Source organism: Oculina patagonica, chromosome 12 (assembly GCF_052425735.1).
Source record: "Oculina patagonica isolate OP01 chromosome 12, crgOcupat, whole genome shotgun sequence".
In the NCBI taxonomy this organism is placed as follows: domain Eukaryota; kingdom Metazoa; phylum Cnidaria; class Anthozoa; order Scleractinia; family Oculinidae; genus Oculina; species Oculina patagonica.
In genome coordinates, this window is record NC_135769.1 from 17,852,529 (window position 1) to 17,994,083 (window position 141,555).

Sequence of the window (141,555 nt, forward strand, 5' to 3'; positions counted from 1 at the left end):
TCTTAATTGTTTACGCGCGCCGAGCTACAAGACCTTTAAAGTTGTGGGAAAATTTAGCGCCGTCCCAAACGGTGTTTAGCATTTTTTAATTCTTTAAAAAAGGGCGATAATTTTCCAAAGCACAAGTAAAGGCTTGAACACATTACAGTGTTTTAAATAATTTAGTGCCTTGAAATGAAACTTATTTAGTAGAATTCTGCTTTAAAAAACCCCATAAGTTTTCAGTAAATCGAAACTGATTGACAACAAAAGAAATAAAGCCTTCCTTCGTTTTTCATTTCATTCAATCCGCCAGATCATATTCGTGTTTGTCGTAGCTGCTAATTTTCTTTGGAACATCACCTTCGAAATTTTTCGGTTTTAGCACCTGGGTCAACAGTACTCTAAAAGGTTTACGGTTTTATTTACCCAAAATCAAAAACAGTCGATCAGTATCAAATTCGTCAAGTAATTTAACACGCAAATTGTCGACGCTCATTTGAATTTAGAAGTCATTATAGGTTTAGGTTGCCAGGTTGTTTAACTTTACAACCCACAATCTTGTCAGGGATACATTCTTAATTAATACACGGCAAAGCGATATTTTTCATCGATTACTACTCGCAGGCTAGGTAAGCGCGGTCCAGCGCTTTTTTAAAATCGCTAAACTGATATGAAAATTAATAATTTCAATTGTTTCATTCTTTAATTTGTCACCAACAATTTGCGATCTATTTCTCTGTTCACGGCTCTTAGCTTAACAGTTTCATCGCGTACTTAGTCAAAAAATAAAATAACGAGACCGTTCCGTTCCATTTTAGGAGAACTTTTGCACTTGTTTTTGTTAATGCATTTTTAAAAAAGCTATCCAAAAACGGGATAAATTCTTGGTTACCAAGAGAAGATATTATTAGGTTTTGAAATATGTATATTTCCATCTACGGACACTACATGAGATACAAAGAGAAAAGTATCAATTACCTAATTTTGCGCGCAAGGCGAAAGGGTACATTTTCTTGTCTAATCTGAAAGAAACGAAAAGCATTTTTTAAAGTGCTTTTTGGACGTTCCATTTCGACAAAATCTGTTCACTTTTTTCTAGCCTGTGTAAATCAGTTGTTGTATGCCGTGGGACGGCTTTGTCACCGGGTAAAACGTTTGAAGCGGACGGCGTTTTTGTGGCGTTTTAGCCGTCCCAACATGTCTCAGTGTAAGGTCCGGCAAAAAGACATTAAGAAAAGATCATCAAAATACTGAAAATATTTTATATTGCTACACAATTACCATGATTACATCTTATCTATGTTAGCTTAAAAGAAAGACAAGGGAGGATATTGTTAAAAAAAGTCAGTTTTTCAACAGACTGTGATCTCTGGCCTTAACACCTGCTCATACATTAAAAGCAAAATACGAGTTAAATTTCGGTTAAATCTCAATGACTCCTGTAAAATTTCGGACACTGAATTTAAACAGAATTGCGGATAAGGCTATGGTGAAAACTATGGTGATAAGATAAAGGAAATAATAATAATAAACATTTACAGATAAGTGTATTAATGATATTTGTGGTCTTTATTGAAAAATCAAAAGTCACATCTCCAGGTACCATTAAATCGATTTTCGGTAATTTCAAATAAACAGTTACCTCCGTTAACTGATTTACGGACGTTAAACTTTCATGGCCTCTAAAAAGTTCGGATGGCTTGGTTGTCTTCAGCAAAACGTTTGTCTGAAATTTAATACATCCGTAAACTATAGGTTTTAAGTATCACTACACTGTTCAGAAAAAAATTACATTGTATAAAGAGAAATTGTCAGCTGACCTGAAACCCTTGTTTTACATACGTTTGAACACTATTCTTAATATGTGTCTCTCTCATTTTATGCAACTTTAAGGTGCCGCCATAGGTTTACTGTAGAAGGTCTCACAGACATTTGAGAATTTTTATTTTTTATGCGGTAGATCTGAAACAAATAGGGAAAAATGTGGACGTCTAAATCAATCCGAACAGAAAAGCTATCGTGTAGGGTTAACCTATTTGCCATTTTATTCTTATCTTTGATCCCATTTCTTTAAAATAATTCAACTGTTATCCCCCTTTAATTATGAGTCAGTCTGTAGCAATCTGTTTTAATCTTCTCCAGTCTTAACCTGTCATGTTCCTCTATGGCTCGTTTTTTCTGTTGTTTCAGTTACTACCGTTGCGAGTTAAATTGTACCAGCTATTAGGGTCCCGGTCTTTAGACTCCTTCCCGAAATACCGTAAAAATAAGCCGCCCGAATACCATACGCAAAAATCTATAGACCTTCTGGTGAAGAGCTTAAAATTCGTATTTTATATATGTCGCTACCGTAAACTTGTCCTCAGAGATCAGTGATATTCATTTAACAAGTTTATAACTTGTTTTATAGTTCATATATCTTTATGTTGAGATAGTATAGTTTTACCATGCGGTATTAATTGTTGTGCCCACCAAAACTTTACTAGACACAACATTCCTTCCATATAAAAACCCAAACACTTTTTAAACGCGAATTTTCCTCCAAGAACGGGCCCCGAAAATAAGTCCAACAAGAAGTCTTCCGAACAAATATAAGCTTAGAGCTTCTTTGTTATCGGAATTTTACGGTATAGGTCACACTTTTTTTTGGGTGTTTGGGGTTTACCTCTCCAAGGAGATACTTTGATACACTTAGGTTTAGATAGAATTTGTTACTGACCTTTTTCCAACAGTTATTAACAACTATTGTAACAATATTTTGACAATATTGTGATCTTATTTTCTAGTTTTTCAATTAGTTGGTCTTCATAAAGATTATAGCTGTACATCCCGTTTAAGCTTGATTTGTTTTCTGTGCTTTCTTTGTGACTACCTGTAAAGTAGTTGTAAAGCAACTGCAGATTACTCATAATCACTCTCAGTTGTGAATAACACTTACGAATTTCCTACGGACAATTTCCGCCAAAAAGCACGACTTTTTATTGAATAACAAAGCTTTTTGCAAATCGTTTTACTGTCAGTACAGTGAAAAATGACGAAGCTCCTCTCTCCACTTAGGGTTATAAACAGGGACGGGCAAAAGTTATGGAACACTTGATTTACTAGGGGTGCTGTGACGGGGACAACCATCCCTATATAAGGGTAGAAGTGATGCTCCCTGCCACTTTATGCTATGGAAAGCAACGATTAGTGCTGGTAGTGATGAACTGCCAGATTTAATACGTCTTCTAAAAGGATTGGATGACTCGACTCTCGCTTAAAAGATCCAGTTAAATATTAAAAGAAAACATTTATTTTTTAGGCTGGATCGAGTCTAATATTCAAAGGTCAACAAACTTGGCTTTCCTCCTTACTTTTGTCACTGGTGAAACATTTGCTTTCTAATACTGTAAGGACGTTGTCAGAAAAAGCTGTACACATGATTAATTTGAGGTGGGGGAATCATCTACTGGTTGACATAATGGACCACTGCATCACAATTTTTTGTCTTTGGAATATGTAAGTCATAGGAAGGGGAGGATTCAGTTAATAAGAATGGAGAGTTGTTAGAGTCTTCAAATATAGTATTAAGAAGACTGAAGAATATAAATGGTACATGGCATTGCATTGATTTTATTTGTGTTTGATTGTCATTACACATTATTAAAGGGACTAGGTCACGGTATTTTAGGTAATTCTATTTATTTTCGTTAATTTTCTATTTATTTTCTTTTAGTGGCAAAATCACAGCCACTTAACATACAAGGATGATTTTTGAGCACTGTAATTGACACTTTCATATATATTGAGATAAACTTGAAAAAAGTCGGACCAACGTTTTTCAAGTTTACCTGAATGCAATCCGTTTTAATCTTCTCCAATTTTGGCCATCCATGCCCCTTTTTGGCCTTTCTGTGTTTCTTTTGAGTTCTTCTACAGTTAAAAGCAGTTATTGTGATATTTCAGTTAATTCTACGACCAGTTGGTCAGTGCCAAAATTGCCTAAAATTGCATGAAATAGCCTCTTTATTCTCATTCATGATTTTGTTGCTTTCTGTCTCTGCTTTTGTAGTTTTATGATATTTGAGTTAATTTGTTTCAATTTTGTCTCTCATTCATGGGCTGGGTGCCTCTTAGATACCGTACAATTCCGGTTATAAGCCCCCCCCCCCGGTTATAGGCCCATCATCCTGGAAACAAAAAAATAGATCCGATTATAAGCCCCCCCCGGATATAAGCCCCCCTTTTTCATGCGTTTTTAACTTAAAAACGTATTTCCATGAACACTCCTGTGGCTCATTGCGAAACGTTTTTTTCATTCCGCTTATAAGCCCTCCCGGATATAGGCCCCTCCGCTTATAAGCCCACCCAAAACCCCTTACGAAGTTGTATAAGCCCAGGGCTTATAACCGGAATTCTACGGTATACCAGTAATGACAGTCTCAATTGCCTGAACAGCACAGTAAATTACTGTGCTGTTCAGGCAATTGAGACTGTCATTTGAGACTGTCAATAATGTTATCACCATGATGTAGCAGTTTGTAAGAGGCCTACTCTCCATTGAGACAGTGGCATAGATGATGCAAGTAACTGCAGCACACCATTCACATTAGGTGTTCATGTGATCCAACTTCTCCACAACTGGCTTCTTCACTTGCCACAGATTTTGCCATACAAGGTAAAGCCACACTCCAGCATGATCTTCTTCATCATTGTGTTCATCACTTTTTCTTTCTTGCCTAGTTATGAATGAAGAACTTCAATCCCATCCAGTTGAAATACATGAAGACCACAAACACTGGTATGGATGTTGGCACAAGAAGACCAAAGTAGCATGGTGAATACTGATTTAGACATGATTCTGGAAAATCCTGTAACATTAACAAACATATTATCAATAACTGCAAAGAACTTGGAAAACATGCAAGAGCCTGACAGTGTGTATTAATGCAACAAATCAGGCTTTTTGTTGGCTATTATCGTTTTGGGGTTATGAAACCAAATGTAATTTAAGAGTCTCACAAAAAGGGATTATTTAAGTCTTGGATTGTTAAGTAAAAATCATACCTCGTAATCAGTTCTACACAGTCTGGGGAGTAAGTACTGTTTTTAACAAATATTCATTGAAGCACTAGTAAAATTTCTGAATTATTATTTAATCAAAGAATAGCACAAACACCAACGAGTACTGTGAAAGTTGTCATGCCATGTAGGTCAACCTTATTAGAAATAAAAGAAAAAAAAAGAACTTACAAACACTAGCCCATCTTATACATATAGAAAATAGTCCACGTAGCATTTAAAACAAATATTTTTTAGGAGAGTAATAATTTATAATTAGGGAGATCGGAAGAAAAAATTACTACTAACAGGGTCAAAACAGGACTGAGAAGTTAAATTTGATTCAGTTTTATATTTTATAATTTTTAATTTGAAAGGTGGCCGAGGAGAGGTTTCCATTTCTCTGATGAAGAATTAAGATCATTTTTTTCAATTTCATAGCTTTTGTTCATGAGATGCAAGAAGTGCGAAAGATTGGGGATTTCGTTTTTTAATTTACAGACCCAGATACAATATCTGCTCATCAGACAAGAGAAATTAATTTGCAACTTAGTTTGCATTTGAGGTGTCTGGCTTTAGACCGAGAGCAATGGTCATGTCTAATTTATTCCCTTTCTGCGTACATAAGGATGTCTGAAGCCATTTAAAAAAGCTTTCCCAAAAACGAGTGGTCTGGTTGCAATGCCAAAAAAGGTGGAGCAAAGTTTCTGTTTCCTTTTCGCAAAAGGAACAGCGGTCACTGTCTTTGACTGTAATTTTATATAAAAAGGAGTTTGTAGGTAGACGTCGATGAAGAAATTTAAATTGGAATATTATAAGTTTGGTACTTTTTGTGCAAATCTTTGTAGATTGAAAAGCTCTTTTCCAGTCAATTTCACCTTTTTCCAAGTCGCAATCTTCGTGCCATTTCGCCTGAGAAGTTTCCGGTGTTTCACTTTTAGTTGCAACTAGAATTTTGTGCGTTAAATTGCTGGGTTTTTTTGCCTTGAGGAAAATTTTAATGAATGGTTCAATCTCATCTTTTTCGGGGCTATCTATGTTTTCTTTAAAACGTTTTCTTAGATTCTTCAGCATGGCAATAATACCCCCGAATGCTAAAGGGCAGGCTTTGAGTCCGTATTTATCCTGAAATTCTTCATAGGAGAGAGGTTTGTTTGCGTCTTTCATGAGAGACCCAATGGTCGATATTCCATTTGCAAGCCATTCTCGAAAATAGATGGGTTTGCTGTCTATTCTGATCAGAGAATTATTCCAGAGAGGCTGTGATTGGTAATGTTGTAAGGAGGAGATATTGTCAGTGTAATTAACCTCGGCCCAGATCATCAGAATTTCATTAATGAAGATATTGGTAGATGAGAAGTGATGCTTGATATCTGTTTTGTTTAAATTTCCAAGAAAAACAGCTTCTCCACCATATCTTCCAAGTTCTCGTTCAAAGAAAAGTTTCCATTTTCCTAAGTTTGTTTTGTCAAGATATTTTTTAATCCAAATAGTTTTCAAAGATTTATTAACTGTAGTTCGTAATGTATTGTTAGCTTTTTTTGTGCAAATAATATTTGTAAGTAGTGTAATAATAATGCTGTTAATGTAATGTTTGTAAATGTGTGAGCAATCAATAAAAAAAAAAAAAAGTTGTCATGCCATCATGGCATGATCAGTTGCTTAGCAACTTCAAGATGTAAACTGCAGGCACAGTTGGGTCTCGGAAACTGCTGTTTGCCATTTACTAGTACATGTACTTGATCTCCTAAATGTAGATATTGTGGTTTAATTTTACCCTTGATACAATCAGGTATCTTTCTTTGTTTTACATTCATTAACATATATCACCATATACCAGAACAAAGGAAAAAAATTGTACCAAGGGTAAAATTTAATCACAAGCATAGACAAACCCTTCAGTGTGAAGTATTGTATGTAAGAGAACAAACACTTCAAGATTGCATGTTAGATGATCCCAGTGCTAGGATTAACCTTTCAACAGAGAGTAGCTACAGTTTGTACGTATTACACATGTAGCGCTATATCGCAAAAAACTTACAGACATTTACATGAACCCTACAATCCTTTTTTTCTATTAAAAATAAAAATAAAAAATAATTGGGAATTTACAGTGGCATCTTCCACGTAGTGGCTCTTTCGATCCCACTAATCACTGAATTTTCTGTTTTTATACAATTTTAATTTTTTATAGTTCCCCCAATTAGCGCCAATCGCACTAAATGTATTTGACACTCAAAGATAGTTACTTACTTTATAGAATTATATCTTCGACTCTACGCAATATATAACTCTGATTCATTTTTTTTCCAAATAATTTTTAGGATGCTCTTAGTCATCTACAGCACTTGATCCCAAGCAATGTTTTTACTGTGCAATTTTTTCCCTCAACAAAAACAAAAATATTAAAATTTCCTTACCTCTGTAGTTAAATAGGTATAAAATATTCCGAAAAGGCAAAAAATAACGAAGATCGGAGAGAAGATCAGCAAAAAATACGGAGCCAAACTGTCGGCAAAAGTGTAATGAACTTCGCCTCGTTCGTCCGCCATTACATTTATGCGGCTGACCGCTGTTCAACAAATATGGAGTCTCATAATTTTCCTTGTATGTTTGCTGATCAGAACATTCTTTGATCGCGGTCTCATTGGAATCCAACATGGCGGGAGATTCAGTTCATTCTGTGTATCGGAGCCCTCTTACGAGCCGTTATGCTAGCCCTGAAATGGCGTTTAACTTCTCCGAGGACAAGAAATTCTCTACGTGGAGGAGGTTATGGCTTTTCCTAGCGAAATCTGAGAAGGTATTTAAAAAACTTGCTTCCTTTCGAACAGTTTAACATTCGTAGACATCGACATTTTTACATGATTTAACAGCCGGGATCTCGGTGGAGTTAAACGATTTTGATTATTGTAGATGCTGGGATTAGATATCACAAATGAACAGATTCAGGAAATGGAAGCTAACTTGACGAACATAGACTACAATCTAGCGGCTGCTGAAGAGAAGAAACGTAGACATGACGTCATGGCGCACGTGCACACGTTTGGTGTATGCTGTCCCAAGGCGGCCCCCATAATACACCTGGGAGCCACGTCCTGTTATGTTGGTGATAATACCGTAAGTTATTCGCAGATGAAATGAATCTCCTTTTAAAATCTGCCGTCCAAGAGGTTAAGTTTAGGGCTCCAGTACTGTCGGACAAAAGAGCAGCAAATGGGATGGGTGGGGGTTCGGGGCCCCAGGGGGGGTACTCGGGATTTCAAGTGACGGGATGATCCAATGAGGGCAAAATTCAAGGCCCAAAAAAAATCCCTTGGGCTTCCAACAAAACCCAAAAAAATCCCTGGACCAAAAATCAACCCCCAAAATCAACCCCTGCCAAATTTCTGACCCAGTAAATTTTTCAGACAGGGGGAATGATCTGAAGATATATAACAAAGAAAAAAATTAGAAACATGTTCAGTGTTTGTACTTTATTCGCAGAACTATGCAGCCAAGGCACTACTTCAAATCCTTAGATTGTTTTTGATACCCAAAAAAATCCCAACTTAAATTTTTAGCCTTTCTCTCCCAATTCCTGCAAATTTGGAAACCCTGCTTCCCATCCTTTCCTTTTCAGGGTGTCAGCATTGTCTGCTGAGCACTGATGCACACTAACCAAGATATTACCCCAGTATAAGGCAACGTGCATCAAAAGTGTTGGCCGACACTACCATATAGAGGGGTATCAAATGGTCTTTGCGAGCATTTGGGAGCATGCGAGCACGGCGTTTTTCTTTGCGAGCACGGGGAGAGTTGAAAACACTGACCCCCGATCCGCGGACTACCCACTGACCCCCCACTCCACGGATCACCTACGGACTACTCCGCGGACTACCCTTACGGAGTACCCCTACGGAGTACCCTATAAAATGAAACGAATTTATGTTTACGGGGGAAAGAGACAAGAGAAACCTACCTGTGCCACTTGCACGATCGATCGAAACAGCCGCCATCTTGTTTACCTCGATCCAGTCCTTCTTGTTACAAACTCAAACGGGACTTCATCGGCTAGTACTAAAACCAGGAACGCCGGAATACCAAAACCCGGAACAGATAAAATGTATATCGTGTAACCCTTACAAATATAAAGAGCTAACCGTAAACAGGCTAACCGAAGTTCATAGTAGGCTATCCGATGAATAGTAGGCTAACCGAGGTGAATAGTAGGCTAACCGCAGTGCATAGTAGGCTTGCTATTCACTCCGGTTAGCATACTATTCACCTCGGTTAGCCTACTATGAACTTCGGTTAGCCTACTATTCATCGGTAAACCTACTATGAACTTTGGTTAGCCTGTTTACGGTTAGCTCTTTATATTTGTAAGGGTTACACGATATATTTTATCTGTTCCGGGTTTTAGTATTCCGGCGTTCCCGATTTTAGTACTAGGCTAGTCCCGTTAGGACTGGATCGAGGTAAACAAGATGGCGGCTGTTTCGATCGATCGTGCAAGGGGCACAGGTAGGTTTCTCCTGTTTTTTCCCGTAAACATAAATTTGTTTCATTTTATAGGGTACTCCGTAGGGGTACTCCGTAAGGGTAGTACGCGGAGTAGTCCGTAGGTGATCTGCGGAGTGGGGGGTCAGTGGGTAGTCCGTGGATCGGGGGTCAGTGTTTTCAACTCTCCCGCGAGCACGAGCATTGACAAAAATTAGCCTTGCGAGCAACGAGCACTTTTCAAAAACCTACCTCCACTAAAAACCGAGCATGCGAGCACTTGTAAAAATATGCGAGCACGAGCAAATGAGCACCCACTTAAATTTTGCAAGCATTGCGAGCACTGCAACATTTTGAGGGACCATTCTTGACTCCTATAGGCAGGACACAGGACAGTGCTGCAAATAATTTTTTTCACTTGAAAGGACATAAATTATGTCCTACTAAGACACCATCTTGGTCGGACAAAACAAAATTGTGGTTAGACAGATTTTTATTTATCTTTGCCATAAATGATTTGATGATCAAAAAAATTGTCCGGACATTATGTCCGACCACACTTGGGATTTTGTCAGACATGAGTAAATTTTGGTCAGCCAGTGTTTGATAACTGACTGTTATTTGCAGCCCTGCAGGGTCAAATGTCACACCATTACTGGATTAGTCATCTTCAAGGTTAAAGGGACTATATCATGGGGATGTCACAGATTTTTGGTCTAAACTGTTCTGAAATTAACCCTGAATAAACATTATCTTTGAAGATCTGAAGCAATATATAACCTTAATTTGCTGATAGAAATCAAGCTACGGCTATAAATATCGATATTTCGAAGACGCATGGAAACAACTTTAAAATGTTTGCCTAACTTTTTCAATTTGCAATCCGTTTCCATCCGAGCCATCCACAGCTAAAGATGCTTTTTAACAGTTTCAGTGCCCCAATATACCCTTTTTTGTAAAAAAAATAGGCTATTATTTTTAGGTTTCCTGCAACACAAATATAAATTTTGGCTGTTCAAAAATCTGGTAAAATCCGTGACATAGTCACTTTAATAGCCAGATGATGCCATCCACTTAGGCTGTCAAAACAACCATCATTGATCAATGCAATTCTTAGTAAAGACTTCCATCATGGAGGATCATTCAAGACCAACGATCGATACTATTTTGTTCAAACCATGTGATACAGACATTTTTAAGTAATTTGTAGCTTCTAAATAATTATTATTGGATGAGGTAAAATTAAAGTTGATATAATTTGATTCCCTCTAAATTTTTTCCTTGAACCCTTCTATAGGATCTGATTGTAATAAAAGATGCTTTCAACATTTTACTTCCAAAGGTAACTACATGTAGTAAGAGACTCTTGTGTGTTATATTCAGGAAATAATTATACCACACAAATGAATGTTCTAATGTACATGTAATTCTACATGTACTCCTTTTGACAACTTAACTTCCGTTTTATTGTATTAGTGCTGAGTAAATGTTGTTAAACAAAACAGTAATATTCACAACAAGAAGTGTAATTTCCACAGTGTTAAAGTAGGTGATTTTCATTTTCTCATTGTGTTCAAATAAGCTTGCAAGGTGTCTAGAGAGGCTGTCAGGATTTGCAGAGAAGTACAAGTCAGTTCCCACTCTTGGTTATACACATTTTCAGTAAGTATAAATGTACTAGTTATTTTATTTTAGTCTTAGAGATTACAAGCACTCTCACAAAGCTGCAGAGTGCTATAATGTTGCACATTGCAGACCTATTACGCTAGCCAGTAGGCATGTGTGCTGAGGGCTACAGTAGGGAGCTATAGTCTGAATATTGTTTTTTAGTGGATGACTTAAAAGAGACTTACGAGAAAGAGGCTTTAGTTAGTCTTTTGTTTTCAAACAAATGTTAAAATACTGTACTGTCTTGTTTTTATCTACAGACCTGCTCAGTTGACTACTGTGGGAAAGAGAGCTTGCCTTTGGTTGTCAGATCTCCTTATGGACCTTAGAAATCTCACCAGGGCTCGGGATGATTTAAGATTCAGAGGAGTAAAGGGCACAACTGGTACCCAGGCTAGTTTTCTTAGTCTTTTTGATGGAGATCATGAAAAGGTGAACAGAAAATTGCCTTTCTTGTATTTTGTCTAATGGTTTTCTTTGTTCTTTTGCCTCAAGTGCACATGCCCTGTTCAAAACTAGAATAAGCCAATCAAGCTCTGTAAAGTTCTGAAAATATCAACCCTCTGAAAGAAGTGTTAAAATTTGTTATCAAATCCCAAAAGTAACAACCTTCAGGGCTAAAAGAAAGCAGTCCAGTCTTGCTGGGCAAGTAACTTTTCATGCTCACTTGCCCAGTGGACAAGGACCCATTTGCAAGCAAGTCGGCTGCAGACTAAATCATAAACAAGAAACTTCAAGCAGTTTAAAGCCTTGCAGTTAATGTTTGACCATCTCCTTCAGTTCTTTGGCTAGAAAGGCACGGTGCCACAAAGTAAAAAATCTTTAGGAAAGCAGTCACTCGAGAATGCACAAGTCGTGTTGGCGGGAGTCACAGAGTTTGCGTGACATGAATTAATTTCCTTCACCGCATCATCTCTTGCTTTAAACCACATGCCTGGCCGGATAAATTCCTGCTTACGCATGCAAATATTTATTTTGTTTCTAATGTTCAATAAAATGAACCCAAACCAGTTCATGAATGGCATTAAAAAGAAGTCCATTTCGCGCCAAAATAAAGAGTAGACTAAGGCATGACATGAAAGCCCTGAACTTGCCAATTGCAAACCCAAAAAAGGGCTTCACACCTCCCCATCGCTAATAAACCTGAGTTCTCCTCCCACTTCCCTTTGGGATCTTTCTCTTTTCTCTTGGTGGAGGGATTCCTGACTGAATTTCTGTGGTTGACCAGTGACTAGCTTGACTGGCCAGTTTCAAATTAATCCTGATTTGTTTGTTATAGGTGGAAAGCCTGGATCAACTGGTGACAGAAATGGCTGGTTTTAACAGCCATTACATAGTCACAGGACAAACATATAGCCGAAAAGTAGACCTGGACTGTTTGTCAGCTCTCGGCAGTCTTGGGGCTTCTGTTCATAAGGTAATTGAAGTAGCAGATTTTACTATGTAGCAGTTACAATGGTAAGTGCACTAGATTTAGGATTTGGAATTGTGGTGATAAAGTCTGACCATTGCCCTTATGCTTTGTTCTTAACAGTTAGGTGCTTTACCCACACAGTTTTATACAGCAACAATTCAACTATTTTTGTTGTTGTTGTTACATGTTAGAAAAAGCCTTTTGCATAAGTTTTATTTCATACAGGAACATCTGGTTTAGCGTACAAGCTAGTTTCAACATTACAAACTAAAAAGAACATGTACTTGCAAACTTGTTTACAAATCCCAGGGGGGTACTCCGGATTGTAAATGACGGGGATGATCGAATGGAGGCAAAACTCAGGACCCAAAAAAATCCCTAAGTCTTCCGACATTACCCAAAAAAAACCCTGGACCAAAAATAACCCCCCAAAAAATCCCTTGTTAAATTACCCCTAAATTGCCAGGAGGGACAATAATATAACACAAAGAAAACCATAAAAAATTGAACTCTCGTGTTTGTTTATTCATCATATCATAAATACGCTAAGGTTGCGCCAAGTCACTTAAGTTCGTTTTTAATACCCAAAAAAATCCTCTATTTAAATCAAGTCATCCAAAAAAATACTTGCCAAATTTTCCAACCCAAAAAAATCCCAGAATCGAAAATTTCAAACCCAAAAAAATCCTTCGATCATCCCGTCATTTACAAGCCGGAGTACCCCTCGTGGGTTACAAATATATTTCTTTTTCTAGATCTGTACAGATATCAGGCTTTTAGCAAATCAAAAAGAAATTGAGGAACCCTTTGAGAAAGATCAAATAGGTAAGTATACCTTTGCTTCTGACACAATTCTGTCAGACAATAATTTTACCAAAATGTGTTACATGTGGAAAAAAATTCAGCCTAAAAATGGGAGTTTATTCTTGCACCAATAGTCCTTTCCAGGATTACTGGTAGGTTACTTGGGAATGGTGGAAAAAAATTCCAGGGATTTGGGCCAAGTTAACCTGGCTAACCCTCGTCATGGTTCATACGGGTCATGGAAAACCCAGAAAGTCATGGAAAATGGTATTTATTGTACAAAATAAATTAGGCAGGCTATTTTTTGTGAAGAAAAGGGTAATAACATACCTGACATCAAGATAATTTTTGAAAATTTCCAATAAAAATGGTCAAATTTAGGTCGTGGAAAACTTTGAAAAGCCATGGAAAAGGTCATGGAAAGTCATGGAATTTCAAAAGCTCAAAAGAGTACAAACTTTGCTCGTGTTTTTTTTTTTATCACTCGCTGTCTTTTGTGTTGCTACCCAAGTAACTGATTGCTGGAAACAGGCTTTAATTGCACTGCAGGTAATTTCTGTCACTGAATGTAGATCACTCTGTATTAATTTATTTCTTTAACATTTCCAAGGCTCAAGTGCAATGCCATACAAGCGTAATCCAATGCGAAGTGAAAGATGTTGCAGTCTTGCTCGTCATTTAATGGTACTTGTTGGTGATGCACAGCAGACAGCAGCAACACAGTGGTTGGAGCGGACACTAGATGATAGTGCTAACAGGTGACTTGCAAGAACGTTTAATGTTTTTTCAAGTTGCATTCTCATGAGTTTTTTAAAGGGCCAGGCACCAGGTAAATTGACCGGCTGTGAACACTTCTTTGCCTGGCTGGTTCAGTTAACATCTGAACTGACTTGAGTTTACCAAAGAGTGTAGCCGGCCTTGCTGATAAGTGCTGATACTTTGCCAGGGTGCAAAACCCTGATGCCCCCCAGCTCCAAACCTTAATGAATCCCATACTTTTGCTGCTTTTGGCGGACATGTAGACTTGCATGTGAATGCTTTGTTTGCTGTGTCTGCTAGTGAGGAAATTTTCACGAGGGGGAAAGCTAAAATCTCTCCATTCTTGGTGCTTTTGTTAGCGGCTCCACCACCAAAACAATGCTCTCTTGCAAAAAAATCCTGCCAGCTTTGCAGGCTAACCAATTGACCCAATAACACTTAACCCTTAGGTTCCTTTTGGTATGTCTTGTGCAAGACACTTCACTTTCATAGTCCCTCTCTTTACTCAGATGTGTAAATGGATACTCAACTGGCATTTAGCTGGAGAAACCTGAAAATGGGCAGTGGCCAAGCTTGAACCCATGATTCTTAAAGGATTCTCCCCCCTCCCCCACAATGCCCATACCCACCCCACAGAGTGTCATTGAAAATTGCGATGGTGAGCGGGGTCTCAAAGCCAATATTTTTAAAGGAATGTATGAAGCTGAACTGTATTTCTTGAGAGGTGGGGTGGTAAAAAAACACTGTGAAGGAGTATGGATATTTTATGGAGAAACAATTAAGCAACTAGCTGAAAATATACTGCAGGCAGACAAGCAGACAATCAGGGAAACAAACAGTCAGACAGTCAAAAAGTTGCAAAATGTCCTCTATTTAGGATGTAGATGACACGCGCAAATACAAATAGCAAAACGTGTACTGACGTCGTTTTCTTGCAGGAGAATAAGCTTGGCGGAGGCTTTCCTTACAGCTGATATTTTACTCAGCACTTTACAGAACGTGTCAGAAGGTTTGGTGGTTTACCCCAAGGTAAGAAAACAAAGCACTAATACTGTATTGAGGTTTAATTTGATCCATCGGATAGAAAGACGTCATGCTGACGTACAGTACATTGTATTCGTGAGTTCTCGTGCTGTTTTTTTTTTGATAAAAATCAGACCTCGTCGGGTGTTCTACAGAGACGATGCTTGGCCCCTAGACTCGCACAGTCAGTTTGTTGGAAATAGTTTGTCATTCATAATAACTCCAAAAATGGCAAAAAAGCTAACAACGTTAAAATAAGAGCACGACAGCAGAAAGCATACGTACTTGAAGAGCCTTAAATTGTGATTATCAATTCTACGGAAAATAATGCTGCATTAAACTCGACATCTTTAAGTTTGCATGTAAATTCGACTAAAGACACACCATAAAATTTTGGTTGGGGTACAATTTTATAAGGGATTTTGGGTGGGCTTATAACTGGGGGAGCTTATAATTACAGTGGAACCCCGCTATAACGATATGCCAAGGGAGCAGTAAAATTATATTGTTATCTCGAAGAATCGTTATATCGAAACTCCCGATTTAACGATATGGCTGTAAAATAACTGAAAATATCGTTATATCGGGGCAAATCTTACATATGCTTTTTAACTAGATAAAGAGGCTTAGAATACAGTATCATTTTCGAACATCATCGTTCGAAGCTGTTGTCAGAAACGTTAGAGATTACTCGATTACTGTTATGTTATGGATTAAATTCAATGTTTACTGATAATATCGTTATATTAGGGAAGATTTTACGTTCGGTCCGCTAAATTCTCATCGTTATATCGGGAATATCGTTATATCGAAGATCGTTATATCGGGGTTCTTTCCCTTTAATTTTACTGTAACTTTTGCCGGGACAGAATATTCATCGTTGTACCGGGAATATCGTTATATCGAGGATCGTTATATCGGGGTTTCACTGTATCTGGAAAAACTTACTAAGGGTGAGTTTATATGGAAAGCTGGATGCCATGGATGATCTTTTTCGTAAGCAGACAGATGGGCCTATAACCAGGGAGAGGGGGCTTATTGGTGGGAGGGCTTATAAACAGCATTTCAGGGTAATGGCAGAGCTCAAAACAACAAACAAACGAAAATTAACGCGAGGAATAGCGTGCACGAACCGCTACAGTAAAAACCCGCGTGTAAGAACCTATTTTTTCAGAGTTTGGCAAAACAGGTTATTGTATTATGGGGTACTTATTGACAGTTTAGGCTAAGTAGGTTCTTAATTAGGTTCTTAATTTCTACAGAGTAGACGTTGTTGTTGTTTATTCGAAAATAGTATAAAATCTGGTCTGTCCTTCATTATAAATATTTATTTATGTACCGGCCATGCATGTTGCCAAAAGTCCAACAACATTAATTGATCAATGATTCATTACTGTAACATTGTTTTTTTGTAAAAAAAATATAAATTAAATAGTTAAACACCACATATAAGAACAACCCTCCAATTTTATTTTTTTTTTTAGTGGCCTTTTGGCCCCACTCTTCTTTTTTTTTCCCTTTGAAAATTTTTTTTCCCAATTTTTTTTTTTTTTTATTTTTTTCCCCCTTTTTTCCCCCCCGGGAGGCCCCTTTTTTTTTATTTTTCCCCCCCCCAAAATTTTTTCTCCCCCCGGCCAAAAAATTTTTTGGGGGGAAGAACCTGTTGGAATTTGTTTGGCTAAACAGGTTCTTATATTTTGGGGTATTAGAAAAGCAAATTTCTGCCAGGAGGTTCTTAAATCACTAGGTTCTTGCACGCGGGTTTTTACTGTATATCTTTTCGTTTGCTCTATGTTTGTTCCACAGGTTATTGATCGCCACATACGTCAGGAGTTACCGTTCATGGCCTCTGAAAACATCATCATGGCAATGGTGAAAGCTGGTGGGAATAGACAGGTAGGTGTCTGTCACCCAGGCAACATACAGGGTGGAGGGTAGGAGCGACTCTTCCTGTAGGGTTAGCGATGGAGGGTAGGAGGCGACTCCTACCGCGATAGCGATGGACGGTTGGGGCGACTCCTCGTACAGGGTTAGGCGTCTCTTCCAGACAACTAAAGGTGGTGGTGTGGTGTGCGCCTGATCGGCAAGATGTTCTGGATAAACATGCCCGTGAATTTGAAGTGGAGAACATAACTGATGCATTTTACTGTAACTGAACCTAATTTTTATTAAATTACATTTCTTGTTCATTGCCACTTATTTCGCCGTGCATTTCCCGTGACCGTATTACCGGGATAAATAAATACGAAAAATTAAGGTGGGACTCCAAAAGGTGGTCATAGGTCGCATTAACGAGGTGGTCGGATTTCAAGGCTTTTCAAGTGAAAAATGCCAGAGCTTTTGTTTGCCGATTGGGCCAAAAATTGGACCATAACAACAAGACAGACGTATTGTTTCACTGTAATTTTATAGTTAACAGCTTCTGTTTGAAGAAAAATAGACAAGAGTCACCAAAATAGTTTATAATTTATGTCTTCTCAATGTTGCACCTGGCAGGATTGTCACGAGAAGATCCGCGTTCTGTCCCAGGAGTCTGGGGCGGTTGTCAAGGAGCAGGGTGGTGACAACGATTTGGTTGAAAGAATCAAGAGCTGTGAGTACTTTGCCCCAATTCACAGTCAGTTAGACGCCATCTTGGATGCCAGTACATTCATAGGCCGTGCACCACAGCAGGTACAAAGCTTTTGTTTTAGGGGTGGGGAGAGAAGGTAAAACCGTAAAATTACAAGGGTGGAGATGTGATTTCTGTTCTGGCGGCGAAACGTTGCTTTTGTTTTGCAGTCAAACTGATAGAAATTAGCATCCTTTTCCATTTCAATTTTGATGTTTTGTTTTTTAAAGCCTTGCAGTGAGGAAGGTAAGGAATAACCAAGCTATAAGAGCAGTTTTCCGCGTTATGGAGCAGTTTTCCTCGCCGATTTTCGTTCTCATTTTGCATCACAAAAGGCCACAACAATTACGTAGAAGCCACTAGTACTACGAACAACTCAATTATGCGAGCAGTTCATTCTAAGAGGATTGTTGTATGCGGTAAATGTGTCTCGAAAGAACTTATTGAAATCCTCAGAAAATGTGAGGGGCGATTTCATTTTTACAACATGGACAGCATAGGCAGTCAGATCAATAGGCCATTCCCGAGTAACCCAATGTTTCTTTTTCAAAACGAGTCTACGTGCGAAACCATTCAAATGAAAATGAGTTTGATTTGCATGAAAATGGACCTGTAGGTGAAACTCGTTTTCATATGAATGGTTTCGCACGTAGACTCAGTTTGAAAAAGAAGCATTGGGTAACTCGGAAATGGTCTATGATGAGAGCTGGAAAAAAGAACCATGTTGTGCATCGGTTATTCTTCAAATCTCGCCGATTTTCGTTCTTATTTTGCCCCGGGCTTTTAAAAGGCTAATAATGATTGGCCAGACCGAATTGTACCGTACTAACATCGTGTTTTATTGGTCCCGCTATAGGTGTCCAAATTCATAAAGGAAGAAGTCCAGCCTGCGTTAGATCCATTCAAATCAAACCTGAGCAGCAAGTCGTCCATTGATGTGTAGGATTTTCAATTGCTTAGGTACTAGTTCATAACTTGTCTTTGTGAGTTAGTCAACAGTTAAACTGTACGATGTAGCTTTTCGCGCCAGGAGCCGAAATGGCGGGAACTGAACCAAATGGTGGGAAATGCGTTGGGGTGGAAGTATTTATGTTCTTTGCTATTGGTAGTTTAGGTAAAAAAGGCGGGAAATTGTTGGCGTGGAACTGTTTATATTGTTTGCGTCAAAAGAGCGTAAATTTTTTTGGCATGATCTTAATATTGGTGGAAATTGTTGATGTGAAGCATTACATTCATTGCTATCGGTAGTTTGCTTCAAAATGTTGCAAAATGTGTTCGTTTGGAACTCTTCAGTGTAAAGTTTGTCGAAAGGTTTCCTAAGAACAGTTATAGTAAACTCATTTGCGTCCAATGGTGCACAAGTTCACACTGTAGTAAAATAGTTTTGTATTTGCACTCTCGTTTTGTAGACGCTCAAGTTATTTTTGATGAATGTGCATTTGGTGTGTAAGACCGTTGGGTGCTTCTGATAACACTCTTTAATTATTTATTATATTTTAATACACACAGACTGACAGTCTTACAAGCTTTGCATGGCATTGTTATTTAAAATATAAAGATGTATGCTGTACAAATGAACAAATGAATGCAATATTAGGCAAGAATTTATTCAGTTGTGAAAAAAATAGAAGGTGATTTTGCTGGAACTGCAATAAAAGGCACAGTTACAAGAACAAACAATATTCTATTGTAGTCATCTTTAACGTAAATACGTTATAGACTTTATAGGGTCGCTGTGATTTCGCGAAGCTCAAAAACATTAGCTTAGTTCCTTGCCCCCGGGTGGGGGATAGGGCCGGAAGCGCAAAAAATACCTAGATCAATTTTCAAAGGAATCTGAGTCTCGTATTTTCAACTACTTCCACAGTTCGTTTTTTTCATTCGCCATCTTTAGTCATCCTCAATTCCTAATGGATTCCTGTCATTTGTCGAGTACCGTTCTACAAAGTCAAACCTTCATTGATGGGTTTCCAGTGATCAAGATAAGTTTTTGTGCTTCTCGAAATCGTGCTTGTGAAATAGAAGAAATTGTTCTTTAAATTCGTTTGTCGCGCAAGTTTGTTACATCGTTTTTCATTATACCGTCTAATCCCGGCTTTTTCTAAAGAGCTTTCGAGTCCTTTTCTACCCTGAAACTACTTAACGAAGTGGATGCGAGGAAAAGAAGACGTTTAGCATGTTATATCCTCTGTATAAAAAGATGGTAATGATAGTTTTGATATTTTTAGTGAAGCAAAACTTTTTTGACGTACATTGCAAATGCATTGATAATAAACGCTTTTCATTTAAGGAGGAAATTGTAAAGAATTTCGGGGGGGGGGGGGGAGGAAAGCAGGCAGGGGAGGGTTATTGCCGGGGGAGCTTATAACCGGGGAGGGAGGAAAGAGTTATAAGCGATATTCTACGGTGTAATTTATAGCAGAATAGCTGCTGTAGTTTGCGTAGTTTAATGGTTGAGAGATGATTTTTTGGTTGCCCAGAATAAACCTAACAATAAACCCAGAATCAACTCTAAAATGAAGTCATTTGTACAAATGTAAGGTGATTCGAATTGAAGTCTTCTTTCGGATGTTAACCACAAGCGAAAGAGAGAGCATTCAAGGCAAATGGTCATGAACTGCGAGAAAAATCGTGTCATGTAGCATAGCAAACTATGAAGTACGCTAAAGGGGTTGTCACTAGCTATTTACAGAAATAAAACATTTTAACGAGAAAATGCTCTACAAATTGGTGGCTGTGTGCGAAATACCTAATATGTGAAACCAGATATAACGTTAACGAATTATTTTACAGTAACTGAATTCTCACGCGCCCATTGGTCGAGAGCGTATAGCCATAAAAGGGAGGCAACTTTTCCAATTGTCGCAACTTTTCCAATTTGGGTTTTTGTTAATTTTTTAAAAGATACTTTCAATTATTCAATAGTCTTTAACGGTAAAACAAAGAGAAGCTGTGATAAGATCAAATTTGGCAACTTACTTCCCCGATTTCGCTTTAGTTCATAACTTTTTTGAGAAGATATATCAAACATGCACAAAGTTTCAACATGCTATCTAATTCTTTTAATTAATATTTTCATCAAATAAACTATAAATTTCCGAACACGCTTCTTTTTCAACCAACTTCTTGGGGATCAAAGAGTATATAACAACGCGTGACATTTCTCAATATGCGTGACATAACCCCTTTTTCCAAAGTCACAACTCTAAAACGAGTGAACTAAAAAAATTATTTAAACGAGAAGTCATGTACGTGTATCTTCCTCTGTGAAGTCCTCTTCTGGGATGGTCATGTTATTTTCCGGTGCGTCTCTGTCACACTTGAAGAACTCTACAAACTCCTCCCAGGAGAGCTGACCATCCGCATTCTTGTCGAACATGCTTATGAGTTCCTCTGCTTCTTCGCGGCTCAGCTTCTCGCCGCTGTTGCACACCACGTACAAAAGCTCATCCGGGGATATGTATCCGTTACCATCACGGTCGAATTTCCTGTAAAATGATGGATATCAATCATCAAACTCGTTCCCAGGGACTTGACATGCAAGCAGGATGGGGCAAGACTTTGGGAACGAGCTTAGTTGTTCGTCAGGTGACCGCCATTTTGTTTTCTGGCCAGGATTCGCAAATTGCAAAATGAATCTGATTAAAAATAATAGCAAAGATAGTCACTAACCAGAGATCCATTGGCTAATGAAACGAAGAGTTCTTTTGTTGAATAGTTGGCAAATTTAAATAAAAAAGAAAAGAAAACGAGGATGCGCTGCGCTTTGATCTGGCGAAGATTGTGTTGCAAAGATACGTGATATGGATAATTAGGCTTGTTTTGTTTTATTTTTTTTTTGGAGGTTTTTTTAAGTAGCAGTTGCTAAAAGTCAGGAATAGTCAGTCGTGTTTGAATGTGGCGCTTGTTGCATAGATATGCTTCACATAAAACCAATGTTATTAATTTTTTCAATTATTTTTTTGGTTTAGAATAATAATAATGCAAACTAGCCAGTGTTAAAAAAATTAAACTAAATTAAATATTAAAATTAAAAAAAGTAGGCCCTTTAGACCAAGGGTCGTAAAAACTCGGTGAGTGTTCGCAAATAATTTATATATAACGAAAACTGAGCTTTTCCTTTTAAGCAAAGTTTTATTTCAGTCCTGAATCAGATAGAAAACGTAAATCACTTTTCTAACACATATTTAATGATTTTAGTAAGTACCGCAATGATTCGATTTAGCGCCCGGGGCGCTTATTTACTTTTGGCACCTCAAGGGAGGGCGTTTATTCGAGACAGGGCGCTAATTCGGGACAGGGCGCTTATTTAATTTTTTGAGAAACAACCAAATGTATCTAACAATAACCGAAACTGTAACAGTCAGAAATTGTTAAAAATTCAGTTACTTTTAAAATAATTGTTCATTTTAGCACGGGAAGGGGGCGCTTATTGGAAGGAGGGCGCTAAATCGAATCATTACGGTAAGATAAAGAAAATAATAATAAATGCCGAAAGATTTGTACTCATTCAAAATGTCCAGTTATCCGTGATTTTGAGCTGATCCTAATGAAACTTTACATATTTCCGTCATAACATTTGTAAGCAGACTTAATTCGCACAAACCGTTGCTATTTTTGGCAAGGCGATTCTTCAAAGATGGCTGGCTGTACTTAAGGAAGATATCAGGATGCTGTTAAAATTTTATTGGCGCTTCTTCGTCCGTTAATTAAACAATTGGCTCTTCTAGGATCATTAACGCCTGTGTCGGCTTCGGAAAATGGGAAATTACAGTGGTCGCCATCTTAATTGACACAAATTGACGCTTTTAACCTTTTTTATTGACGTGAGGGCAAAAAAGGCTAGAATTTTAAAGAATATGCTAAGAATGTACTGTTGTATCCAGGGAAATTTGTACGTTCTGGACAAGAGCTATAATTTTTTCCACTTCTTGTAAAAATGACAAAAACACTGATTACAGCTTTGTTCGGAATCATTGAAATTGGAACCAAAAATGACCCGACATACAATTTTGGCCAAGTGATTTACGGCAATATCATTTTCCTTTTATAACTGATAAAGTAAAAACATTATTACAAAGTAAAACATTTTTAGGCTCAAGCGAAGAACACTTTACCTTTGCGCTAAAATAGACGTTCTTATTTGAGGACGAAATTACGAAACTGGCGCTGAATCGTGCAATGGTGCAGTGATACTTTATTTTAGTTTTTGTTCGTCCTGAGAAATTGTTGATAAAACTGTTAATTCTCATCACGTCTTCGTGAGACTTTAGAGTGCATTGATATTGTTCAGGAGGAGAAATAAGATTAATTTGGGAGTTTTAAAAGGTAAATATTATTTTTAGCGGCTCTTTTTCGTAGCGCTCCGGATTTCGATCGATTTCCCGCTGGTAATTGCGGAACTCGGCAAAATATCCATAACGGGCCTTAAAATGTCCATATCTGCTACGACAGTTGATTTTCAAACGCGCAAGTTATCGCAAATGATCCGACACCGGCGGAAATTTCCACCAAAGTGCAATTTTGTAAAAAACGAGTCAAGGGGTAGATTGTGAAGCATCGAATTCGGGATCAAGAATTCCATCAACACTTTTTCAAGTCAGCATTTCATGATATTTGTTTAATTTATCAGGGTCTGTCTGTGTGTGCTTTTCGAAAATTGTCTTCCGTTTTCTCGCAGATATATAGTGGTGCTCAATTAACACGTTCAATATTCACAATTCAAAGGGACTTGATGGCAGGTGCGATTTGTCAAGCTTGCTGTAGCTGTAGAACCTTGCAGCGAAACAAAAATAAATAGTGCTTTGGCAAATCTCTAGCTTTCGTGCTCATTTTATAAACGTAAACGTTTGATTTCTATATCTTTTACCTTAAATTTCTTTTCAAGGTTAACAATTTGAGCCGAGAACTAAAGAGCAGCTTTTTTTCGTATCATTAATAAACAGTGTTTCCAACTTGAAGCTATTTTTACCCCGAACACGCCTTTAATATCGGCGAAAAAAAAATATATCAACCGAGCTTTCTTGAGCGTGTAACCAACTAAAATGTCTTCAGTAGCTTGTTTCTTGAAAAAGGACGTTATGTGAGTGAACTAATAAGGGTGTCTTGATGTTCGGATTCGATTATTTTGCAAAAACGTTATGCGTATTCTCCCGTTTTTTGACATGTAAATTTGCTACAAAGCAGCAGTGTTAACAACTGGGCTCAAAATAAACCTTCGGAAAATGGCAAATTGTCAAAAAGCCTGCTACGGAGTGTCTTAATTTATTTTCTACTTACTTATCCCGTCTCGTTTGCGGGAAAAAGGGAAACAGCGAACTAAGTGATTTTTGCGCGCATCGCCTGGGAGCTTAATATCATTACTTAAAAAAAAACCATCTGACAAGCTACTTGGCAGGTGAACTCAACTTGTGCAAACGAAGCCGAGAAAGTCGTGTTTGTTTATTATTGAGCTTTTCTTGTTGCCTAGCAGTGTCGTTGTCACACAAGCAAATACTAAAAAATAAGTTCGCCAAGAAGACATTTAGCTGGCAATCAAACTGTAACGTTTAAGACAGATTTTTTTTTTGTTTCGCCTTTGCGTGAATTTTCGCATGTTGTCGTTGATAGCGATCGATTCTTTGCGAGGATAAATTAGTGATCTTAAAAGAAAAATAAAAAAATATATATTGTAATTCGGATGCAGATCGTGCGTGTATAATTTTTCTATTTATAATTTTTAGCCGAAACGTTTTTTTATATGTACGATCTTGTAAACATCACGAGAAATTAAAGTAGAAAGTCGGTTCAATTAAGCAATTTCCTTTCCAAAGAACAGGGATAGTATATCTAGAGGCGAAAAAACTTTCATCTTTATTTATTTCACCGTTTGGTTATATTATCTAGACTTTTTCCTGTCTGTATATTTGAATTTGTCTAATGCTACTGGCGGGAAAATAAATCTCGTAACAGCTTGTGATAATATCGGTAGCGCCCACCGTTTTAAAGAGCAAATGAGCTAAATTTGAATCCGGAGCGACAACGACTTACATTGGGCCAATATTTGTCGGCAAGTTCGTTCGTGATGAAAGTTTTTCGCTTGTCAAATTTAAGCGCTGGCTAATTTGAGCCCAATCAAGTCAGACGTGATCCGAAACCAGACACGAAAACCTAGCTGCTAAAACAAAATAAATATTCGCATCTGCTCGGCCTGAATGCGCTAAATTGAAACAAGACAAAACACATAGTGAAAATTACCCATTCCGTCGTAAAGTATTTTTGAAGTGCTTCTCGGCTCTATTTTTATTTTTGGTCGAATAGCATTTCCGTACTCGAGTAAACTTTATTGGTTGAAATAAATGTAGGCTAAATCGACTGTTTAGAGCAGAGTTGATTTTACTGTTGTGTGGAATAGTCCGCAGAAAAAATTTATTCGCAAACGCGCGCTAGAGCACTGCGAGTTTATCAATACAGTTTATTTGCGGTAATAAAAGACTAAATCCGCGTGCAAATCAAAATTAAAAAAAGATTTGAAAAACCTGCGAAAAAAAAAGCAAGAATTGCCTTTGCATATATACTCACTTAAAAGCCTCGCGCAGAGATTCTTCCGCTTCGTCCTTGCTACTTGAGTCAAATCTTCCTAACATGTCCGCGAATTCGTCAAAATTAATTTTATCTTTTTCGCCCTTGTTGGCACCTTTGAGAACCTCTTCCACTTGACCGTTCGTCGGGTTGTAGCCTAGAGATCGAACGGCCGTTGGGAAATCGACACAGTCGATTTCCCCTGACTGGTCGCGATCAAACACGCCAAACGCTTGTTGGAAAGATTGCTGCTTCTCGTCCTTTAACACCGCGGCCATTTTCCGATGAAGGACTTCTTCGCTGTATCAGTGGAGCACACAACTGCAGGAGCGAAGCACGAAAAGCGGAACAAAACAGCTGGTCCTCCGCAGATCTTTAAGTTGTGTTTCGCATCTGACAACATTTACAATACATAATTTCCCTCCTGAAAAGCGCGCGTGTTGATTGGCGGAGCGCATCTCACGAGCTGGGTGCTAAGCGTGCTCAGATAACACAGCAGAGGGACGGCTCATGACTGCTTGGATCAGATGGCTATTTGCATTTCCAGACTTAGTCCATAACATGCTAAAAATACTTTGATTATCTGCAGCGACAGTCGACGAGAAATAATTCGTTTAATTCATACATGCTGACAGAATTTAATTTATTCATATGAAGCACATTTAGGATGCGCACTTTTGTCACCTCAATGTATTTCCGTGTCATTTGTTTTATACCATTTTTTTAATTAAGACGAATTGCGGTACTAATAAATTAATCGATCATGGTTGAAATCTCTAAATGAAATTTTACAGCCGCAAGTCAATTTGGTAATAACCTGGAAGGCCTGTCGTGTTTTTTAAGCGACTGTAAATGGTTCGGCTTGCTTACAACCGGTCAAAGGATACAAAACAACGTTTGTAAAAACAAAATAAAGCAAAACAAAAAACAAAAACTCTTTTTAACATATCCTATAACGCCTTGCCGACTTGGCACTTTCTCCCATCGTTAATGTTCTCTGATATTTTATACTTTTCGCGATTACTTTAACAGAACGGATCTTCCCATCTGCGAGGAAACATAACCAATTTATTTGTGAAAAAGAAAGATCAGTTGCGAAAGAAATTGAATTAATAAGTTTTACCATGGATAATATTGCTATTTTACAAAATGTTTTTCAGTAATGTTCTGCTCACAATTTGCATCCTTCCTTTCATTATTGTAGTTTCTACAAATAATATTGACTGCCTTTCAAAATCCTCGTCAATTCTTGCTTAGTCGACTTACAGAGGGGAGTGTTTGAATTAAAATATTAAGTAAACATGTCTATTTTTGTGTTTAAGCGAATAAATAATTAATTACGTTTATTTGCCTTTGGGGAATGCTAAGATGAATAACATGTGCAGTTAATAAAACATTCTTTATTTTCCTTTGTCAGTTTTCAAATAAAATTTAATATTGCCATTTCTTACTTGCGCGTTTTGATGTTCGTATTTGCAAACGCTATCCTCTCTTGACGCTATATAATACGAATGTATGTATACTTTTTTTTATAGGAACCTTTAATTTTTCATAATAATGTTTAAACGAAGGGGGAGTAGGGATGGCGCAGTGGTGAGAGCACGCTCCCTACCAAGGTGGCCTGGGTTTGATTCTCAGCCCTGCCGTTATATTATATGTGGGTTGAGTTTGTTGTTGGTTCTCATCCTTGCTCCGAGAGTTGTCTTCCAGCCTTTTCAAAAACCAATACCAATATCGCTTTGTTTTGAAAATTGAAAAAAATAAGATCAGCTCAAATCGCCAAAAACGCAAAATCGCCTAAAAAAACACTTAAAGACAACTAAAACATTAAAAACAAATCGCCTATAAACCAAGATTAAATCGCCTAAAAATAAAGAAAGTTCCTTCTATGTCCAACAATAGATGTTTATAAAAATAGTGTATATTTTGACAAAATATTGCACCTGGCTGCTAGCTACATTTTTAGCATAACATGAAATGCGTCGCGTTTTACTGATGTTTTAGTTACGCATATATTTTGATCAAGATAATCGTTAGGTGTTAGTCTGCAAATACTGTTTTGCTGACCTAAAACGAGAAAAAAAAAGCTGACGGTAAATAAAGAATAGTTTAGAAGTAACAATATGCGGAACTATTTGTAAGCTATTTGTTTGATTATCTACGGTATCCTCAATTAGCACAGTAGTGTAAAATACAGTTTTATTTTTCGAAGTCTTTGCCCTCCAGCATAATAATGTTTTATTTCACATCCTAGTAATGCTTTTACAAAGCACTCATAAATCACATTCTAGGGCGATTTCCATTTGTCAGAACTGGCCGGCTGGTCCAGTGGTTTTGACTGTGAAATGGGCAGTTTCCACGAGATTCTCCCACAAATCCACCACAACATTGTATAATATTAATGCTTTGACTCATTTGACAGGACAAATATGACTAACAGAATTTGTTCTCCAATATACCGGTCTGCATTAAGGAGCGCTGAGGGGGTCACGTGGCCAAACCACCAACTTGGGAAACTAATTTCATCCGCCGCCTCGGGTCATAACTCATCCATTTCTTGTACAATATGCATACAAAACTCTGTGCGTTTCCGTTCTATGCTTAGAATCGATCGATTTGTTGTTGTTTGTTATTGTTTTGGGGAGCGGCGATGGCGCAGTGGTGAGAGCGCTCGTCTCCCACCAATGTGGCCTGGACACACATGAGAGTTACCGGTTGTGGCACAACTTGCAAAAAAAACCGCTCGGGCTCGCCTGGCTCGCTGGCTCGCCAGTCTCGCCTCGCTATTTTTTGCAAGTTGTGTCCACAACCGGTAACTCTCATGTGTGTGGGGGTCGCAATGCCAAAACTCTCATGTGTGTGGGGCCCGCAAGGCCAGCCCTTTTGTGTGAAAGGAGGAAAATGTGAGTGGCTTTCACATTCCTAACTTCCTGAAGCAGATTCGCCGGACCCGACAGTGTACCAATCGTTGTATGGCGCCATTGTATTAAATTACAACCAACCTTTAATTGCTGTGCCAGAAACAATTCCTATTGAACAAATGCTCTTATTGAGTAAACGAAGATGGGAAGAGGGAGAACTGGAGAAATTAACTTGAATGTAAAGAAAAACTTGAAAAGATCTCGTGGAAAAGCGTTTACAACCTACAAAAAAACAAAAGAAAATGAAAAACAAATAACAATCTTTTTAACAGACGATCTGATTGAAAAATTAAAAAAACTAGACAGCAGTGTTGTCGCAAACGTTTTAACAAGCTAAACAAAACTTGCACGCTCCGGTGAGTGCATAAATTATTGAGTAACACAGGAAGTCATTGTTTACCCTGTGCCAATTGCGTGGGAAACCCCCTTGACGTAATCTAATTGTTTTTTTTTCATTTTGAATATTTTTAGCCGGAAAACAACTCAAACTCTTTGTATGTGTTTTTTGAGAGCTATGATTTATTCAACAACAATATTTAATTTGACTAACATGTAAATATACCGTGAAATATTGAGCTAAGAACTTTCTAGCACATAAAAGAACAATATAAGATCACGGTAATTTTATTCACCAGGCGTAATTACTATTTTTAGTTAATAGGTTATTTCCCGATGTAATGACGTCTTTTGTGACCAATCACAGTTAAAATTATAACTTTATATTATTCACATGAGCTTTTTTGTATTACACAAGCAAGCATGGCCGATGTATGAAGACGTTTATCAAACCTTCATTGAAAAAGAAGCAAAGACACAGCTTACGGACATGAATCATTTGGAAACGACAAACTAGGATCTGATTATAATATTTTACATCAGCTATTCGTGCCTTCGCTTCGCGAAACCTTAGCAATTACGGACAACAATCAGATGCTTGGTCGTGAAGTTTGGTCGCAAGGTTAAGTATATCGGATGCTTGTAGACGTTTTTCAAACATTTTTCGATCAAAATTAAGAAGATTTAACTCAGTTTATCGACATGAATCATTTGTAGATGTCAAACGATAGCCTAATACAACTAAAGCGTTTGCCAAACTTGACCAAAATCGGCCAAGTTAAAGCCTAAACACGTCATCACATTGGAATGCCAATGGGTTACGCGTAACCCGAATTGACCAAAATCAGCCAAGTTCTCAAACTTGACAAAAATCGGCCAAGTTAAAGCCTAAACACGTCATCACATTGGAATGCCAATGGGTTACGCGTAACCCGAATTGACAAAAACTTGCTAAGTTCACAAACTTGACAAAAAACTTGTCAAGTCATCAAAGGACAGACGCCGCGCGGCCATGAGATGTCTGCCGTTGTCAAGGAACAATGTACCTTGGATACCGTGGCCATAGATGTCCGCCGTTGTCAAGGAACAATTTACCTTGGATACCGTGGCCATAGATGTCCGCCGTTGTCAACGAACATTTTACCTTGGATACCGCGGCCATAGATGTCCGCCGTTGTCAACGAACATTTAACTTAGCAACTGAATAAAATTATTTTACTTAACACACTTGTAATGTTTATTGATTGCTTATTATATCATTAAAAAGCTGTTGATTTGCATAAGTCTGGCGCTGTGGGACATTCACCCACACACACAAAAAAAATTTGCATGCATTGTTCAGACAAGCCCTTGACTGTGGGGATTAAATCAAGTGTTTATTTTTTTTCTGATTTCGACTCGGCTGAAAGTCACTTTAAGCACGCTTTAACCTTTTATTTTGCCTCGTTCAGGCAAACAACAACCTCTCTTGTGATGTCTCGAACATTTTTTTGCAACTCGAACGACAATGCTTCCATCACAAAGTAAACGACAAGATGAGCGCAGACAATCATTCTTTCATTAAATGAAAAAATGTTCTATTGGACTGAAATTTTATTTCGAAATGTCGGTGGTGCTTTCGAGAAGTTTTTTTTTCATTTTTTGTCTTTCTGCTTTTATGATCTCTTGTCGTATTTTTTCGATGTCTGGCTGTGAATTTGTTTGTTTGTGTGCAAAGCTTGAACGTAAAGTCTCTTTAAGTTGACGATATTTCTGCATTTCTCGTAAGATCAGTTGAAACTCTTTGTCAGAAACAAGATTATCATTCAGAGCTTGTGAGACAGAGCTGTTTATTGAGTCATGTTTTGCAACAGCCAGAGCGAGGATTCTTGAGTGCTGATTAACTTTACGTTCAAGCTTTTTGTTGATAACTGACAGGCCAGTGGAAGCTGCGCCAGATATACCTGCTACTGCTGCAACAGGAACGCCGATAACAATTCCAACACCAGTAAGTGAAGTGGCAACAGCTCCAGAAGACAGAGCTGCCGTCACGGCGCCAAGACAGACCACGGAATAGTGAATAACTTTCCGGACTTTTTTATATTTTTTTAACACAAGCCTGTAATGCTCAGCTTCAGCGGATATTTCTTTTTCAATTTTACTTATTTCAGTCAGCCGAAAATTCTCTGCATTTGTTGGGAGGCTTGGATAAAGTTGTGTTTCTTCGCGATCACCATAAGCAGGGGCACTCGGGAGCACATTAGCAGATGACATGGTCTCGTATACATAAAAGTTATTTTTGTATTTAATTTAATTCAATTCCAACTCATATGTAAGATTTGTGCCGTTAAAATCGAATGGCTTTCCATTCTCATCTCTAATCGAAAGAGTCAGAGATGATACATTTTCTTCAGCAGAAACGTCGCGCAAGACGTTAAAATGTGTATTTTGGTAATAAACTTTTTCATACGGTTTTCCACGTATGTCAAAAAACGCTAAAAGGCTTGATGGCTTACCATTTAGCAAGCTTTGTTGCTTGTCGATAAGGTCACAGTTGATGAAGTAATTTTTAGGATTTGAAACATTATTTACCTCAATTGTTTCAAAAAATTCCTTTTCAATACTTGCGTAATTCTCAAACCCAGGCAAATTAAAGAACTTAATAAGACTTTCATTCAGTCCAAAAGTTTTTAAATTGGGCTCTTTTGCTTTTATTATCAATGAACGGCCTGCAATGCCTTTTGTTACAGAAAACATGTTTTTCTCTGGAAATCCTTTTTCAAAAATACTCCCAATGTCATCGAGTGAGAAGTTTCCTTGCCGTATATAACGCGCCTTCTCTTCCTTGTTCACTTGTTTATAAAAAACTATTCCATCCTTTTCCAAACTATTCCAGCTGTTGTAAAGAGAACAACTTAAAAGCCGGATATAGCTTGGTTTTGGAATAGGCTGGTCAAAATAAACAGTGTTCGGATTTTCTTTTGTGGTAACAGTCAGCACAACCATTTTTATATTAAATAAAAATAAAAAATGTTTAATATAAAAGAGGACCATGGATTCAAAAACAAGAGGTTTTATGAAGTGGATGAAAACCCCAGAAGCAACTACAATTTCTAAAGCGGCAAAAGACAATGCATGGAAACCTTTTCTTGCAAAATATCCAAACGCTGACCGAACAAAATTTGTTGCACAGGTTGAGTTCGCGTACAACCACACAGCAACGGCAGACATTTATTACAAGGCAGGGCAAGGCCATTTGATAAATGTTTTTGGCTCTGACAGCAAATATTGGAGCCCAGAGATGAAAAAAGCACTGGGGGTGAATCAAATTTCAGGCGGTTTTCCACAACAGCTGTCACCAAGCGGCGCAAAAGGCTCATCTTTGCCAATTCCCGCGGTTGGATTTCACGAAGCCGCACCGAGTTTGAAAAAAATATTTAACAGCCAAATCAACATCTACGTCACACCAGATCAATATTTCACAACGAAATTAAGAGAGATTTTTCAAAAAACAAAACTGAAGCATACATCAGGAAAAGAGTCAAAAAGGTGGCTTGCTAGCCAAAATATGGGCTATTGGCCACAGCAACTTAACTTTGCGGTATGGTGCGCGACAACAGGCTGCGGTATAAGTCGAGATATTTTCGATGAAGAGCACTCAGCTCTTAGCTTGCCACCGATTGTGCGTAATTTTTATCTTTTTCACGTTTATTTCACGATAAGGCGAATATTGTTTCAGATGGGGGGAATTCAGAGCGTAAGCGCCTTGCCAGGCGACCCCACTTTTAGCCAGTTCGACAACAAGTACGACGTGGCTTCTTACAAAAGAATATGCGCTGAGTTCGGTGTCGACCCGTCAAGCGATTTCCGTTTCACAACAGGCGCAAACCACGGACTTGGTAACGTTTATATCTGGATTACTAACATTGGACCAAACAAAACTGGAGCAAAATACCCCGATTACGATAAATTTTCGGACGAAGGGGGAGCTGCAAGCAAAGGTAACTTGATTCAATACATCGAGCCAGACGACGCTGCATATGCACAGGCAGACTGGTTTTGTCCTAACGGCACTGAAGGGCTTACTCAGGCAGGTTTGTCGAGAGTAAACCAGTCGATAGAGGCTTTTGTCTACTGTATTCTCGGTTCGCAGGTCAACGTTCGAAGTAGCATACTTGGAACAGGCGGCCGTGCAAAGGAAGCGCAAAGTGAGTTCCTCGTGTTGGTTGAAGACGCTATAAGGCAACCTGATCTGGCAAAGTCGGTCCAAAGATACCAATTAGCCATCGACGAAGCTAAGGTTCGGCTTAACCTTGCAGTCTGCCCAGGTGCCTGGCTGATGCCCGCTCGTATGGTGATAAACACAGAAAGCGTTGTTGGTTACAATAACCAGCTTAAGCAGGCTGTTGTTGGGATGAAATTAGGAGTGAATGATGAGGTTAATAAAGCTACAAAAAAAGCAGCTCTTAAACTGATGGCGGGAGGAAAATCAAAAATCAACCCACCAAACAGCCACCCTTCAAATCCTATACACAAGAGCGCCACAGCAAAAAAAAATCAGGCACCTGCAGCAAGCGCTGCTGAAACACAAGCTAGGGACCTTTACGGTCCCCGTCCAAAGGACGGCAACGCGCAAAGCGCTAAACCTACGAAGGCCGTAGCCAATGATTCACACGAAATAAACAAAGCAACTGTCGCTGTTGGCGCGGTTGGAGCAGCAGCTTTGCTCTACACCCTTATGCGCTAACGTCTCTTTTTGATGTATTTTTCAACAAGAAAAGCAACCACAGCAAGGATAAGCAGCCAGGTGTGCTCTGCAAGAAATCCAATTACTTGACCAGCGGTTTTGAAAAGAAATTTCGCAATCGAGCCAATGAGACCAGGCAGAGCTGATGCTACCTTTGAGCCAATATCACTTAGGCCTTTCCCCAACGCTTTGCCGGTTGCCTTCAACGCGTTTGTAATGGCTCCAATAACAGAACCAATCGTGACACCAGCAGCCAGAAGTATTGCTGTTAATGTCACGCCATGTTTTTTGAAGATCTCTTTGATCCTCTCACGAAGTGGAAGCGCCCTTTCTCTTTCTGCAATCTGCGTTTGCAAACGCCCGAGCTCCTCGGTTCTTTCCGCAACTCTTTCTTCCGCGGCTTGTTTGTCAGTGGGGGAGGCATTCTCATCCTCTATAACAGCTTGATCTTCCTCGTTTTGTTGCTTCAGCTCGGCTTCTTTCTCTTTTAGATCATCCAACGCTCTTGTGTCGTTGAGCCTTTCTTGCAAAGTGTTTCTTCTGCTCTCTATGGCAGCGAGGCTTGCCCTTAGTTGGTCGACTCGTGTTTGTTCTTCTGCCTTCTGCTTAGCTTGTTTTTCAAGAGCAGCAACTTCTTTTTTTTTGTTTTCAAAATCCTTTTCAAGATTTTTTTTCAGTTGCTTAAGTCTGCGCAATTCTGATTCATTTTCAACATTTGACCCAAGTTGTTCCATCTTGGCATCTATTCGCTCGATTCTTATTCTGAAATCTTCTACTTCTTGGGTGGCTTTTTCTTTCTGCATGTCAATTGTTTCTGCCTGTTGTATTTGACTTTCAGCTTCTCTTAATCTTGGTCTCATTTCTCTTATTTCTTCATTGTCTTGAGCAATCAGAGATTCCGCTTCTGGCCCAAGGGGGGCTTTAAACTTGTTTGTGAATTTTTTGAGAAGGCCAGTTCCGTCTTTTTTGAAAATTTCGGTCTCGCCACCTTTTGATCCAAAGGATACAATTGTAGTTTCATTGCCACTCTTTTTGCTAAAACCTATTGGGCCTAATTTTGCGAAGTTCACTTTGGGGAATTTTCTTTTGATAAAATCTTTAGCTCTGTCAATCATTGCCGGTTTGTCATCTTGATGAATAAAGCTTCCCAAAAAAGGTGTTTCTTCGTAGGATGTGTCTGGCAGCCCGCTCTGTTCGTGCTGCATCGTTTGCATTTCATGTTGTTCACCCCCATGGTAGGGTGTGGATGCCTCCCCGGGCTGAAATGGTCGGGTTGTGTCGACCTCTTGTTCCTCTTCATCATCGTTATCACTGTTGTGGTCAAGATCTTGGTCCAAATCAGGGTCCTCGAATCCAAAATCACCACCACCTGTTGCCATCGCTTAATTTATATATATATATTTTTAAATTAAACTTTTCAATTTAACAATAAAACCAATCGAGAGATGGCTGCTGTTCAAGAAAACCTTCGACCGGGACGCACAGAGAAAATACTCGGCGCACTGAAAGCCGAGCGCGCGGTAAAACGAATCACTTTTGACCGCACAGAAGCCAATCCAGAGGAAACGTTGTATGTTTCAGTGCCCAAGCTGAACGAAAACGAGGTCATTGTGCCCGGCTCGCTGGCGCTGCGCTTCAACATCGACTTGAGCGGAGGCCATGCCAACAACTTTCTGGTTGACAACGTCAGCCGAGCTCTGGTCGACGATTTTGTTGTAAAGTACGAAGGCACCGTCGTGCAGGACACGGTTGGCTATGACATCTACAAAATATTTGAGGATTTTTTCCTTTCGCAGGAGGAGCGCGACGACAGGGTGCCAGAGGGCATTCAGAGCGAGGACCTTAACAAAATTCGCTCAAATGCTGGCGATAAGAAAACTTCAGGTGTGGACGCAGAAAAAAAGCTGAATGAGATATATGGAAATAAATACCGCATCCGCCTGGATCACCAGATTTTAACTGACCATGGGGCATTTTATCCTCAGGCACTATACAACGATCTTGTGTTCGAACTGAAGCTCGCGGCAGCCGAACATGTGGTCAGAGGCTCAGATACAACAAAACTAAAATACAAGTTGACAAACATCCAGCTGGAGTACGAGATGATAAGAAGCGAGGAAATTGCAGATGAAGCGTTCAGCGCTTATTCGGGCGGCAAAGAGTTCGCTTACGACCACATCCAGCGTGTTAAAGTGGTGACTTTTGCAAAAGGCTCCGACACACGTCTGAATCTAAGGGTCAACCCGCAGAGGAGGTCCATGAAAGGTATCTTGCTCCTATTTATTGAGCAATATAACAAAGGTGCAAGGAGCTCGGAAAAGTACATTAACCCGGACCTTACAAAAGTAAGCATCACTGTCAACGGCTCGCCAAACATGCTGTACAACAACGGCATCGAAGGAATGGACATTTGGGGAGAAGTTAAAAGATTCTACATGAAAGAAAAAAATAAAACGCAGCACATGACTCTGCAAAAGTTTTACACAGAAGACAAGTTTGGCCTTCTTATTGATCTGCGTTCCATGGCTGACCACTCGATGCACGGAAGCGGCACGCGCCTTGTGAACACAAAGGACGGTGTCCAGCTTGAGCTAGAGAGGAAAGCAAGCGGCTCAGGTAATTTGAACTGCCACATTTACGTAATCAGCGACGCCCAAATGAATATACTTGGCAGGCAGTTAGAATCTGTGCTTTTATAATTTTTTCTTTGAAAAAGTGTACCTTAGGTACATATACGAACGAAGATGGATCCTGCCAATATACCCTTCAACGCCCTCATTGTGGGACCAACGAACTCAGGAAAAACAAGATACGTGGTCAATCAGCTTTGTGGCCCTTTCCGAGGCAAGTTTGACTACATCGTGCTCATCTGCCCGACTTTCGAGCACAACAAGACTTATTATCGCTTTGCTGAGGAAGATATTCGATTTTTTGTTTTTATTTGCGAGCAGCACGAGGTGGAATCTTGGTTAAGGCTTTCAAGATTTCTTTTTGAGGGTACGAACACGCTTATCATCCTCGACGACTGTGCTGCTTCGAAAGATGTAAAAGGAAGAACAGGGGAGTTGGTGAATCTTGCTTTCTCTGCTCGCCACGCAGGCTTGAGCATATGGGTGTTAACTCAAAAATTGACAAGCATAACATCCTCATTCCGCGAAAATGTTGCGGCAATCGTTTTCTTTTACACCCCCTCTGCCAAGACCACGAAGGCAATCTTTGAGGATTACGCTGGCGAACTTGCCAATGAGGATTACAAAGAAATCATTTTAAAGCTAAAAAAAAATAAGTTTTCGCATCTTGTCATTTCTCATCGCCACCCTTACGGCACAAAATTTTCTTATTGAACATATTTTTTAGAGTAATAAATGGCTGACCCGTTCGCAACTTCTCCTCCCGAGAGCGTCAAGGGCGCTGCAAGTGAACAAGAATTAGCTTCCGTAATGGAACTGCTAGGAGCTGAACCAGAAAGTACAGAAAGCGCTATGGCACTCATTCAAGGCCCTGACATTCCTGCTTTGCGTGAACAGCTTGCAATCCTTGTTTCAACAGGAAAAGCCAAAGAAGCAATCGGTGTGCAACTGACACACGAGCAGGTGAAGCGCTTGACAGATAAAGAAGTTGAAAAGTACTTAAAGAGATATGAGGCATACGTTGGATCCAAAACAACCGACAGCTTGATTGACAGCTTTATTTTTCTTGTTACTAAAGTCGTTGGTATGGCCGTAAATATCAAGGACGTCAATGATTATCAGAAGGAACTCAAAAACGACTACATCATCAGCAAAGAGCTGTCCACTTTGGCAGGCGGTCTGGCTTTGAAATGCGGCCGCTTTCTTGCCGTTGCAAATGCTGCGCTCATCACAACAAAGCACATTGTTTTAAACGAAGCCGCGCTGGCGGGGGGGTACAAAGTCGCACACTTCGCATGTGCGAAACCAAAGGTGCTTCCAAAGATGGCGGACACAAACACTACTGAAGATTTTTCTGAGCAATGCTAAGAAAATGCTAAGTAATTACTGAACAATGCTTAGCAATTGCTTAGCAAAAAATCTTGCTGAGCAATTTTCTATTTAAATATTATTTTTTTTTATTATAAATGGCCGAGCTCGAACAAACTCCGATCGCTCAAGAAGAACAGAAACAAGTTACTTCAACAACTCCTGCAACAAAGCCTGCCAAAAATCCAAAGAGAGTTGCTGCTGGCAAGCTTGCAGCTGAAAAAACAAAACAGGCTCGTGAAGCACAGAAAAAAGCTGCTGTCGAGGCTGCTGCAATAATTGCAAAAGAAAAGGAAAAGAAATCTGCTGCTGCAAAGCGAAATGCAACACCACCGGACGTAACGGAACCAGCTCCGCCCGAGGCTCAGCCGCAATCAAGCGGTCTCACCACAAATCAATGGATATCTTTGCTTGGTATCGGCGGTGCAATCGTTACAACTTATGTGAAACGCGAAGACATAAAAGGCTTTATAAACGAAAAAAGAAGTCCAACATTTAAAGCTCCGCCAACTCTTATAACTGATGACACACCAGTTACAGCAGAAAGTATTGGAAGGGTTGCAACGCGTTCTTCAGACACGCCTTCGACAATCCAAAATGCCATTAGACCTCGCAAACAAAGAGGAATCCGTCCGATGGATTAAAAAATTTCTTTTGAACATTTATTTTTCATTTATTATACCGACAATGTCCCTTGGTTTTATTCTTGACAACCTTGTTAAAGGTGCAGCTATGGCTGGTATTGCATTACTTTGGTTTGAATTTTCCAAAACTTGCGTTAAAACCGCTATTCGGGTGCAAAAGGATGAGGATACAATTTTTAAAAGAGGTATAAAAAAAACAAAAGAAGTTGAATCTGGTGAAGAAGTTGCAAACTTTGCTTCGCAAAACGGTGAAGAATAAACAAAAAAATTTTTCAATTGAATATTTTTTATTATTTTATACTGAACCGCCATGTCCGACAACAAGCTCGTGAAAACGCTCATGGATGCCGCCACCATTACAGGTCTCGCCGCCGGAATCGGCTGGGCTGCCAAAAAAGTTGTAAAAGAAAACTTCACATCCGACCCAAGCAGCAGTTTTATGAACTATGTAAAGTTCACAGCCGTCATGGCTGGCAGCGTTGCACTTAAACAGTATCTCGAGGACCAGAAAATTCTCCCCACCAATTAAAAAAAAATATCATAATATAAGAACAAAAACACACAATGGCAAGCGTAGCGATTATGGCTGGCGGAGCTATCTTGAACGCTGCTGCTTTCATTGGCGGCAACTATCTTGCTCGAGCTTTGGGTGGCGGAGATGACGCCGCTTTGAAAGAAAAAGAAAGACACGACAAAGCTCTCGAGGCTTACCAGGCAGCTTACGCGAAGTACTCTCGCGACCGCACGAAGCTTCTCGACTGGATCGAAACCAACAATGAGATCAAACAGCAAGCGAAACAAAACTTTACGAACACAGACTACGCTTTCAAACTCTACAACCAGGCACATCCTGACAAACAAATGATTCCTCCGAAAGAACCCAAGTTCTCTGATTTTTATCAGCCAAGTGAGCAGCAGAAACAAGGTGAACTGATGTTTGTTGGCGCAGGCGCTCTTGCTCTTGGGTACGCTGCCTTTCGGTTTCTTTAAACGTTTCTTTTTTTTCTTGTATACGCATGGATGCAAAGATTTTTGCGGAGCAAAACTTTTCGAAGAAAATCTCGAAAGTCTACTATAGCCCCCAGGGCTACTGGAAGGGAATTGCTGCGATAAAAAAATTAGCCGAGGCTGCCAAGGTTTCCGAAGATGCCGCAAAAAAGTGGCTAGTTAAGCAGGCCCTTTGGCAGATCTACCTTCCGGCACCACGATACGTTCCTCGCCCAAAATTCGATGTTTCTTCTCCAAACGCGGTCCACCAGGCGGACCTTCTTTTTCTGCCACACGACAAACTGCCGCGAGGGCGAAAAGTTTACAAATACGCGCTGACTGTTGTTGACGTTGCCAGCCGTTTCAAAGAGGCCGAGCCTTTGACCTCCAAAGATTCAACTGAGGTTGCAAAAGGTTTTCAGACAATTTACAGGCGAAGTGCACTAAAATGGCCACAGATGCTGCAAGTTGACCCTGGTCGCGAATTCATGGGAGCTGTTACTAAAGAAATGGAAAATCACAAAACCTATATTAGACGCGGGCGTGTTAACATTCACAGAGATCAAGCTATTGTTGAACGTTTTAATCAAACACTGGCAGGGCGCCTGTTTGGTTATCAGTACGGTGTCGAGATGAACCTGCCATCTGGCCAGCGGTCGACAGCGTGGGTAAAAAGGCTTCCAGAAGTTGTTGCCGCTCTAAACAACGAAGTAACCAGTCTTACTGGTAAGAAACCTGCTGCTGCAATTAAAGAAAAGGCTGTTTCGTCAAAACCGTCCTCAAAATATACAAGACCTGTTGGCAAGAAAGAAAAAAAACTCCCCTCTCTCGTTAATGTGCGCTTTCTCTACCAACCTGGCGAGCTGGAAGGCGGCGTAAAAAGGGCTACAGATCCGATTTGGTCATTAAAAGTCTACAGCATTGAAAGGTCTGTTACTAAACCTAATCAGCCAGTTCTTTATTACTTGCACGATGGTCCAAAGCGCGGCTTCGTGCGTGAAGAATTGCTTGTTATTCCTCCAAATACACAGTTACCACCAAGCACTTAGTGCTTGAGCCCCTTGGGCTCAGAAAAGCTCTAAACGTTATGTTTATGTAGGCTTTGTTTCGCAAAACTTATACCCGTAAGCATTTGTATGTATCCCATCATCCGCTATCCATCGCTTTGAGTCAAAGGAGGACAGCGATTTTTTGTTTACCACTATTGAATACATCTCGTGGGCATAGCTTATTAGCATGTGCATTTCGTGAAAGCTTTCCTTGTTTTGAAAAAGTGTATCTTTGAAGTTTTCATGATCTATCTTATTCTTTGTCACACACTCTTTTACCCCCTTTGCTTTTTTTATATTTTTTTTGTCTTCTGTCATTATTGAATACATTTTTGGCCTCAAACAAACGCACTCTGAAATTAGTTTTCCTGCGCATTCGTCTTTCATTTTTCCCAACACCTTTTTGTTTTCGTTTGAATGAAGTGAATGCTCTTCTGGGTAGTCGCTTGTGTCGTACTTGTCAATGTTTTTTGCCATGTCCGCGTAAACGTCTTCTGTTTCTATCTCAAGCAAAAGGCTGTCTGTGTCTGTATACAAAAGCTCGCAACGCTCTCCGTACTCCTTTTTCAGATGGTTGTAAAAGAAGTCATACATGCATAGCTTGCTTACGTCAAGGATGGTCATGCCTGTGTAGACCGGTTTATTAAGAAAAAGCTTACTTTTTCGCATGTCTATTCCAACCAGATCGTTTGAAAACATCACATGCCTTGAATACAATGGGCTTGCAACTAATTTTCTTATTTTCTTTTTTTCGTCGCTGCGCACTATTCTTATGTCTACACGGTTTCTCAAGTTTTCCATTGTTTTTCCAAAAACTGAGTTATTCATTAGCTTGTAAAAGTTCTTTTCAAAGACGCTTTTCGCTTCTTTTCGGAATTCTGTGTTCATCCGGATGTACGGCTCCATCCACGCCTCTTGTTCAAACTCTAAGACCCTGTGCACTTTTTTGAGTTTCATTCCCTGTTTTAGATAAAACTGCAAGTTTCGGTAATGCACGACGTAATTGGTTTTGTCTTCAAGAGTTAAAACAAGCTTTTCGGTGTCTGGCGGGTGCAAATCAAGATTTTTTATTGTTTTGTTTTGGTAAGGCGAAAACATTTCTTTGTTTATTTTCTTTTTCTCTGGCGCTAATGGATAGCTGTTGTGGGCGTCATGCAGCTCTTTCGGGTATTCCAAGTCCACCTCTAAAATCCATCCAGCTTTTGCATACTCTTTTTTTGTCGTTATTTCTTTTTCTGTTGGCCTAACCTTTTTCCATCTAAATCCACTTTTTGGAAGCGGCTTGCTCATTGCCCACCCGTAAAGGTTATTCGCATCGAGGTACGTTATGTATTTTTTTGGCTGGCTCGGGTCAAATCCCTCAACATAAGGGTTGTTCGCCTTTGCATACCTCTTGCTTACCATCGAAATCCCGCCTCTTATTCCCCTTTCGACAAAAAGATGCATTTCATAGTCTGTAAGTAACTCAAGCTCCACGCCTGTCTTTTTCAAGAGTGCGTCCCAAGCAAGGCCTGGCGTCGTGTAATAATTCGCGGGATCCAACCCGTACTTCTCAAGACAGAGTTTTCGGAAGCTTTCAAAGACATCGGCTAACAGGGTCACGTCAGCCTTAACGTACAAATCGTGGTAGTCGCCCAGGGTCTGGCAGCCAAAGGTTTCCCACACGTTTTGCGCGTGTTCGTACTCTTTATCCGTTATGTTCTCATCATTAAGTTTGCTGTAAAACTTTTCTTTTTCAGGCAAACTTGTTTCGCTAAATCTTTCCCATGAGTCCATGTATTCGTAAGGATAGATTCCCTTTTTGCAAAGAAGTTCAAAACTTTCATCAGACGACTGTGTTGAATTAGATCCTTTGTTATATTTAATTCCTCCTTCGGCATCGCTTTTACAAGTGAATCAAGACTTCCCTTTAAGAAAGTTTAAGCTGTCTATAAAACGCAGTTTGCCAAGTGAAAATGTGATGTATTTTTCCATGTTGTTTGCAACACATTTTACTTCTTTCTGTGCCTCTTTTGAAATCTTTGAAATTGACTGCATTAAATGGTGCGCATCATAACCCCTCAGGTTGTGAAATGCAACTGGTATTTGGACCTTTTTCGGATCTAATCGCATCATAAAGTTACAAATGTTGTGTGCGGCTCCTCGAAACTTGCCTGTTATGTGGCAATGGTCTTTTACCACATCCTTGTAGTTCGGCTGGATAAGCGGCTTGTGGCACGCTAAGCAGTTTTTTTGGTTTTTCGCTGCTAATTTGTGTGTTTCTTTTTCAAGCTTTTTTAGCTTATAGTGGGTTTCGGTATCCAGGTTTTTTACCTCTTTTTCCTTTCTGTAATAACATTTTTTGTGCATCTGCCCAAAGTAATTAAGCTCCTTTTTGTTTCCAATCCAAACTGGCAAAGAGTCCAAAAAGTTTTGTTTCATTAGCGTTTCTTCGCAAATGTGGCAATTGGTTGCATTTTTGAAGTTTACCCAGTCTTTTGCCGTCATCACAAGAGGTTTTGGCTTTGACAATTCATATCTTATTTTTCTTTCTTCACTTAAAAGACAGTTCAAAAATACTTCAACGGCGTTTTGTCCTCTGTACACAAATGTTTTTTCGTGTTCACCATCACTCCTTACAACTGTGTAAGCAAATCCGCATGCCTCGTGCTGTTCTGTTTTGTCTGTGTAACTCGGCTTCATGTCTTTCACTTCTTCACCAAGGTCTTTTCTTTTCTGGCGCTCCTCGGCCGTTTCGCGTTTACACCCTTCTATTGGCCTTAGCAGTGCCTCCAAGTCGGCGTAAATTTGGTAAGGCGCTTTCATTTGTTTGTGGTAGTTTTTAAAAGAAAGAGTGTTTTTCCCCTTCTCCGGCATTTCGATTCTTGTTGGTCTGCCTTTAGCGCCATTGCAATATTTTTTGTGCTTTTCGAGCAAGTCTTCTCTTGTAAAACCTGTCAAGCACATCATGCAAAAGTGTTTTTTATGCTGATCTCCGGTTTGGTCATGTAACAAAGCACTTACTCTTTTTATAAAACAGTAGTGCTGTGTTAATCCTGACTCAATCAACATAAGAAATATACGGGGAATGCTATTTTCTTTTTCGCTTAATCTTAAAGGTATCACACATTCGTCTTCTGAGTCCCACCCAAGCACATTTATTGCAAGGTTTTTATTTTGCGCCTCAAGCCTGTCAATCTGCTTTAGTGGAGTTGGAAAATCGATTCCATTGTAGTTAATGCCGTCGTCAACTGGGTATCTGCTTGTTCTTTGTGGATTTTTCCCATCTCTTGGAGGAAATAATGCAGCTCTCAAAGCCCATTTTAGGCATTGGTTATCTCTGTTTTGCACGTTAATAATTGCTTTCTTGTTTGCCAACTTTGGGGGCAAAGGCAAATAAGTTCCTCCTCTCAATGGCTGATAACGCGCAACGTTGATGTACGCATTTGTTATTCTTTCAATGGCCCACCCAGAGCCGTTCTCTGACCAACCCTCAATTTCTCCCTTTGCTTTGTCAATAAATTTGTCAAACTCTTTTTTTATTTGGTCTTTGTCGTTTTTTAAAAAAAGGTGTGGTTCACTTTCTCTGAAATAGTGTTCCATGTGTTGCGTCTCACCGTCTATTTGTTTTGAAAATTTGACTTCAAGTCCAAAGCTTGCTTTTAAATTTTGTAAGTCATCAATTTCGCTTACCAAAAGCTCATAAAACTTTTTTTTGTTTTTTCTTGCAAAAGTGTAAAGATCTTTGTTGTTTTCGTTAGCTTCCGGTATGTTCATTTTCCATACACGGAGCCATTCGTTAAAATCGGTGTGGGCCAATAAAAAAGTTAAATTTCTTTGGGGGTTTTCTTGAAATTCACGGAGGTTTTCCTCCATCATAGCTTGCAAAACTTCTGACGAATATCTTGCGGCAGCCATTTTTCGGTGTATATACCTTAAAAATATTTGTTCAATTGATATTTATTCCTAGCACAGGGTTGGCCTTGCGAGCCCCGCACACAAAAGGGCTGGCCTTGCGGGCCCCACACACATGAGAGTTTTGGCATTGCGACCCCCACACACATGAGAGTTACCGGTTGTGGACACAACTTGCAAAAAATAGCGAGGCGAGACTGGCGAGCCAGCGAGCCAGGCGAGCCCGAGCGGTTTTTTTTGCAAGTTGTGCCACAACCGGTAACTCTCATGTGTGTGTCCTGGGTTCGATTCCGGCTCGGTGCCATGTGAGGGTGACATTGTTGTTGGGCACTCGATTTTCCTTTCTTCCTGAAAACCCATTGCAACATTTCCCAATTTCAATTCGACCTGTATAGAGGACCTGCATGTAAACCAGCTAAGGCTGATGTGGCTTCCTCTCTAAATAAAGTACTAGCTTGAAAAATTTCTTAGTACATAATCTTATCCTTAGTTGCAAAGAAGCCGAATCCGAGCAGTTGTGGTCAATTCTCCTACATTTCTTTTAATGGAAGTTGAGAGAATCTGGTGTCAAATCAAAACAATATCCTATATAGTTGATTTGTTTTTATAGTCCATCACCTGTCTGCCTGACAGTTTAGTTATATTGTATAGAAGGTCAGTTGTTAAGCACTTCACACTAAATGGACAAAATCTATTGACAGCTTTGCATACACTTGTTATCAACATCTGTGGCGTTGTATAAAGCGATTTTCACTTGAGCGTCGAAAGAAGAGCAATTTTCGATTGAGTGTCGCAAAACCCAAACCAAAGTAATCACACTGGCCAATCACAATGAGCTCACTAGTCCAGTGAGCCAATCGAACCTCGCAGCAAATACATGTAGCCGGCACGAAGCGCGGGAAAACATACGGAAGTGAGTCACGATTGATTTGTATTTGCTTTTGATTGGTTGACAATGTGGCACGTTTTTAAACCAGTCATTATGCAAAACCAAAGCAAACGCGAATTACTTTCGACACTCACGTGAAAAGTGCTGTAATTCGTGTATGCTTTGGTTTTGCATGACTATGCTTAGTGATAAGTTTAAAAAACTCGCTCCACTTTCTCATCCAATCAGACGTAAAACCAAACCAGTCGTCTCTCGCTCACAGCTACAGTCGTCTCTTCGCGCCAGCTACTTGTATTTGTTTCCAGGTTTGATTGGTTCACTGGATTGTCTGTGTCTTTTGTGATTGCCCGGAGTGATTTCTTTAGTTTCAGTTTTTTCGACACTGAAGCGAAAATCACTTTAACATGTTATTAGGATACAGTCTTAAGACGGATCCCAGTTATAGACTGACATGATGAAGGATATTTCGTGCATTAGCGATAAAATTGATCTCGAATTTGAGAACCGGCCATTTTTTGCATATACTAAAATAACTGCTCTGGGTCAAGGTTTGCCCGTTCAATAAGAGAGTACTTAATTCCCATCTTCGTTAAATTAGCTTGCTTATTATTTAAAATCCGCTACTAAACGATCAAAAATTTAATTCCATCATTGCGTTGGATGATCCTGCCAAAAACCAACAACGATCATGAAAGTGTTTGATTGTTTTGTCAGAAACGTTACTTTTCTTGTATCGATCTTGTAAAAGCAAAAAAGTTGCAGCGGTAAGCTTTCTATACGCATTCACATTGTCCACAGACTACTTTAAACCCCGAAAATGTATCTCGAGTTCATACAAAGGGACCATTTTGCATTTTGCACCATTTTCCTCAACCTTCCACCCCCGGCCCAGTCCCCGGCAAATAAAGAGTAGAGCTCTTTCTTTGCTGTTGGCTTTCATGCTAAAATTGATAACTTTCGGTATTATCTTGATTTTCTGTTCAATTTACTGACTGGCTAAAGTAGGTAGTGAGAAACTCTCCGGGTGGCTAGAAGTAAAGACCCTTGGAAACAAGGTTGCCTTCTTTCGTTTGTATCGAGAACTATTTTTTGCCCGTCCTTATCACTGTACTTCCAAACGCTCTGAGTTCGCTCGCGACACCTTCGAAATTTGACTGAGCACGCGGTGTTCTTTATTCGCAGTGGTTGCTAGGGAACACAATGATCTACGTCGTGAAAAGCTGACACGACTACTTTATTTTTCAAGAGGTCACGAGAGCTTGCTCTTTCGGCCTCGCCGCCGCCTCCTATTCTGTAAATCTATTTATCGTCTGATTAGAAGATTCGAATCTCACACGCCATGATATTTAACATGTCTGCCCCTTGGCAAGATTTTCTACTATCTGTTTGTCGTGCAGATGAATCTGTTTTCGTTTGATGGCAGGCAATATCTGCTAACATTATCAAGCCAATGTATTTCGAGTTGTCATGGAAATGCTCACGTCAATTTAAATGATGCCTGTCACAGGAATAATTAACTTTTGGCTTAGTGGAATAATCGTAATTAAAATCAAGCGTTGAGTAGACTGATCTCAAGAACCGAGATTAAAATCATTCGCGATCCGCCTGCACGCTAGCAAGCCATTGTGTTTTCGTATCCTATTTTAAAATTAAACAAGAAATCATCCGCTGTGTGCAGATAACATCAAACCCTGCGTACGTAACCCTTTGCTAAATTAAACTGTTAAAGCGCGGCGCGGCGCCTTCATCAACAGAACAATCCATTGTCTGGGTGCTTCTGTCGATATCTCAGCTGTTTACTTGTGGATATGTGGTTCTGAATATACTGATGCCCCTTAGGCTGTATGTAGTGCAAATATTTTTCACTTAATTCGGCGGGCGATCCTTCTGGAATACTCTAGACAAAACCAATTCAGGCGGTTGCTATGGAAACGAAATTGATTACAGAAGAGGGAGAAAGTTGGATATTTCCAAACAACATTTACTGCCTTAGGCAATGCGTTTTATTTTAATCTGGCGCTAAGTATCTTCGCACACTTTACACGCGCGAAAGAATTTTTTTTAATCTTTTTTGATTTTTAAGAAAAGTAGAAAGCATTATTGATTTTGAATGGGACGAGTGACTTTTGGTTTGTAACGCAATTAGCAAGTAAGAGCCAGACGACTTGTTAACTGGCGTCTTGACGGCATAAAACACTCTCTCGTTTTCCGCATCTGACACCGATCATCGGAAGGTTCGTCGCGACGTAATGACGGTGGAAATAACGCAACTCACCAGCGAGGAGCTACATATAATGCAAACAGCCTTCAAAATTTTTGACCGAAATGCGGACGATCAAATCGACCAGTCAGAATTCGGCAGCCTGATTCGCGCCATCGGCTTCAACGCCAGTAATCAAGAAATACAGGAAACGCTGAAGAAATTTGACAAAAATAAAGACGGTGTGATCGATTTCCAAGAATTTATCTCCATGGCGAAGCATTTTGAGGGTTGCTCGAAGGATGACATGGAGCAAAATTTGAGACAGGCTTTCAGGTAAGACAGAAATAAGTTTTATTTTTACCTGCCAAAAACTACTAGTCTAAGTAAAATATTGAATGCCAACTTTATCGCTCAAAGCTCAACCGCCAAAGAATGATGTATTTAATTCGAACATATGTCTGCAATATATTATAGTGGGTAGGAGCTAGCTGAATTTAACAAAGGTCTTTTCGTTATTTAAATGATAACGGCGAGAGAGGCGTAATTTAACTTCTTTCTTTCTTTATTAACTTTGTATCTTTTCGCGTTTGTTTCCTAAACTGAAATTCTGAATAGAAGGGCGGCTTAATTTAAAAGAACCGAATATTGGTTGTTAAACCACATGCTAATCACTACGAAATGCATTAAAACTGAAAACGAACTGAAAACGAACTGAAAACGAAATAAAGCTGTTCTTTTGGATTTTCCAGAATCAGATTGACTTAGGATCAAGATGTTCCTTCAAAAAAGGATATTTTTACGTTTTGCATTTTAAACCGGGGTAAACTGGCAAGGTTTACAGACGCATTAGGGATATAAAACAAACCTGCCGCTAAAAGCCATGTGCCATAAAAGCAATTTGAGAATTTTTGCATGTTAAACACTACCTGTGAATTTATGTCTTCTAATATGTCAGTATCTCTAGGATAATTATGGCAGCGCAATTTAAATTTCTGTCAACCTTGGTATAAGTAATTTTTATATACCTTGTTTGCTTTTAGATTCAACCGAATTTTTGCAATGAAAAATGTAAAAATAATCGGTTCGTCCAGAAAGTAACAGACGAGCTAAAAACGATCAAGACGTTCGAATACTGAAACCCAATCTAGACGCATTTCTGAATTTTGAGTACTTCAGCCCTTCCCGAGTGAATCGTATATTGATTTTACAAATAAACGCCTACACCAAAATATTTTTCTTCTCAGCATTTTTTTTAGAAGTAATAGAAAACGCGGAGTGTATTCAAATTGATGAATCATTCTTAGAGACTTCCGCATCACCTGCGCCCGCCAATTTCGCGATCGTTGTTTTTACGTGAAGCTCTTTTATCCTCAACAAACACAACTTTCCATAGAGATCAAAAGCTTCAAAAAATTATAAAGAAAAGCTTTTTTATGACGCATAGGCTCAGAACACGCGAAGATGCAATGTCCATCTTAACGGCAAAACTGGAATCCTAAAAAATTAAAAGAACATGTAAAGAACATGGATAGCTAAGTATAATTTTTGACAAGCAATGTACGTTCAATCGGCGAACTCGAAAAAATTAGAGGAAATTTTGAAACATTTTGAAACATCATCTGTTTATGCCAAAGTTTGCCTCGGGCTTTTTTCAAATTCTGCAATTCAAATTCTGCAATCCAGAACTCGCGGCAGCCATAATTTCAAATATACGCAATATAGAGCGACGAAAAATGCGTATTTTTACTCGTATTTTCCGAGGACCATAAGAGAGTGGAATGCACTCCCTGCGGCGATTGTTGAGTCCGGCTCTCTTACGTCCTTCCAGTCTGGACTGCGCGAGCATTTTTATTAATTTAGTAGTTTACCCATATAATTTTAGAATTTTTAGATTTTTAGAATTTTTAGATTTTTAGAATTAATTTAGAATTTTTCAATTATTATATATGTACATATTGTATTTTTACTTATTTTTAGACGTTGGTGTGATATCCGTATGGACTCTTTACCAACTTTTTAAATGTAGATGTAGATGTAGATGTAGAAATATCCTTCTCGCTTTTTGATCACATCTTGAAGTTTTTCGACACTTGGCCGTTAAATTATACACTCTGATGCGATGACATAAGCAACCAGAAGCTTTAACATCCTCGAAGAGGTGTCGTACTGTAATCATTAAAATATTGGAAATAAATTCAAGTGGGAAATTTAAGCGACAAGATTTTAAAATATCAATTGTGAATCAAGCACCCGGACAGAAATAATACGATGGCGTGAAAAGCAATTTCATTTGGAGGGAAATGGTTAAAAGCTTTTTACACTATGCAGTAATGAAAGGTTTTATTCATTATAAGAAACTATGTATGTAATGAAAGGTTTTATTCATTATAAGAAACTATGTATGTAACGATTTAGGCAAGATGTAGTTGATATGAGGGTTTTCGCCTTCACCATCCAAGATCAAAAGCTTAATTCTCGTTACTGGCTTGCATAGATTTCCTTTAATGTTAGTTCTGAGAATTGCTAGCATATCAAGACATTGTCCATTTAATTTTTAAAATCTGACTTTTTTTACACTCGTCACTTAGGTAGGGAGGTATGTTTCCTTCATCTCTGCTAGCTGGGCTTAATTTATAATGGTTAATACAACAATAACGAAAAGCAGAACTAAAAAAACAAAAACTAAAAATGAAAACATTTCAAGTTTGAGGAAATTTATATTTCTGTTGTTATAATGTTTTCGTGTAAAAAAGTGACCTTAAGAATCGTATTTTAATTAGAAGCACGTTATGGGTCAAACTATGTTTTTGTCTTTGAACAACACTTGATGTGGTCTGCATACGCAGATCCGCCTTTTGTTTAAGCCACCATAACAGAGGGTGGTCCAAGGGGGGATCTAGATCACCGTTTCACGAAAAATGAAATAGCCATTTCACGATTCACGAAGAGAACAAAGGCCTTTCACGGATCACGAAAAACCGTTTACCACCCTAATCACGTTTCAAGATATAGCCATTTCACGATTAACGAGTAAATCAAAGGTCCTTCACGGATCACGAAGAATCGTTTACCACTCTAATCACGTTTCACGACGAAACATAGTCATTTCACGATTCACGAGGGAAAAAAGGCCTTTCTCGGGTCACGAGAAGACCCTTTATCACCCTCAAAACTGAAGGTACCGGTTCTTATAAATGTACGTTTACCTCGCTGCCAGCTTTTCCTTTTTTTTGGGAGTGAATCGCGGCTTGAAATAACAGGTGGAAATCTGTCTGTGTTACCAGGCAACAGTCGTGGATTATCACGCACGTAGATCAGCGTCAAATCCAAGAGTACATGCACGTACTAACACTCAAAACTCTCATGAAAACGCCTTTTTCGTAGTATTGATTGACAACATGCTCTCTTAAATCAATTTACTGCTTGCAACTGTCCTCTCAGACTCAAGCATCATCACAAAGGTGTAAAACCTATTTTGAATGTTATCTCGGAAAACTTCTCTAACTAAATCGCACCAGATATCGTATTTAGATATCCAATACTCAAAGTTAGACAGGCCGATAGACCAGTCTGGTTTGCGATACTCGAAGTTGAAGGCGAGATACTAATTTATCCATTGAAGGTAAGGTGGGGGGAAATTGTCGACATTATAAAAGATGGTGGAGGAGGTGGAGAGGGGGTTTGCTGTTTTATTAGCTTTTTGGGGGTGGAGGGGGATGTATTCCGAAATCTGCCCCATGAGCCAGGAAGAGGGAATTTGGGAATGGAATTTGCAGTGAAACTTTAACAGAGTGGCTGTTTATCGACTGATCCCAAACGAATTGAAAATTTAGAAGTGTTGGTTTGTGGGGGCAGTAAAACCGGAGAATCCGGAAACATACCCCATTGGAGCAAAGACGAGAACCAACAACAAACTCAACCCACATATGACGCCGGTTCCAGAAATCGAACCCGAGCGCTCTCGCCACTCATTCTCTTGTCCCTCTTCTAGCCGGCGGAGCCTGGAGTACAAGGAACAAGTGGCTCTGGGGACACATTATTGGATTGGCAGTGTTTTAACAAAGAGAATTTAAATCTAGCCTATCAAATCAACCGTAGTAAAATCCCTTACAACATGGGGATTTTAAAACGGGTTACTTGATTTGCTAAATTTAAATTTCTTTTGTTAAAGATCTAGCCAATCAAATCATGTGTCCCCAGAGCCACTTGTTCCTCGTGCCCCAGGCTCAGCCGCGGCTCCGGGGACGAGAGTGAATCACCACTCCACCATCCCTGCTCCTGCGAATTAAATAAAATATATAATTAAAGCAACCTTGCCAGTATAAATCAAGATACAGGGTCTACAGCAATGACTGAAGTTCCTGTGCTGGGGATAACTGCCTGTCTGGTGTATTCCACATTTAATATCACACAGGAAACTGATATCACACAAGTCATGAGTCAATATCAGTTTTTCGGCGTGAATTTTACCGTGGAGTTTATCAGACTGGCAATAAAATTTTACTATGCAATAGCCTATTGCTTTTGTTTCCTCAGGGTTTTCGACCGTGACGGTAACGGCTATATTTCAGCAGAGGAATTGCGTTACGTGGTCACGACGTTCGGAGAGGCACTCACCAACGAAGAGGCAGAAGAACTGATTGCAATGTTTGACACAAATAAAGACGGTTTACTGGAGTATGAAGAGTTTGTCACCTGGGCTAAAAACTCATTAGCAGACTATCTCAAATCTTTGTAAACTGATTTACACGCTCCCTTACATGCTCTCTAAATGCGGCTGTGGTCATCGTGGAGGCTATTTTGTTTTTATCTGTTTTTGTTTTGCTAAGTTTGCTTTTCATTCGCTGTAAATTTGACGGGTTTTTTCTGATAATCAGGTATTTTTTCCATGCGTATCAAGTAACCGTGTAAATAATAACTAACGTTTCTCAGTGCATTTAACAGTATATTCCATTCGAGGTATTTCCCAATTTATAATTGGACTCAGGATTAGCGACCTTAGTGCCGTTGCCTTTCGAGGAATTTATCAACAGTTAACTTAGTGTTCTTCGTGCAATATAAAAATATACTAAATCAAAACAATATCATGGCTATGACTCTGTGTAATATATCAACTACAATATTTGTGATGCGCTGAAAAAATTCCATGACTCTCTCCCTCCGAAAAAGGAAAAAAACCCTTTATATAGTTGTCATATGCGCCTTCGTTTTAAATGAGGCCACACATTTATAACTCATTTTCACACGAAAATTTAGGGACGGACCATTATTTTTTTGGAGGGGGGGGGGGGGGGGGGGGATGAAAAATATTGAAAAAAATTGTTTGCAGGGCCTGGAAAGACAAAATAAATTGTTTGCAAACACGATATGTATAACAAAAAATAGTAAGAATTTCGAAAAAAAAATGTTTGCAGAGGTGCGTAAACTAAAAAAAAAAGTTTGCAGAGGAAGATTTTTCATCCCCCCCTCCCAAGAAAATAATGGTCCGTCCCTTAACACGAACCTCACATTTTTAAACAGAGGCAAAAGGCAACTCAGGGAAATGGCTTGATGTGTAACTTATGGAAAGTCCATATTCACGTGATGGTTAATCGCCACCACCACCAATCAGTTTCCCAATGCGTTTCCTCGTGACCTAAACCGTGCGTTCCCTCTGAGTTCCCTGTCAGTTCCCCCATGAGCCTTACACCGTACGTTCCCTGTGAGTTCCCTATCGGTTCCCCCATGTGTTTCCATGTGCGTTACACCGTACGTTCCCTGTGAGTTCCCTGTCGGATCCCCCATGTTTTTCTATGTCCATTACACCGTGCGTTCCCTGTGAGTTTCCTGTCAGTTCCCCCATGAGTTTCTATGTGCATTACACCGTGCGTCCCCTGTGCGTTCCCTGTGAGTTCCCTGTCGGTTCCCCCATGTGTTTCTATGTGCATTACACCGTGCGTTCCCTGTGAGTTCCCTGTCGGTTCCCCCATGAGTTTCTATGTGCATTACACCGTGCGTTCCCTCTGAGTTCCCTGTCGGTTCCCCCATGTGTTTCCATGTGCGTTACACCGTGCGTTCCCTGTGAGTTCCCTGTCGGATCCCCCATGTTTTTCTATGTGCATTACACCGTGCGTTCCCTGTGAGTTCCATGACGGTTCCCCCATGAGTTTCTATGTGCATTACACCGTGCGTTCCCTGTGAGTTCCCTGTCGGTTCCCCCATGTGCGTTACACCGTGCGTTCCCTGTCAGTTCCCCCATGAGTTTCTATGTGCATTACACCGTGCGTTCCCTGTGAGTTCCATGACGGTTCCCCCATGAGTTTCTATGTGCATTACACCGTGCGTTCCCTGTGAGTTCCATGACGGTTCCCCCATGAGTTTCTATGTGCATTACACCGTGCGTTCCCTGTGAGTTCCCTGTCGGTTCCCCCATGTGCGTTACACCGTGCGTTCCCTGTCAGTTCCCCCATGAGTTTCTATGTGCATTACACCGTGCGTTCCCTGTGAGTTCCATGTGGATTCCCCAATGTGTTTCCATGTGTGTTACACCGTGCGTTCCCTGTCAGTTCCCCCATGAGTTTCTATGTGCATTACACCGTGCGTTCCCTGTGAGTTCCCTGTCGGTTCCCCCATGTGTGTTACACCGTGCGTTCCTTGTGAGTTCCATGTCGGTTCCCCAATGTGTTTCCATGTGCGTTACACCGTGTGTTCCTTATGAGTTTCGTGTCGGTCCCTCCATGCGTTACACCGTCGTGCATTGAATTGTGCGTTATACCGCAGCGAGCGCGGAGCATTTTGCCAATTGGGGGGGGGGGGGGGGGGGCTGACTAGTGACTTGACTTGGGGGGCTTTATATACTCTCCTCTTAGTAAGTCTGTTTTTATTTTGGAAATATTGCGTTCCCTGTCAGTTTCTCTTTACGTTTCTTCTTGTATTACACTATGTTAGGTCCCTATCGGTTGCCTAATGCGTTTCTTCGTGTGTTACACTCTGTTTCCTCTTTCTTTGAGTTCCCTGTTGGTTAGAAAAACCTGGCCCAGGTTTTTCTAAGGGACCTACAAGTATCTATCTGTTAGTTTCAATGGGATAGTTACGTTGCTTCAGCAGGAGATATTTTATGATCTATTTACCTACTGTTGAGAACATGGGTTAAACGTCGTTTTATATTTAAAAAGCTCACGTTATGAGCATTTGTTCTTCATTACAGCACATATGATCAATTCGGATGAGGACGGTCATCTGATAAAATAATAAGAACATTCTTTGATCTCTGGCTAAAGTTTTGAAACACTTAACTTACGAATGCCTGTCTACAATCTTCACCGTATATATGCGATCTTTAAGATTGCAGACAGGCAAACCAAAGCACAGTGATTTCAAACTATAACCAGGGAAATTGTTTTAAATCAATGAACATTTTTTTAAGCGGCGGTTATAATAAATTTATTTTTCCACACCATTGAAGATTTCAGTAAATAAAGCAAAAAGGAGACCCCCCCGGGGGGGGGGTACTCAAAAAAGTTTTATACGGGGAGGCTCCGCCCCAAGTTCTAACCCCTTACCCTTTTATATACCATTTTTGACAGAAATTGTACCCCTTTCGTATACCTTTAACTGAAAAAAGGTACCCCTTTCATATACCTAAGAGACATGGCTGGACTTAAAATAGGACGTTTTCTTGTCATTTTATGTAGCGCTTAATAAATTAAAATGATACAGCCATAAATTGCGTCTGTTCGAAATATTTTAATTAAAGGCCCTTTTAAATAGCCATATGACAGATTTCCATACCCTTTCATATACTTAAACTCGTGAAATCCCTACCCTTTTATATACCTGAAGCCTGAAAAAGGTACCCCTTTCGGGCGGAGCCTCCCCGTATAGGCCATTATAGGGAGTACCCCCCCCCCCCCCCCCCGGGGGAGACCCAACAGGCGTGCCAAAGATGTTTTCGCTGGTATGTATGACGTATTTCCTAATCATTGGTTGCAGCTTGTAATCCATATTCATGAAGATTTATGACTGATTTGCCTCACTTCAAACAGTTCGTCAGCATGGCAGGATGTCGTTATGTCTCTCCGGTTTCTGGTGCTAGAAGGAAGAAGAAATGTAGGGAACAAGATCTTCACACAGTTGAACTAATGGTGAGTACCTATTCTGGAACATTTAGGGTTAATATTTGCAGCCACCTTCAGTTAAGGCGTGCTCGTTATTCCGTCAAGTGCGGCGTGTTGTCTAAGACTGAACTTTCCATTTAGCTTTTAAACGTCACCGAGCGAAGAATAAGACAGAAGGTTGTCTGATAACATTTCTGAAAAGAATTATTTTGTTGCTGAAATTTTTGTCTTCTGTAAAACAGTTTATTAAAAGTTTTCAGTGGCCACGTGTTAATCTGAATATGTCGGCGTTCTTCTCAAGGCTTTGTGGTTACAAATGTTATGCAAGTGCTGTCGTTGTTAAAACGACTTCAAGAACTAAGCACTAATATCTCCTGATATAAAACTTTAAATTAAACGTTTTTTACTTCAATTTAACACATGACCACATTTACTGAACATCTAAAACCTGGGCCCGGTTGTTCAAAGCATGATTAAGCTAATCCAGGATTAGCGTGAAATTTGGTTTCAATTTTTTAACATTTCTTTGAGGCTTTCTGTTTATATTTTCTCTCCCCCAGTTTTGACGTGGACCAATCTCAAAGTTCATAAAACATTAGTTATGGAAAACCCTTCTTAACAAGAGAAATTAAAACCTCGATCATCTTTTAATCCTGGGTTAGCGTTAATCGCCTTTCGAACAACCCGGCCCTGGTGTCCCGGAGTGGTGCAATTTATCTTGTCACTAATCGCCCGGTTATGCTGAAATATAGCTAATAAAGATTTACATTTACCGCCATTATTTAAAAATATTGCAGAAAATTTTCCAAGCAAATACGCCAACTTATCTCAAGGCTCCGAATATGAAACCGCCCATTGTCCGATGGGAAATCTATTCTCTTGAAGATAAGAACCAAGCTCAATTTTGGTCTTTAAATTGTAAGGCTTTTTGACCACGATCTAATCGTGTTATTTTTCTGTTTTATCTTCAGAAGATTAAAGAAACGAGAAGAGACTGGAACCCAGATGGATGATTCATTGGTGGAAGATACAATACACAGAGATAAGACTTTACACTAGGTTCTCGCTCTTATGAAAAACTAGTGGCTTATTACGAAAAGAAAATCTAGTTCCAGGCTTAAGGGTCTACGCAGACTGAAAATTCTAAAGTTTATCACAAAATTTATTCAAAACATTAATAATTTCATTAATTACAGACGAAATATATCAAACTAAGTTTGGTGTCATTCTGATGTTGGGAAGATTGTAACTAGTATTCCAACATCAGCCTTTGTAAAAAAAAAATTCAATTCGGATAAAATCTAGGTACAATTATTAAGCCACTAAATTTTATTTGAGGGAGGTGTATATGGACTTTGAACGGGAATTTATTAAGGTGGCACTGCAATCTTTCAGTTACAAGTTCAAAATATTAATGGTAAAATGTTTGTTTTAATGCCAAATTCGAAAGTTGAACTTTCTACATTACAAACGCGGTTAATTTTATTGATCTGTTTTTCAAAATTTAATTGTTGGGTATGAGGGGGTTTCCAAATTCTAAGTCGCTCTGGACAGAGGACCCGCATGAAAATCAGCTATGGCTGATGTGGCTTCCCTCTTTAAATATAGTAATTTAAGGGGTTCATATCGCAACAGTGCCACTTTAAAAAATTTCCTGGTCATCCTTGTGTCAATAATTTATTTACTGTTGACAAGAAAACATGGGAGTATGGAAAAACATGAACAAAATTTCATTTGTTAATTGGCGGATCAATGCTTTGTGAAAAAAATTAACGGTAAAATCAATAAGCCTTTTTGCTATTAGATTTGATTTATTTAACGTTGAATTCATTATGTTTCTCGACTTCAGAAAAACAAATACGAGTGCCCATGTTCTCTTGTTTCTTAAGGTACAGTAAAACGAGACATTACGCCTGGTTCATAGAATGTTTCAACAGCCCCAAACTATTCATGTTGAATTGCTCAGTTTCAAGCAAACTGAGGCATTCTGATTGGCTGACCTGAAATAGCTACCTGGTGCGAAATTACACTTATTTCATACCTATTTCACGATAAAGGAAATGTAAAGCGTCTTGTCTGCTTTGTTAAAATTCATTCGAGGCTTGGATACCGGGCCACAAAAGCATATCTTTCGAAACATAGTTATTTTTCACCAACCAAAACGAAACCAGCATCTAGCGAATAAATTTTAAAATCCATGTATTTTCTGGCTCGTGTAAATCATACGATCTCTATATCGACTTTTAACAGCTCTGAAAAATGAAACATCAACTGTGTACTTTCCAAAAAATATGTTTTTTAGACCTTGGTCGTATTTTGCTTTTAATTTTTTTCCCAAGATTATGAGCAACTGAAGAGAAAGTATTAATATACTAATCATGTTTTCCAAAGGCATTTTGACCTAGATAAGAGATAAGATCATATTTACAATACCTCACTCAAAACACAACCTTCATTTTGTACTTTCCAGCTTGTTAAATTGATTGAAATCTAAATAATAATCTTTTTGGAAGCTTGGAAAAATGAAGAATATCTTCAAATCATCACAAATTTGACTTTTCAAATTTTGGGTTTATGATCTAAAAAAAAAAATATGCTAATGATGTTTTCTATGGGGACATTTTTTCGAAAATTAGAGTTTTGACAACTTTTACAATGAACTGAAGCAAACTGATTACGTTGACCTATTGTTTGGCTCGTTGAGATTTATGACAAGATATTTACCACACTGCTTGGCAACGCTATAGAAAAACATTTTAAGTGAGAAAGTAACACATTTTTTCTGTCGTTCCAAAGAAAAGGTCTTTTCTCGGAATTTCAAATTTCGCTATGCAGATTTTGCGATAAAACCTCGATATAGGTTTTTCATTTTGCACCTTAGAAGACTAAAAGACATGTAGGAAATGTCGTTTTTCTTCGTTCTTTTCTTGCAAGTAGTGGCAAACTGGAACACAATTCTTGTGAAATTTTCAAAAAAAAAAAAAAAAAAAAACAGAAGCAAAAAAATTACTGTCAATCTTCTTGGAATGTTTATACACTATGCTCGGTTCTTTTTGGCTTTGCAAATTTCGAAATTATTAGCCAAAGAGAAAGTATTCTTATATTGCGAAAGATGTTTTCCTTTTTCCTTTTTCTTGAAAGATGTTGTTTTTGAGTAATTAACACAGGCATTGAGTCGAACATGTTGTTGTTTTATTATATTATCTCACAAGTTAGTGTTTGTGCTATTCGCCATTTGTCTTTTGTGGTCCACATTATCTCCTTTGCGAAGTTTCAGACTCAGCCTAAATATTTGTTTTGAACTAAAAAGCTGTATGATAACATTTCTTTGAACCAGGCGTTGTGTTTCATAGTATTGAGGGCGTTGTTTACCTGTTAATTCCCAAGATGAAAAACATTGATTCGTGCTAGAAATTTTTTGTTAAAAAATATTCTCAGAATTTGGTGACATATCAACAAAATATCCTCGAGTTGATGAATGTCGTTATTCTCCCTGGCATCTATTTTTTGACATTGTGTTAAACTTGTAAGGAGACATTTGATGTTCATCGCTTGGGATGTAACAGGTTAAACTCTTGTTAAACAAGGCAAAAAAACAGAGCGAAACAAAAAATAAATAAATAAACCGATTGGTAGGTGAACGCGAATAATTGGATGAGCCATTTTGTTTACGCCGGCATTTCAGTTGCTCGGATCAACTGACAAATAATTTCTGCCTCGCTATTTAGACTTGTATCGTAAAGCGTTTTCGCTCTATATTATTTGTCTTGTTTAGCAAAACGTAGTCCTTAATTTGGTCGAATTAAAGTGATGGAAAGGAAAACATGGCAAAGTATTAAAAGTTTTGAAGTACTGTTGAAGATTGATTATCGAACGTGAAAAATTTCAAAATCGATCAAATTCGTGTAAAAGGAATAAACACTTCACAGTTGTAGCCGCTATTTTGAAAGTAGAATAAACACGACGTGAAATACTGCGTTTGTATTGGAATTCGTGTCGAATAATGTCTGCAGAATTAGAGTTTTGAAATATTTGAAGTTTGTAAACTCAAGATATCTGGCGAAAGGTTTTGTTGATCAAGTATGAGAGGTGTCGATGTGCTGGGAAGTGAGCAATCAGTGAATTTTTCCTCGGACTTTGCTTTGTTTACAGACAAATAAACATACGAAAAATTTGAAAAGCAACTGCACGCTTTTCAGCACATCATTATCTTTCAAATTTGATCAGTAAAACTTTTCGCCAGATATCTAAAGTTTACAGGCTTTGACTATTCAGAACTTTAATTTTACAGAAATTATTTGCCATTGGATTACCACACTTTGTAAAAATATTTTTTTTTTCTCTGATTGGGAATAACTGAGTAAATATTTTGCCATGTTCTCCTTATCGTTCGTTACACCATCTCGAACCTGAAATATTTCTAAGAATCACTACCAAACTAAAAAAAATCATCGTTTGGATTCAAAAACAAAATACGTTTGGCAAAAATTTAGTCAGTTTTCTGTTCGAGATGGTGTATTATTTTTTTTTGGCGGAAAAATATTCATGGAGACTCCTAATTATTTTTGTCACAAAAATGTTGTCAGGGGAAACGCTGTGCAAATTTTTTCAAATTTTCCCGCCAAAAGTCTTAGTATATAGAGGGGTTAAAACTTGTGAACATTTTTAAATTGAAAATTAATTATTTAATTAAGTTTAAAAGAATAAAGCCTAGTTATAAAATACTATAATCATTGTATTTTTTAATTGAAGTTTTATTGAGACAATAAAGACGAAACAACTTGACAATTGCTTTTGTTTGAGTTCTTTATTATTTAATGGACAAAATAGTACAAGTGAAATTTATTACAGAGTATTGTTAAATAATTAAATTTTTTTTTAAAAAAATACGGCGCATGCGTATTTTGGGCGCCCGTATTTTTTCTAAGTCTTTTGGCGGGAAAATTAAAAAAAATTGAACGGCGTTCAACATAGTATCATAGCTCGGCAGAAATTTTACACAACATGAAATTGAAAATCTGCGTGAAACGAAGTCAAACTCTTATATTTATTTTGAACACGGCTTGTTCACCATCTCTTTAGTTCAATAAAGAATTTTGGATAAACAGTTTTAAATTGTCCATTTTTTGCAAAGTGAAAACTAAGAACTTTGCGGGGAAGTTTTAAAATACTGTTCTACCTTAGATACAATCAAAGTGTTCGGCCTTAGACTGCATTTATCTAGGATGATTCTGTTTTGACACTGGAATGTACAGCAGACTTGGCCAGGAACACTGAAATAAAGAAGAAAAAAGAAACTTCATAAGAATGATTAATTAGAGCAGTTTGAAGAAATACAACTTGCACAAGCATGGGCTTCACTGGCCGCAAACAACGTGATTAAATATTGTGTGACTTGATATTTTGTCACGTTTGATAAGTATAACCGTGCTGCCAATAATTACTTGAAGAATATACAGAAGCAAAGGGAAGTTCTAAATGCTCTAAATTTTCAACCCATTCAAATCAGTATTTCAAAGAAATACGGATGGTCTATTTATCTTTTCAACACGAAGGGGCACTGCCGGCAAAAGAGACTCGCCCTTCCTGCTAAAAATGTACCACCGTCTAATTTGCGTTTTAATCTTGCGAATGTTATGTATTCCGATTAAAAATTGAACTGCAACCAGGATGAGACATATTAAAAGTGTAAAATAGCGTTCTCTGGTTTAAAAAGTCAAAAAATATGAGCTTTCGGCTATTTTACTATAGCCTTTGACGAATGTAAAAAAGATATAAGGCGCGTGGTTGGAAATATATACAAGGGAGGGTGTGAAAATAATTAAAAACTAAAATACAATAGAAGAACTCTAGAATCTTGGCACACTGCCAAAACTGTCGGCGCAGACAATAACTCCAAACCGTTACCAAGACAATATTCTATCTTATTGTAACTCTTAATTTGTCTGTTTTTGTCCTTTTTTAGCTTTTTACACTTCTATTGTATTTTAGTTTTTAATTATTTTCACACCCTCCCTTGTATATATTTCCAACCACGCGCTTTATATCTTTTTTACATTCGTCAAAGGCTATAGTAAAATAGCCGAAAGCTCATATTTTTTAACTTTTTAAACCAGAGAACGCTATTTTACACTTTTAATATGTTATGTACTCCGTTCTAAATTTCAAATCTACTGTTCTCGCCTGCCCTCGGTAACATGCAACGTATAAATTAAAACTTTTTTTTGGAAATTGGTCACACAATGTACTACTAATTTTAGGAACTTGAGAGTTCGAATTTCGTGGAGTTGACGTACGCACCCTAATTATATAATATCATGTGTTTGGATAGACCGGCAAAGAACAAAAACAATGCTCCTAGTCCGAAGAATAAATGAGATGCAATTTAACGAGAACTTATGAAAAGCCACTTTCTTTGCTTGCTTCAAACTGTTTTTCAAACCGAAAGGAACTTCTGAGATGAAGGATGTTTTTAGTTGTTGTTTTTTTTTTTAAAAAAGCAAAGAAAAATAAATATTCCTTCGTCTCGTTCGCAATACTGATTGACAAATGCACTCTTGTAAGCCTCATTCTTTAGTAAGCCTTCATGTTTAAAAATCATGAAATCATAAATCTTACTTTTCGAGTTTGTTAATTTAATTTTTGTTTTCATTGGTAAAAAAATTGGCGAATTATGAGCCGAGCACCTGAATGTCTAGCAAGCATGCTGTGTTGGGTGTCTATTCATTTTCTTTTTAATTTCTAACAGTAAAGCAGAATTACAATGTTACTAAAGGAAAACTGAAACTAACTCTAGAATTTTGGGGAAAATAAATCAATGATAATGTTCAGCCTGTGCTTGTTTCTAACAGCAGATTCAAAGCTGAGCACTTTTGATATCTTGGTAAGGTATGAGCTAATTAACCTTTCAGAAAATAGATAAACTAGAGCTAACGACACGTAGTTTTTTTAAGTGTTCAACATCTAGATTTAATTTCTTCATACAATATCAATACATTGTCAAACAGATAGGTGATAAGAATAAAGAAATTCATTCAGTGGATACTGTCTTCTTTATGTACCATTAGATTCTTAGAAATAACACTAAACAAAATGTATGGCAAACAGAAACAAGACTTGATCTTTGGAGTAAAAAATAAGAAGGTAATACATGTGGTATAATTTTTGTCTGACTTGACACCCATCAAAGATCACAAAAAGATGGAAGGCCCTTTTTCCGGATAGAAGAGCAAAGAAACACTTCATACCAGTTCATATTCAAGCCGATGTTTCAAGAAATCAAATGAAACGATTTCTCTGAGATTTTCGCCCCAGGTAATTAGATAGTACAAGTTTCACTTAAAGCCAAAATGTTATTTGATCGGGCCTTGTGAACGTTTTCTCAATAATGTTTTAAGAATGCTTTGTTTTTGTTGTATTTTCGCTCTCATAGAAATTCTTCAAATTTCGCAGGCCTTGAGGAAACTATGTCGAGTCCATGATCCAGAAGCCTTTTTTGCAAAACAATCCCTCTATTACAAGAAAATCGGTCTCGTGTAAAATGGGTGGTGACGTCATCATGTTGCTATGGTTACTCCGATTTCGATGAAACTTATCTCATTTGAAACTTGCATCTTTCTTTAGTAGAGCTGTATTGATCGATTTCCAGTCGTATTCTTTACAGTGGCATACAAGTTGCTCAAAGTTGAAAGGTATCGTCACACAAAAATCCGATCGCGCCACCTTAACCCTATTCAGACCGGGCTTTTTTGGATCTTTTCAGAAAGGGGGGAGGGGGGGCAGATTCTGCCCCCCCCCTCTGTAACTTCCAGAATATTAAAGCAATCACAATGAAACTTAGAGGATATATAGTATGTCCAAAAATCTAGTTTTTGGTATACGTCACGTGGGATGATGACGTCACATCACGTGACAATTACATCATAATGTCCAAACAGTCGCCATCTTAGATCCGCCATCTTGGATTTCGAAATTTTTCCAAAACGTTCGAAAACCACCCAAAATTACTGCAAAGTACTCAAAATCAATAAAACTGTGCTTAAAAACCATAAAAAGGTGAAAATAATTGCATTAAAGTTATTTTTCATTAATAGAAACACGAAATCTACAAATTTGGGAAAACATGCCTCTCAAAATGCCGTTGCCATGGTGACGTCAAGTTCCTGACGCAACAACCTTCCCTACCAAATTATTGCCAGATAAATTTTAGATAAACTAATTTACACATTTTCATGTTCTGTTGTTACTACTTGTCTTAATTAGCATTTTTTATCTACTTATTATTCAACTCTCTGTGCTTTGTAAACCATTCAACTGAAGATGACAGATGCTCTGTCGAAACATGTCTTTCAAACTTAAAAAAATTGTCGTATTTCTTAAATTCTTTACGTGTCTGCTGTTCTCAAGACAATTTGAACAGTATAGATAGGGCAAGGAGACCTCCAGGAAACCACCAGGCTTATCTAGGGAGGCCAACTCGGTTATTGATATATTTTATTCCGCTGTGAATGTGCGGCTTGGCCAATTCAGTATCATTTCATTAAAGATTTAATCATCTTTTATCTCAAAAGTAGGACAGCTTATTGAACAAGTAATAGATACTGGGAGAGAATTCCAAATTTCAGGACCTTGGTAGATTATTTGTAATCTGCTTTTAAAAGATAATAAATTTTTAGAAACAATTTTAAACAGAAGCTCTGACATTTCAGGATGTGTGAAGACAGGTCTTCACACATCCATGTTGTTTCATAATAAAATTCAGTGGACTTTGAAAAATTAATTATACTTCATACATCCAGATAAATGGATCCATAACATTTTCCCCTGAACTATAACAAGTTTTTGTCCATTCTATCAAAATAAATAATGTTCTGGTGAACATTAGTCACTAAAGATTAATACTTTTATTCTAAGGCATACTTTTATTCTCAAGGCACTCAATAAAAGTCAACTTCTTGGTTGCACTGTTCTACACATTTGGGTCTGGGGATTTCTAGCAAATCTTTTTGACATACAGTTAACTCTCTCTAAGATGGACACCTTCCGGACCAGCCGCAGCTGTCCACCTTAGAGAGGTGTCTGCTCTGTAGAGAGTCGAGGTAACATGGCACCAGTAATTCTGAGAAAATAAAGCTAAACCTTTGCACAATGCAACAAACCTTTGCTAACTGCAACAAGACTAAAATAATAAAAGGACTGCATTTGCTTGTTAAAGCAAAAATTGAGAGCTTCTACAAACTGTAGTACTGCAAGTAGAAACGACCTCTTTAGTGTCCATACACGTAAGCAGAGATGTAATCCGTTAAAGCGTCATTGTTTTTGGTAAGTAAGACGTATCCTTAGGGGACTTAGGGTAGTGCTTTAGGTCAATACGAAGTTTGGAAGTATTTTCACTAATAATACATGATAAAAAACACGTCTCAAGTGTCTGTTAATGATTTCAAAGTGTCCATTGTCCGTCTTAGAGAGGTGTCCGTCTTATAGGGAGTGTTGGTTACAGTAAAATGACTGAAAAACGGCAGGGACCGTCACCCGGTGTCCGTCTTATGGTGGTGTCTGTCTTATAATAGAGGTGTCTGTTTAGAGAGAGTTGACTGTATTAAAGTTTCTTTCAGATCTAAGTTTGCTTTAGCATACAGTGTAGAAAAATCCCATTTACATGTGGCTGTAAAACATGCTTCTAAATCATTCATTTTTTGTGTCTTAGGCAACAGTCAAATGCAAATTGTTGCAAATCTATTCGAGAGACGTTGTCTGAATTGGCCCTAAAATAAAACTTTATTCATTGCAACTCTGGCCGGGAGTCTTGAAATTAAATCATTCTCGCTTATTGCCATGTATTTCTTTTTAATGTAAGCTCTGAAAATCACTGGATTAATGAATTTCTTTATCCTCATCACCAAGTAACAATGTGTTGATATTGTATGGAGAAACTAGATGTTGATACCCCACTATTAGTCAAATTGACGTCATTTGAATAAAACTTAATTACAATCATTGAACTTTTTTTTCCAAGGTCCATGGTAGTTGTTACAGCCTTATTTTATAGGGTTCAAGACTTGAAAGAAAAAGCAAGAATTTAATGATTTTTGGCAGCCTTTTCAAATTAAATGTTATAGGATTTTTTTTTGTCAAATGTCTTATTTGGTTATGGGTACCAGCCCAAAATGTCTGTGCCTATTGTGTGGGGTAAGCGCACTAGGGCAGTATAATTATAAAATTATAATAAATACTGGTATATGTTCAATATGCAATGGAGTAAACATAGAATCTCAGGTTAATACCCAGCATCGGAAAGTATTTTTACTAGGTGGCTATCAAGACCTCACATGATAATTAACTGTTGGGCCTACAGCCTCTATTTATAAAACAAGAGAGCTTTTACTCACCAGTCCTGCATAATGCATTATTCCATTATTCAATCCTTGTCTGTCACACACTACTTTGTTTTCCTGTTAGGTGATAAAATAAGTCTGTCAGTTTTAACAACATTTTCCCTTTATGTTTAATATAGGCCAAACTATTTTGTTGAGTCACTGCAGGGTTGGAAACTAAAATTTCGGAGCACTCGCCATCTGGGCGAGTGACCTTCAAATTGCACTCGCCCAGGTCAATTTTCACTCGCCCAGTCTCCTCCATTTAAGAAAGGAAAATTTAGCCCCTCACCCCCCACAAAAAGTTGAAATATATATCTTAAATTTTAAATCACGTTAGATACTCATTGTGCCACCGTTAGTGGTCAATCGCGATACAGGCTGCAATCTATTTTTTCAATGAAAATCGCCAAAAATAGACGTTACTCCTTAATAAACCATGAGTACGCTTACTTCAAAAGTTGAAACGCAGTTTTTAATTTGAAACGTCTTCCCAAATACAAAGTGTCGAAATTGTGCAGAAAAAGAGTCAAGAAAATCGGGAAATAGCAATCTTGCCGCATTTCACGGCTCGGTAGACGAGTTAGTGTGTTTATGTCCAGAGGTATTACTTTGTAAAGGTACGTCCATCATGTAACAATCACTAAAAGGAAGCCATTTTTTCTGTTTACGAACTCGAATGCAGCTTTGTTGGAGATTTCAAAATGTTGGTAGGCTTGTGGACAGTGTCACTGTGTGGATTAATTTGAAGTTTTTTGAAAAATTTAATATTAGTAATACTGGATATGAAAATCATACTCGCCAAACCGGGCGAGTGATCCGTGATTTGTACTCGCCCGACAGTTTTCACACTCGCCTGGGCGAGTGGGCGAGCGCTAATTTCCAACCCTGCACTGTGAGAATTGCATGGCATGCCCAAGAATACAACACAATGAATAGACTGTTCACAATAATCCCCATTTTTCCGCGAAGTCATAGAGATCGATCGTTGAGTTCGACAAGCCGTCAGATGTCTTGGTTCCTGAATGCGAGCGAAATCTGGGGAGAGTGCAAAATACTTGTGGGTAGGGGTGCAGGGCATTTGTAGCATGGGGTGTTTTGCACTCTCCCAAGTTTTCGCTTGTGTTCTGGAACCAAGATGACGGCCCGTCAAACTGAACGATCGATCTCTATGACACTATAAACACCCTGCATCCCCATCCATGTGGTTTTTGCACTTTCTAACTTTGTCTGTGTGACCCCGTAACAGTAGCCGCGCTGTAAGCTACTATTAGATTCCTTTTGGAGGTGTGTGTGTGTGTGGGGGGGGGGGGGGGGGGGGAGGGTTGAGCCCCCATCCCCTCCACATTGTAAAGTCTTTTTCAGCTTCATACTGAATACATGTAGGGCCAAACCTATTTATAAGTTGCATTTCTGAGTCAAGCTTTTTGGCAGGAAACATTTCACCGATTTCTTTGATTTTTTGCATCCTAAATAACAAAAATAATTCTCGTTCGATTAAGTTCGATTGCGTTCGATTGAGTTTGAAAACCGAACGTTCGATGTGATGATACGCCGGGCCATACATGTACAACTCAGGTACACTACTGATAGAAGTCACAAGTCACAGCAAGTCAAAAACCGCCAGCAGTTTGCACAAACTTGACCATAATTTTTACATACACAGTACAATATTTGGACCGGACCAACTTGGTAAAGCATGTTATTCATCACTTCCATGTTATTTACCTGTAGAAAATTTCATTCTTTGTCGTGCATATTGACAAAATCGACGCGTTTGTGTCCCTTGTGTCTGACACTTCCACCGCCATTTTTGTTTTCTTCGCGCCAGGTTGTCTCTGAAATTTAAAACCGCGAAAAGATTGGAAACAGTAAAACGTCGCGGGACCTTCGAATCGAGAAGCGGGATCTGTGATCCCGACCTCATGCGATCTTGGAAAAAACAAGAGCCCACCAATACTAGAATAAACCTCTCTTAAACTATAGTTTGAATTACTTTACTTCAATAATGTTTCATCATGGACACATGTACAACGCAAGGTGCCGGACTCTTCTAAAACGATTATTTGTATGATCAAAACCTCATTTTACGTTTGCCGTAAAACAGGTACCTAAACGCTGCACCACGACTAAACAGCCGAATTACTTTACTTATCAAACGCTAAGTAAAGCATTTAATTTTATACTACTTGTACATGTATCTGTTACCTCAGAAAGCGTAGACAATCACGCCATACCTTCAAGTCAATCCGCCATGATTGCTTCAGGCGTGTCACACTGTTTGCAATGTCATTGAAATTGCCAGGGACTGTTTGTCCGTTTACCCGCGAGTTTACCACGAAGACGGTAGAATATTACTTTCATAGGAAACGACGAGTACACATATAGCTGACAAATTAACCACAGAGATAAACATCGCCAAAAACCCTGCTCCACCTCACGTTTCCATCGAGCACCTCGTGTGAAGGTGACATCAAAAAATGAATAATTACGAGAAAGTTTTAAATTTAAATCAATGATATTTGCATACCAGCAAAATGATCTTAGAGGCGCGCACCTCTAAAAACATTTTGCGAACGTTCGCTCTCTACTAATATTATAAATTCTGACAGAAATATCTCTTGTAGCTTCTTGTTCAACGTGTCTATATATACCTAAGGAAGGTTCGAGTTTGACTACTGATATCGGTTTTAATCGATATGCAAAAAAGGTTCTCAAAATTGTTGAGATGACATGAATCAGTTATTCGGCTAAAAGTTAGAATGTGTTCCCACAGGGGGTGCAGGCTCACGCTTTGACAACTCGGTCAAAATGGCGGTTTCAAAATAAGGTGACAATATAGAAAGCAAGGGACCGCGGATGAAAATGCTGCTAGTGTACGTAGGAGTACTTTATAGACAACTGTCTTTGCGCTGGTTGTTCTATTCTGTGCGGCATACACTCTGCTGAAGAGACCCAATCAGGTCGAAACAGCTGTCCAGAGTTTGCATTTTTGACTTTCAGTTTGGACTCTATCATGTCGTTGTCCCGTTAAGGTTTTTTTCATTTCTACGTAGTGTCAGCCTTGCATTTCTTGTGTCAAAATAAGGATTTGTATCAAAAATTTATTTCGAAAGAAAATATGGTTAACAGCTAGAAAATTCCACATGTTACATCATATGGTGTCTATGAGTTGTTTTGACTGTTCTAAAGCATTGGAACTGTATTTAACCGATTATTTTTAATTTAGTGAACGACGTTGCCCTATCCCATCCCTAAACCCCACCCCCCCCCCCCCCTGAAGTTGGAATACACTGACAGAGGTGTCAGGGTCAACCAGCCGTGTTTTTATGTATACAGTGTACAGGGGTTTTTAAAAATAATTGAGTATACAGTATTTTGGGCCTTTTATGGCTATAGAGTACACTGTGTTTTTCCACATTTTGGTATTTTTCATGATTTTGAGGGGAAGTTTTGAATATACTGGGTACATGCACCTGTACATGTTTTCACCTATATTAGTATTCCATATCATTACCATGACAGTTGATTTGGTCTTAATTAGCATAGACTTTTATGATATTATTTCTCCGTTCCAGTTGAAAAATCGTGAAAATCAAACAGTGTTCCTCACCTCTTCAAACAACCCCCTTTTTCATCAAAAATTCTCGGTCGCGTGTCGTTTATAGTGTTTGAAAATGCGATGAAACCGGCTGTCTCTCTTGTTTGATTTATTTTAAGTAAAACGTCAAAACAAGCAGCATACTAAAAACAGTTTTTCGATGAATAATAACAAAGATAATTTTTGAGTCTGAATAGGATAAGCCACAATTATTTCCTTAATAGCATGTGACGTAAACAGACTGACCCGACTGACAAAAGAAGGGTTAAACCCCATAATATAAAGGGGTAAAAACCACATGTCAAACGAAAGTTATGCGGAAATTCGGAAAACAGCACAGAAAGAGTCAGTTTATCATCTGCAGATCGTCACTTAGTTGCGTCCTCAAGTCCGTCATTAACTAACTAAACTGCTGTGTTTTAACCATTTGTTCCACTGATCTCCGATTAACAATGAGTAGCAGAACACTGATAGAGGTGTTTGGTCATATCGTGTTCAGGTTAACAAGAAACGTGACAGGGCACTACAACCCAGAAGAACCTGAATTTACGACAGAGTCTTTTGGTTACGATCCTCTACAAAGCACAGGTCGAGAATGGTATTATCTTCCTGTTGATGAGCTTATATATCAAGAATACAGCGACAGAGAAATCACAAGTTTAAACTATCCAGTGGCTGACAGTCTTAATGTAAGGGTTATAAACGCGTGTTCTCCAGAGAACGAAGAAACACAGGAAGTCGATCAGCAAGATGAAGATAGAGCAATGGCTTGGAAGCGATTCAGACCATCCGCTCTCCGTACGGTTTGTAAATCAATGTACATTGGAGCTTTGATTTCACTACTTACTGCCACCATCATAGGTTCAGTATACATGTTGATCTCCTACCTATCTTTTAAAACTATAACTAACTGTGAATTTTACCCAAAGAAGTCCATTCCAGTAAACGTGCAATGGATGAGATCAATTTCCGCTGTGATTTCTAATGCTTTTATTTACACTTGGTTCTTTACATGTACCTTTTTCCTATTTCGCCCATTTCAGTTAATGGGAGTGAAAAGAAAACTGATCCTGGCTGCTTGCCTTGTATATTTCTTGGACACATGTTACCGTGTTGCTCTGCAAGCCCTGGGAATATCTCATTCCAAGCTTTCTGTTTTGCAAAAGATTCCCGCTAACGTTTTGTTTGTAATAAGTATATGTTGGCAAGCCTATCTTCTAACGAATCATTTCCGTATGGGACGGACAAGGAGGCAGCAGATGAATTTGTTCTTACAAATGACAGTTCCCATTTGTTCTGTAATAATTCTTGCCGTTTCTGCGGCCTCTATAATTTACCCAGCGTATAACAAACAAAGTAAGGAAGGCAAAATGCGCCTGGTAATCGCACTCTTCGCTCCTCTCATTGGAGTCGTGCTCAAAGTCATCTCGCGAATTTTTGTCCAGCGGTTATGGAACATTACTCATCCGGCATATTCCTATGTCCTATTAGCGCCGCTGTATTGTACCTCAGCGGTTATGTTCCGAGTTTTACAAGCAGATCTTGACAGTTTGCAATCCATCGCTATTCTAGGAATAATTCACGGCGCTACGGAAGTCATAGAACGAAGCACCATGGTAGTGATCGATCACATTTTTCACGTGATTTGGAAAAGAACATCAGCTCCTTGGGGAAGTTTTCGCACTCCTCGCCGCGAGAGACTGATGGCTGATATCGCTATCATGAGCATGTTGTTTGAATCGATTGCTGTAGTGTCAGTTAACGGTTTTTTATACTTGTATCAATTCATTTACCTACAAAACGATTCCCTTTTAAAGTTACTACAGTCTTTTGCCATTCATACTTTAGTTCAGCTGGTGATTGAGTGGTTTTTCACCAGCGTGTCTCTAGCGATCGAGACTCGCTATCAGAATATGGCTGTCATGGCTGTTTGGCGAAGAAGATGGCAAAGACATATTTTAGTGGCAATGGTAACCGTTTTGCCAGTTGGTGTATGGACTAGCGGAAATCTTTTAGTATTGTTACACGGGCGTTTTAAAGAGCCCTCATACCAACCTTGTAAAATACCGTTTACATAAGTTTAGATGCTGATCTCCAGTCGGGGGAACTAGTGCCAGTTGATGGTGACATCACTTCTCCGAGAAGTGACTGAGCCTGCGGTTTTCGTCCCAGAAGTTGCTGAGCAACATGACGTATTTATACGCGTGACGGCTTTCGGAGTACTCGTGAGCGCTCGCGCAAGTTTTTGATTGGATGAAATAATTCGGAAATTCTTCGAGTGCTTTAACGAAGATTTGCCAAAACTGGCACTTGCTCCCCCGACTGTCTTAAAAATATTGCGCTTTGCAAGCAAGTTGCCCCATGTAGTGAAGACGTGATCCGCGAATGTCTCAGCTGGTTGTCATAATGTTGCTTGATTCTGAATGAAGTGATGAGAAATGCAAATAACCGTATAAGCACTATTGAGCCCCCAATCTCTAAACCCCACCTCTCAAATTAGCCACCCGTCTAGACTAGTTCAACTATTTTGTAAGCTCGCACTCTATATAAACCCAAACCATTCCATAGTAAATCGTAACAGAGAAGCCACAAGCACGGATTGTCCAGCGTATAACAGTCTTGATATAAGGGTTATAGACGCGTTTTCGCTGGAGGAAATTGACAAACACAGGATGATCAACAAGATGAAGATAGAGCAATGGCTTGGAAACTTTTCAGACCATCCGCTCTTTGTAAATCAATGTACATTGGAGCTTTGATTTCAATACCAGCTGCCATTATCATAGCTTCAGTATACACGTTCCTGTCTTTTGTCTGTTATAAAACTATAAACAACTGTGAATTTCGCCAGAAGAAGACAATTCCGTTTAAACTACAATGGATCAGATCAATTTCTCGTGTGATCTCTTGTGCTTTTCTGTACGCTTGGTTTTTTGAATGTGTACTATTTGTTTCTGGTTTGTTGCGTTGTGTATTTCTTGGATTCACTTAATCGTGTGGCTTTACAAGCTCTAGGAATATCTCATTCCAAGCTGACTACTTTGCAAACGCTTCCACTTAACGTTCTGTTAACTATCAGTTTCTGCATCCAAGCCTATATTTTAACAAATCACTTCCGGCTCTCAACAAGGAGACAGCGAGTGACTTTATTCTTACAATTAATAGTTCCCGTCTATTTTGGCATATTTCTTTCCATTCCTTTAGCCACTTTAATTTACTGACCCAGCGTATAACAAACAAAATAAAGAAAGAAAACTGCTAATCGCACTTTTTGCTTCTCTGGTTGGAGTCGTACTCAAATTTAACGAATTTTTGTTCCGCGGTTATGGAACATTACCCATCCGGGATATTCCTATGTCCTATTAGCGCCGTTGTACTGTGCCTCAGCGGTTATGTTTCGAGTTTTACAAGCAGATCTGGACAGTTTGCAATCCATCGCTATTCTTGGAATAGTTCACGGCGCTGCAGAAGTCATAGAGCGAAGCACTATGGTTGTGATTGATTAAATTTGTCACGTGATTTGGAAAAGAACATCAGCTCCTTGGGGAAGTTTTCGTACTCCTCGCCGTGAGAGACAAATGGCTGATATCTCTATCATGAGCATGTTGTTTGAATCAACAGCTATAGTGTCTGTTAACGCTGTTTTGTACTTATACCAATTTATTTACTTACAAAACGGTTCCCTTTTAAATCTGCTTCAGTCTTTTGCCATTTACACCTTTGTTCCATTGGTGATTGAATGGCTTTTTAACAGCGTGTCCATTACAATCGAGACTCGCTATCAGAATATGGCTGTCATGACTGTTTGGCGAAGAAGATGGAAAAGACACATTTTAGTGGCAATTGTAACTGTGGTGTTAGGAGCAATATGGAGTAGCGGACCTCTTTTGTTAATTGCACATGAGCGCTTCAAAGAGTCCCCAAATCAGCCTTGTAAAATGCCGTTTACTTAAGAATAAGTCGTGCCCTATATATAGATTTGGGTTTTTGCTTTACCACATAACATTAAATTCCGGCGGAGAGTGCTGGTGTATGCATTATTTTTATCAGTTTTGTGAACTCCTTAAATATTTTTCAGCACAGTTAACAACACAGAATACTATTTTGCTAAACGTCGAATTGGATTAAAATGTTGGCATTGGCTTTTAAAAAAACTACATTTAATAGGACGTTTCAACTGTTGTTGCATAATTCCTCAGCTAAAAAATGTAAATGGCCAACGGCCGTCCCTGGTGTTATATGAAGAATTTTTTTTAAAAAAATACACTAATTGTGATAATGAATGTTCTAAGGAAAGAATTTTAAATTTTTAACAAGGGCTATTTACAATAAAGTCAGTAATAATTGTCGACATTTTCTTAGTGGCAAGTAATAAGTTTTTATTCAATGTTGCTATGGCTTATACATGCCCTTTAATGTGTTTTTTAAGCCTGCTTGTTGTGCTGCCGATGTAAACAATAGGAATCTCTTTATATTAAATCTTAAAAACGATTTCTTGGAAGCCTCTTCACTTATTTTCCCCTTAGGTTTCTTCAGAAGTTCGAAATGGAACGAATAGGTTTATGTGCGACTTATTGAAGCCTTTATCATCAACTTACCTGAACCACTGTTTGGGTGGATGGAAAGTTTAACATAATTTATGACCAGACTGGCTAATATGGCGCTGACTAAAAAAACGAACAACATATCATTTACTGCGCTCTGGGTAAGTCCATTGCCCCATTATTCCCGAATTAGATAATTAGTTTGCAGGAACTTAAAAGCGAAACATAACAAACAGGAACTCATATCGATAAGCAAGCTCATTAGGTATGGGGTAATCCCTCTATTAATATCAAGAAGTCATACTGATCACCTCATCATCTGATATGCTGATTCAGCTAACTTCAGTAACTTTCTCTGAAACTCTATTGACTCTATTGCTAACTGCAACGGCAAGTTTCAGAAGCAATCAGATACGTAATTAGTTTTACTAAGTCATACCTTATGACCTGATTCAACTAATCACTGGCGTGACTTAATTCTGTTAAACCTCTACTGCCTACTTTGATGACAAAGTTGGAGGAGGCAGCGTGGTCGAGTTTTAAGAGCGCTGGACTCGGAATCCGGAGGTCGCGGGATCGAATCCCGTTCTGTCCCGGATAGAGCGTTTCGAAAGCGATCAGATAATTAGTATTCAGGAAGTCATACATAATCACCTGATTCAACTAATCGCTGGCGTGACTTAATTCCGTTGAACCTCTACTAAATTCCACAACAAAGTTTCGAAAGCAATCAGATAATTAGTATTCAGGTACCTTATTATAGGAAGTTAACGCTTGTGTTAACTAAGGTATTTGAAATTAACGGGACTTAAATTAACGCGAATTGAAGGAAAAATTACTTCCCAATAAAGGAAATTAACGTAAAAGAGGGGATAAAATTTCAAAATGAAGGAAATTAACGCGACGAACACAATGTTGGGACAACAGAAACAATTTTATTTCAACACAAGGCCAGGAATAAACCTCTCTTAAACTATAGTTTGAATTACTATACATGTACTTCAATAATGTTCCATCATGGACACATGTACAACGCAAGGTGCCGGACTCTTCTAAAACGATTATTTGATCAACTTGAAACCTAATTTTACGTTTGCCGTAAACAGGTAAACGCTGCACCACGACTAAACAGCCGAATTACTTTCACTTATCAAACGCTAAGTAAAGCATTTAATTTTATACTACTTGTATCTGTACATGTATACAAGTATCTGTTACCTCAGAAAGCGTAGACAATCACGCCATACCTTCAAGTCAATCCGCCATGATTGCTTCAGGCGTGTCACACTGTTTGCAATGTCCTTGAAATTGTCAGGGACTGTTTGTCCGTTTACCCGCGAGTTTACCACGAAGACGGTAGAATATTACTTTCATAGGAAACGACGAGTACACATATAGCTGACAAATTAACCACAGAGATAAACATCGCCAAAAACCCTGCTCCACCTCACGTTTCCATCGAGCACCTCGTGTGAAGGTGACATCAAAAAATGAATAATTAAGAGAAAGTTTTAAATTTAAATCAATAATATTTGCATACCAGCAAAATGATCTTAGAGGCGCGCACCTCTAAAAACATTTTGCGAACGTTCGCCCTCTACTAATAATTCTGACAGAAATATCTCTTGTAGCTTCTTGTTCAACGTGTCTATATATACCTAGGGACGGTTCGAGTTTGACTTCTAATATCGGTTTCAATCAATATGCAAAAATGGTCCTCAAAATTGTTGAGATGACATGAATCAGTTATTCGGCTAAAAGTTAGAATGTGTTCCCACAGGGGGTGCAGGCTCACGCTTTGACAACTCGGTCAAAATGGCGGTGTCAAAATAAGGATTTGTATCAAAAATTTATTTCGAAAGAAAATATGGTTAACAGCTAGAAAAATCCACATGTTACATCATATGGTGTCTATGATATGTTTTGACTGTTCTAAAGCATTGAAACTGTATTTTACCGATTATTTTTAATTTAATGAACGACGTTGCCCTATCCCATCCCCCTGAAGTTGGAGTACACTGACAGAGGTGTCAGGGTCGGCCAGCCGGGCTTTTATATATACGGTGTACAAGGGGATTTTAAGTTGGGTATTCAGTATTTTAATGCTAAAATTGGGCCTTTTATGGCTATAGAGTATACTGTGTTTTCCACATTTTGGTATTTTGCACGATTTTGAGGGGAAATTTTGGATATACTAGGTACATGCAGCTGTACATGTTTTCAGGTATATTGGTATTCCATATCATTAACACGACGGTTGATGATTGGATCTTAATTAGCATAGACTTTTATGATATTATTTCTCTGTTCCAGTTGAGAAATCATCAAAATTAAACACTGTTTCCTCACGTTTTGAAACAACCCCCTTTTGATTAAAAATTCTCGGCCGCGTGTCGTATCCGTCGTCAACTCTCTTTATAGTGTTTGAAAATGCGATGAAACCGGCTGTCTCTCTTGTTTGATTTATTTTAAGTAAAACGACAAAACAAGCAGCATACTAAAAACAGTTTTTCGATGAATAATAACAAAGATTACTTTTTGAGTCTGAATAGGATAAGCCACAATTATTTCCTAAATAGCATGTGACGTAAACAGACACCCGACTGACAAAAGAAGGGTTAAACCCCATAAAGGGGTAAAACCCACATGTCAAACGAAAGTTATGCGGAAATTCGGAAAACAGCACGGAAAAAGTCAGTTTATCACCTGCAGATCGTCACTTAGTTGCGTCCTCAAGTCCGTCATTAACTTACTAAACTGCTGTGTTTTAACCATTTGTTCCACTGATCTCCGATTAACAATGAGTAGCAGAACACTGATAGAGGTGTTTGGTCATATCGTGTTCAGGTTAACAAGAAACGTGACAGGGCACTACAACCCAGAAGAACCTGAATTCACGACAGAGTCTTTTGGCTACGATCCTCTACAAAGCACAGGTCGAGAATGGTATTATCTTCCTGTTGATGAGCTTATATATCAAGAATACAGCGACAGAGAAATCACAAGTTTAAACTATCCAGTGGCTGACAGTCTTAATGTAAGGGTTATAAACGCGTGTTCTCCAGAGAACGAAGAAACACAGGAAGTCGATCAGCAAGATGAAGATAGAGCAATGGCTTGGAAGCGATTCAGACCATCCGCTCTCCGTACGGTTTGTAAATCAATGTACATTGGAGCTTTGATTTCACTACTTACTGCCACCATCATAGGTTCAGTATACATGTTGATCTCCTACCTATCTTTTAAAACTATAACTAACTGTGAATTTAACCCAAAGAAGTCCATTCCAGTAAACGTGCAATGGATGAGATCAATTTCCGCTGTGATTTCTAATGCTTTTATTTACACTTGGTTCTTTACATGTACCTTTTTCCTATTTCGCCCATTTCAGTTAATGGGAGTGAAAAGAAAACTGATCCTGGCTGCTTGCCTTGTATATTTCTTGGACACATGTTACCGTGTCGCTCTGCAAGCCCTGGGAATATCTCATTCCAAGCTTTCTGTTTTGCAAAAGATTCCCGCTAACGTTTTGTTTGTAATAAGTATATGTTGGCAAGCCTATCTTCTAACGAATCATTTCCGTATGGGACGGACGAGGAGGCAGCAGATGAATTTGTTCTTACAAATGACAGTTCCCATTTGTTCTGTAATAATTCTTGCCGTTTCTGCGGCCTCTATAATTTACCCAGCGTATAACAAACAAAGTAAGGAAGGCAAAATGCGCCTGGTAATCGCACTCTTCGCTCCTCTCATTGGAGTCGTGCTCAAAGTCATCTCGCGAATTTTTGTCCAGCGGTTATGGAACATTACTCATCCGGCATATTCCTATGTCCTATTAGCGCCGCTGTATTGTACCTCAGCGGTTATGTTCCGAGTTTTACAAGCAGATCTTGACAGTTTGCAATCCATCGCTATTCTAGGAATAATTCACGGCGCTACGGAAGTCATAGAACGAAGCACCATGGTAGTGATCGATCACATTTTTCACGTGATTTGGAAAAGAACATCAGCTCCTTGGGGAAGTTTTCGCACTCCTCGCCGCGAGAGACTGATGGCTGATATCGCTATCATGAGCATGTTGTTTGAATCGATTGCTGTAGTGTCAGTTAACGGTTTTTTATACTTGTATCAATTCATTTACCTACAAAACGATTCCCTTTTAAAGTTACTACAGTCTTTTGCCATTCATACTTTAGTTCAGCTGATGATTGAGTGGTTTTTCACCAGCGTGTCTCTAGCGATCGAGACTCGCTATCAGAATATGGCTGTCATGGCTGTTTGGCGAAGAAGATGGCAAAGACATATTTTAGTGGCAATGGTAACCGTTTTGCCAGTTGGTGTATGGACTAGCGGAAATCTTTTAGTATTGTTACACGGGCGTTTTAAAGAGCCCTCATACCAACCTTGTAAAATACCGTTTACATAAGTTTAGATGCTGATCTCCAGTCGGGGGAACTAGTGCCAGTTGATGGTGACATCACTTCTCCGAGAAGTGACTGAGCCTGCGGTTTTCGTCCCAGAAGTTGCTGAGCAACATGACGTATTTATACGCGTGACGGCTTTCGGAGTACTCGTGAGCGCTCGCGCAAGTTTTTGATTGGATGAAATAATTCGGAAATTCTTCGAGTGCTTTAACGAAGATTTGCCAAAACTGGCACTTGCTCCCCCGACTGTCTTAAAAATATTGCGCTTTGCAAGCAAGTTGCCCCATGAAGTGAAGACGTGATCCGCGAATGTCTCAGCTGGTTGTCATAATGTTGCTTGATTCTGAATGAAGTGATGAGAAATGCAAATAACCGTATAAGCACTATTGAGCCCCCAATCTCTAAACCCCACCTCTCAAATTAGCCACCCGTCTAGACTAGTTCAACTATTTTGTAAGCTCGCACTCTATATAAACCCAACCCATTCCATAGTAAATCGTAACAGAGAAGCCACAAGCACGGATTGTCCAGCGTATAACAGTCTTGATATAAGGGTTATAGACGCGTTTTCGCTGGAGGAAATTGACGAAACACAGGATGATCAACAAGATGAAGATAGAGCAATGGCTTGGAAACTTTTCAGACCATCCGCTCTTTGTAAATCAATGTACATTGGAGCTTTGATTTCAATACCAGCTGCCATTATCATAGCTTCAGTATACACGTTCCTGTCTTTTGTCTGTTATAAAACTATAAACAACTGTGAATTTCGCCAGAAGAAGACAATTCCGTTTAAACTACAATGGATCAGATCAATTTCTCGTGTGATCTCTTGTGCTTTTCTGTACGCTTGGTTTTTTGAATGTGTACTATTTGTTTCTGGTTTGTTGCGTTGTGTATTTCTTGGATTCACTTAATCGTGTGGCTTTACAAGCTCTAGGAATATCTCATTCCAAGCTGACTACTTTGCAAACGCTTCCACTTAACGTTCTGTTAACTATCAGTATCTGCATCCAAGCCTATATTTTAACAAATTACTTCCGGCTCTCAACAAGGAGACAGCGAGTGACTTTATTCTTACAATTAATAGTTCCCGTCTATTTTGGCATATTTCTTTCCATTCCTTTAGCCACTTTAATTTACTGACCCAGCGTATAACAAACAAAATAAAGAAAGAAAACTGCTAATCGCACTTTTTGCTTCTCTGGTTGGAGTCGTACTCAAATTTAACGAATTTTTGTTCCGCGGTTATGGAACATTACCCATCCGGGATATTCCTATGTCCTATTAGCGCCGTTGTACTGTGCCTCAGCGGTTATGTTTCGAGTTTTACAAGCAGATCTTGACAGTTTGCAATCCATCGCTATTCTTGGAATAGTTCACGGCGCTGCAGAAGTCATAGAGCGAAGCACTATGGTTGTGATTGATTAAATTTGTCACGTGATTTGGAAAAGAACATCAGCTCCTTGGGGAAGTTTTCGTACTCCTCGCCGTGAGAGACAAATGGCTGATATCTCTATCATGAGCATGTTGTTTGAATCAACAGCTATAGTGTCTGTTAACGCTGTTTTGTACTTATACCAATTTATTTACTTACAAAACGGTTCCCTTTTAAATCTGCTTCAGTCTTTTGCCATTTACACCTTTGTTCCATTGGTGATTGAATGGCTTTTTAACAGCGTGTCCATTACAATCGAGACTCGCTATCAGAATATGGCTGTCGTGACTGTTTGGCGAAGAAGATGGAAAAGACACATTTTAGTGGCAATTGTAACTGTGGTGTTAGGAGCAATATGGAGTAGCGGACCTCTTTTGTTAATTGCAGATGAGCGCTTCAAAGAGTCCCCAAATCAGCCTTGTAAAATGCCGTTTACTTAAGAATAAGTCGTGCCCTATATATAGATTTGGGTTTTTGCTTTACCACATAACATTAAATTCCGGCGGAGAGTGCTGGTGTATGCATTATTTTTATCAGTTTTGTGAACTCCTTAAATATTTTTCAGCACAGTTAACAACACAGAATACTATTTTGCTAAAAGTCGAATTGGATTAAAATGTTGGCATTGGCTTTTAAAAAAACTACATTTAATAGGACGTTTCAACTGTTGTTGCATAATTCCTCAGCTAAAAAATGTAAATGGCAACGGCCGTCCCTGGTGTTATATGAAGAATTTTTTTAAAAAAAATACACTAATAATGAATGTTCTAAGGAAAGAATTTTAAATTTTTAACAAGGGCTATTTACAATAAAGTCAGTAATAATTGTCGACATTTTCTTAGTGGCAAGTAATAAGTCTTTATTCAATGTTGCTATGGCTTATACATGCCCTTTAATGTGTGTTTTAAGCCTGCTTGTTGTGCTGCCGATGTAAACAATAGGAATCTCTTTATATTAAATCTTAAAAACGATTTCTTGGAAGCCTCTTCACTTATTTTCCCCTTAGGTTTCTTCAGAAGTTCGAAATGGAACGAATAGGTTTATGTGCGACTTATTGAAGCCTTTATCATCAACTTACCTGAACCACTGTTTGGGTGGGTGGAAAGTTTAACATAATTTATGACCAGACTGGCTAATATGGCGCTGACTAAAAAAACGAACAACATATCATTTACTGCGCTCTGGGTAAGTCCATTGCCCCATTATTCCCGAATTAGATAATTAGTTTGCAGGAACTTAAAAGCGAAACATAACAAACAGGAACTCATATCGATAAGCAAGCTCATTAGGTATGGGGTAATCCCTCTATTAATATCAAGAAGTCATACTGATCACCTCATCATCTGATATGCTGATTCAGCTAACTTCAGTAACTTTCTCTGAAACTCTATTGACTCTATTGCTAACTGCAACGGCAAGTTTCAGAAGCAATCAGATACGTAATTAGTTTTACTAAGTCATACCTTATGACCTGATTCAACTAATCACTGGCGTGACTTAATTCTGTTAAACCTCTACTGCCTACTTTGATGACAAAGTTGGAGGAGGCAGCGTGGTCGAGTTTTAAGAGCGCTGGACTCGGAATCCGGAGGTCGCGGGATCGAATCCCGTTCTGTCCCGGATAGAGCGTTTCGAAAGCGATCAGATAATTTGTATTCAGGAAGTCATGCATAATCACCTGATTCAACTAATCGCTGGCGTGACTTAATTCCGTTGAACCTCTACTAAATTCCACAACAAATTTTCGAGAGCAATCAGATAATTAGTATTCAGGTACCGGAAGTTAACGCTTGTGTTAACTAAGGTATTTGAAATTAACGGGACTTAAATTAACGCGAATTGAAGGAAAAATTACTTCCCAATAAAGGAAATTAACGTAAAAGAGGGGATAAAATTTCAAAATGAAGGAAATTAACGCGACGAACACAATGTTGGGACAACAGAAACAATTTTATTTCAACACAAGGGGTAGCCTGCGTTGCAGACGAACAAAACCCCGGTATAGTCAGGACAACTCGGATTAATATTAATCCACGGATTATAATAATAATAGATTATAATAGGATTATTATAATCCAGTAATAGATTATTATAATCTAGTAATAGATTATTATAATCCAGTAATAGGTTATTATAATCCAGTAATAGATTAAGGCACGGCAAAAAATTGGAAGGATTAGATTATTATTAATATTATAATCCGGATTAATATTCCTTGAATGTTCGGATAACAGATATGTCTATTTGACTATCTGACAGATATGTAAATGACAAACACACCGCAGACTTGGGCCCGGGTCGCACTTGGGACAAAATCGGGACAAGTTTATTTTGATAACCAAAAAAATTGTCAGATTCCTGTCATCAGTTGACCACGCCAAGTGCGACCTACTTGTCCCTACGCGGACAAAAACTTGTCCACGGAGACAAATCTTCAAAGAAGCCGTCGTCCTGCCTCAACGCAGGACTTTTTACGAACAACAAACAAAAATTGTTTTTCTTGTGACAAAAGTGTCAATCAGTTCAGTGATCCTTAAAAAATTGTTCGCTTCACATTTTACTTTCTAGTCTGATGAATACGAATGTAAACTACTTGCATTTTATTGACGCCGGGCCCGGCATTTTAATCAATACTGTTTCAAGATGTATCGTCTTATCACGGATTATCTTGGTCCGGCTTCGCCATAGACTGTTTCAGCTTTACTTTGAAAAAGCTGAAAGTTGGTTTTAGAGAGACACTCTGTGTTCTAAAGGCAATGCTTCTTGCATTATTTTGATTGAGCGCTCTGTCTTTTTAGCTCGATGTTTAGGATTTTTTACCCTCCTTGTTCGTTGTGTTGCGTTGGCACCACATGATTCAAATATAGATTTGAAATCTTTCACGCACAAGTCTGTTGACTATCTTGCGTTTTGAATATGCCAGTATATGGTTCAGTTCAAAAGCTTTGGACTAAGATTGAGTTGTTGAGATTTATTATTAAGATTAATATTAATCCGATTAATATTAATCTTACATAAGATTAATATTAATCCTAATGGATTAAGGCACGGCACAAACCTCAGTAATAGATTATAATAATCTATTACCGGATTATAATAATCTATTACTGGATTATAATAATCTATTACTGGATTATAATAATCATTAGGATTAATATTAATCCGATTAATATTAATCTGAGTTGTCCTGTATAGTGCGTCTGCGAATAAGAGAACAAAAGCTTGTTCCGGCCCCCCGCGTGTTACCAGGGATTTCTATAATAACCTCTGATTGGCTTTTGAATAGGGCCGTTCTTTCGTGCGCCGTAATTGGTTGAGTGGATCTCGTAGTTACGCGTTCGATGAATACCAGATACCAGATACAGTAAAACGTGCTTGTCATATATTTGTGCCGTTCTGTATTGACTGTATTCATCCAATCTATTTCGCTTTTCACTTGTTTAGAAAGGGCACGATATGCTGTCAGTTGTATTGTTCGGAGGCGTTTAAAGTTGAGTAGAGCCATAAGACATTGGTCTGGCTTTCCGTTTGTATATTTTTCGCGGATATTTTGACACCTCTGTTTTACATTTGTCATATGTAATTACTATCGCGGTTAGTCTTGGAACATTCATATTTGCAAGATATTTTTTGAGCTTTTGAAATATTCCCTCTGGTCCTAAATTTTTCGTGAAGATGTGTACTACTTGCATTCTGCATTTGTAATGCCGGGTCCGGCTGTTTATTGTGTTGCAAGGTGTGTTGCTTCTCATCACGGATGACGGACGTTCGTTGTGTGACATTCTTTCACCACAAGACAAATGTAGATTATTTAACATTTATACCATGACCTTTTTGCTTGTCAGTTGTGTATGCTTCTTGTCGTTATCGTTGTTTTCTTTTTTTATGAGATAGTTCGAACCGGCTGCTTTTTTACCGCTTCAAACGCTAATTCTCACCGATCTGGTCCGATCTGCCGTGATCGCCGCCAAGTTTGTTTTGTATCTGGTCTTCGTCGAAAGCGTAACTATGGTTTCTCATCAGATGCACTCGACCAATTACGACGCACGAAAGAACGGCCCTATTCAAAAGCCAATCAGATGTTATTATAGAAATCCCTGGTAACACGCGGGGGGCCGGAACAAGCTTTTGTGCTCTGATTCGCAGACGCACTATACCGGGGTTTTGTTCGTCTGCAACGCAGGCTACACAAGGGGTTAAGCGAAGGGATCTGACCGCCTCGAATGATCTTCACAGTTTCATTGATACCGGCAGATTCCCACCCTGATAAAATAAGGCTTTTGCCTAGGAGTCAAGAACGTCTGAGCTGTATCGAGAAGTAAGGGCCAAAATAATGGAAATTAAGGTCATTGAAATTATCGGTCCACTTAATTAACGGTGCGGAAATTAACGTTAACAATAATTAACGCGACTTAAATTTTAACGCGAGTTTTTAAAATTCGCGTTAATTTCATGATGCGTTAATTTCCTATAATAAGGTAACTTCCACAACAAAGTTTCGAAAGAAAGCAATCAGATAATTAGTATTCAGGAAGTCATACATTTTCACCTGATTCACACTAATCGCTGGCGTGACTTCATTCCGTTGAACCCGTACTAGATAGATAGATGGATAAAAATTAAAATTAGAATTAAAATATATAAAATTACAATTCCTAGATTTACAATAAAAATTAGTTATTTAATTAATTACTGACTAGAACTGTTACTAAGTTGAATCTACTAGATCGATACATCGTTAATCTACTACTAACTGCGACATCAAGGTTTCGAAAGTAATCAGATAATTAGTATTCAGGAAGTCATACTTAAACACCTGATTCAACTAATCGCTGGCGTGACAGTGCCGTAGCAAGGGTAAAATAAGTGGGGGGCACACGAGCGCCGGAGGCGCGAGCCGCTAGGGGGGTTTGGGGGCATGCTCCCCCCGAAAATTTTGAAATCTAGAGGCTTGGAAATGCTAATTCCAGCGTTCTCTAAGAGCTATTTGTGATTTACGTATATCGCAAATTTGAGACATTTTTGAGACATTTTGACTTTTTTGCGACATTTTGAGACACTTTTTTCACATTGTTGTCACGATTTCTGATTTGTTTTAGTTTTTGGCTGTTTAATATTGTTGTGCATCTTCCTATGTACATTGAAAATAAAAAGAAGTACAAATGTTATTGTTTCAAACTTCTCGGGAGATTATATTTTATTTTCAACATTTTATACAGGTCTGTTTTTTACTTTTTGGGAAAAAAACTGGGGGGGCACGGGCCCCCCCGGCCCCTCCCCCTTGCTACGGCACTGTGGCGTGACTTAATTCCGTTATATATTAACCCGTACTAGATAGATAGATGGATAAAAATTAAAATTAGAATTAAAATATATAAAATTACAATTCCTAGATTTACAATAAAAATTAGTTATTTAATTAATTACTGACTAGAACTGTTACTAAGTTAATCTACTAGATCGATACATCGTTAATCTACTACTAACTGCGACATCAAGGTTTCGAAAGCAATCAGATAATTAGTATTCAGGAAGTCATTCATTATCACTTGATTCAACTAATCGCTGGCGTGATTTAATTCCGTTGAATCTCTAGAAGGAAGTAAGATGGTTGTGAAACTACGGGGAATTAGAATCATTTTGTTTAAAATAATATGAAAACTTCCTTTTCAATGGAAATTTGACTCCAAAATCCATGACAAATTGAAGTAGAACCCTAAAGAACTTTTTATTCTTATAAACTCTAGTAATCGATATGTTATCATTGATTTCACTTAGTCACTTGCTCCGGACTTTATCGACATAAGCCCTAAGTGGAGCCTAAAGGCTGGTCTCATAGATCGCCACGATCGTCTCTGTCGCTTCTGTCGTTTGCAATGTCTGAGGTGATTGGAGCAAGCAAACTTTTGAAGCGACAGAAGCGACAGAGACGATCGGGACGATCATATGAGAACCAGGCTTAACTAATCACAAGTGACAAAAAGCTATTCACTAAGACATAGGTGGCATAGCTTTCGAACGCAAATTTTAATCGCTCAGCTATAGCTAGTATGTTTTATCATCAGTTGGCCTCCGTACACGAAAAGACAAGAGTTGATCTGTTGAAAATTGAAGAGCAAAACTTTTCATAAGATATTCGGGACTTGCCCGTAGCCAGTCGAGCAAGGAATTCGTTTGCCAATTTTCTATTTTAAAATGTTCCAGAAAAAGAGCTTACAAGGCTCTGTGTAGCAAAGAGACCTACACTTCCGTGTGAAAAGCATATAAAAAGGCGCTTGTACAGTAGAAAATGCCAAAAAACACGAATTCTTAACTTCCACTGAGCTGCTGATCATTATCGTGGAATTTGCTGTTCCGGGTTTCTGCCATCAAGGAAACGTTACTTGAGCCAATCAAGAATTTCGTTGATTATAAGCATTTTAATTTTTAGTTCTTTAAGCAGCAAAGATGAGCAGTACACTGATAGAAGTCGTTGGTCATATCGTGTTCAGTTTTACACGAGGCGTGACAGAGCATTTTAACCCAGAAGAACCTGAATTCGCGGCAGAGTCTTTTGGCTACGATCCTCTACAAAGCACAGGTCGAGAATGGAATTATCTTCCTGTTGATGAGCTTATTTATCAAGAATATAGCGACAGAGAAGTCGCGAGCTGGGACGATCTAGCATCTAGCCGTCTTGATATAAGGGTTATAGACGCCTGTTCGCCAGAGGAAAACGAAGAAACACAGGAAGACAAGCAAGATGAAGATAAGGCAATGGCTTGGAAGCGACTCAGACCATCCGCTCTCCGTACAGTTTGTAAATCAATGTACATTGGAGCTTTGATTTCACTGCTAACTGCTACAATCATGGGTTTAGTATACATGTTGATCTCCTACCTATCTTTTAAAACTATAAACAACTGTGAATTTCACTCTAATAAGTCCATTCCAGAAAACGTGCAATGGATGAGATCAATTTCTGATGTGATCTCCTGTGCTTTTCTTTACACTTGGTTCTTTACATGTACTTTACTTCTATTTCGCCCTTATCAGTTAATGGGAGTGAAAAGAAAACTGGTCCTGGTTTCTTTCGTCACATATTTCTTGGACACATGTTATCGTGTCGCTCTGCAAGCCCTTGCAATATCTCATTCCAAGCTTTCTGGTTTGCAAAAGGTTCCCCTCAACGCTTTGTTTGTAATGAATATATGTTGGCAAGGCTATCTTCTAACGAATCACTTCCTGTATGGGACGGACAAGGAGACAGAAGGTGACTTTGTTCTTGCAAATGACAGTTCCCCTCTGTTCTATTATAATTCTTGCCATTTTTGCGGCCGATATAATCTACCCACTGTATAACGAGCAAAGTAAGGAAGGCAAAATGCGCCTAGTAATCGCACTGTTCGCTCCTCTCATTGGAGTCGTGCTCAAAGTCATCTCGCGAATTTTTGTCCAGCGGTTATGGAACATTACTCATCCGGGATATTCCTATGTCCTATTGGCGCCGCTGTATTGCGCCTCAGCTTTTATGTTTCGAGTTTTACAGGTAGATCTTGACAGTTTGCAATCCATCGCTATTCTTGGAATAATTCACGGCACTACAGAAGTCATAGAACGAAGCATCATGGTTGTTATTGATCACATTTGTCACGTGATTTGGAAAAGAACATCAGCTCCTTGGGGAAGTTTTCGTACTCCTCGCCGCGAGAGACTAATGGCTGATATCGCTATCATGAGCATGTTGTCGGAATCAACAGCTATAGTGTCTGTTAATGGCTTTTTGTACTTGTATCAATATATTTACTTACAAAACGATTCCCTCTTAAAGGTGTTGCAGTCTTTTGCCATCACAACTTCAGTTCAGCTGGTGATTGAGTGGCTTTTTACCAGCGTGTCTCTAGCGATCGAGACTCGCTATCAGAATATGGCTGTCATGGCTGTTTGGCGAAGACGATGGAAAAGACACATTTCAGTGGCAATTGTAACTGCCGTGTCAGTAGGTGTATGGACAAGTGGAAACCTTTTAGTAATGGTACACAGGCACTTTAAAGAGCCCTTAAATCAACCTTGTAAAATGCCGTTTACATAAGATTACATGGAGAGACCTCAAAGACTGCGCTCTGTGAAGCCAGTCGCCCCGAAAATGACATACTGATGACGAATCTTTACAGAGATTTTCTATCATGAAAAGTGAATCTGAAATGCTGATTGCAAACGCTCAACGTCACAGAGATCCTAAGATGATGCCAATAGTACAGATTTACGGTTCTCAGTTGGAAAATGTGTCCAATAAAATATGGTTGACTTGTCAAATCACATTGAGATAATCTGTAAGAAAGTGTCTTCCTGGATAAAAATGATTAAAGGAGCAATGCCACGATTACTTTTAAATTACTGTAAAGGAAACATGAAAATAATAGTTTTTTAACATTAAAAAACAACAATTACAAAGGAGTAATAAAAACTCGAAAATAACCAATGATGTTTTCGACTCAACAAAGACTAAGATTAAGACAGATTACGAATAACAAACTTGAAAAAAATTGCTCAGTCTTTTTCAACAGTTCGGCGGATAACCAGAACTAGATATATGATTTCGCGTCGAAAACAGAGCAAAAATGACACAAAATGGTACGGTTTCGGCCTCGCAACTCGTGAAAGCTTCACAAAACGCCATTTTCTTCTCCACTCAACAAATCTCTATTGTTCTATTGTATTGTGTGCAAAGCCTTGTGGGAAAAGGCCGCTTTTTGGCCACAAAAAGAGCTCAGAAAAGTGTATGTATAGTGTGCCTAGCTTCGGCGGCCATATTGCCATTTCTGGTGACGTCACCAGATATCAAGTTCTGGTTATCCGCCGCACTGTTCAAGATGCGTTGTCCGTGACGTAGCTCCTTTAAGAGGGTGACAACCTACGTTAGTGTCAACAATTTATTCACAATATGTCTTTGACGCAGCATTGCGATTTTGACTGCTTTAGCCCAATGTGGGATAATGTTAATCTCGTTCCCAGATCTCTTGAGGACAAAGTTGGCTTCGTCCTCAAGATCTGAGAACGAGATTAGGATATTGTCGGAAACACGTTGTCTGATAAGCCACTGAGATTACAAAGGTCATCACCAAATCCTCGTACGATGTACGATCTCAGTCCCTTCGTTGGGTACTAAATTGGGATGACCTCCAAACCAGACGACACAAAAGCACGTAGCTAACATAATGTACACTACCTGTTATGAATCCACTCATTATGGCGTAAGGAGTGTAAGGTGCTTTTATTAACTTTTCTTAATCGATTATGTACATATTAGGTAAATATTTTGTCTTAGCGGTGGTAGTTTTTAAAATTGTTCTATATTTAGAGCTTATTTTTAGGTCACGGCTATTTATAGAACAACCTTTGCTGAATTTGTATTACCATCGGTGGTTAAATAAAGATTTCTCCAGTACTCTTACATCACGATACGCTTGGACAGTTTGTCATGTGTTGACTGAGTGGCCTACCGACTCTGCGTAAAAAGACGAGAAGATTTAGGACTGTCATAAAGTGTAATTTGTCGTTAAGTAGAATTTTCTCCTACGCTTTGCGAGCTCTAACCTTGTTTGAGTAGAAAATTACCTCAGAATTTCGAAATCTCTGCTTTATTTAGTTGGTATCAAGTATCCTTTTAATCTAAAATATACAAAACAAAAAAGCTGACAAAGTGGATAAAAATAAATGTCATTTCAAGTTATAACCCTTCGGTAACTCAGATTAGATTAGATTGGCTTAGATTGCTCAGTACAATATCACGTACTAGTCAGCCGTGTCCTATTACCTCAGGCGGAAAAGGGAAATAGGAGACAGCTGCATGGATTCGAAATGCCATTGCGGTTTTATTTGCTTTTATCTTGGACTTTTCATTCGTCAGTGTAAAGTTTTCTAAGCTAGTACTTAAGGACAGTATTAGTTTGTGACTGATTTTCATGTAAAAAGTTACCCTGCTACAATCAAAAGAAGGGTATATAACAGAGTCAAAGTTTGGCTACAATCCTTTACAAAAGACAAGTCTAGAATGGTACAAGAACAATTTTCGATTGAGTGTCGAAAGAAATTCGGACTGAATTGTTTTTTGTTTTCACTTCGTTCTGTGATTGCTTTGAAAATTTCGCGCCCCATACTCGACCAATCAGACGCAAAGCCATAACCAATCGCGACGTTGTCACGTGACGCGTTTTCCCGCGCTTGGCGCCGCTGACTTGTATTTGCTTCAGTTTCTCATTGGTTCATTGTTTGCTTAGTCATTGTAATTACTTTGGTTTTAGTTTTACGTCACTCACATGAAAACTGTTCCATCATCCGGTTGATGAGCTTTTTTAACAGAAACACAGCCACAAAGAACTGAAGGCACAAGCTTCTACTGTCTAGCGTCTAAACGTGATTAAAGGCTTATAAACGCGTATCGAAGAGGTAAAATGCAAATTACTGCAAAAGCATGAGCTGAAACAAGCGCGCTTAACACATGAATATACCTCGTTCTTTAATCCATGAGCAAGTCATGCTTAAAATACCCTTTTCTAGTGGCCAAAGCAAAGGGTCTTGATGCAAACGCCTTGTTAGTTTCTTAGCAAAGTCAGCATTTATGGTAACTACAGGGTTAACCCTATCACTCCCTTTGAGTGAACTGAAACCCGTGACCTTGATCTTTAATCCGTGAGCCGAAACAAGCACTTTAACACATGAATATACCTCCTTCGTTAATTCATAAGCCGAAACAAGCACGCTACACATAAATATACCTCGCTCAGTTTAATCAAGCGCTTAACACATGAATAGATCTCGTTCTTTAATCCATGTGCCGAAACAAACTGAAACAAGTGCGCTGTTCATGTGTATATACCTCGCTATTAAGCACTGAGCCAAACGTTTTACGTTGAAATTTTGCGGACTGGTGTGTCGGTCTTACCGGGTTGGTTTACTGTTTGAGCAAACCGTTTCTCATTTTGCTGTACATGTACTTAGTTATTACGCTTGTTAATGTAGGCTCGGTACACTAACCAATACAGAGGACAGCTGAAACACTAAATGTGACATTGAGTGAAATTGATTAAAATTGGAACATTTTCCATTTATTCAAACAGTACGAACCATGATCGCAGAAAAATTGTGTTTTTCTTCTTCGTCAGCGTTAGGCATGGCGTTCCAAAGACTTTTATCAAGGCTTTTAGTCGTTAGATAATAGAAGACTGTCTGTGTTCTTTCAGAATATTAATGCATTCAACTCTTTTCAAAATGGCGCTGCCGCGTGGCGCCAAAAATATTTTAGATCAGTTGATCTCTTTTTGCTGACAATTATCTAACTCACTTACAACATCAATCAACTAATTAATCAATTAATTGACTGATCGATTAATCAATCAAGTTATATTTAGAGGGTTTGACATTTAAAAGGTTTAACTGAAACTTCGAAAAACTAGTTTACTTGTGGTCGCCTTGTGTCCCTCGTAAAAATAGCTTAGTATAACTGAACATATAAAATTAAACCATGAAACATCAACTTTGAAACCCTATATAACGACGTTAATTCTCTGTGAAAATGACAAAATCTTCGCCATCTAAACAATACGTAATTTCTTTTTCGCAAAAACTGAAACCATTTAAACATTCGCTCACGTCCTCACAGTAATTGACATCCATTTCCAATAGATGAGACTGTGACACCTCATGTGGAAACTGAAAACGGCGCGAAACCGACACAGGAGGACTCAGCTTATAACAAGAGATTGTTTTCAAGTTTCAGTTGTTGCCATGAGTAAGCCCCAATTATAAGACCGTTACTAACTGATAAACTACTGGGTAGTTTGTACAATGAGTAGCAGTACATTGCTAGAGGTGTTTGGCCATATCCTGTTCAGTTTTACACGAGGCGTGACAGAGCACTACAACCCAGAAGAACCTGAATTTACGGCAGAGTCTTTTGGCTACGATCCTCTGCAAAGCACAGGCCGAGAATGGTATTACAGGGGCAGATCAAGGATTTTTCAAAGGGGGGTGACTGTTTACCAATATTTGTTCGGGGGGGGGGGGGTTGGGTTTTAGGCAGTTTTTTGAAAGTGGGAGTGCAAATGGGTTTAAATGTTAGGCCCATATTTATTGGAGCTGAAGGCTCCATCCGCCTAGGGGGGTATGGGGGCATGCCCCCTCAGAAAATTTTGAAAAGTTGAAGCCTCTTAGACGTGATTTCCGCGATTCTGAGCAGCTTTATACAGCTGTCAATTAAGTTATTAAGCCACTGTTTTTCCTTGATAATTTGGCAAAATATTCTTTCTTCAACTTACCTCGAGTTATATTTCGGAAAAAAGTCTAGTTCTTATGAAATGAACAGTGATTGAAATTTAAAGTTGACAGGCCACGAACTTACAGGAAAGAACAGATATGCGTTTTTTGCTCACCCACATGCGTGAACATATCAATTTAGGTTTCTGGGAAACTGCTCACCTACCCCTCCCAAAACCTAACATTTTGCGCAAAGCGATAAGTAAGGGTTAATGTTAGGTTTGGGAAGGGGTAGGTTAGCAGTTTCCCAGAAACCTAAATTGATCCGAACATTTTTAGCCCTTGGCAAAGTGGCCTGGGGACAACTTTGGCGACTTAACTTGTTTGTGAAATCGCTTCAATGCGAAAAAACGGTACGAACACTCGCTAAAAAAAATGTAAATGGAGAAGAAAATCATTCCAGCAAGGCTAAAAAAACTCTCAAAAGTTAAGAGGAATCTATTTTTTTCAAATTATACACACATGTTTTGTCACATTAAGCCAGAAGTTCGTAAAACAGGCTGTCGAAAATCTCCTATTTTGGAAAAATGGCCTTTCTTAACTTTGAACGGCCGCCTGACTATGAAAGGTGGATGTACATTGTCCTTATTTTCTATTTAAATATTGTTATTTTCATTTTTCTGGTGGATCAAGGGGGGTGGCTAGCCACCCAATCCACCCCCCCCCCTGGATCCGCCCCTGTATTATCATTCTGTTGATGAGCTTATTTATCAAGAATATAGCGACAAAGAAGCCGTAAGCTCGGACTATCTAGCGTCCAGCCATCTTAATGTAAGGGTTATAAACGCATCTTCTCCAGAAGAAAATGACGAAACACAAGATGATCAACAAGATGAAGATAAAGCAATGGCTTGAAAGCGATTCAGACCATCCGCTGTCCTCACAGTTTGTAAATCAATGTACATTGGAGCTTTGATTTCATTAATAACTGCAACCATCATAGGTTTAGTATACATGCTGATCATCTATCTTTGTTTTAAAACTGTAAATAACTGTGAATTCTACCCAAAAAAATCTATCCCAGTAAATGTGCAGTGGGTGAGATCAATTTCTGATGTAATCTCTTGCGCATTCCTATACACTTGTTTCTTCACACGTACCTTGTTCTTATTTCGCCCTTATCAATTGATGGGGTTGAAAAGAAAACTTGTCTTGGTTACTTGCCTTGTATATTTCTTGGACACATGTTATCGTGTTGCGCTACAAGCCCTGGGAATATCTCATTCCAAGCTTTCTGGTTTCCAAAAGATTCCACTCAATGCTTTATCTTTAATGAGTATATTTTGGCAAGCCTATCTTCTAACGGATAACTTCCGTATGGGACGGACAAGGAAACAGAAAGTCACTATGTTCTTGCAAATGACAGTTCCTTTCTGTTCTTCTATAATTCTTGCCTTTTCTGTCGGCTACATAATTTACCCAGCGTATAACGAGCACAGCAAGAAGAGCAAAATGTGCCTGGTAATCGCACTCTTTGCTCCTCTCATTGGAGTCGTACTCAAAGTTATCTCGCGAATTTGTGTTCAGCGCTTATGGAACATTACCCATCCGGGATATTCCTATGTCCTATTAGCGCCGTTGTATTGTGCCTCAGCGGTTATGTTTCGAGTTTTACAAGCAGATCTTGACAGTTTACAATCCATCGCTATTCTTGGAATCATTCACGGTGCTGCAGAAGTCATGGAACGAAGCACCATGGCTGTGATCGATCACATTTGTCACGTGATTTGGAAAAGAACATCAGCTCCTTGGGGAAGTTTTCGTACTCCTCGCCGTGAAAGACTAATGGCTGATATCGCTATCATGTTGTCGGAATCAACTGCTATAGTGTCTGTTAACGGATTTTTGTACTTGTATCAATTTATTTACTTACAGAACGATTTCCTTTTAAAGTTACTACAGTCTTTTGCTATTCACACTTTAGTTCAACTGGTGATTGAGTGGTTTTTCACCAGTGTATCTCTTGCGATCGAGACTCGGTATCAGAATGTGGCTGTTATGGCTGTTTGGCGAAGAAGATGGAAAAGACACATTTCAGTGGCAGTGGTAACTGTAGTGTCAGTAGGTGTATGGACAAGTGGAAACCTTTTGACAATGGTGCACGAGCGCTTTAAAGAGCCCTTAAATCAACCTTGTAAAATGCCATTTACTTAAAATCGAGAGACTGTTTGAGCTGTGAATGTTTGGCTGTTCGAGAAAGCTTAAGTTGTGATACATTCGCCTCCCTTTAATTTAATTTGACCTAACCAAAAATTTATTTGACACAACCATATACTATATCACCCAACCATATTACTATATTATTGTTTTAATCGTATTTTTTTTGAATTGATAAGTTGTACATAAACTATAAGGTGTAATCTACATCAAGTAATAAAGAAGAATTTCATGACAGCTAGAGATCTTTTGTGAATGCTATTAGTGCAGTTGCGCATGCCTAGAAAGACAGTAGAATAACGACCGTCATTTTCGGCATCAAGATTTTCAAGTGCCAAGTACTGGCAAAGAGCCTTTGCTTTTGAAGATTGAAATTAAAGTCTCATTTTTTTTTTCAATGGAAATCAAGCAAAAAAGGAAAATTTTGCAACATGCACATCAATCAAATGTCAGATGTTCCCTTTACCAACACTTAAATATGGCGACTAATGGATTGTAACTGATTTGATCACCATCCAAGCAACAAAGAGCATCATCCTGATAGATACTGATACAAACGTTCAAGGTAATGAGAAACAGTGTAATGTAATTAGTTCCACCAGCCGGTAAAAATGGACCAAATCCTAAAATGTAATTGGCTAACCGAGTGGCAAAGAGGAGGCTTTCTGCCCACTCGGGATTGTCCGCTGTGTGCCACAAGAACTGACTGGTGTTCTTTATGCCATTTATTAAACCTTTTTTACCAAACTTCTTCGGTACTAAAAGAAGGTTTAATAAAAAGAATGTGGCGTTCTTTTTTTCCCATTATTATTGACATTGACTGCGTCTTGGTCCATAAACACGCAAAAATAGAACTTGGCCAATAGTCAGCCATCAGCATACAATTCAAAAAATGATTAAAAATGACTCGAGACTGCCAGACCTCATTCGCATGATTTGGTAGAAACAAATGGAGATTTATTTAGTATTCAATATTCGTGAGCAAGCGGATCGAAACTTCCGTGAGAAAAACAATAAAAGACACTTTTACAGCAGCAAACGCCGAAGAGAGAATACTATCGAGACAAGGTCAGTCTTAAATTCTAGCTGGAGATTATCGTTGAGATTACAATTCAGCGGAAACCTAACACAATCAGAGTGTGCTAACACAGACCAGTGGATTGTTTAGGTCTCCAAACAACTGTGAGAAGCAGTACACTGATGGAGGTGTTTTGTCACATGATCATACTGTGTTCAGTTTCACACGAGGCACAGCAGAGAAGAGTGGCTAGAATCCTCTACAAAACAAGAGCGGGAATGGTATCATATAGCGACAGAGAGCTTACAAGCTTGGACTATCTAGCGTCTAGCCGTCGAGTGCTCAACAGAGGAAAATATTGGGAGGGGGGGGGGGGGCTCTTCCGAAAAGGGGTACCTTTTTTATATAGAAGGTTAGGGATTTTACGAGTTGGAGTATAAAAAATGCAAGGGAAATTTTTAAATCACAGTTTCCCTTCTGTGGGTAAGTGAATTGGATACCATTTTATATCGAAGGTTTATGAAAGGTTTACTTTTTCTGACGAAAATGGTATATAAAAGGGTTAGGGTAACCGTTTCTACACACTCCCCAGCGTTTACTACTTTTTATTTTTATTTATTTTTTATTTTTTTATTTTTTATTTTCATTGCGGCTTACCTGTAAACTAGCTGGTGCGTTCCCGCAGATTTTGCTAACCATATCTGCGGGACGCATCGAAACCATAGCTAAGTGTAATGACCACATTAAACATTGTATTGTATTGTATTGTTGTATTGTTTAAACGAAAAAAAACGATAAAGGCGTAGTTATCCATGATTGTTATCGATAACGTTTTATGATCGACAACTAATATACCTATACCCATACCTATATCTCTCCACACCATAAGGCACATAAGGCTTTGACATTATCGTTTCAACCACTTCAATTTGCTACAAGGGATCTGACTTTCGCCCAGGACGGCCACCCAACTGTTTGCCTTTCATCCTTAACCGCTTTCATCCATGTTGTTTTTCGAGATTCTTGAGAGGAGCCTCTTCGTATAGACCATTAGCGGAAGTATCCCCCGTTATTCGTAAAAACTGAAACCATTAAAACATTCGCTCACTTCATTACTGTAATTCACTTCCGTTTCCGATAGGTGAGATGGAGTGACGTTTCACGTGGAAACTGAAAACGGCGAAACCCCCATGTGAAGTCAAAATTATACGAATATCAAACTGACACGGGACAGTGACGGGAGGATTCAGTTTATAACCTAAAGATTGTTTTAAAGATTCAGTTCTTGCCTTGAGTTAGCCCCAGAAGGCCACCATTTAACAATGAGTAGCAGTACATTGATAGAGGTGTTTGGTCATATCGTGTTCAGTTTTACTCGAGGCGTGACAGAGCAATACAACCCAGAAGAACCTGAATTCACGACAGTGTCTTTTGGCTACGATCCTCTACAAAGCACAGGTCGAGAATGGTATTATCGTCCTGTTGATGAGCTTATTTATTAAGAATATAGCGACAGAGATGTCATTAGCTTGGACTACCTAGCGTCTAGCAGTCTTAATGTAAGAGTTATAGACGCATCTTCTCCAGAGGAAATCCAAGAAACACAAGATGATCAATAAGATGACGATAGGGCAATGGCTTGGAAGCGATTCAGACCATCCGCTCTCCGTACCGTTAGTAAATCAATGTACATTGGAGTTTCGATTTCACTACTAACTGCTATCATCATAGGTTCAGTAAACATGCTGATCATCTATCTGTGTTTCAAAACTGTAAACAACTTCGAATTTTAGCCAAAAAAAATCCATTCCAGTAAAATGGCAATGGACGAGATCAATTTGTGGTGTGGCCTCTTGTGCTTTTCGTTACACTTGGTTCTTCACATGTACCTTTTTCCTATTTCGCCCTTATCAGTTAATGGGAGTGAAAAGAAAACTGGTCCTGGTTACTTGCCTCGCATATTTCTTGGACACATGTTATCGTGTTGCTCTACAAGCCCTGGAGATATCTTATTCCAAGATTTCTGGTTTGCAATAGCTTTGTTTGTAATGAGTATTTTTTGGCAAGCCTATCTTCTAACGAATCACTTTCGTATGGGACGGACAAGGAGACAAATGGTGACTGTTCTTGCAAATGACTGTTTTCCTATGTTCTACTGTAATTCTGGCCATTTCTGCGGCCGCTTTAAGGTGGCTAGATCGGATTTTTGAGTGAAGATACCTTTTAACTTTGAGCAACTTGTATGCCATTGTTAACAATCTGACTGAAAATCTATGAATAAAGTTGTACTAAAAAAAGATGAAAGTTTCAAATGAGATAAGTTTCATTAAAATCGGAGTAACCATAGCAACATAATTACGTCACCACCCATTTTACACGAGACCGATTTTCTTGTAATAGAGGAATTATTTTAAAAAAAAGGCTTTTAGATCTTGGACTTGACATAGTTTTCTATGAGAGCATTTTCGAGAAAATTTCGGATGAAGTTTTTGAAGTGCTAAAATACAACAAAAACAAAGCAGTCTTAAAACATTATTGAGAAAACGTTCACAAGGCCCGATCTAGCCTGCGTAGCTGGCGGTATTGTTGGGTTTTAAAGCGCCCACCAGCAAGCGGCTTCGCCGCGACAACGAGCGGCGCAGCCGCGATTGGCTTGGGGAGGAGAAGCTGAAATACCGCCTGCCCGGATGGGCTGCTTTTTTGGCTTCCGCCCCCTTATTTGCATTTTGACAAACTGTTGACAGATTCTGCGGCTTAGAATTATCCAGATGATCTATTTTGACAGTCACGTCCCCAGGGTCACGTCCACGATAAACTCCGTTTCATCTGTTTCATAACGGCAGTCGACGAAACTCTACAAATCAGACACTTCATTCGGCAAAAATCTAGCGAGGAAAAATGCTCATCTTTCGAAACTAACCAGGCTTCGACAAGAGCGCTCGATTGACAAAATAGCTTTACAAAGTCATAATGTCACCTGGTAATGTCACGCAACAAGTCCAGCTGAAATGAACCGCTTCCAACTGGTCACATTAACGAAAAAATAAACAGTTTATCTTGTTGAATACTGTTTTCTAAATATCTAACCGAGCAAAGGTATGTCATTTCTTAACAATACAATACGACCAAAGCGTTATGTCGTTATGTTTATACTTTACTCTGAGTCGCACCAGGAGTTGTACCAAATTGAATAAACTGCAATGCGGTAATTAGCAAAATGTCCACCGCATCTTTTCCACGAAACAAATCGTGGCAATCGTTTGCGGCCGCTTCATGCTCTTGCTTCAAACAATTTCTTCATCTTCGCGTAAAATATTCCAACTCGATAAGGCCAACGATAACGCTTTTAAAATGTGCCATGTTTGATTCGCTTGATTTGCTTTGTACGCGGCAAAGAACTGCTGGCCTTTGGAGCGCTCCCTTGGGAGATTACCGAGACATTTGATTGACGTGCTTAGCATTCCCATCCAATCAGAATGCTCCGTACGCCAGCGTACGGGCTTCTCAGAAAAGCAGCCCATCCGGGCAGGCGGTATTTCAGCTTCTCCCCCCCAAGCCACTCGCGGCTGCGCCGCTCGTTGTCGCGGCTTCGCCGCTTGCTGGTGGGCGCTTTAAAACCCAACAATACCGCCAGCTACGCAGGCTAGGCCCGATCAAGTAACATTTTGGGCTTAAGTGAATCTTGTATTATCTAATTACCTCGGGCGAAAATCTCAGAGAAATCGTTTCATTTGATTTCTTGAAACATCGGCATGAATATGAACTGTTATAAAGTGTTTCTTCGCTCTTTTATCGAAAAAGGGACTTTGGTTACTAAAATGATCGCAAAATAAAAAGCGCTCGATATAATTTTTTTACTTGACACTCAAAAAGAAGAATAAGTATGTAATAAAATGTCCGATTTTTAAAATAATTGAAAAATTCTAAGGCAGTTAATTTAAAGCGGCTGCCGTAACTCAGGTAAACATCGCGCTGTTTTTCACCCTACATCGGATTGCTGCCTCATTATACGTCTCTATTGTGTCGAGCCCCGTGCATTTGTCCCTTCGTCGGGCAGTAAATTGGGACGACCTCCAAACTCTTGACAACAAAAGCACGTCGCTAACATAATGTACAAGTTCAGGCCCTATAGAGGATTTTTGCATGGGGACTTGGCCCCTCCCGGGGAAGGTGATGAATCCGACCCAAACAACGCGTCGGTCAACGTGTCGGCTAACGTATCATCCAACACACCACCGACACACTACCGACGCGTCGGCCGACACAATACCAGCCAGGACGTTTGCGTAGCGACGATGGATCTCCCCAAGGTCGTTCCGGTCTACTTTTGGGGCAGCGGGCGCTTCTCGGCTGGGCGTCGGCTCGTTCTGAAACTCGCGAAGCTGTCGCTCAAGTTCTTTGATGCGCGTATTGGCGTCGAGGACCATTGGCTACCTTTTGTTAATAGTCAGCTGTGCGCTCCTCAGCTTCTCGGACGAACTGCGCCATTTCGTCTGAGCCCTCCTTTTGGGATAATAATAATAATAACAATATTTTATTAGGAAGCTCCATCACTTAAAGTGGTTTACATAAAGATCCTAAGCATAGAGGGATCGCCTAGGAATATTAATTGAGCTTCGAACGGTTCAGCTATGAAGGGCATTAGGTAGATTGTATTGTTTAAATTAACCTAGAATCACAGAATTTGGTCTAAAATATACCACACGAATTTACAAATGGTGGACCTTCAGATCAACCCAAAGGACCATATTGAATGTAAATATTCGAAGTATAGAAATACCATTTCCCTTTGTTTATTTATTTTGATCTTTTTTTTCACAATGAGCGGACTTCCAAGTCCTCAAAGGTCTCCGGAATATCGAACTGAAATGCCACTACGTGTTCTGAATCCATTCATTATGGCGTAAGAAGTTCAAGGGTTTGGGGGTAGGTGTGATTAAATTATGGAATTGATTAAACTATCAAATAAAGATTTCTCCTTCTTTGGGGTATAAAATCCCATTTCTCGGCCCCAAGCTCAATTGACACCCTCGACCATTTTTGTTAGTTTATAGATTCAAATGAGTAGCGTCGCGTGTGGAGGGGGGAAGGATATCCGAATCCTTGAGTGGGGGGTGTGCGGTGCGCTTCCTGAAACCCTTGCTCTATTTCTGACAACAATGTTAGAATTCCCTGCCCTATATCAGACCTGATCCAAGACTCGACACCCTATTTCTGACCAGACCTTACGCAGAAACTGCTTCGGTCTGCGTAAAATTTTTTGAAAGACTTCAATTTCACGACGTTATATAATAAAACCGCACTTCTCAAGAGATAAGTAGTTACAAGATTAAAAACAGTTTCTTCGAAGAATTCTACCTAACCACTGATTACTGACCAGAATGCACAAACCATATCCTATTTAAGACCAAAATAATCAAAATAGATACACTATTCTTGACCAAAACGGCTCTAAAATCATACCCTTTGGCGGCGCACATCGGAAAAAAGCCCTGGTAACGAGGTTGCGTTCTTCCATCCCCACCCCCGTGAAGTTCAGAGTACACTGACAGAGGGGTCTGGGCATGTCATCTCTGCTCTTCATTTTACTCGAGACATGACCAAGAGCTAGAAGCACAGAAAACTGCGACCCCGATTGTATTTAATTAGAAACGCAACAGAAACTATTTCGTTTTCCATCTTCCTAAGCAAGAAGATTTAGAACTCGTCAACAGTCATACAACGAAAGAAGTTACTAGAAAGTTTTCTCGGTCTCAATTGTTTAAAACAAAGGAGCTCATTACCATGACGGTTGATTGGGTCTTAATTAGCATAGACTTTTATAATTTTATTTCTCCGTTCCAGTTGAGAAATCATCAAAATCAAACACTGTTCCCTCATCCTTTGAAACAATTCAAATTTCGTCAAAAATAATAAGACCCGCGTCGTGTCTTCAACTCTTTTTCGGTGTTTTGTGCAATACAACCGCCTGTCTTTCGTGTTTGATTTACTTTCAATAAAACGACAAAACAAACAGCATGCTGAGAAAAGTATTTGACTGACTAATAACAAAGAGTACCTTTAGAGACCTATAGAAAGTAATTTAGAAACCTTCAGTCGGGTTCGTTTTACTTCCTTATAGCATGTGACGTCAACAAACGCCCGACGAACAAAGAAAGGGTAAAACCCCCTTAAAAGGGTAAAAACCCCACATCAAACGAAACTTGTGCGGAAACCAAACGACACAGACTAGGAAGAATCAGTTTATTATCAGATCGTCACACAGTTCCGACCTCAAGTACCATAATTAACTTACTATAAAACTGCTGCGTTTTTAACATTTGTTCCACTGATCTTCGATTAACAATGAGCGGCAGCACACTGATAGAGGTGTTTGGTCATATCGTGTTTAGTTTTACGCGAGGCGTGACGGAGCACTACAACCCAGAAGAACCTGAATTCACGTCAGAGTCCTTTGGCTACGATCCTCTACCAGGCACAGGTCGAGAATGGAATTATCGTCCTGTTGATGAGCTTATTTATCAAGAATACAGCAACAGTGAAGCCACAAGCTCGGACTATTTAGCATCTAGCCGTCTTAATATTAGATTTCTAAACGCGTGTTCGCCAGAGGAAAACAACGAACCACAGAAAGATCAGCAAGATGAAGATAGAGCAATGGCTTGGAAGCGACTCAGACCATCCGCTCTCCGTACATTTTGTAAATCAATGTACACTGGAGCTTTAATTTCACTACTAACTGCTACCATCATAGGTTCAGTATATATGTCAATCTACTACTTATCTTTTAAAACTATAAGCAACTGTGAATTTCACCCAAAGGAGTCCATTCCAGAAAACGTGCAATGGACGAGAACAATTTCTGCTGTGATTTCTTGCGCTTTTCTTTACACTTGGTACTTTGTATGTACTTTATTCCTATTTCGCCCTTATCAGTTAATGGGGGTGAAAGGAAAACTTGTCCTGGTTACGTGCCTCGCATATTTGTTGGACACATGTTACCGTGTTGCTCTACAAGCTCTGGGAATATCTCATTCAAAGCCTTCTACTTTACAAAAGATTCCCCTCAACGCTTTAGCTATAATGAGTATATTTTGGCAAGCCTATCTTTTAACGAATCACTTCCTTATGGGACGGACAAGGAGACAGAAGGTAACTTTGTTCTTGCAATTCACAGTTCCCCTCTGTTCTGTAATTGTTCTTGCTATTTCTGCGGCCGCCATAATTTACCCAGTGTATAACGAGCAAAGCAAGGAGAGCAAAATGCGCCTGGTAATCGCACTCTTCGCTCCTCTCATTGGAGTCGTACTGAAAGTAATCTCGCGAATTTGTGTCCAGCGGTTATGGAACATCACTCATCCGGGATATTCCTATGTCCTATTAGCACCGTTGTATTGTGCCTCAGCGGTTATGTTTCGAGTTTTACAAGCGGATCTTGACAGTTTGCAATCCATCGCTATTCTTGGAATAATTCACGGCGCTGCAGAAGTGATGGAACGAAGTACCATGGTTGTTATTGATCACATTTGTCACGTGATTTGGAAAAGAACAACAGCTCCTTGGGGAAGTTTTCGTACTCCTCGCCGTGAGAGACTAATGGCTGATATCGCTATCATGAGCATGTTGTCGGAATCAACTGCTATAGTGTCTGTTAACGGATTTTTGTACTTGTATCAATTTGTTTACTTACAAAACTATTCCCTTTAGTAAAGCTCTTACAGTCTTTTGCCATTCACACGTCAGTTCAGCTGGTGATTGAGTGGGTTTTCACCAGCATGTCTCTTGCGATCGAGACTCGCTATCAGAATATGGCTGTCATGGCTGTTTGGCGAAGAAGATGGAAAAGACACATTTTAGTGGCAATTGTAACTGCCGTGTCAATATGTGTATGGAGCGGAAATCTTTTGGCAATGGTGCACGAGCGCTTTTATAAAGAGTCGTTAAATCAACCTTGTGAAATGCCGTTTACATAAGATTACATGGAGAGATCTCAAAGACAGCGCTCTATAAGCATAGGCGTACGGGCCAGGGGGCAGGGGGGGGGGGGGGCTGCAGCCCCCCCCCCCAAATTTTGGGCAACTCAGATTTTTTGGGAAGCAAGAGAAATTTGAGCAAAGCCCAAAGCGATAGATATGTTCTATTTAAACCGGAAGACGGCGTGTTAAAGCCAGTAGAATTCACATGAGACAGTGGTTGCTTTTTTAATAGCACATGATGAGTTTCTGGTTAATAGTAGAGGGTATCATTTGTTGATATACATATTTGTATTTTTTTTACTGTTGGGCACCCTACTGCAAATATCTGTCACAGTCAAATACCTGATTAGTAAAGAAAATTTCTCCGCGATGCTTAATTTTACAAAATCGACAGCGAGATTCTGGAAGCCAAACAGAAAATGTGTGTAAGTTTTCGTCGTTTGTGTGGATTAGGCAACATGACTGTTTCAGAAATGCTGGAGACAATGCAAGAGAGTGATCTATTTGATAAATTTTCAGAGTTTCCTTTCGTGGTTCATATCCATGCAGTGATACCTGCTACATCGTGTTCTGCAAAACGATCATTCAATGCGTTGCGCAGATTGAAAACCTACCTCCGCAAGACCTTATGGGGCGACAATGTGTTAGTACGGCCAAGTAAAAAACAAAACAAATGTTTCTTGTCCCCGTCCACTTCATTTTTTGGGTCGCCTCTCATTTGTATTATTTGTTTTTGGAAAAGTTAGAACGAACAAAAAAAAATTAAATCCTTGTTACGCTAGGTCCGTACTGGAGATGTCAATTACGAATTGACGATGGAGGAAAAATACATCGATATTCGAACAACAGATATGGAATGCAACAAAATAATAGATAATGAAAAATAACAAAAATGCGCCTGTCCGCTTTCTCTTTTATAGAAGTCGGGACGAGAAACATTTGCTTTTTTACTTGGCCTAAATTATTACTTGTCATCGCACTTATTAGCATTTAATGGGCATATTCCAACTCTGTAATCAACATTGACATGGATCGTATAATTTGTTGACATCTTCGGCCGTCGAAATGGTAGAGACAGCTATTTCTTTTAACATGTTTTTTGAGCTCATATGATATTAGATTCTTATGTAAGAATTTTTCACTTCATTTGTAAGCCTATGTTAGTGCATCGTACCACCCTTATTTCTTCTTGACTGTTTCGTAAAAATTTGGGCAACTTGCAATAATTTTTTGGGCAAATGTCTCACCGCCCCCCCCTGGCAAAAAATTGCCCGTACGCCTATGTCTATAAGCAAATCGAACCGAAAAATGACATACTTATAAAGTAGCTTTACAGAGATCCGAGAGTATCTCTGGCTCTTGCTTGAACTCACAAAGTTCTATACAATTACTGAGGGAGTTCTTGCGCGCTCATTAGTTGAAAGCTATGGTCGATGAGAGTATAGACCATGAAAATTACCTAGAATGTAACGCAACGTAATGCAAATTTCAATTTTTTTAAAAAAAAATTATCGCGACCCCCCAGTTCCAAATAAAAAAACGACAAGTTTTGAAATGTCAATATCAAATTTAGGAACGAAATTTGTGAAACATTCGAAGACTTCAAGTGGAAAAACTGCTGTCTTACGAGCTGTCTCACACGCGTGCGACTTTGCGTTGATTTTCCATCTAATTCGGCGGTAAACTTCCGTGTTATCGTATAAAACAAATCGACCGCATTTATGTGATCTTTCTATTTTGTGGTCTATGTCTATGTCGTTTTGTATTTTACGTCGTTATTAAGTTCAGTTTTTTCCAGTTTTATGTCGTTAGTAAGTTCAGAGACTTCAGATGTTCATTGAAAGACTAAAATTCTTTTGATTACAATGCGGTATTCGTATGCGAGGTTTAATTTCTCACAAGCAATATCTCTAGCTATAAATATGTACCCAACCATAGCCAATGATTAAATCACGATATGGTTGTTGTAAATGGGAACTTCAAATGTCTTTAATCTATATAAATGATCAGAATGATTTAACACTATTCTAAGTGTATATGTGTGCCGATGACACTAGCATATGTGTACTAGGAAACGATGCTGCTGAAATCGAGTAAAAGATTTACGATGATCTTATTATAGTGAATGATTAGTATTATTTGTATTATTGGTATTATTGAATGATAAAATGAACGAAAACTAAACCAAAACTAGACAAAAACAAAAACACGTAGGCAACTTAATGTACAAGGTCCACCATAGATCGTGTACTGAATATCTAACTCACGGAAATGTTCATCAAGTGTTCTGATTTTTTCCTACGGAGTGCAGGGGGTGGGGTGTGGCTAAATAAGTAATGGATTACCCAATAAAATAAAGAACTCTCCTTCTTTGCAATCCTTATAAGACTGCCTTAAGCAGCTATTTAAACCTTTATTTGATTGATTAGGTAGATATTGTAGGGTATTTTATCTTAGCGGTAGCAGGTTTTTTTTTGTATTTATAGCTTATTTTTAGGTCACGGCTGAATTTGTATTACCGTGGGTAAATAAAGATTACTTCAGTACGCTTACGTATACGCTTGCACACATATTTTAATCATTCTGTTTACTGAGTGGCCTACTGACTCTACGTAAGAAGACGACAAGATTTACGACTGTCATGGAATGTGATTTTGTAGTTTAGTCGAATTTTGGCTTTGTTTGGTTTTGTTTTCCCTGAGTTCTACGAGCTCTAACCAGCTCTAAAGCAAACGAAATTTTTAGTTTGTTTGAGTGGAAAAGTGCCTCAGAAATTCGACTGCTATTTTTGATCGGCGTCAGATATTCGTGTTATTTAATTTAAAATATACCAAACAGAAAAATCTGAAAAAGTTGATTAAAATAAATGTCATTTTATGTTATTAGATTAGATTAGATTAACTTAGATCACTCTGTTTCTAAATTATTGATCGATTGTAGATTGCAATATCAGGTACCAATTTTTTTGTTATTCTAAATGAGATATCATCCCGGTTTTTTTTTGCTTTTATTATTGACTTTTCATTGAGGGTCCTGAAGGGGGGGGGGGGGGGGGGTACCAAATCCCATTTCCCAGCCCAAATTTTGCCGAAATCCCATTTCCCAGCCAATTTTTTGTCTAAATCCCCAGCAGTGAAATTCGCAGTGCCTGGAAAATCTGGTCTCAAGCGCATAATATCTGTGTTGTTTTATTGTCCTAAATGTAGTCCACTCCCTGAACTTTCCCTTTGGTGCCCTACATAGGGATTGAACCCAGGCGCAGGAAGAGCGTGTCCAGAATAACTTGCATGCGCATGCTCAGAAATCGGTTGTCCCACCCACCTGCCCTTATGTAAAAAAAGGGGGGAAAACAAACCATATTCCACTGCACCTTTGGACACGCACGCGTACAGATGATAAATTAATATATAGAATTAGGCACGCCTAAAAGCGGAGCTCCCCATTTATTTAATTTTCACTGGAGCTTACAATGTTTTCATTCTAGTGAATAAGCGGCCAAAGTACTAATGTGTATGGCGGTTTATAGGTGCGACACAAATTTAAATACAGTAAAAACCCGCGTGTAAGAACCTACTTTTTTCAGAGTTTGGCAAAACAGGTTCTTGTATTATGGGGTACTTATTGACACTTTAGGCTAAGTAGGTTCTTAATCAGGTTCTTAATTTCTACAGAGTAGACATTGTTGTTGATTATCAAAAAAAAAGTATAAAATCTGGTCTGTTCTTCATTATAAATATTTATTAATGTACCCATGTTGCAAAAGTCCAACAACATACTGTATATACCCCGGTAACATCACCTTTCTGGTTTTTGGTAAAAAATATATATATATATAAATTAAATAGTTAAACCCTACATATAAGAACCTGTTGAAATTTGTTTGGCTAAACAGGTTCTTATATTTTGGGGTATTAAAAATCAAATTTCTGCCAGAAGGTTCTTAAATCCCTAGGTTCTTACACGCGGGTTTTTACTGTAGCTCACGGTTATACTGAATGTCAGCAGTACGACAAAAATAATAATCTTAAATCGGGGCAAAATCATTACTCATGGCACGAAAAATTACTTTAGAGTACAGTAAATTATCTGCTTTCTAGCTATAGAAAATAGTTTCGCGATCCTGTTATAGTTTCGCAACAGTTTAGTAGACTCCACAATATCTATTACATTGATATAGGATATATTCAACGGGCATTACAGAGTCTGTCAGATTAGCTCAATCGGTAAGGTGCCAGTCTGCGGCTCCGGAGGTCGTGAGTTCAAATCCCAGAGGGTCAAGTTTTTTTTTCTTTTTTTTCTTTTTTTTTTTTACCCCGTAACAATAAAATGGTTTGTTTATTCTATCAACCCGATTTAGCTTTCGAATGCTCCTTCATGTACGATGCTGGCTTTACAGATAGACACGAAAGTCATCGATCGATTATGGCTCTCAATGTCCACTTTTTACACGTAATGTTCAGCCACATTTTGTTTCATTGCTTCTTGTTTTTCTTTTCAAATCTCTTTAAATTTTAAAGGCCGCCTTTATACGGCCTTCTTGCTTCACTATGGCCGCCATGTTGCGCGACTCCGTACGTACGTACGCGCCCGCGAACCATGCCGCTATCCATGTTGACCATGAAAACTCATTTCGATAGTGTTCCTTCTTTCATGGCTATGGTGCTACGCTTAGAAGCTCCGCTAAATAAAATTAGTGTATGTGGATTTAGTACCCATTCTTTAAATCACGGCTTTAGACAAAGGTTACGACAATTTTTCTTGCAGATCGCGCTTTGGTTGCATAGTTGAATAGCTCATTTTAGTGAGCTATTATTACCCCAGCGTGCAAGTTACATGTAAGAAAAGCCACACTTCTCTGCCATTTTTGATTGGCTTGTTTTGAGCATGCACATACATGTTATCCTGGACTCTCTCCTCTCGCACCTGGGTTCAACTCCTTTATAGTGCACAAAAAGGGATAGTTCCGGGACTGAACTATCCAAAATCATGTTTTTATTTCTGCAAGTTATTATCACTAATACTGTTGAGAACATCACTTTTCATTTGTTCGCTTGTCTTTTAGAGAATTATAATTTTTTAGTAGCTTTAACTAAAGCTGTCAAGTTTTTATCCCTTACCTACCACTACCCTGACTGACAACAACTTACTTGTGCCCATGCTCAGTCATAGGATCATAGCTGTTCCACTGAATTACTTAATCACTGTCAAGAAAGCTGATCGACACTTATTGGACATTCATACAGTGCAGCAGTGGTTTCGTTTCAGAGTTTTCAGCGTTTTAACTATTCTATGCCGGACTTTAAGATTATTATAGAGCGTAAAATATGTATGTTTAGTCATTTACTGACACTCTTCCCATTCCCATTTTTTGTTTCTGTATCCCAGTCCCAGTGACCCAAATCCCTTTTTCCCAGTGAAACAATAGGCAAATCCCAGTCAAAATGGGCAAATCACAGTTCCCATTTTACCCCTTCAGGACCCTCTTCATTCGTCAATGTAAAGGTTTTTTCTAAATCATATAATACTTAAAGACAGTATTAGTTTATGACGGATTAGAAGTGTTTCAGTTAGATATAATAGCATACAATAGTTTGGAAGGAGCGGTTAGAAACGAGCGGAAGTTAATGTTTTAACTTTCGTGAGCAGAAAGAACTGGACTTCCGCGTGGAAAAAGAAAAAAGTTTAATTACAGCGGAAAACGCCAAACAACACAAGAAGATTGAAATTTCTAACAGCAAATCATCATCGTCGAAATAACATGCAGTTTGGTTTTCTGAAAAAAATTAACACCATCAAAGTACGTTAGCTGTTAGCTATAAACATTTCTACAGGTCACGAGATCCAAGCAGCAATGATAGCAGTACATTGATTGAGGTGTTTGGTCATATCGTGTTCAGTTTTACACGAGGCGTGACAGAGCTGACTACAACCCAGAAGAACCTGAATTCACGGCAGAGTCTTTTGGCTACGATCCTCTACAAAGCACAGGTCGAGAATGGAATTATCTTCCTGTTGATGAGCTTATTTATCAAGAATACAGCGACAGAGCCACAAGCTGGGACTATCTAGTGAATTTGTTTAAAATCGCGAAATTTAAGTGTGGCGAAAATTTCATGTAATAAGGTAATAGTGCACTGATTGATCGTGTGTATGTATAACATTTTTCTTGTTTAAACAACGGAGGTGTGATGGACAGGTCTAGAAGGAAAGAAAAACCAAGTTTCGATACATGAATGCACGTGCCGAAAGGATTGACGAGTTTATCTACTGTTACTAAAAAACCAGCGAAGTTCAAACTACTGTGAGATGTTTCAGAACGCTTTTAAACAAAATGCTCACGGATGAATATTTTTCGAGGTTGTACCCGGAGCCATATCATCAGCAGGTCGACAAATAAAATTATTTCTTGGTGAATTGAATAGGTACAGTTGAATCCCGATCACTCGAATCGTTAAGGGAAATTTAAAATTAAAAAGGTTCCATTTATCGAGAGAGAAAATAATAAAATGCTAAGGGAAAAACTATTAAAAATCTGAAATATTGTTCATATTTGACAGAATTTGGTCATGTGTGCTTTGGTGAACATTTATTAATGAGGACATCTCCTCGTGCTTTGCGTTCGCTGTTTTTCTCGCGTTCTTTTGCGTAGAAGAAAGAGAAGCTATGAACATTCTGTAAAAGTCTAAGCTTCGATCCTGATATTGTAGGAAAAAATATGATGTTTTAACATCTTATTGGCAACAGTAATTAAAATTACTGTTGCCAATTTTAATTTTTATTTTGTGACAGTGAAAGACATGTTGGAATTTGCAACAATTGCAGTTCAAAAAAAATCAAACCGAACCAGAAATGGCAAGTACCTAGTATAAATAAATTGCTCACTTCAAGTTCAAATGCTAAAGTATAATCGACCAATTCTCGGAAATTTTCTCTAGTGGTTCTTAAATGGAGCGTTAAAAAATAATTAACGAACCCGACAGGAGGTTTCTAAATAACTTTCCAGCTCTACAGGTCTCTTTCCATCCATGACGCAAGTTTTGCTTCCGAACCGTATGTTTCGAACTACTGAAAGACACTTCTGAATGCTCTTCGGAAATGATATGCCTGTGTGTTTAATTGTTCCAAATTGCCCTAGAAGCCAGGTCGTCAGCTCTACAAAAAAAAACTATTTTCTGGTCATTTTCAGGTCAGTGGGTATGCTGGTTTTTCATGAAGATTTAACTCAGTTTATTCTTTCAATTTGTTTGGTGAGGCGAATCAAAAGAAACTGCTCTGCCACTTGCTGAATAATATTAATTGTTTTAGCTCGATTAATTTCTCAAATCTTGCATTTGGTTAGAAACCCAAAGAAGACAATTCAAGTTCCATTAGCAAACATGATCATTCGAGCATGATCTATACTTCGTGTGAAACAACAAATGAAAGGCGCTTGTAGAGCAGCAAAGGCGTCAGAGCAGAGGACAAGTTCATAGATTCTTGCTGCAGATCATCGTGGAGATTACAGTTAGGTTTATTTTCAACCATCAAGGTAAACTAACAAATTTGGAAGAATATAAGCATTTGTTCGGGTCCCCAAGCATGCAATAATGAGCAGCAGTACACTGATAGAGGTGTTTGGTCATATCGTGTTCAGTTTTACACGAGGCGTGACAGAGCACTACAACCCAGAAGAACCTGAATTCACAGCAGAGTCTTTTGGCTATGATCCTCTACAAAGCACAGGCCGAGAATGGAATTATCTTCCTGTTGATGAGCTTATTTACCAAGAATACAGCGACAGAGAAGCCACAAGCTGGGACTATCTACCGTGTAGCCGCCTTAATGTGAGGGTTATAAACGCGTGTTCGCCAGAGGAAAACGAAGAAACACAGGAGACAGATGATGAAGATAGAGCAATGGCTTGGAAGCGGCTCAGACCATCCGCTCTCCGTACGGTTTGTAAATCAATGTACATTGGAGCTTTGATATCATTACTAACTGCTACCATCATAGGTTCAATATACATGCTGATCTCCTATCTATGTTATAAGACTATAAACAACTGCCAATTCCACCCAGAGAAGTCCATTCCAGTAAAAGTGCAATGGTTGAGATCTATCTCTGATATGATCTGCGTTGCTTTTTTATGCACTTCGACGTTCGTGGTTATGCTATTTCTTTTCCGTCCATATCAGTTAATAGGAGTGAAAAGAAAACTGCTGCTAGTTATTTCTATTGGATATTGTTTAGATGCACTTTATCGAGTGATTCTACAAGCCCTAGGAATATCTCATTCCAAAATTACAACATTGCAAAAGATCCCACTTAACGTTTTCATTGTTGTAAGTATATGTTGCCAAGTGTATCTTGTAACGAAACACTTTTGCAAGCGACTGTCGATGAGACGGCAGGTGAAGTTTTTCCTTAAAATGATAGTTCCCGCCTTTTCTATTGTTATTCTTGCCATACCTGTGGCCGAAATAATCTACCCAGCTTATAACAAACAAAGTAAGGAAGGCAAAATGCGCCTGGTAATCGCACTCTTCGCTCCCCTCATTGGAGTAGTACTCAAAGTGATTTCGCGAATTTGTGTCCAGCGGTTATGGAACATTACCCATCCTGGATATTCGTATGCCGTGTTAGCGCCGTTGTATTGCACAGCAGCGGTTATGTTTCGAGTTCTGCAAGCGGATCTTGACAGTTTGCAATCCATCGGTATTCTTGGAATAATTCACGGCGCTACAGAAGTCATAGAAAGAAGTACCATGGTTTTGATCGATCACATTTGTCATCTCATTTGGAAAAGAACATCAGCTCCTTGGGGAAGTTTTCGTACTCCTCGCCGTGAGAGACTAATGGCTGATATCGCTATCATGAGCATGTTGTTTGAATCAACTGCTATAGTAGCTGTAAATGGATTTTTGTACCTGTATCAATTTATTTATTTACAAAACCATTCCTTTTTAAAGTTACTACAAGCTCTTGCCATCACAACTTCAGTTCAGCTGGTGATTGAGTGGTTTTTCACCAGCGTATCTCTAGCGATCGAGACTCGCTATCAGAATATGGCTGTCATGGCTGTTTGGCGAAGAAGATGGAAAAGACACATTTCATTGGCAATGGTAACTGCTGTGTTAGTAGCATTATGGACTAGCACATTTCTTTTAGTAATTGTTCATGGGCGTTTTAACGAATCCTTGAACCGACCTTGTAAAATGCCGTTCACTTAAAGGAGCTACGTGGTTCGGGTTAAAGCCCTGGGTGGCTGTTGTATTTCCAGGCTTTACTTTCACACTTTCTCTCCGCACCCAGGTGCACAAATGAATACCGATGAATTTAACTCTTGGGGGTAACCCTCCGATGAACTATCATCCCATGATTGTGCCAAGCTTCAAATAACCGCCCTGCTTAGCACCCCAACCTCCCCCCACGCCAAAGAAAATTAAATAAAGGCCCCAGGCGGTTATTCGACCATTTACGATGTCTTTACATTAACTACAGACAGAAATAAAGGACGGGAGCGTAAAAGACTCTGACTATGACCAGGAAGACCTGTTAATAATTTGCCTAATTCTTAGATCTAGCCCAGTACTTCTTGTTCAAATGTAATCTTTTTAGTAATTCTTTAATCTGTTGTCGTAATAGTCGTTGTAGTAATTAGAAGAAAGACGGAGAGATTTTAGTGTTGATTTAACTCTAAATGGACTCACTGTGTAATGAATTAGTGATATACTGTATTTCAACGTACACTAAAACCTAATGATGCTGAAACATAACATCGATTGATTGTTTAATTAAAATTAAAAATTATGCTTTTAATCGAGTTTTTGATGTCTGCTCCAGTGGAATACCTTTCCCGGGGTTGAAGATATTAGAATGAAAAATTGTCACAATTTTTTTGGACGTTCATTTCTTTCTCAAAAAATCGTTGTTTTGATTGTAAGGAAATTCATTTGCCCGGGGCGGGGGTATTCCCACATGAAAGGGTCGGGATGCTCGTCGGAAACGGAATTAAACCCCTAAATGAGCGGCGATGCGAAAACACATGGGTTAAAACAACGCTTTCATGAGCGTTCTGTTCGAGTCAACTGCAATAGTTTACAATTATTCACCGAAGTGGAGGTGAATAGTCCACTATCGGAAGAACTCCCCTTCCCAGGAAACCAAGGTCTTTTAAGAGACGATGTACAATAATCGCTTTAGTCTTCTTTAACATTCACGACCGAAGAAGAAAACATCGGCGGGAAAAAAAACATTTTACTATGGGTTACGAGCTAAATATCCATCATTCACTGCGCTTGTAGAACAACATGACGAGCAGGTGTGAGTAAGTCTACTGTCCTATGTCAGTGGAACCTCGATTTAACGAACCTCTATATCACGAAGTCATCGGTTTAACGAACGATTTTCTTCAGCCCGGCCAAAGTTACAGTAAATTGTATGGAACAGGACCTCGATATAACAAATGAGGCACGATTTACGTTTTCAATTTCTGTGTAAGCTCTGCTGTAAGCTGGCTTACAGGCTTACATGATTTAGTTATCACCTGTGCAAGCATTGCGTGATGGAAAAAAGTAGGTTAAGGATCCGTCTGTTGCCATAGCAACCAATTTCTCCTTGCCTCATTCCATTTCCGCCCCGCCTCAAATAATCCTTTATTTGAAATCTTATTCTAGCCCCCACATCATCCGTCCTTTACCATCCGTCTTTTAGTATTGTTACACGGGCGTTTTAAAGAGCCCTCATATCAACCTTGTAAAATTCCGTTTACATAAGATTAGATGCAGTCAGGGGTACTAGTGCCAGTTGATGGTGACAACACTTCTCCGAAAAGTGACTGAGCCTGCGTTTTTCGTCCCAGAAGTTGCTAAGCAACATGACATATTTATACGCGCAACGGCGTTCGGAGTACTCGTGAGCGCTCGTGCAAGTTTTTGATTGGATAAAATATTTTGGAAATTCTTCGAGTTCTTCAACGAAGAATTGCCAAAACTGGCACTTGTTCCCCCGACTGTCTTAAAAATATTGCGCTTTGCAAGCTAGTTGCCCCTAAAAAATGATGTAGTGATGACGTGATCCGCGAATGTCATAGCTGGTTGTTATAATGTTGCTTGATTCTGAATAAAGTGATGAGAAATGCAAATTACCGTATAAGCGCTATTGAGCCTCCAATCTCTAAGCCTCAGCTCTCAAATTAGCCCCCCCCCCGTCTAGAACTAGTTCAACTATTTTGTAAGCTCCTTCGCAATATAAAACCCCACCCATTCCATAGTAAATCGTGACAACTTATGATGAAAAACAAAACAAGGAAACAAGGGAAATTAGGCTTGTAAAAGTATTCATCTATTTCTATTATTTTGTGAAATTGTGTATCAAACAGCATGAAACATTAACTTCCAGCCAAACTATCCGTAACTCCGTAAATACAAACAAAAAACACCTGTTTTTTTCGTGACCTCAAAATAACATTCAATCTGCACAGGTTCGATACTGTTTGATAATTTATTATCTCATCGTTAAACAATGCAACTGCTTACGTGATTTAAGGGCAAGGAAATTGCAATGGTTTGGCGACTTAAGAGTGTCTTGTTCGTCCTCCAAAAATACCCACGTACGTCTCGGCTAACGATTTGAACTTGACAGATATATCGGTTTAAAACCGAGTTTGAAAAGGGGTCCGGCTTGCATGCCTCTGTGACCCCGAGAGCTATGCCAGCGGGAGCTAATAATAATAATAATAATAATTAATAATCTTTTATTAGGAAGCCTTCATTCACTATACAGTGGTTTTCAGATAGGTCCTAACTAAGATTAAAAATACTTAATAAGACTATATACAATAAAACGAAAAATACCTAAGAATTAAAAACTATTATTAAAAACTAACTTGAATACAAAAGAAAGAATTAACTAAAAAACCTACTTAGAACGCTACGCTTAAAATTTACAAAATCAAGTGCATTTCTGGTGTCTCTGTCTTGGTTATTCCAGTCTTTCAGAGAGTGATAACACACTCTCTGCTTTCCCCAATTTTTGGTTACATGAGGTAGCCTAAGCATGTCTTTATTCCTTGTGTTATAGCTATGAATGTCCCTGTTAGCTTGTAACTCCATAGAGTGATCCATAAGTCCATTTATACACTTATAAACATATATACAGCGATGATAAAATCTACGTTGTTCTAGGTTAAGCCACTTTAAAGCTACGAGGGCATCAGAAGCTGACGAATAAAGTGGTCTGTCCAGGATGATTTTCGCGGCTTTGTCTTGTAAAACCTGTAGGTCATTCATAAGCTCCACATTGTTCTTGTCGCCCCACACAAGATCAGCATAATCAAAAATTGGTAAAACAAGGCTGTTGTAGAAAAGTAGGCGAGCGGTGAAAGGTAACAAATGTTTGATCCTACGTAAAAGACCAAGTCGCTGATTTACTGAAATTACATACTCTACATGATCAGACCATGTGAAGTCTGAGGCCAGCTTAATCCCTAAATATTTAAACGTACTAACACTATCTAATTTACAATCAAAAATAGATAGAGACATTGAGGAAATATTTACTAATTTTCTGTTGCTACCGATTAACATGGATTTTGTCTTTGTAAGGTTCAGTGTAAGTTTGTTCGCTTTTAGCCACATTGCTACGTTGCAAAGGAGCTTAGGCTCCTGGTAGGGTTTCCAATGCTGGACAGGTCAATGGGTAGAGGCCTGACGAACAGGATCACCTCTTCCCGAGGTTAAAGGGGTTGGCGTAGGGCTAACAACCATATCTGTGAAAAATGCCTGTTACGGACACATTGACAACAACTTCAAGGCAGCAAGACTTGGGAGGGGAAGGGCCCGTCAATCAAGGGAATATGACGCAATGCAGTGAAAGCCGTCCGGAAGCTATGTTGCCGACTCCCCTTCTAACTCCCAAGAAAATCACCAAAATAGCCACCTGGAACATACGAACCGTGTTTGAAGCAGGGAAAGCAGCACAGGTGGCAAAGGAGATGGAGAGTTACAATGTATTACTGCTAGGTCCCTCTGAGGCACGTTGGAATCAATCAGAGCAGTTGCACTCATCAGCTGGGAGGCGGGCAGTCCACGGATTATCACGGCCAAGTTTGCCACCAAGAAGAAAGACATTAGTATTATCATCACATAGTGCTATGCACCTTCAAATGATGCTGAGGATGAAAAGAAGGAAGAATTCTATGACCAGATCGACCATGTGTGTATATGTCAGAGGTTCAGGCGGTCTTTACAGGATGTGAGAGTCAAAAGAGGAGCAGACGCAGCATCAGGCCATCATATGGTTTTGGCAACTCTCAAGCTACGTCTAAAGCGCTGCAAACCACCTTCTACTACCACTAGAACAAGGTATAATGTGGATCTGTTGACAGACAAGGAGACTGCAGATATGTTCAAGATCAACCTCGACAACAGGTACCAGGTGCTCCAGCAGCTTTATGATGATGAAAACGCACTGGTTGAGGAGAAGTTGCAGCAGACAAAGAAGATGTGGACTGAGTCATGTGAGGAGACTGTTGGCAGGAAAACAACCCAACAGGACTGGATGATGGCTGAAATTCTGCATAACATCCAAGAGCGAAAGACGAAAAAGGCAATTTTGAACACTTGTAGAACAAGAGCAAGTAAGGTAGCAGCACAACAGCCGTACACAAGGGCCCACAAAGAGGTGAGGAGGAGTATAATGAGAGATAACAGGAGCCACATCGACAACCTAGCCAGGCAAGCGGAGGAAGCAGCAGCACGGGGCCGGGGAACATGAAAGAGCTCTAAAACACAACTAAGACGCTCACTGCAAGATACCAAGTGACAGACAAGCCAATTAAAGACAAGCAGGGGAAAACATTGACATTAACAGAGGAACAGCTTAAAAGATGGGTGGACCATTTCAGCGATTTCCTAAATAGACCTGGCACGGAAGACCCCCCAGATATACCACCATCAGAGACAGAGCTGTCTATAAATTGTGCTAAACCATCACGACAAGAGATAAGAAAGGCAATACAGGCACTGAAGAATGGTAAGGCAGCTGGGACAGATAGTGTTGGAAGTCCAAGGAAATCAGGACAGAAACCAAGCTGTGCATCTTCAATTCTAATGTTAAATTGGTTCTCCTTTATGGGTCACAGACGTGGAGACGCACAAAAAAGGCACTACAGAAGATCCAAACGTTCCTAAACAGTTTCGTGAGGCATATCTTTAACATTTGGTGGCCCGAGAAAATTCGCAACGATGAGCTGTGGCAGGCAGATTCTAAAGAAAAAATGGGGCTGGATTGGCCATACCCTGCGGAAAGACTTAAACAACAATATCACTCGCCAGTCCCTGACTTGGAGCCCCCAGGAGAAGAGAAAGAGAGGTCGATCCAAAAACAGATGGCGACGTGACACAGATGCAGAGCTTAAGATAATGGGTTACACCTGGCAGGAAGCTGTGCGAAAAGCCCAAGGTCGAGCTCGCTGGCGAGGTGTTGTCAATGGCCTAGGCTCTACATGGAGCGACGGGCCTAAGTAAGTAAGTAATTTTCACAGAGTTTGAGCCATAAATTAAAGGGATTTCGGTCGTATTTATATAAAAGGAAGTCAATTATTATATTTGGATTTTAATGTTCGTAAGTAAGACGATTTTATCCGCCATGATTGTTTTAGGCGTGTCACACTGTTTAGAATGTCCTTGAAATTGGTCCGTTTACCTGCGAATGTACCACGAGGAGGGTAGAGTTATTCCTTTCACAGGAAACAAAGACTACACATGTATCTGACAAATTAACCACAGAGATAAACATCGCCAAAAACTCTGCTCCACCTCACGTTCCCATCGAGCACCGCGTGTAAAGGTGACATCAAAGATATGAATAATTAAGAGAAAATTTTAAATTTAAATCAATGGTATTTCAGTGCACATCAGCAAAATGATCTTAAGGTCTCCACACACGTGGGGACAAGACGCAGGGACATGTCGCAGAAACATGTAGCAGCGACAAAATCATGTGTTGTTCACACTGAAGAGACATGTAGCAGGGACATGTAGCGGGGACAAAGCAGCAACAAAATCAACAAGCAGCTATTTCAAAACGAAATATTTTTTTTTCGTTTCCGGATCGCGAACGAGATAAGCATAATAAACAATAATTATGGCGGGAAAGGATGAGGAGAGATGGGTTTGTAAAATTTTTGAGAAGATCCTAGGTCGAGAATCAGTATTACGTAAGAATTAGCCATGTTCGAAACGAGCAGGGCACTGGGTACGAATATTTAATATCGATTGAATTGAAAAATGAACCCTGTCATCTGAAAGAGCATCCAAAAATTAGTTTATTTACAAAATTTGATTGTTATTGGTTTAAACGCATAGGTATGGTTCACTTTTAGAAATCGTTAAAATAAGAGAGCTTAGTATGGATTGGAGGGACAGCTGTCCATCCAATCCATACTAAGCTCTCTTATTTTAACGATTTTTAAAAGAGTATCATGCCTTTGCGTTTAAACCAATAACTCTCAAATTTGGCTAAGTTACTACTTTTTGGATGCTCTTTCAGATGACAGGGTTCATTTTTCAATTCAATCGATATTAAATATTCGTACCCAGTCTCCTGCTCGTTTCGAACATGGCTAATTCCGAAACAGCCAAGTTTTTTTGCATGCATGCAAATTCCTTTACCCTTCCGTGCCAGCAAACACGAGACATCCGTGTTGCGCGTGCCAAAAATCAGCACACACGCGGGGACGTGTCGCTGCGACATGTCCCTAAAACATGACCCTGCTACATTTTTTCCGTGTGTACATATTGTGATTTTGTTGCTGCTACATGTCCCTCCTGCGCGTCCCCTTAGGCGGTCGGAAGAACACATGATTTTGTCGCTGCTACACGTCGCTGCGACGTGTCCCTGGGACATGTCCCCCACGTGTGCGGAGACCTTAAGAGGCGCACGTCTCGACCAATTTGCGAACGTGCCCTCTACTAATTAATAGTTCTGAGGGAATTATCTCTTGTTTGACGTGTCTGATACCTATGGATGGTTCGAGTTTGACTATGAAGATCGTTTTCATAGTTGGACTGCGCTGGGAACGAAGATGCCCCCTCCCATCCCCACCCCCGTGAAGTTGCAGTACAGTGACAGAGGGGTATGGTCATATCGTCTCTGCTCTTAATTTTACACGAGACATGACCAAGAGCACATCCTGATTGTATTTACTGTATTTATCCTGAGTGTATTTATCTGCCGTCCTGATTGTATTTACTTAGAAACATAACAGAATATATTCGCTTTCCGTCTTCTTTAGCAGAAGATTTAGAACTCGTCAACTGTCGTACAACGAAAGACTTTACTAGTAAGTTTTTCTCCGCCACTGTCAATTGTATTCCATTAAGTTTACTGCAAAAGGAGGTCATTAACATGACGGTGGATTGGATCTTAATTAGCATAGACTTAAATGATATTATTTCTCCGTTCCAGTTGAAAAATCGTGAAAATAAAACAGTGTTCTTTAACCTTTTCAAACAAACCCCTTTTTCATCAAAAAGTCTCGGCCGCCTGTCGTTTCTCTTTTTAGTGCTGAAAATGCAATGAAACCGGCTCAGTCTCTCGTGTTTGATTTATTTTAAGTAAAACGAAAAAAAAGCAGCATGCTGAGAAACGTTTTTCGATGAATAACAAGAAAGAAAGACACTTCTGGAGTCTGAATAGGATAAGCCACAATTATTTCCCAAATAGCATGTGACATTAACAGACACCCGACTGACAAAAGAAGTGTTAAACCCCCATAAAGGGGTAAAAACCCACATGTCAAACGAAAAATATGCGGAAATTCGGCAAACAGCACAAAAAAAGTCAGTTTATCATCTGCAGATCGTCACTCAGTTGCGTCCTCAAATACCATCATAACTTACTAAACTGCTGTGTTTTAACCATTTGTTCCACTGGTCTTCGATTAACAATGAGTAGCCGTACACTGATTCAGGTAATTGGTCATATCGCGTACAGGTTAACAAAAAACGTGGCAGGGCACTTCAACCCAGAAGAACCTGAATTCACAACAGAGTCTTTTGGTTACGATCCTCTACAAAGCACAGGTCGAGAATGGAATTATCTTCCTGTTGATGAGCTTATTTATCAAGAATACAGCGATAAAGAAATCACAAGCTTGGACTACCTTGCGTCTAACAGGCTTGATGTAAGGGTTATAGACGCGTGTTCGCCAGAGGAGAACGAAGAAACACAGGAAGCCGATCAGCAAGATGAAGAAAGAGCAATGGCTTGGAAGCGATTCAGACCATCCGCTCTCCGTACAGTTTGTAAATCAATGTTCATTGGAGCTTTGATTTCACTACTAACTGCTACCATCATAGGTTCAGTATACATGTCGATCGCCTACCTTTCTTTTAAAATTACAACCAACTGTGAATTTAACCCAAAGAAGTCCATTCCAGTAAACGTGCAATGGATGAGATCAATTTCTGTTGTGATCTCTTGTGCTTTTATTTACACTTGGTTCTTTACATGTACCTTTTTCTTATTTCGCCCTTTTCAGTTAATGGGAGTGAAAAGAAAACTGGTCCTGGCTGCTTGCCTTGTATATTTCTTGGACACATGTTACCGTGTCGCTCTGCAAGCCCTGGGAATATCTCATTCCAAGCTTTCTGCTTTGCAAAAGATTCCACTCAATGCTTTGTTTGTAATGGGTATATGTTGGCAAGCCTATTTTCTAACGAATCACTTCCGTATGGGACGGACAAGGAGACAGCAGATGACTTTGTTCTTGCAAATGACAGTTCCCAGTTGTTCTGTAATAATTCTTGCCGTTTCTACGGCCTCTATAATTTACCCAGCGTATAACAAACAAAGTAAAGAAGGCAAAATGCGCCTGGTAATCGCAATCTTCGCTCCTCTCATTGGAGTCATGCTCAAAGTCATCTCGCGAATTTTTATCCAGCAATTATGGAACATTACTCATCCGGGATATTCCTATGTCCTATTAGCGCCGCTGTATTGTACCTCGGCGGTTATGTTTCGGGTTTTACAAGCAGATCTTGATAGTTTGCAATCCATCGCTATTCTAGGAATAATTCACGGCGCTACGGAAGTCATAGAACGAAGCACCATGGTCGTGATCGATCACATTTGTCACGTGATTTGGAAAAGAACATCAGCTCCTTGGGGAAGTTTTCGCACTCCTCGCCGTGAGAGACTGATGGCTGATATCGCTATCATGAGCATGTTGTTTGAATCAACTGCTTTAGTGTCAGTTAACGGTTTTTTATACCTGTATCAATTCATTTACCTACAAAACGATTCCTTTGTAAAGTTACTACAGTCTTTTGCCACTCATACTTCAGTTCAGCTGGTGATTGAGTGGTTTTTCACCAGCGTGTCTCTAGCGATTGAGACTCGCTATCAGAATATGGCTGTCATGGCTGTTTGGCGAAGAAGATGGAAAAGACACATTTTAGTGGCAATGGTAACTGTTTTGCCAGTTGGTGTATGGACTAGCGGAGAACTTTTAGTATTGTTACACGGGCGTTTTAAAGAGCCCTCATACCAACCTTGTAAAATACCGTTTACATAAGTTTAGATGCTGATCTCCAGTCGGGGGAACTAGTGCCAGTTGATGGTGACATCACTTCTCCGAAAAGTGACTGAGCCTGCGTTTTTCGTCCCAGAAGTTGCACGCAACGCAACACGCTTTCGGAGTATTTGTGAGCGCTCGCGCTAGATTTTGATTGGATGAAATAATTTGGAAATTCTTCGATTGCTTCAACGAAGATTTGCCAAAAGTAGCAGTTGTTCCCCCCGATATTGCGCTTTGCAAGCTAGTTGCCCCTAAAAAATGATGTAGTGATGACGTGATCCGCGAATGGCTCAGCTGCAGCTGGTTGTCATAGTGTTGCTTGATTCTGAATAAAGTGATGAGAAATTCAAATTATCGTATAAGCGCTATTGAGCCCCCAATCTCTAAACCCCACCTCTCAAATTAGCCACCCGTCTGGAACATGTTTAACTATTTTGTTAGCTCGCAGTCTATATAAACCAAACCCATTCCATAGCATCCTCGGAGACCCAGGGGCAGTTAGTGGGGCGAGGGAAACGCGAAAATGCGGGTAGAAAATAGCGCGAAACTGCGAGGGAAAAAATCAGAATAAAAAGTTGTATTGACTGAAAGTGCCCCTGGGGAAAGAGTCTTACCAGACCAGTTCAAAAAGCTCTCTGAATACTGCCTCCTGATTGGGCAGAAAAATCTTTTGTATTCCCTTTGTATTATTCTGCCCAATCGGCGACCAGCCTGACTACAGTCCTTTTGGTGTGTTCTCACACGAAATATGTACACAAAGCCAGTTCGCTCCCCATATCTGTCTTGCTTGTTCGCCAAGAATTTGCTCGGGAAGGAAACGTTTCGGCTAGTACCTCCTCAACTTGGATGTGAAGTGTCGGGAAAATTTTGTCTTCGGGAAATATGACCGTCATTTGAGTGCTACAATTGGTGCTGCACGCATTACACGAGCGCGTAGCTAATCGGTCGATCGACGGAAAAATTTACAAAATGTAAGGTCTTGAGTTTAATGTAACTTAAAACATATTGTTATTTTAATTTATTACTATGATATTCGAAGTTATCTTTCTTATTACTATCTTTTCTTTAATGTAGATTTGTAACTTTAATTATTTATTTTTTCTTCTTCATTTTCTTCTTCACCTCCCGCCTCGAATAAGTAGGCTAATTGCGGGAGCTGAAAAATATTGTAAATAATATGATTGTTTAAATAAACTTTTTTTGTTGTTGTAGTTTCGCTTCCAGCTGCGATCGATCTTCTATTATCTCACCTATAAAAAACTTAGGAATCGCTGCTGCACGCTTTGCACGCGTAGCTAGACGGCCGCTTGACACATCTGCCGGGCTTGTTCGTAAAAAAAATTACTCTTGTTTGGAAAAGTTTCGCGTTAAGCTGTCATTGATCTTCCCAGAAAAAATCTGAAAATATCCATTACAGCAGTGCAACTAGCATATCGCACACAAACTTTTAAAACTCGCAAACAGCATGCAAGTGTTACGATACCTGCAATCGACCACAATCTGAAGAATCCGCCGTTTCTCCGCGTGCATGGCCGTCAAACTTTCGACGTTTTCAACCAGGGGAGGTACTAGCCGAAACTTTTCCTTCCCGAGCAAATTCTTGCGAACAAGCAAGACAGGTATGGCGAGCGAACTGGCTTTGTGTACATATTTCGTATGAGAACACACCAAAAGGACTGTAGTCAGGCTGGTCGCCGATTGGGCAGAATAATACAAAGGGAATACAAAAGATTTTTCTGCCCAATCAGGAGGCAGTATTCAGAGAGCTTTTTGAACTGGTCTGGTAAGACTCTTTCCCTAGGGGCACTTTCAGTCAATACAATTTTTATATGCTGATTTTTTCCTCGCAGTTTCGCGCTATTTTCTACCCGCATTTTCGCGTTTCCCTCGCCCCACTAACTGCCCCTGGGTCTCCGAAGATGATTCCATAGTAAATCGTGTCAATTTATGAAAAATAAAACAAGGGAACTTTAAGCTTGTAAAGGTACTCATCCATTACTGTTGTTTTGTGAATTTGTGTATCAAACATTGATTTTCAGTCAAACTAGCCGTAACTCCGTAAAAACAAATAAAAAACACCTGGTTTTTTCTTTTCGTGAACTCAAAATATTATTCGATCTGTACAGGCTTGATGCTGTTTGAGAATTCATTATCTCAGCGCTAAACAAATGCCTACATGATTTTGGAGCATAGGAAGTTGCAAACGTTTCGCGACTTAAAACAACAGCTTATTCGACCTCCCATAAAACCTCGGTACGTCTCGGCTAACGGTTCGATCTTGACAGAGATTTGACTGTAAAATATTTAAAAAGCTTCTAGAAACCACGGGGATTAACTAGTTATTCAGTCTGAAATGCAAATAACTGGAGTTCTTTCAAAGCACAGTTAATGCAGTTTTTTGCCAATTCTTGATTTCAACCATTTTTGAGTCTAATGCTTGCGTGCGCTTTGCGCATGCGCATTAGACTCTTTGTTATATGAAAAAAGCTGTTAGCAATCCCAAGGGAATGGTTCGGGATCGATAATCGTTCGCTGTAATGTAGAAAACAATGATCAGCTGCAAGAACGGACTCCGTACGGACACGCACGATTAGTTTCAATTAAAAACAGCCAATCAGCGACACGTGTTCCCACGCATAATTAAAAGTTCTTTCTCAAGTCACGATTACTCAACACTTGAACAGGACGAAATAATTTTCCAGTTAAGACATTTGTAAGCTTTTTGTGAAAATAAATCTTCGTTTTCAGTTCAGTTAAGCACTTGTGTTTTCGTCTTGCTTAAAAAGCAAGACGTCTTTGAGAAAAAATATTTCGACGGCGACTCGCGTTTATTTACACAATGCGACCAAATATTTATTTTGTTTTAAAAAATAGAAAACTTTACCTCGGTTTTTGTATTTAAGTCATTCGAATTTTGACCAATTTTTTCTTTACAGTGCAAACAAAAACCTTCAAAAATAAAAGATGTACATGGATAAATGTAAATCAAGTTACGCGACTAAATCAAAATGCGTTTGTTTGGCCGCTTTGCAGTATTACACTGTCCCGGCCTTTGCCATACACTGAAATCGAATTTCATGCTTTTACGACTCTCAGAGATCTTAAGTTCTTCTTACAGCTAGAAAAATCATAAAATGGTTACATTGATATGGAAGTGATGATTCGCGAAATTTGTACATCATGATAAACAGTCTTCGCTCCTGTGTATGGTAGCTCGATAATAATTGCCTAGTTTCCAGCGTTCAAAAGGTCATCATTATATTGACGTGAGCATTTACACCCGTTTTTAGGAAAATCTGTCACTAAGTGCTTACAGTACAATGGAGTAACAGTCACTATTTCAAGTGCTTTTATTGCAAAATCTGTTTCAAGAGTCATCATCAAAATGGTGAAAAATCTGAAAGAAAACGATGTGAAGTTCTTCAACCCTTGTTGTAATGAACATGCTTTTTGTAAATCGTCACGCAATCTTGTCCAAATGTTTAATCGTTTCTGCTTTTACGGACAATACGGAAGAAGTAACATCAACTCCTGTTCATACTTTAAATTTTGTGAAGCATATAACATTTATGACTGTTTCGTTTTCATCCATAATCATCCACGATGCCCCTAGCTTGCTATAAGCATTTTAAATTAAACTCCCGAACACAAACCTCTAACCAATTTTAACCGGCTTACGAAAACCGCGCAATCTGTATCACTATGCCATACGGCATTAGACTCATGTCACCCTTGGTGACCTATTTTTATTAGTAGTACGCTGGTTGACGGTGTTTGTATAACATTGTGACTATTGTGTTCAGTTTTACATAGCGGATGCATCGTGGACAGATCTAGCAGCAAAGAATCGAAAAACCAAGTTTCGATCCATGATCTGAATGCAGGGTCCGAGAGTATTGACAAGTTCGAACTGCTGAGACATGTTTCAGAACATGAGACATGTTCAGACATGTTTCAAAAGAATTGTTCATGGTTAAATATTTATTAAAGTTTGTTCTCGAAACCGTCATCAGATCAACAAATAAAATTATTCATTGGTGATTTTTTAAATAGCCATATGCATTAGTTACGGAGACCCAGTCTTCGACTGCGCCATAAGATTATCATTCTACTAAGACTGGCGACGAAGTGGTCTATGATTTACTGAATAACAAGGCACTGATAAGCATGAACAAGCTAGCCTGCAATGCAGGCGTATTTTGGATGAGCAAGCGCTGAATATTCCATCGAGTGTTTGGAGGGTTGGGGCGAGTGAATAAAACGGACAAGGGGAGTGGGGTGAGGATGAAAAGCAAAAGTGACAGGCAATAGGAGCTAATAGTGAGGCCAGGAATTTCATTTGGTTGGATGTATTTTCACAAAGTTTGAACCAGAAATTAAAAACCGGGATTTCGGTCGTATTTTCATAACAGGAAGTCAAATTATTATATTTGGATTTTGATGTTCGTAAGTAAGACGATTTATACTTTCGTGTGGATGTGAACCGATCGAAAGTTCAACAACGGATCATAATTCCAAACAACGCATAGTTTGCATGTTTACAGCCCTTAATCTTAAAAAAATGGTTGTGCAAAGACGAAAAATCACAGCAAGTCTTTACATCTCCGGCTCTGGGACTTCGTTAACTAAAAAGTTGCAGATAGTAATTGAAGTATTTGTTTGCCCTCCCCCCTCCCCTCCCCCTCCCAAAAAATATGCAACATTGAATAGAAGGCGACTGTTAAAGGTGTTTCGGTTTGGAAAATAACATACAATAGTTTGGAAGAAGCCGTTAGAAACAAGCGGAAATAAATGCTTTAAAGTCCGTGAGCAGAAAAAACTAATCTTCTGCGTGAAAAGGGAATAAAAGGGACAGATTATCATCGTAATTACAGTTGAGCGTTTGTTCAGGTCACAATGAGTAGAACTACCCTGTTAGAAGTGTTTGGTCCGATCGCTGTCAGTTTTACTCGAAGCATGGCAGAGCGCTACAATCCAGAAGAACCTGGATTCACGGAAGAGTCTTTTGGCTACGATCCTCTACAAAGCACAGGTCGAGAATGGAATTATCTTCCCGTTGATGAGCTTATTTATCAAGAATACAGCGACAGAGAAGCCACAAGCACGGATTATCCAGCGTATAACAGTCTTGATATAAGGGTTATAGACGCGTTTTCGCTAGAAGAAACTGACGAAACACAGGACGATCAGCAAGATGAAGATATAGCAATGGCTTGGAAGCGACTCAGACCATCCGCTCTCCGTACAGTTTGTAAATCAATGTACATTGGAGCTTTAATTTCAATACTAGCTGCCATCATCATAGGTTCAGTATACATCTTCCTTTCTTTTGTCTGTTATAAAACTATAAACAACTGTGAATTCCACCCGAAGAAGACAATTCCGTTACATCTGCAATGGATCAGATCAATTTCTCGTGTGATCTCTTGTGCTTTTCTATACGCTTGGTTCTTTGAATGTGTACTATTCCTTTTCCGCCCATATCAGTTAATGGGAGTGAAAGGAAAATTGTTTCTGGTTTGTTGCGTTGTGTATTTCTTAGATACACTTTATCGTGTGGCTTTACAAGCCGTCTAGGAATATCTTATTCCAAGCTGACTACTCTAAAATCGCTTCCGCTTAACGTTCTCTTAACTATTAGTGTCTGTATCCAAGCCTATATTTTAACAAATCACTTCAGGCTCTCCACAAGGAGACGGCGGGTGACTTTGCTCTTACAATTAATAGTGCCCGTCTATTTTGGCATATTTCTTGCTATTCCATTAGCCGCTTTAATTTACCCAGCGTATAACAAACAAAACAAGGAAGGCAAACTGCTAATCGCACTCTTTTCTCCTCTCGTTGGAGGCGCCCTCTAAGTAATTTCTCGAATTTTTGTACAGCGGTTATGGAACATTACCCATCCGGGATATTCCTACGTCCTATTAGCGCCGCTGTATTGTGCTTCAGCGGTTATGTTTCGAGTTTTACAAGCAGATCTTGACAGTTTGCAATCCATCGCTGTTCTTGGAATAATTCACGGCGCTACAGAAGTCATAGAACGAAGCACCATGGTTGTTATTGATCACATTTGCCATGTTATTTGGAAAAGAAAATCAGCTCCTTGGGGAAGTTTTCGTACTCCTCGCCGCGAGAGACTAATGGCTGATATCGCTATCATGAGCATGTTGTTTGAATCAACTGCTATAGTGTCTGTTAACGGATTTTTGTACTTGCACCAATTTATTTACTTACAAAACGATTCCCCTTTAAAGCTATTGCAGTCCTTTGCCATTCATACTTCAGTTTCTCTGGTGATCGAATGGTTCTTCACCAGCGTTTCTCTAGCGATCGAGACTGTCATGGCTGTTTGGCGAAAAAGATGGAAAAGACACATTTTAGTGGCAATCGTAACTGCAGTGTCAATAGCGTTGTGGGCTAGCACAAATCTTTTAGAAATTGTAAAAGAGCGCTTTGACGAGTTTTCAAATCAGCCTTGTAAAATGCCGTTTACTTCAATTTGAGACTGTAAAGTTTGAGGTGTGATACATCCGCCTTCCCTTTTATTAAACAGTTTGTTTTAAACCAACCAAAAAAAAGGTTTTCAAACAATGCAAAAATAATATTAATGTTTTAATTGATAAACTGCATGTAAGCTATAAGGTGTAATCCAGAGCAATAAAGAAGAATTGCAAGACAGTTGAAGATGTTTTCTTTCCGGGGGATACTTCCGCTAGTGAGCTATACGGGGAGGCTCCAACCGAAAGGGGTATAGGCTCTTACCGATAGTGCTCGTATAAAAGCATTAAATGCTTAAAAAAGCAGTGCTTATTTTTTGCAACAAAGTGCTAAAATAATACTGATTTTTTTAAAAAGTGCTCGTGGGTTACATAAAAATGCTCATTTTTTTCCGTTTTTTTTAAACATAGAATATTACATTTTTCAGATTTTCAGTTACATTTTTCAGCAACAAAATGTAACGATCAATGTTTGATGGCAGAGTACGCTCTCGAGCTATCTCTGCCTTGGATAGCTGACTTCCATTGTTCCTCGATAACAACGTGGATGACGCCATCTTAAAATGAGTGTGATGGACTGGGTTTCTAGGAGGCAACCGCTGACCTATCAAACCTATTTCCCAGGCCTCCTCGGCTCCTTTGACTAAAATGATGGCAAAATCCATCTGGGAGGCTTTGGAATCCATAACTTAAGTCAGATTGTGCTTTTTAACACAAAATTATACAAATAATCAGTCGAAAATCCAAAATAATGCTAGCAGTGCTTTTTGGGATAAAATGTAAAAAAAAAAAAAATGCTCTCGAAGCCAAATAATGTCAAAAAAAAAGTGCTAGCACTATCGGTAAGAGCCTAAAGGGGTACCTTGTTCAGACTGGAGCTTCACAATAGTATGGGGTCTCTCGAGTAGTAGTAGTAGTAGTAGTATAGGAAGGGGCTTCAGAAACTGCCAAGTAGTTTAACCCGGGTCGTCGGTTTACCAAGCGGGAGCCATCCCCACTTGGCCACCGACGACCGGTAGAAATTTTGGATAGAAATCCTAACCCTATTATAAAGGCTAACCGCAAGCGATCTAACTTGTCATCACTTGTTTCCACTTAGTCTGAAGCAATGCTTCGCAGTGATTTCCGTAGTTAAAGGGTCGTCAAAGGTTTTCAGATGAGACGTGACTCAAGTGAAAAGTTTAGAAAAGTGAAGCAAGGTGCTATTTTCTATACAAGGTATAGGGCAATAATGGTATATCTAAATGGGCAAGTATAAAACTTTGCTGGATTAACCCCTCCCGCACTCCCTTTCCGAGCTTTGTGTAAAAGATTCCGAGCAGCATTAACCCATAACATGCTAAGCCCGAATTATTCCGGGATTTGGAGGAATGGCCATTCTGCCACTTATGACGTCACCAATTTACACGTCAGCAGATTTTTGTGATTTGCATCTTATAGAGCTTGGATAGATCTTTCCACAGGACTGTCCATCTTCAATATTGACTGCATTCCGACAGAGCTAATCGAAAAAAACGCGATCAGTTTTTGGCGTAAAATTGGTGCTAAAACAGGCCAAAATACCCGTACTTGATCATGATCTCCTTTCCAGGGTTTTCCATTGATTCAGATCAAAAATTTTCATGCCAGTAGAAGAAGTGCACAGAGTAAAAGATAGAGAGAATGAGAAAGCAGAGAAAAACGAAAAGGAAAGGAGCAAGGTAAAAAAATCGGAACGGTTCAGCAAAAAAAAATATATATTGTACATTTTTACATGGAAATTACATCAAAATCTTCCTTCATTGTCAGAAAGTGCATTTTTAGCAAATTAAAAGAACTTTTGGACCGTGGAGCCAAGAAAATCGATTAACGGTTAAAAAACGCGTTTTTTGAACTAATTTCAGCATATTAAGGGTTAAATTTTACCGGCGATTTTTATCGCACGCTCAACTTGCTTTCAGTTCATCTCCTGTGATACTGTGATGATGTACAGTCAACACTCTCTTAACGGACAACTCTATAGGACGGACACCTGGTGATGGTCCCGCCCCTGTCGTTTGTCAGTCATTTTACTGTTACCAAACTCCCTATAAGACGGAAACCTCTCTAATACAGACAGTGGGAGACGGTCCCGACGGTGTCCGTCTTATATAGAGAGAGTTGACTGTAATCTCAATATAACACAGGTACGGTAAATCAAATTTACCATTACAATTAGAAAACACGTTTGTCGGGTTCATTTCAAAAGTATCTTGTTCGGCCTGCTGTGGTAAATTGCTTTAATAAAATAAAATAAATCCACGATAGCAAAATGCAACTGCCTCACTTATTGAATACTTTACCGCTAAATTTCTGCTCTTGTCTAGCTTGAATGCCATATAGAGTGGAGCCCTGTAGTAGTCCCGAAAGTATCGTCAGTATAATACTGTGAATAAATAATTCAAACCTCTGTTTAGCGGCCACCTTTAATAAGCGATCTTTATTTCACATAAAGATCCTTATGTTAGCGATAATTTTTTCGCCATATAAAATACGGACCTAAATATTTGATATTTCATAGTACATGTGACCAACACACTAAAAACCGATAGGCGTCAGCTTTATCGTCTATTTTGCCCTAATTTGTCAGGTTTTTGTTTCGTGTATTATTGATAAATCGATATTTTGCTTCGAGTTTCGAAGAGTTTCGAAACTATTCAGAGTTTGGTCTAGGAAGTAGAAAAATTTGTGACAACTGTATTCCACTCTTCGGTAAGAAACTAAATGAAGGAGAAATTATCGTAAATGCTACTCAATAAAATTCTAATCTCTATACACATTGTTCTCTATTTGCTAAAAAAATGTTCTAAATGAACGGCTGAAAGTCGCAGCGTCGCGTATTTTTCAGCAGAGTCTATCTGACCATATCAATTCAAACAAAAACTCTACATGTAATAGTCAAGAAAGGTAATAATTATATTGAGGATCGACTACATCTAATAACTGAGACCAATCAAAAGCAGGGACGGGAAATTGATAAATTGTGATGAAACCCCATGGCCATCTAGATCCCTTACCTAAATGGCATTTCGCAAGGTTGGTTCAAGGATTCGTTAAAACGCCCATGAACAATTATTAGAAGGAATGTACTAGTCCATAACGATACTAACGCCGCGGTTACAATTGCCACTGAAATGTGTCTTTTCCATCTTCTTCGCCAAACAGCCATGACAGCCATATTCTGGTAGCGAGTCTCGATCGCTAGAGATACGCTGGTGAAAAACCACTCAATCACCAGCTGAACTGAAGTTGTGATGGCAAAAGCTTGTAGTAACTTTAAAAATGAATCGTTTTGTAAGTAAATAAATTGATATAAGTACAAAAAGCCGTTAACAGACACTATAGCAGTTGACTCGAACAACATGCTCATGATAGCGATATCAGCCATAAGTCTCTCACGGCGAGGAGTACGAAAACTTCCCCAAGGAGCTGATGTTCTTTTCCAGATCAGATGACAAATGTGGTCAATGACAACCATGGTGCTTCTTTCTAAGACTTCTGTAGCGCCGTGAATTATTCCAAGAATAACGATCGATTGTAAACTATCAAGATCTGCCTGTAAAACTCGAAACATAACCGCTGCTGTGCAATACAATGGCGCTAACAAGACATACGAATATCCCGGATGGGTAATGTTCCATAACCGCTGAACACATATTCGCGAGATGACTTTGAGCACGACTCCAATGAGAGGAGCGAAGAGTGCGATTACCAGGCGCATTTTGCCTTCCTTGCTTTGTTTGTTATACGCTGGGTAAATTATTTCAGCCACAGGAATGGCAAGAACTGCAACGGCGAAGGCAGGAACTTTTATTTTGAAGAAAAACTTCACCTGCCGTCTCATCGACAGTCGCTTGCAAAAGTGTTTTGTTATAAGATACACTTGGCAACATGTACTAAAAACGCTATTAACGTTAAGTGGAATTTTTTGCAATGTAGTAAGTTTGGAATGAGATATTCCTAGGGCTTGAAGAATCACTCGATAAAGTGCATCTAAAACATATCCAAGAGAAAAAACTAGCATCAGTTTTCTTTTCACCCCCATTAACTGATATGGACGGAAAAGAAATAGCATAACCACGAACGTCGAAGTGTGTAAAAAAGCAACGCAGATCATATCAGAGATAGATCTCAACCATTGCACTTTTACTGGAATGAACTCCTTTGGGTGGAATTGGCAGTTGTTTATAGTCTTATAACATAGATAGGAGATCAGCATGTATACTGAACCTATGATGGTAGCGGTTAGTAGTGAAATCAATGCTCCAATGTTCATTGATTTACAAACTGTACGGAGGGCGGATGGTCTGAGTCGCTTCCAAGCCATTGCTTTATCTTCATCTTGCTGATCTCCCTGTGTTTCTTCGTTTACTTCTGTTGAGAAGGCATTTATAACTTGTATACTAAGATTGTTAGCCACAGGATAGTCCAGGTTTGTGATTTCTCTGTAGCTGTATTCTTGATAAATAAGCTCATCGACAGGAAGATAATTCCATTCTCGACCTGTGCTTTGTAGAGGATCGTAGCCAAAAGACTCTGCCGTGAATTCAGGTTCTTCTGGGTTTAAATGCTCTGTCACGCCTCGTGTAAAACTGAACACAATATGACCAACGACTTCTATCAGTGTACTGCTCATCTTTGCTGCTTGGAGAACTAAAAAAGGCTTATATCCAACAAATCCGTGATTGTTTTAAGTTACGTTTCCTTGATTGGTAAAGCCTGGAACTGTTAACTCCACGATAATGATCAGCAGCTCAGTGATAGCTAAGAATTTGAACTTCGTGTTTTTTGGCATTTTCTGCAGTACAAGCGCCTTTTTATATGTTTTTCACACGGAAATGTAGATTTCTTCGTTCGAACGAACATTGTAACCTCTTTTTCGGGAACATTTTAAAATAGAAAAATTCGCACTGAAACGAATTCCTTGCTCGACTGGTTAAGGGCAAGTCCCGAATATCTTATGAAAACTTTTGCTCTTTAATTTTCAACGGATCATCTCTTGTCTTTTCGTATACGGAGGCAAACTGATGATAAAACATACTAGCTGAGCAATAAAAATTCGCTTTCGAAAGCTATGCCACCTAGATTTTGAGTAAATAACTTTTGGTCACTTCTGCTCACTTTGGATCCACTTGGGGGTTACTTCGATAAGGTCCGGAACAAGCGACTCTTGGCTGAAATTCTTCTAACAATCTTCGGTTTCTCTATTCAGAAATTTCACCGATTTGTTTTCAGATTTATAACTGCTTAGTTAGTTCAAATTCTCTCGAACCTTTGTTGTTATAGTTAGTACAGGAGAGAGATTCAACGAAAATAAGTCACGCCAGTGATAAGTGGAATCAGGTGATGATGTATAACCTACTGAATACTAATTATCTTATTGCTTTCGAAACATTGTTGTCGAAGTTTGTAGAAGGGAGTTTAATCACGCCAGTGATATAATAATGATAATAAAACCTTTATTTAAGTGTCAACTGAAATAGCAGTATATGACAACCGCTTAATGGGGACACTATAAAAGCTAAAATTCTAAAACATACTACAAATAAGGATTAGTTAAATCAGGCGATTAGCTATCTGATCGCTTTCGAAACTTTGTTGTGGAAGTTAGCAGAGGTTCAACGGAGTTAAATCACGCCAGTAATAAATTGAATCAGGTGATAATGTATGCTTTCCTGAACACTAATTAGTAGATCGTTTGCTTTCGAAACTTTGTTGTGGAAGTTTAACGGAGTTAAGTCACGCCAGTAATAAATTGAATCAGGTGATAATGTATGACTTCTTGAATACTAATTATCTGATTGCTTTCGATACATTGTTGTGGAAGTTAGTGGAGGTTCAACGGAGCTAAGTCAGGCTAGTAATGAATTGAATCAGGTGATAATGAATGCTTTCCTGAATACTAATTATCAGATTGTTTGCTTTCGAAACTTTGTTGTCGCAGTAAGTAGAGGTTCAACTAAATAAAATCACGCCAGTAATAAATTGAATCAGGTGATAATGTATGACTTCCTGAATACTAATTAGTAGATTGTTTGCTTTCTAAACTTTGTTGTCGAAGTTAGTAGAAGGGATTCACCGGAGTTTAATCACGTCAGTAATATAATAATAAAAATAAAACGTTTATTTCAGTGTCAACTGAAATAGCAGCATATGACAACCGCTAAATGGGGACACTATAAAAATTTTAAAAAATTCTAAAACATACTAAAAATGAATTAGTTATATCAGGTGTTTAAGTATGACTTCCCGAATACTAATTATCTGATTGTTTGCTTTCGAAACTTTGTTGTCGCAGTAAGCAGAGGTTCAACTAAGTTAAATCACGTCAGTAATAAATCGAATCAGGTGATAATGTATCGATAATGTATGGCTTCCTGAATACTTATTAGTAGATTGACTGCTTTCGAAACTTTGTTGTCGAAGTTTAGTAGTCAAGGTTCAATGGAGTCAAGTCACGCCAGTAGTGAATTGAATCAGATGATTAGGTATGAGTTCCTGATCGAATACTAATTATCTGATTGCTTTCGAAACTTGCCGTTGAAGTTAGCAATAGAGTTTCAGCGGAAGTTAGCTAGATCAGCATATCAGGTGATCCAGTGATCAGTATGACTTCTTGCCCGCAGTAATGAAGGGACGACCCCATACCTAATGAACTTGCTTATCGATATTAGTTCCTGTTTATTTATTAAGTTTCGTTTTTTTAATTTCCCGCAAACTAGTTATTGATAATTATCTAATTAGGTGAAGGGAATACAATGGGACAATAGACTTACCCAGAGCACAATAAATGATATGTAGTTAGTTTTTAACCCATAGTAAAGTATATTTTCCTGCAGATGTTGCGGTCGTAAATTTAACCGTGTGTTTATTCTCACAGCTAAGAACACACACATATACGAAATATAATATATAATAGAGAAAGAAGAAAAAGGAAGCCAAAAATCACATCAGTAAACTATTAGTAAACTATTAGAAGTAGGCCACTCAGTTAGCACATGATTGAAATCTGTGCAAGCGTATGTACGCGTACTGGAGTAATCTTTATTCATCCATAAACTACTATAAATTCAAAACAATATAAAAAAGCTATTACATAAACGATTTAGGCAGTCTTAAAGGATTGCAACGAAGGAGAGTTCTTTATTTTATTGGGTAATCCATTCCATAATGTAGCCCCACCACACCCACCTTGCACTACTTACGCCGTAATGAGTGGATTTAGAACACGTAGTGTACATTTCAGTTCGATATTCAGGACACCTTTGTGAACGCTGTGCATTATGTCGGTTACGTGCTTTTGTCGTCTAGTTTGGAGGTCCTCCCAATTTAGCACGCAACAAAGGGTCTGAGACCATACATTGTACGAAGTTCTGGTGATGACCATGGCAGCCCTATTTTGTAATCTCAGTAGCCAGAGTAGCTTATCAGACAGCGTTTTTCCGACATTCTCCCACACTGGGCTGCAGTAGTCAAAATGGAATCAGCTCCCTCCTTACATCAACACTTGCCCAACTTGAGAGACTTTCGAAAGAACTTGGAGACATTTGACTTTTTTAACTTAGTGTCATTATTGTATATCATGTAGATTTTAGCGACATGTTTTTAGTATAATTATTATATTTTAAGATTTTAATCAAGCGTGTAAGAATAAGTTTTAGTGTGGGTGGGTTAAAGTATCTGTACATTTTTATATTTTTACTCATAATTATCGTAATTTTCTTTGTAATATTTAATTAGTTATTACTTATATTAGTTCCCTTTGTTTTTATACTTTATTTCAATTACTGTCATGCGCTTTATACATGAGCCTCTGACTTGGATAGGGAAGGCAACTTCATGCTGCGTTATTATTGTGATAAATTGATTGATTGATTGGTACTGCACCAAAGACTTATATACTGTTATAAAATAACTCAGATACTACGCGCGCTCTGATTGGTCAAACTGGTCAAAAAAACCTATGTACTATTGTACCGGTAAACTCCCGCTTCTCGACATGGCCGTACCGCTACGCTCGACCATGCAGAAGCTAGGACGAAGAATTAAAAACGTAGTTTAATGTCGTCTTTTGCTCTAGGTGATGGTTAAAACAGAGGATATGGTTCTCGTAAATGATCATTATGATAATTTTAATACTGAGGATGGATCACATAATTAAATTTTCCCGCCCACCACAGTTGGAGCGAAGAAACTACATAAAAACGAAAACGCAGAGACTAACATAACCTTATGAGAAGGAACAGAATGAACAGGTCCGAAAAGCTTGTAAAAAATGAACAGGTCGAAAAGCTTGTAAATCACTCGCATAACGGTTCGTGATTTACAAGCTTTTCTCGTGTTCTCCCAACATCCTGCGTGGTTTTATTACGCCAGTAAATCCCTAGAAAGTGCGATCTATTGCTTAATGATTAAATTATCGTCACTAACGTAGGGTCACACCCTCTTAATCATTCCTATCCCGGAAGGCATTTTCTTACAGATTTCTTCCATGTGATTTGACCAGCATTTAGCATTTGATACAATTTCCCAGTTGGGAACCACCAATCTGTACCATTGGCATCATGTTAGGATCTTAGTGACATTGACCGTTTGTAATTATAATCAACATGTATTCACTTTTCATAGAAAATCTCTACAGTGCTTAGTCATCAGTATGTCATTTTTCGGGGCAGTTTACAAAGTGCAGTCCTTGAGATCCCTCGATGTAATGTTATGTAAACGGCATTTTACAAGGTTGATTTAAGGGCTCTTTAAATTGCTCGTGTACCATAACTAAAAGATTTACGCTAGTCCATATGCCTACTGACACAACAGTTACAATTGCCACTACAATGTGTCTTTTCCATCGTCTTCGCCAAACAGCCATATTCTGATAGTGAGTCTCGATCGCAAGAGAGACGCTGGTGAAAAACCACTCAATCACAAGCTGAACTGAAGTTGTGATGGCGAAAGCAGACTGTAATAGCTTTAAAAGGGAATCGTTTTGTAAGTAAATAAATTGATATAAGTACAAAAAGCCGTTAACAGACACTATAGCAGTTGATTCCGACAACATGCTCAAGATAGCGATATAAGCCATTAGTCTCTCACGGCGAGGGGTACAAAAACCTCCCCAAGGAGCTGAAGTTCTTTTCCAAATCACGTGACAAATGTGATCAATAACAACCATGGTGCTTCGTTCTAAGACTTCTGTAGCGCCGTGAATTATTCCAAGAATAGCGATGGATTGCAAACTGTCAAGATCCGCCTGTAAAACTCGAAAAATGAAAGCTGAAGCACAATACAGCGGTGCTAATAGGATATAGGAATATCCCGGATGAGTAATGTTCCATAACCGCTGGACACAAATTCGCGAGATGACTTTAAGCACGACTCCAATGAGAGGAGCGAAGATTGCAATTACCAGGCGCATTTTGCTTTCCTTACTTTGCTCGTTATACGCTGGGTAAATCCAAGCGGCCGCAGAAATGGCAAGAATTATAACAAATAAGATAGGAATTGTCATTTCCAAGAACAAAGTCACCTTCAGTCTCCTTGTCCGTCCCATACGGAAGTGATTCGTTAGAAAATAGGCTTGCCAACATATAGCCATTACAAATAAAGCGTTGAGGGGAATCTTTTGCAAACCAGAAAGCTTGGAATGAGATATTCCCAGGGCTTGTAGAGCGACACGATAACATGTGTCCAAGAAATATACAAGGCAAGCAGCCAGGACCAGTTTTCTTTTCATTCCCATTATCTGATAAGGACGAAATAGAAGTAAAGTACATGTGAAGAACCAAGTGTAAAGAAAAGCACAAGAGATCACATCAAAAATTGATCTCGTCCATTGCACGTTTTCTGGAATGGACTTCTTAGGGTGAAATTCACAGTTGGTTATAGTCTTAAAAGACAGGTTGGAGATCGTCATGAATATTGAACCTATGATGGTAGCAGTTAGTAGTGAAATCAAAGATCCAATGTACATTGATTTACAGACTGTACGGAGAGCGGATGGTCTGAGTCGCTTTCAAGCCATTGCTCTATCTTCATCTTGCTTGTCTTCCTGTGTTTCTTCGTTTTCCTCTGGCGAACACGCGTCTATAACCCTTATATCAAGACGGCTAGACGCTAAATAATCCCAGCTTGTGACTTCCCTGTGGCTGTATTCTTGATAAATAAGCTCATCAACAGGGAGATAATTCCATTCTCGACCTGTGCTTTCCAATGGATTGTAGCCGAAAGACTCTGTCGTGTATTCAGGTTCTTCTGGGTTGTAGCGCTCTGCCACGCCTCGTGTAAAACTGAACACGATCGGACCAAACACCTCTAACAGTGTAATTCCACTCATTGAGACCTGAACAAACGCTTACAGGTAACCGTAATTTCGGTGGTCATCTGCTCCTTATATTCTATTTTCACGCGGAAGTTTGAGTTTAGTTCTTTCTGCTCACTTCGGAACGTTAAAACACTCATTTCCGCTCGTTTCTAACCGCCCCTAACGGCTACATTTAAGCCCTGTAAAAATGTACCAAAATAGACCAAAATTTCTAAAATGGGCCAAAATAACTGTTTAAAATGGGCTTAACCAATATCAATAGTCATTTTAATCATTCTTCCCATTTAGTCGAAATTGTCAACAAATAAAAAAAGTTAAATTAACCTTGTGTAATATGTGGTTTTAACCATTGATATCAGTCGCGATAACTCAAACTATTTAGATAAGCTTAAAAATTAAACGACTTAACTCATTAGCTATTGCAAGCATTTCAGATAGTTCAGAAACAAATGCAGTTTCTTCATAATTTGAAGGTGAATCGAGGGCTGCCCAAAGGGCCTTTGATTTCTGTTTGTAATCGAGTTAGATAAGCTACCTAACTTAGTTCAACCGACAACAAGGTTGTGCAACAAAACAAAAGAAAACGCCGGTAAAAATGTGATCATTTTGCGATGTATAGTAGCTCGATTGATGACGAAAATAAACAATCTTTATTTTTTCAACTGATGACGATTACACGTTCCAAACTGAAATATTTATAATAATTGTTAATAGCTGATATAACTATTTGAGTAAGTTCATTCAACTAGCATTGTAAGTACCGTGAAGTAGTTAAAATGACAGTTTTAAAAGTCATTATAACTACGACAGACCATAACAAAAAAAATTCCCAAATATACAAGCCAACATGCTTTACAATCCTTTAACCTTTTGCCAATAACTAAGAAGTCGACTGATACAAGATAAGAAACTTGAGATCATGCCCTCCCTCCCAACTTATCACTCCGTTCTTTTTTTCCCGCCCAATCGCAGGTTACAAGATACTATCGATACTCACGCTGGCAACACTTCTGTTCGGAAATACTGTCACGTATGAAATATCTCGGTAACTGAAACATGAGGGTCAAGTGAATAAAAATTTACTTTTTTGATGCACCAAGATTGAAAAATACAACAGTTGTCCAAATAATTATTTTTTGACAACTGTTTTCTTTATAAAATTTCCTCTATCCATGTAAATTGCAATGTAAAATAGAACTGGTTTCTTACCTTTGTCAGTTTAGCAAACAAATAATAATACGGGAGAAAATAAGACCCGTCTTATCTAAGATGCGAGTAAATAAGTCGCGAGCTGATCGTATAAAAAGTACAAAATAAGCGTTCGTGTCTTAGTTTAGGCGCAACTTATCTAAGAACAAGGGTTTCGGCTGTTCTTATTTTTTCCGCGTCTTGAAAAACTGGCGTGAACTTCCTCGTATAAGTGCTTTCGCGTCCTACATAAGACGTGCACTATCAGTGCGCATGCGTAACACAACATCAATGTGCAAATGTTTCTATTTTAAAATGTTCCTAAAAAAGAGGTTATAATTACATTGTTCGTTCGTACGAAGAAAATCTACACTTTCGAGTGAAAAACATATCAAAAGGCGCTTGTACTGCAGAAAATGCCAAAAAAAACCACGAGGTTCAAATTCTTACCTCTTCCTGAGCTTCTGATCATTAACGTGGAGTTTACAGTTCCGGGTTTCTGTCATTAAGGAAAACTAACCTGAAACAATTAAGGATTTGTTGGTAAGCATTTTTTAGTTCTTTAAGCAGCAAAGGTGAGCAGTACAATGATAGAAGTCTTTAGTCATATCGTGTTCAGTTTTACACGAGGCGTGACAGAGCACTACAACCCAGAAAAACCTGAATTCACGGTGGAGTCTTTTGGCTACGATCCTCTACAAAGCACAGGTCGAGAATGGAATAACCATTCTGTTGATAAGCTTTTTTATCAAGAATACAGTGACAGAGAAGTCACAAACCTGGACTATTATGTGGCTAACAATCTCAGTATACAAGTTATAAATGCCTTCTCAACAGAAGAAAACGAAGAAACACAGGAAGCAAGATGGAGACAGAGCAATGGCTTGGAAGCAGCTCAGACCATCCGCTCTCCGTACAGTTTGTAAATCAATGTACATTGCAGCTTTGATTTCACTACTCACTGCTACCATCATAGGTTCAGTATACATGCTGATCTCCTATCTATGTTATAAGACTATAAACAACTGCCAATTCCACCCAAAGGAGTCCATTCCAGTAAAAGTGCAATGGTTGAGATCTATCTCTGATATGATCTGCGTTGCCGATTTTGTTACACACTTCGACGTTCGTGGTTGTGCTTTTTCTTTTCCGTCCATATCAGTTAATGGGGGTAAAAAGAAAACTGATCGGTGCTAGTTTAGATGCACTTTATCGAGTGATTCTACAAACCCTAGGAATATCTCATTCCAAACTTACTACATTGCAAAAAATTTCACTTTACGTTAGTAGCGTTTTTAGTAGATGTTGCCAAGTGTAGCTTGTAACGAAACAGTTTTGCATACGACAGTCGATAAGACGGCAGGTGAAGTTTTTCTTCAAAATGACAGTATCTGCCTTTTCTTTTCAATTCCTGTGGCCGAAATAATCTACCCAGCGTACAACAAACATAGTAAGGAAGGCAAAATGCGCCTGGTAATCGCACTCTTCGCTCCTCTCATTGGAGTCGTACTCAAAGTAATCTCGCGAATTTGTGTCCAGCGGTTATGGAACATTACCCATCCGGGATATTCGTATGTCTTATTAGCGCCGTTGTATTGCACAGCAGTGGTTTTTTCCGTGTTTTACAAGCGGATCTTAATAGTTTACAATCCATCGCTATTCTTGGAATGATTCATGGTGTCACAGAAGTCATAGAAAGAAGTGCTATGGTTGTGATCGATCACATTTGTCACGTGATGTGGAAAAAACAACAGCTCCTTGGGGAAGTTTTCGTACTTGTCGCCTTGAGAGACTAATGGCTGATATCACTATCATGAGTACGTTGTTTATATCAACTGCTGTAGTATCTGTTAATGGTTTTTTGTACTTGTGTCAATTTATTTACTTACAAAACGATTTCTTTTCAAAGTTACTACAAGCTTTTGCCATCACAACTTCAGTTCAGCTGGTGATTGAGTGGTTTTTTCACCAGCGTATCTCTTGCGATCGAGACTCGCTACCAGAATATGGCTGTCATGGCTGTTTGGCGAAGAAGATGGAGAAGACACATTTCAGTGG

At 39.0% G+C, this 141,555-nt stretch overlaps 9 protein-coding genes, 1 long non-coding RNA gene and 5 pseudogenes across 13 annotated transcripts; 9 read left to right on the forward strand and 6 right to left on the reverse strand.

Moving 5' to 3' along the window:
* Nucleotides 1-4,384: 4,384 nt before the first annotated feature.
* LOC144632501 (phosphatidylinositol N-acetylglucosaminyltransferase subunit Y-like) lies at nt 4,385-7,657 on the reverse strand. Its single transcript, XM_078491172.1, has 3 exons — nt 7,443-7,657; nt 4,487-4,832; nt 4,385-4,436 (listed from the first exon to the last, which is right to left on the reverse strand). Exons 1-2 carry the CDS (start codon nt 7,572-7,574, stop codon nt 4,701-4,703), a joined length of 264 nt encoding a protein of 87 aa, XP_078347298.1. The 5' UTR covers nt 7,575-7,657; the 3' UTR covers nt 4,385-4,436; nt 4,487-4,700.
* Nucleotides 7,605-51,649, forward strand: LOC144632439 (adenylosuccinate lyase-like). 2 transcript variants are annotated; one of them, XM_078491092.1, is made up of 13 exons: nt 7,605-7,825; nt 7,939-8,142; nt 10,802-10,846; nt 11,087-11,166; nt 11,433-11,604; nt 12,452-12,589; nt 13,342-13,411; nt 14,001-14,148; nt 15,088-15,178; nt 16,979-17,068; nt 17,669-17,845; nt 18,640-18,743; nt 51,527-51,649. In XM_078491092.1, exons 1-12 carry the CDS (start codon nt 7,682-7,684, stop codon nt 18,724-18,726), a joined length of 1,446 nt encoding a protein of 481 aa, XP_078347218.1. In that variant the 5' UTR covers nt 7,605-7,681; the 3' UTR covers nt 18,727-18,743; nt 51,527-51,649. The 2 variants fall into 2 exon arrangements, with proteins under 2 accessions (XP_078347218.1, XP_078347217.1); XM_078491091.1 differs by lacking the exon at nt 51,527-51,649 and having other exon boundaries at nt 7,606-7,825; nt 18,640-19,463.
* On the reverse strand, nt 20,906-25,889 carry LOC144632665 (neo-calmodulin-like). The gene is made up of 2 exons (XM_078491349.1): nt 25,344-25,889; nt 20,906-21,271 (listed from the first exon to the last, which is right to left on the reverse strand). The coding sequence occupies exons 1-2, from the start codon at nt 25,619-25,621 to the stop codon at nt 21,028-21,030; spliced, it is 522 nt and encodes a 173-aa protein (XP_078347475.1). The 5' UTR covers nt 25,622-25,889; the 3' UTR covers nt 20,906-21,027.
* Nucleotides 51,650-59,733: 8,084 nt separating the features above from the next.
* Nucleotides 59,734-67,916, reverse strand: LOC144632509 (uncharacterized). 3 transcript variants are annotated; one of them, XR_013566905.1, is made up of 4 exons: nt 67,697-67,916; nt 67,173-67,297; nt 65,475-65,524; nt 59,734-60,359 (listed from the first exon to the last, which is right to left on the reverse strand). It is a non-coding gene; the product is annotated as an uncharacterized LOC144632509 (long non-coding RNA). The 3 variants fall into 3 exon arrangements; XR_013566903.1 differs by having other exon boundaries at nt 67,668-67,916; XR_013566904.1 differs by lacking the exon at nt 59,734-60,359 and having other exon boundaries at nt 65,474-65,524; nt 67,668-67,916.
* A 1,457-nt stretch (nt 67,917-69,373) lies between these two features.
* LOC144632424 (uncharacterized) lies at nt 69,374-71,618 on the forward strand. Its single transcript, XM_078491075.1, has one exon. It carries the CDS (start codon nt 69,513-69,515, stop codon nt 71,136-71,138), a length of 1,626 nt encoding a protein of 541 aa, XP_078347201.1. The 5' UTR covers nt 69,374-69,512; the 3' UTR covers nt 71,139-71,618.
* A 4,368-nt stretch (nt 71,619-75,986) lies between these two features.
* Nucleotides 75,987-78,795, forward strand: LOC144632598 (uncharacterized). The gene has a single exon (XM_078491278.1). It carries the CDS (start codon nt 76,267-76,269, stop codon nt 78,028-78,030), a length of 1,764 nt encoding a protein of 587 aa, XP_078347404.1. The 5' UTR covers nt 75,987-76,266; the 3' UTR covers nt 78,031-78,795.
* A 7,118-nt stretch (nt 78,796-85,913) lies between these two features.
* On the forward strand, nt 85,914-87,537 carry LOC144633155 (uncharacterized; annotated as a pseudogene).
* Nucleotides 87,538-91,292: 3,755 nt separating this feature from the next.
* LOC144633588 (uncharacterized) lies at nt 91,293-94,039 on the forward strand (annotated as a pseudogene).
* Nucleotides 94,040-101,172: 7,133 nt separating this feature from the next.
* Nucleotides 101,173-102,908, forward strand: LOC144632426 (uncharacterized; annotated as a pseudogene).
* Nucleotides 102,909-110,311: 7,403 nt separating this feature from the next.
* LOC144632428 (uncharacterized) lies at nt 110,312-112,533 on the forward strand. Its single transcript, XM_078491077.1, has one exon. It carries the CDS (start codon nt 110,498-110,500, stop codon nt 112,118-112,120), a length of 1,623 nt encoding a protein of 540 aa, XP_078347203.1. The 5' UTR covers nt 110,312-110,497; the 3' UTR covers nt 112,121-112,533.
* A 2,171-nt stretch (nt 112,534-114,704) lies between these two features.
* LOC144633748 (uncharacterized) lies at nt 114,705-115,477 on the reverse strand. The gene has a single exon (XM_078492608.1). It carries the CDS (start codon nt 115,475-115,477, stop codon nt 114,797-114,799), a length of 681 nt encoding a protein of 226 aa, XP_078348734.1. The 3' UTR covers nt 114,705-114,796.
* Nucleotides 115,478-119,841: 4,364 nt separating this feature from the next.
* LOC144632423 (uncharacterized) lies at nt 119,842-121,480 on the forward strand. The gene has a single exon (XM_078491074.1). It carries the CDS (start codon nt 119,842-119,844, stop codon nt 121,468-121,470), a length of 1,629 nt encoding a protein of 542 aa, XP_078347200.1. The 3' UTR covers nt 121,471-121,480.
* Nucleotides 121,481-131,001: 9,521 nt separating this feature from the next.
* Nucleotides 131,002-132,624, reverse strand: LOC144633462 (uncharacterized). Its single transcript, XM_078492328.1, has one exon. The coding sequence runs from the start codon at nt 132,622-132,624 to the stop codon at nt 131,002-131,004; it is 1,623 nt and encodes a 540-aa protein (XP_078348454.1).
* A 4,077-nt stretch (nt 132,625-136,701) lies between these two features.
* LOC144633463 (uncharacterized) lies at nt 136,702-138,321 on the reverse strand (annotated as a pseudogene).
* A 1,257-nt stretch (nt 138,322-139,578) lies between these two features.
* LOC144633464 (uncharacterized) overlaps nt 139,579-141,555 on the forward strand; it is a 14,183-nt pseudogene continuing 12,206 nt past the window's right edge.

Excerpts from the sequence above, each read along its gene's own strand:
- LOC144632501 (XM_078491172.1), bottom strand. The coding sequence starts at position 7,574 with ATGGCGGACGAACGAGGCGAAGTTCATTACACTTTTGCCGACAGTTTG. Across the intron at positions 4,833-7,442 it reads ATACCTATTTAACTACAGAG|GATTTTCCAGAATCATGTCT; the intron begins GTAAGGAAATTT and ends TTAATGTTACAG.
- LOC144632439 (XM_078491092.1), top strand. The coding sequence starts at position 7,682 with ATGGCGGGAGATTCAGTTCATTCTGTGTATCGGAGCCCTCTTACGAGC. Across the intron at positions 12,590-13,341 it reads TTGGGGCTTCTGTTCATAAG|ATCTGTACAGATATCAGGCT; the intron begins GTAATTGAAGTA and ends TTCTTTTTCTAG. Across the intron at positions 17,069-17,668 it reads AAGCTGGTGGGAATAGACAG|GATTGTCACGAGAAGATCCG; the intron begins GTAGGTGTCTGT and ends TGCACCTGGCAG.
- LOC144632665 (XM_078491349.1), bottom strand. The coding sequence starts at position 25,621 with ATGGCCGCGGTGTTAAAGGACGAGAAGCAGCAATCTTTCCAACAAGCG. Across the intron at positions 21,272-25,343 it reads TCTCTGCGCGAGGCTTTTAA|GAAATTCGACCGTGATGGTA; the intron begins GTGAGTATATAT and ends ATCATTTTACAG.
- LOC144632424 (XM_078491075.1), top strand. The coding sequence starts at position 69,513 with ATGAGTAGCAGAACACTGATAGAGGTGTTTGGTCATATCGTGTTCAGG.
- LOC144632598 (XM_078491278.1), top strand. The coding sequence starts at position 76,267 with ATGCGGAAATTCGGAAAACAGCACGGAAAAAGTCAGTTTATCACCTGC.
- LOC144632428 (XM_078491077.1), top strand. The coding sequence starts at position 110,498 with ATGAGCAGCAGTACACTGATAGAGGTGTTTGGTCATATCGTGTTCAGT.
- LOC144633748 (XM_078492608.1), bottom strand. The coding sequence starts at position 115,477 with ATGTTAATCGGTAGCAACAGAAAATTAGTAAATATTTCCTCAATGTCT.
- LOC144632423 (XM_078491074.1), top strand. The coding sequence starts at position 119,842 with ATGAGTAGCCGTACACTGATTCAGGTAATTGGTCATATCGCGTACAGG.
- LOC144633462 (XM_078492328.1), bottom strand. The coding sequence starts at position 132,624 with ATGAGCAGTACACTGATAGAAGTCGTTGGTCATATTGTGTTCAGTTTT.